We start from the raw sequence: 139,561 nt of genomic DNA, 5'->3' as shown, positions 1-139,561 counted from the left end.
CAAAATTGGACTGAAATATCATAAAAGAAAATAGAGTCAAAATCAATGACAGAGAAGGAAAATAATTTTCTTTCCTTTAAAAGATAAAACCAGACTATAAAAACCTCTTTAAACAGCAACTAACATATATTTTTGATGCCATAAACACACCACAAGAGAGAGGAGATATCATCTCAGAGCAGAAGCAATCATAATTGAAAGAAAAAAGCAAAGGACATCAACCCTTTCAAGACGTCCAGCTCTTCGATTTTCTCATACTCTTGAGTGGTGTTCATTATGTCAAGTTTCTCTCTTTTTAATTTACCTATGAAGTAGTTTTTTATTTTTGGGGTTTTTGATGTAGCTTAACTGTGATTATGCGAATATTTCTTTGATTGAACTAATTCAGTAATTATTGAGTATTTCATTATGAACTTAATGTTTCGGTATGCTTGATCATCGTGTGCATAATTTAGGATTCAATTTGAGACTGAGAAATGATAATTTTTTCAGTCATTGTTTGAAATACCATATGAAATCTATAAGATAAAGATATCTATGGAACTTGTCTAATCCTTAAGGGTTTTATTGTTAATGAATTTTGACAAGTTTATAATTTTTACAGAGATGTAGGAAGTTTGCTTGTCAAAATAAGTTGTAGATGTCCGGGAGAGATTAGTGATTAAATTAGTAAAATCTAATTATCAACAATAAAATAGAAATTTTGATAGGATTAATTCAATTAAAAAATTCGCATAAGATTTGTTATAGTGAAGTCAGAAATCCTAGGATCCATTAAACTTGATTTCAACACCATTTAATTACTTGTTTATTTGTTTTTTTTTCCATAAACTTTTATAATCAAATCATCAAATAGATATGAATTTAATAATTTTAGTACTTATTAATAATTTTTACAAATTTTTATAGGATGATACTCTATCCATTTATTTTATTACTTGTTACGATTCATATACTTGTGATTTTGACCAACAATAATCTATCCTTATAGCTAGTACGGATTTTTCATAGTTTATTTACGTTGGAGTTGGATTGATTCATTTATTCAATCAATTCAATCAAACTAAGATGAAAATTTTTTAATCTAAATAACATTTAATTACTGTTTGAGAGGGAAAAAAATAGAGTTGAAACATGTTCTAATATATTTCTCGTTTTGACGAAAAAAAAACTTTAAAAAATCTGTAAAATAGATTTTTTATGTTTTTTTTTTTAAAAAAAATTATGCAGCACCAAGGAGACCCAGTCTCACTTCAAAGTCAAACAATATCCTTCCATTTTTTATCCAGCCAGAACGTGCCCATCAATACATGATGGATAGAGCTGCTGTATTCCAACAAAAGCTACGGACGTGAGCATGCCTTCAACTCTTCAAAGTAGCAGATGCATGGGTTCTGAAACCAGACCTGAAATCTTGATCTTCTGTCTGGAAGAAATTATAGAAGTAAGAAGAGCTAAGCAAATTGTTGGTCGATAAATCTGACAACAACATTAAAGGCATCATCCAATCTAATTTCATGTGCATTAATGCTGCATTAATTTATCGGCATGAGAAAGGCAACGTAGTCAACACTATCCCATTTCCATGACCATATACGAAAAATGCTAGACACATGATCTCGATTGACGCTGTGATGCAATTTTTGCCATTTTCGCAAAAAAAAGAAGAAAAAAAGTTAGAATCTCCAGCAAGTAATTTGGAGATTCTTGTTGATACATAGAGCATTGCTTGTTCACAAATACTCATTATTTTATAATTTTTTTAAATAAATTATTTCTTTAAGACTATCTGTTTAAATTTATCTTCCAACGATTGCACAATCCAATCGCATTGATCATGACTTCATGGGAGTAATGATGGGATATCGATCCATTGAGTCAGCCCATGGGCCTTTACTGGACTCATCAACCATGGGCCTCAAACATTCCCAGACCAGCCTACAACATTTTGGCCCAGTTCCCATCCCAAGTACCCACACCTTGTCACCTTTCTTGACCATCCCCTTAGCTTTCCATATAAGGCAGCTCATACCACAGCGAAGAAGAAGACTGGTTTCCAAACCTGTGGAGTGTCATCAAAGCAGCCTCATCTTCATTCTAGGGTTGAGCATTTCCGGTTCCGTTAAGTTTTGAACCAAAATAAACAACAAAATCAATTTTTTTTATTTTTTTTTGAACCGAACCGAACCGAAAACCGGTTCAAACCAATTAATTTCGGTTCAGTTTTTTTCCCTTCCAAACCGGTTCAAACTGAAATTATTCCAACTTGTTCACAGTCCCAAAAAAATCCCTAATCCCTACGTTGAAGAAGGCAACTAAAAATCTTTCTTGTTTGGACATTTTGATGCTCTATGTCCTGACCATCCACAATTAAAACAAGAGCCTCCAAATCCAAAGCTTCTGCTATGCATAATAAAGAAAAGATGTCATGTTTGTTTGCTGAAACTTGTATGAATAAATTGTTCAAACCAGCAGCCACACAAGCCTGCAAAAGATAACAGGGAAAAAAAAAGTTGGAAATGAAAGGAAAAAAAATCCACAACTTGGCACTTACCCACATCATTCATGCACCCCATAAAACCTGTAACTTTAGGTTTACAAAGAGTAAAGGGAGGGGAGAAAAATCAAAGCAAAGGAGAGTAAAGGGAAGGGGGAGGGATATGCAGAGAAGTGGGGGCTAAAAGGAAGGAGAGATATGCAGAGAAGGGGAAGGGGGGGCTAAAGGGAGGGAAGGGGCGACTGATGGCTAAAAGTGATTTTAGGGTTAGAAAATGTTGTATTTATACTTACTTTTTTTTAAGTGTTGGCTGGTTGAACCGGTTCGGTTCAATCGGTTTCAGACTTTAGAAACCGAAACCGAACCGAACCGGAATTTTTTTGTGATTTTTAATCGGTTAATTCGGTTTTTTTTTTATTCGGTTTTTTTGGTTATTTTTTTTTCCGGTTTTCTAGGTTTAATCAGTTTATCAGTTTTTTTGCTCACCCTTACTTCATTCTCACCAAGCTTCAACCCTTTTGCAATCTCTCTAATTAGTGGCCTCCCTGAAGTTGGCAAACAAAAATGTTGTATCACACTCTTAAAATTTGGCACATAAATCTCCCTTGACTTTTCAAAATATCTCTTTTTAATTGTTGAAACGCCATTCCATCTTTCGACTGATGAAGGTTCTATTGGAAAAAAAATTCAATTTGATGAGGAAAATTCAAAATTAGATGTTTAAGGACTCGATTGGAATTTTTCAAGGTTTAATTGAATTTATTAAGGATTTAATTGCAAGAAAAATTAATTTTTGAAGTTAATTTATACTTTAATTGGAAGAAATTAAAGTCTGGGAGTCAAATTGCAAATTTTTAATAGTTAATTTGGTTAAATTAAGAGCTTAATTGCATAAATATTGAAGTTGGATGGGTAATTAATGATTAGATTGAAGAACCCCAAAACCAAGGACCAAATTGAAAAAAAAACATGTTAATATGGGGGTTGAAATTAACCAAATCAAGAGCCAAATTGAAGAAATTAAAAGTTTGTTGGTCAATTATGGGTAAAAATTAAATTCAAAACTAAGGATCCAAATGAAAAAGGAGGTCAACGTAGGGCTTGACAATTGAGTTTGACATGGGTGAAATTGCATGAAATTAAAAGTTTGGAGGCAATTGTAGGTGCAATTAAAAGAATGAGAAATAACAGAGACTCAATTAAAAATTTTCGATCCTCAATTAAAAACCATAAATGACGCATCGTTCAGACTTAGTTAAGAGAATATGAGTGACACAGTTGTGCAATTTCAAACGAAACGAAAGAATGTGGAGCTACAAACCTTCAAATTGTGCAAGATTGGATTTAAATGAAAGGTGTGAATCCCCTCTATCAACTTCAGGTGGTCTCAGGTGATGATGATATTAGAATTGCTTCGACGAGGCCTTGAATGTGGACAACTCAGTCAGCCATGACTGAAACATAAATATGCAAGATCCGATCTTTTTTTTCGTGATTTCATATGCAAAGGCCCATAAATTGATTCTTATCACGGGTTTACAACACTTACCTCAAGATCAAGAGGTCAGGAATGGATTCAAGACCTCTTAAATCTCTATAAATACCCACTTAAAAAAAGAGTTAAAAAGAAAGAAAGAGAAGAAGGAGAGAAATAGGAAAAAAAAAATGGAAAATGGAGGAAAATATTCATAAGAAAATTAAATGAAAACATCTAGGAGCCTAATAGAAAGATTTCCTAAGCTTTGAAAGGGTAGTAAATTGGTGAGAGATAAAACTTTCCAAAGACAAATAAAAGAGATAGTAGTTTCTAGGTATATTTTCTGATCCAAAAGTAGGTCTTTGTGGCCTCTAGAAGTGTTTTTTTTGTTTTGTTTTATATTTATGTTTACAAGCATAAAAAAAAAAGGTTTGTAATGCTCAACAAGTGATGTTATATTCACCTTTTAATGCCGTATTTTTTTTAATTCACTAAAGTTTTTTTTTTTAAGTTTTCAGATGTTTTTAATATAATAATGTTATTGTTTAAGTTGTTTTTTTATATATATAATGTTGTTTTAGTTTTTGTTTAACTTAAGAAATGCATGTTTAAGTAAGGATGTTCTTTCTGGCTGTGCTAGATTTGCTCATGATCAAAATGAGTTTAGAAAAACCAATTTTGAATCCATATTAGATAAACATTTAGTCTGTTTTAAGTTGGTAGTTTTTGGATTTGTTATCTCATGCATGATTTTGATTTTTTAATGTTATCTGTTAGTTTTTTAGATTCAAACATGTTTGTGTATGGTAGTATAACATGCTGGATAAAAAAAAGCATGTTTTAGAAGCAAAAAATACCTATTTCTTGGGTTTGACAGTGCTAGGCAATAACTGGGTTTTTTTTTTGGTTTCTAGACATGTTCTTCGTGTTCTTGAAAAGAATATTGTCTTATCCCCATGTTTCAGATAATTTTTTATTCATTTCTTTGCACTAAACCCTTCGCCAACTTGATTAGTCAATAATCTAGGGTTTATTTGCACAAATAACAAGTTTTTAATGGATTTTAATCCTAGGGTTTTGATTTTGAACAGAAATCTATTTTGACAAAATCATAATGTTCAAGTGATAATTGAAGTGAATGAATGCTATATTATTGATCCCTGCATGATTTCCAACATGTATGTGCCTTTGTTTTGATCGTATCTAGTCTGATTTGGGTTTCACGTTGTTGGGTTGAGTTCGATGTTCTTTGTTTTTTTTTTCTTTTCTGTGTTTGATCTTGTTCAAGAATTTTTGAGTTTTATTGGTGTTTAATCTATTTTTTGGCTTTGGTTTGATTTTTGGGTCAAATGAGGAGTTTTAGTTCGATTTATGGTAAAAGAAAAATTTCAAGTCAACCTAGTCGGGTCAAAATTGGATCAAGAATTTAAGACCCTGTTTGGTTTGTTATGTTTTTGTTAAAGGTCTTTTTGGTTTAAAGGTGTGTTTGGCAAACTCCTCTTAGATCTATTTTGATAGTTTTATTATAAAGAGAAATGAGTTTTTTTTGTCAAACAAAGCCTAAAAAATAATATATATATTCTTGTATATGAATAAATTCTAAAATTTTCATGTATATTTTATTATTGTATATATAAAAATCTATTTCTGTTTGAAGTTTTCTACTTCTTCATCAATAAGTTATAATATTTGCTGGGCATTTGACCCATGATTTATTTAGAATATCTTTTATTGCTTCGCTTTTTGATCGAATAATTAGAAGATCTTTTCAACATCGTAAACTACATAAACTAATATTTGAAAAAAGGAATCTGATTTTTTTCAGAGATAACATATAAGACACAGCACACCCGTGAATGATTGCATCACGAAAACAAATACAAGTACCATGCCAATGGTAAGAGAACCACAACAAATTCCAATCAAAACCATGTTCTTTACAATTCTTTCTTCTCTTTTGGCCAAGGATTCTTCACCCTTTTTCGTTTTGTCCCTTGTCTTATTATGATCCTTGTCATTCACCACTTTGTCTTCCATAAATTAATAGTGCCATAGGCCCTTTATCATTATCAAGATTGATTGTAGCATAGAGCAATCAAAAAGAAAAGAGAGAATTATGGGTAAGTTACAGTGTTTTTTGTTCATAATCACATTGCTTCAAGTTTCAAAACTTGTCATTTCAGAACGTGATCAAGTCACTACACCTCCATTACCAATCCTACCATTACCATCATTTTCTCAATTGAAATGGCAAGAAAGGGAACTCATTGTGTTTCTTCACTTTGGTGTCAACACATTCACTGATTCTGAATGGGGCACTGGTCATGAAAACCCTGCTATTTTCAATCCTGTTGGCCTTAATGCTAACCAATGGGTAAAAGTGGCAGCAGAAGCTGGATTTTCTCTCATGATATTAACTGCAAAGCACCATGATGGATTCTGCTTGTGGCCTAGTAAATACACTGGCCATTCCGTGGAAAGCAGTCCATGGAAAAACGGGCATGGAGATGTTGTCCAAGAACTTGTCAATGCAGCCAAGAATCATGGTGGGATTGACGTGGGACTGTATCTTTCTCCATGGGATAGGCATGACAAAAGATATGGTAATGATTTGGAGTACAATGGATACTACATGGCTCAATTGCAAGAACTTCTTAACAAGTAAGTTTAAGAATTACTAAAAAAATTCAGTGTCTACTTTTTCTTTCTTTTTTTATTGTTAGTTCCACTACATAGAACTAACAATGTTTTTATTAACATTTTGATTAGGTATGGGAGTATTAGAGAGATATGGTTTGATGGTGCAAAAGGTTCAAATGCACCAAACATGTCATATTATTTCTCAGATTGGTTTTCAATGGTGAAAGAGTTGCAAGCTTCTATCAACATATTTTCCGACGCCGGCCCGGACGTTAGATGGGTTGGAAATGAAAATGGTTTTGCCGGAGATTCTTGTTGGTCCACCATCAATAGGACCTCACTCTCAATCGGAAATGGAAGCATTGTTGAGTAAGTAATTTTGATTTTCTAGCAACCACACACACACCTCAATTTTCTCTGCTTAAAAACTTTTAATTATATGATTTGGTTGCCGTATGTGAATAAAAAACATACTTGAATAAAAAGCTTTTGTTCTCAATGTATAGTTTCACAGCGTCAGTATGTTTTTGCCAATCACATGAATATTTGATTTTCATTGGGCAGTTATCTTAACACCGGAGACCCAGAGGGGACAGATTGGCTGCCAGCAGAATGTGATGTTTCAATCCGAAGAGGATGGTTTTGGCACAAGTCAGAATCACCGAAGAAGTTAAGCATGTTACTTGACATATATTACAAATCGGTCGGACGAAACTGTGTCCTATTATTCAATGTGCCCCCAAATTCAACAGGCCTTGTGTCTGAGGATGATGCACAAAGATTGAGGGAGTTTAGAGGTGCAATTGACACAATATTTTCTACAAATTTAGCTGACAAGTGTCTTACAAAAGCTAGCAGCCAAAGAGGGGACCAGGATAGCGATTTCGGGCCCCAAAATGTGCTAGATAGTGACCATTTGTGGACTTATTGGGCACCAAAAGATGAAGAGTTCAAAGATAATTGGATTGAGATCAAATGCATCGATGAATTAAGATTTAATGTAATTAGAATCCAAGAGGCAATTGGTCTTGGTCAAAGGATCAAACAACATGAAGTTTATGTGGATGGTAAGAAGGTTGCTAAAGGTACGACAGTAGGGCACAAGAGGCTTCATAGGATTGAAGAGGGAGTTGTTAAGGGTCGGACTGTGAGGATTCAGATTCTCAAATCAAGAGCAGTGCCATTGATCTCTTCTGTTGGTTTGCATTACGACCCTTTTTGGCACCCAGATAATTAAGATGTGATTTCATATATCTTGCTATGTATGAAAACTACAAGTCACGAAGTACAATACTAAAAGCCAAAAAAAGGCATATAAAGGTAAATGAAATTTGCTCTATCTCATCACATGGTAGAAAAAATGTTGTTTCCTCGTTATATTTGTGTGTTGTGATTGAAATATTGTCATTAATGATTTTTAGAAACAAATTGCGTTTTGATAAAGAAGAAAGAGTGAAACTCTTGAAGTTAACAAGGGACCAAAGGACTGAATTATAGGACTTCTAAATTAATGTCGGAAGCGGTCAATTTCTTGTATCAATTAGTTGTTCTCAATAAAGTAATGTCGGAAGTGGTCAATTTCTTTTATCAGTCAGTGTATATTTTGAACTCTCCAAGCTAACAGCTTCATTAATCTTCATCGAGCAGTTATCTAAAAATTGGTGATCCAAAAGGGACAGATTGGCTGCCAGCAGAATTTTGATGTTTCAATCCGAGAACGATGGTTTTGGCTCAAATCAGAATCACCAAAGACGTTAAACATGTTACTTGGCATATATTACAAATCGGTCGGACGAAATTGTGTGCTATTATTAAAAGGGATCTTGTCGTGTTTGTTTGAGACTAGGATTTACACTTTCATTGTGCCTTAGGTTGTGCTTTCCTTTTGGTTTCACTAGAATTCAGATTTTTCTTGTTCTTTTTTAGTTTGCAGACAAGGCCTTTTCTTTTAGTTTGTCTGTCGTTATCTTAGTGCATGTGATGGACTTTTGTTGGACGGTATTTTCGGATTTTCCTTTCTATTGTTTCTTAGATGGTGACATGTCAGTTCCTGAGAGTCATTGTGACCAAAAATTTTCTTCGGGGTGAGTTCTAAGTTAGTTTCTTTTACTTTCAAGTATGTTCGTTACTCTTTGGCCATCGATTGCTGCATCATCAATTTAGTCATCTTTTTTTCTTCATTGTCTCTTATGTTATCTCTGTTTAGCTAGTTTTCTGATATATTTTTTTTGGGCGTTACTTCATTTGCTCCCACTAAGGTTAGCTGATGTTTATACTGGCCTTTTGCTTGAACATTTTGAACATTCCTGTCGCAATGTATTTCATGCACAATCTCTGCATTAATGTTTGTTCTTTCTGCAAGATTTAACTGGGGTGTAATGTTATTTTATGTTGGAATTTGCATCTGTTTCTTTTGTTGCTCTTGCAAGGTGCCCAACTTTATTTTTGCCTTTCCTTACGTTCCATCATGCTTTAAATTCTATATATTACTCTCTCGGCTTTGCTTTTCTGGTTTGTTCTTTTTTCCTCCCTTCATTGCATTTTCACTATAATTTGTGTAAACATCCCTACTTACAATTCTAAGACTTTTAAAAGTTTGAAAAAAATATATTGCATCAAACTCTAAATCCAAATTCTATCATGCTGCGTGACGAGGTTTTGGATACAGGCTTTCAGGTCTCGGTGACTTGAAATTGGCAGGATTCCCTTAATGTATACGCTGGAAAATCGTCGGTAGAATATTCATTGGACTGCAAATCGATGATTGAAAAATGCATATTCATTAGACGATCAGTGATTATTACTGTTGACATTAAAGTGTTGTTCATTAATTTCTAATACCAAAATGATAGTGGTTAAGGAGGAGATATAGCTACTAATCGCACTTGATTTTGCTTGCAACTCGATCATATCATCTTGCTGCTACTCTTACTATCATTTGCACCCAGATTTCGACTTCTACATCGCCTGTCATGATTTTTGATTCCATGGCTAGGCTTTTATCTGAAGTCATCCACTGTATACCTTAACAAACATTAAACAACATTTGTCAGATAGAATAAGAAGTGTACCTAGCTATTCTGAAAAACATTTTACATCATTTTCCCAGTAAACTAGCTGCTGCATTTCCTTACTGAAGCAACTAGCACTTTATAAGGGCACCAAAGTTTTCCTTTGCTTGTTTTACAGTCTTTAACTCCAGGAATTGGATTAATTAGTACCTCCAAAAAGAGAAAAAAAAACCCATAAGATCTTCTCTTTTACTTCTTGACCCTTCTCGTGTTTTGTTATTGAAGCTATTACTATCACTTTTTCAAGGTTACTTTCGGCAAGTTCAACTGTCAAAAAAGCTCGAAGCTGTCTGCAGGGTTGAAACAGACAATGCTCAAAAACTAATAATTCCATGTTCATGGCCTTAATTTCTGAAGACAAAACATTTTAGTTGATCTTGTTATTCTTTCGTATTGTGCTTAGATCAACTTTTTGCTGAAAGAGTAATGTTGATGGGATTTTTAAACTTGATTTGGAGTTAGGTGATCATATATCTTTTGAGTAAACTAGATACACGTTGGATTATATTTTGTTTGAATATAAAAAAAATATTGAAATATTGCTAATGTTTTTTTTAATATAATTTTTTTTATATCATATAGAAGATGGTCCAATGTAACCTTGATACCTTGACGGTTTGAAAAAAAAACCCAAATAACAATTAAAAATATAATTTGACTAAAAAAAACTCAAGATAACATTTTTTTTAAAATAAAAAAAATTATTATGACGATAATATATTTAATCGACTCAGGTTAATCTGTCAAATTCACGATTTGGGTCATGAGACTACGATAAACTCATATAAAGCAGATCAAAACAAATCATGAAACTCAATTCTCAATTAACCTTATATTGAATAATAAAATTGAAAAAAATAAAAAATAAAAAATAAAAAACCTGAGTTAACCTGTCAAATTCACGATATGATTCATGAAACCATGATAATCTCATAAAAATTAAATCAAAATAAATTATGAATCCCTATTCCTAGGTCAAATCCATTATCTGGATTATATAAAGTAAATAAAAAAAAATAACTCGGGTCAACCTGAATTATTTTGCCAAACCCGCGACTCGGGTTATGACACTAGAATAACCCCATATAAAGTAAATTGAAAAACAATTAAGCATAATTCCTAACTAACCCATTGTTGAAGAATGAAATTGGAAAAAAAAATTCAATCTTAAAAAAGAACATAATAAAACGACTTAAATCAACTCACAAAACTTGTGATCGTAGCCATGAAACCGGAATAACCCAATATAATATAAAACGAAAATAAATCATAAAGCATAATTCTTGATCAACCTAATGTTATATAATGAAATTAAAAAAAATACTAATTAAAAATAATAAACAAAAACCCAAGTCAAACTGGGTTAACTCGTTAAACTCGCAATACAAGTTATGAGACTGAAATAACTATATAGAAAGCAAACAACAACAAATAATAAATCTCAATCACTTATAAATTAGGATAAAATTATATAAAAAAGCATAAATTAAAAATAAAAGATAAAAAAATCATTATGAAAAATAATATTTTATGAGGTGGTGGTTAGTTTTTGTTAATTATAATAACCTTTTAAAACATCATAAGATGATCTAAGATTGGAAAAAAATTCCTCCACGTTTAAGAAAGTATTAGACTTTTTTTGCACCAAGAATACCCTTAGTTACAATTTAAAAAATATTTAAATAACTTTAAAAAATTAGAGAAAGTATAATAAATGCAAAATTGATAAGTTTTATTACATGAAAAATATTAATTTTACATTTTCTGCTTTCATTTTTAATAATATCTATCTAATTATTAAGTCAAAGACGATGAACATAAGCGATAAACACGAAGACATTGACAAAGCCCATGTGAACTGGGCCTAGGCTTTTAGAGATTATTGGGCCATAATGTTTATTAGTTGCATCTTAAACCTTGTATGCAAGAAGGCCCATCAGCGGGAGTCATGCTCGTTGGAAAACCACGACACGGTCCTGGAATCCAAACAAGTTATTGGATTGCATTCCATCATAGCCGTGGCCCATACCTCTCACCCACCTGGTTTCTAGCAAAAATCAAAATTAATTCGGTGCTTTGTGCTGAGTCTGCTGACCATCAAACGCTCAAAATATTTCCACCGCCAGCTCTATAAAACCATAAACCCTAACTAGTTTTACTTCCTCTTTCTCCCACTGCTTCTGCACCGCCACTCTCACATTCTTGCGTAGCAGGAGAAAACAATAAAAACCCACAATCCCTAAAGCCCCAGTATAATAGAAAGCGAGAAAAAGATGCCTTCAATATCTCTTACTAACACCACCACCGCCACCAACTCTCCAGATTCCAAGAAAGAAAAGAAGATGAAGAAGAAAGTAGCTCTTGAATCCCAAGAAACTGACCCTTTGATGGTTTCAATCAAGAAAGAGAAGAAGAAAGAGAAGGAGAAAAAGAAGAGAAAAGCTGTAGAGTTTGATGATGAAGAAGAAGAGAGGAGTGAAACAAGCTCAGAGCTTTGCGAGCCTGTGAATTTGAAGAAGAAAAGCAAGAAAGCTAAGGTTGAGGAGGAGGAAGAGGAAGTTAAGGCTGAGGATCCTAATGCTGTGACGAGGTTTAGGATATCTGAACCGTTGAGGGAAGTATTGAAGAAGAGAGGGATTGAGGCTTTGTTCCCTATACAAGCTAGGACTTTTGAGGATATCCTTAATGGGGGTGATTTGGTTGGCCGTGCTAGAACTGGGCAGGTATGGTTTTTTGTGCTTGTTTATGGCTGAATTTGTTAGAAAAGATTGATTTTTTTTTTGTGCTTTATGCGATGGTATGGTGTTGTTAGATACAAATTGTGAAGTATGATATTGTGCTTATTTATTTGTGTAGTCTTGAAAAAATATGTTCATTTTGTACAGCTAAAGAGCTTATTTTAGGATCATGCAGAGTCAGACAAGTATGATTGTGAACTGTATTTCATGGATTTAGTGGTGAATGTGCTAAAATCATGGTGAATTTGTGAAAAGAAATCTATCAAATTATGTGCAATTTAGTGTTGGTGTGTTAGAAAATGATCAAACCGGTCAACTAGGGCTGTGTTTCATGGATTTGTAGTGGTTTTGTAGCTAAAGATTGAGTTTTGCAATAAAAGATTAAGAATTTATGCACTTGAGAGCTGGTTTTGTATGCTAGCTGGGGTTTTAATGGCTTGGATGCTACTATGAATTGACTAAAGAATGAATTTTGTGAAGGGTTTTCTATTATTTGATGAATGGGGTAAAATAGCTACGTGTGAAATGGTTTGAAATTGAGTGTTTATTATCTTAACTTGATTTTTCTGGTGCATGTGATTTTATGCTTCTTAAGCATAGTTATGTTCTCCAAGTCAGCAAGAAATGTTTTTTGATAATTTAGAAGGTTTTGACATCCTACAATTATGCAGGGTAAAACGCTGGCTTTTGTTTTGCCAATTTTGGAGTCCTTAGTAAATGGTCTTGCAAAAGCATCAAGGAAGACAGGCTATGGCAGACCACCTAGTGTTTTGGTTCTTTTACCTACCAGGGAATTGGCCACTCAGGTATAATAGAACACAGGGGATACATCTATTGGATGTTGACTTTTAAAGTGGTTCTTTTTACTCAGTGATATGTGTCCTTTTCAGGTGTTTGATGACTTTAAAGTTTATGGGGGCGCAATGGGCTTGGATTCTTGCTGTGTATATGGAGGAGCTTCATACCAGCCTCAAGAATTTGCCTTGAAGAGAGGGGTGGATGTAGTTGTGGGAACACCTGGCCGCATAAAGGTATCATTGTTTTAGGATGTTATATGGATTTTTTTTTCAGTGTTGGATTATTACAAGCATTTGAAATTCTTTGATTTAACATTTGTTTTTCTATTTCCATTAAACTTGGTATAGGATCACATAGAGAAGGGGAACATCGACTTAAGCTTATTGAAGTTTCGGGTCCTTGATGAGGCTGATGAAATGCTGAGGATGGGTTTTGTTGAAGATGTTGAACTTATTCTTGGTATGTATCTGCATGCAGGGAGACTTAGGACATGTTATTTTGACGTGTCTTGAAGTTCAGTTATTAATTCTGTAACCCCTATTATGTTTTTATGATCCAGAAAATCTCTAAAACCTTGTTCCTGGGGTGGTAATGGATGTTGGTGGCTAAACATGTTTTGATGTTGCTAATCAGATAGCTTTGCTGTTTCAAATTCCTATGAACTTGTTGCTGGAGTATATTTGATTATATTATAGATGCTTTTCTCTTAACACATTCTGATGTTTCTTGTGACTTTACTCTGCTGTTCTTGCTTAACTGATGCTAAGTGTTAAGTTATTGCTTTCTTTACTAGTGTATTGTATTTTGCAGGAAAAGTAAAGGATGTAAACAAAGTTCAAACACTTCTATTCAGTGCCACCTTGCCAGGCTGGGTGAAACAGGTATGTTCCTTACTTTATGAATAAGAGATATAAAGTTTGCTGTGTTATCACTTATATTTTTTGCCTTTCATTGCCAGATCTCTTCTAAGTTTCTCAAGCCAACCAAGAAAACTATTGATCTTGTTGGCAATGAGAAAATGAAAGCCAGTACCAATGTAAGGCATATTGTACTTCCCTGTTCTACTTCTGCCATACCTCAGGTTATTCCTGATATCATCCGTTGTTATGCCAGGTTGGGTTTTCATACAGTTTGTTTATTGGTGAATATTTTTTTTGGGGGTCTACTTCCACGGCAGCTACATCCAAATACATGGCAAAAGTAAATTTGTTGGGTGACTTTTTTTATATATTTTAATTTCGTATACAAAACCCAGTATTCCACTCTTTCCAACCCTCTTGTTAATCTTCACTTCCACCCACAGACACCTTGTCAGAAAAAAAGCCAAATCCTTCTCTCTTGAGTTAACAGACAAGATGATATTCACTTTTGAGTTTTGAGGATGATCTGTTTGGGATGGCCGTGGATACAGAATTGGCTGCCGTGGAAATTGAGACACCTTCTTTTTCCATATTTTTTTTCATTCATCTTTACCTTTGGGATGATTTTATTTCAGTGGAGGCCGCACAATTATTTTCACGGAGAAAAGGGAATCTGCAAATGAACTTTCTGGATTATTGCCTGGAGCCCGGGCTTTACATGGGGAAATACAGCAGTCTCAGCGTGAGGTGAATTTTTGCATACAAGTGTTCCCTTGTATTATCTTCTGTTTTTCTATGAGCAGCATGTGTCTATTGTAACTTTTGTTCATCAATTGTTTTTGAAGTTCTCTCCGGCCATGTTTTGTATTAAGATATTTTTTTAGCATGGGAATGGACCCAAATATGTTCAGATCTTGGATGTCAATTATCTGTCCTCAGAACTCACCCCCCTTCAGTGCTCAAGGATTCCTTTTTTTTCCAAGAATGCCAGCTGTTGGCTTATAGTTTTGGCAGATGGTTTTTTGTGGCATACAGAAAGTCTTATGGAAAGAAAGCAACCTGATAAACATATTTTTGCATTAAAATAGTCAAGGATTTAACCATGTGTGAAGAAACTCCATGAAGAAACTTACCTTCTCTGTCAATCTCTTTCTTTCTTTCTTTCTCCTTGCTAATTTCTAATGTATGATATCTGCAGGTGACCCTTTCTGGGTTCAGGTCAGGCAAGTTCCTGACCTTGGTGGCTACAAACGTTGCTGCAAGGGGATTGGATATCAATGATGTACAGTTAATCATCCAGGTGTGTCTGTCTCTGCATGCTCGTGTTTGCAGGTGGACATTATGAAATTTAAAATTTGTATGTCAAATATACTTACTTTAAAATTTTGCTTTTTTTTAGTGTGAACCTCCAAATGATGTAGAAGCTTATATACATCGGTCTGGACGCACTGGACGGGCTGGTAAATAATTATATTTATGACTTCTATTTTTCGAATGTCTGGTTTTGATGTTGATGCTAAGAGAAGTAACTGCTTTATAGGCAATAGTGGTGTTGCTGTGATGCTCTATGATCCAAGAAGGTCAAATATATCTAAGATCCAAAGAGAATCTGGTGTGAAATTTGAACATATAACTGCCCCTAAAGCTGAGGATATTGCTAAAGCAGTTGGTGTGGAGGCTGCAGAAACAATAATTCAGGTTTCAGACAGGTATACATACTATGGTGGTGTTGATGAATACTTGACTTAACTCTTGTACCCTCAGATGCTAACATGTAGCAAACATTGCAGTGTAATTCCAGCATTCAAATCTGCAGCAGAGGATCTGTTGAATACCTCAGGTTTGTCAGCGGTAGAACTACTTGCAAAAGCACTTGCCAAGGCTACTGTAAGTTCTGTTTATCAATGCTGTTTTTCAGTTAGACATTGATATTTTTACTCTGGCTTATTGCCTTGAGCGGAAAACATGTAAATGCAGGGATATACTGAGATCAAGAGCAGGTCACTACTCTCTTCCATGGAGAACCATGTCACGTTACTTCTTGAATCTGGAAAACCCATCTACACCCCGTCGTAAGTCCTAAATGCTTTTTACTCAAGTTCTCTTTTCTTAAATTCAATCCTACATAATATAAGAGTATGGAATCTTAGACTTGTTTTGACTCAACTTCTATCAAGAGATTTTGATAATCTTTTAGAAAGGCGGTGGCCCAATGCGACATTGACATTGAGTCATCGTCAGTGAGCAGGACTTCAGCAGACCTTAATACCACTGCCGCTGCCTGTACTATTGATAGACTGTTTGCATGTGACTGAGGGAGAGATTTCCACTAATTGCTACTTTAAGGTGATAGCCCTATGATCTGGCATTTGTGATCCAGGACCAAAAATTCATACAAGTCGAATAAAGCTTCTAAAATTGATATCTATGCTGAAGGATTGTAGGTCTCAGAAGCCAATTCCTGATAACAGATCAATTGGCTGCTTGTCATTCAATAATTGTACACCCATTTCACTATAGGAGTTCTAAAAGTGAAGGATTTTTTCTTTGCGGCAAACTTTTCTTTCTTCCTATCTTGTCTACATGGAATAAGTTGACTGGTTATGAGAATTTCTGTACTTGGTAAAGACTGTAGAATATCTCTATATGAAGTACAGAATAGGTTCCATGAAATCAGTTGGTTGAATTCCTTATCTAAATTATTTGTCCCCTTTGATGCAGTTATCTGAATTGTCAAACTCTTTTGCCTGTTTCTTGAATTTTCTCAGATTTGCTTTTAGTGTATTGAGGAGAATCTTGCCTGAGGATAAGGTTGAGTCCGTGACGGGTATGACCCTTACAACTGATGGAAATGGTGCGGTTTTTGATGTAAAGAAAGAAGATGTTGATGCCTTTTTAGCTGGTAACATTCTATTTTATAGGTTAATCTTATCACTTCCTTAGCTTGGCAAGTACTTCATTGTAGAACATCGTTTTTTGCATGAAATCCGTGCTCTTGATTTCCTTCTATTTGCTTTTATATTTGGCTTGCATTGACCTTGAGCTGTGATTTGATGTCAGTGTTCATTATTCTTTTCTTCCTCGCTGTTGCAGCTCAGGAAAACGGTGCTGGTGTTAACATAGAGGTGGTAAAAACTTTGCCATCTCTGCAAGAAAGAGAACAACAAAGGGGTAGATTTGGTGGTGGTGGTCGTGGCAGAGGTGGTGGCAATAGGTTCTCAGGAGGCAGAGGTGGTGGATTCTCAGATCGAAGAAACAGCTCTGGTGGCTTTAAAGGCCGCAACAATGGGAACAAATGGTGAATGCTTTCAATTGCATCAGAAGTCCATGGATGTTGAGAGCGATCTTAATTTACAGTTACAAGCTGAAGAATTTTCTGATGATGAAGAAAATTTGAAAATACAGCTGGCTTGCCTAGGGAATTTACAATCTAGGTTGGCTGGACATAGATTTTTCCTGCAAGTGTATGATGTTAGGCTTGTTAATTTTTATTTTTCGCTTTGAGCCGTATTTATTTCATTTTCTGGGGATTTTTGTTGTCTTCCCCATGTTTGAATTTCACTGGAAATGTAAGATCAGGTGACAAGATCTAATTCGTTTAATTATTGAACAGTGCAAATCTATGAAAATAGCTCTTGAGCTGCGTTGAATTTAAAATTTACTTTTCTTATAGTTGCATTACGTGCAATAACCCTGTACATAATGTTGATATTACGAGGGTGATGAGGTTCAAGTGCATTACAATCTGTCAGCTAGCTTACCCTAGATAGCGAATGACATGGTATAGTGGATTATAATACTGTCAGCTAAAAATCAAAACTATGGGGCAATTTATACAAATGTTTATGTTTTTTGTTGCAAATATCGTAGCATCATTGGACACATGTAAACGATCAGATCTAGTTGCCACTACTAGCAACGAGCTCCACCGTTTCACTAATGTTTACAAGACTCCCTCGAATTTCCATAGAAGTCTACAACAGCCTAGTACACAACCCAACACAACGCAAAACAAAACAAACGACTCGCAGCATAAAAACACCGAACTTCCTGTGTTAATGAATCTTTAGCTGTAAAGTTTTGATCTTGATCGAGAAACATGGGTTGCTACAGGAAAGCAAAGCTAGCTCTTGATGCCTTAAAAAGCTACACTTTAAAGATTGTGACAAGACCTTCAGTTCAAGAATCAACTTTTTCAAGAATTTATCAAGACGTACGGATCTTTGAATTCTGCTTCAAAGGCAGTAAAGTTTTCTTGGTTCTCTAAAAGCTTCAATTTTTATCCAAGATACGGAATTGGTTCTCAAATGGGTGTTAATAGATTTCATTATAATCTTGGTAATGGTACTGGTGCAAAGAGATTTTATTATGCTGATAGCTATCATGTACAGCATTTTAAGCCTAGAGGGCCTAAACGGTGGTTTAGGAATCCAAGAACTGTTTTGATTGTTGTTTTGGTTGGTTCTGGTGCTTTTATTACTGTTTATTATGGTAACTTAGAGACTGTACCTTATCCAAAAAGAAAGCATTTTGTGCTTTTGTCTAAGCAAATGGAGAGAGATTGGTGAGACTCAATTTCAGCAAATAAAACCGGCTTTTAATTAAGGGGGAAGATATTGCCTGCACTAAACCCTGAAAGTGTTAGGGTACGTTTGATTGCACAAGATATTATTGAGGCTTTGCAAAGAGGGTTCAAGGGTGAGCAAGTTTGGAGTGATATGGGGTATGCATCGCCAGAGTGACTTAGCACAAGAGATGAGTGCTCATTGAGTGAGAGAGAAGGGAAAATTGAGGGGAAGTGGTATAAAGAAGATGAAATTCTTGATGATGATTGGATTTATCAAAGTAGAAAGAAAGAGTCGAAGGCAGATGTTTCACATTTGGATGGATTGAAGTTGGAGGTTTGCTAATGAGCCTGTTAATGCTTTTTGTATGCCAGGGTGTAAGATTGTTGTGTTTACTGGATTGCTCGATCATTTTAGAACTGATGCAGATAGCTACCATTATTGGGCATGAGGTATATCCACTCTATACATGTCTTTATTGTCAGTCTCAAATTGTAGTTTATAATGCTGGGTTTTTATAGTTTCTACTACTTTTAGTGTTGGGTTGAAGATGATTTTTTTTTGTTTTGTTGGATGCTTTTTTGTTGATTAGGTCGGGCATGTTGTGGCTCGACATGCAGCAGAAGGAATCATAGAGAATTTTTGGGTTGCCATTTTGCAACTCAATCTTTTCCAGTTTATCATGCCTGATTGCTCACGCAATGTCAGTTCTGTTTTTGAGGCTAACTTTCTCCCGAAGGTATGGTTCTCTGGTTAATTGTTATTTGTATGTAGCTTGTTAGCTTAGTGTTCTGTAATGTTATGGCTGAAGTGGAGTGGAGCATCCTGAGTGAAGCGAGCAACGGCATTTGTCTTTTTAGGATCTATTTCTTGTTTTGTTGCTAGTGATGATTAATAGACTGGGGTGCGGGGCAATACCCCCACGGTAAAAAAATATTATTAGATAAAATTATTAATATTTATTGGATGAATATAATTTCTTAAGCGATTAGGTTTTATAGAGCAGTTTATGAATTACTATAAAGATATATATTTACTAAAAATTATTAATCTCTGTAAAATACATGCAACACTTTCTGAAATCTCAAAGTATTGAGAGGATGGCAGAACACTGGTAGAACATACATGGGATCTTGTGAAGCCCTAGGTTTTTCTGATCCTGTGAAGATCAAACACACATTCTAGCTTGTCTCTTTCCTACCAATTTTAAGGTCCTAGCTGGTGATCCGGATGCCAGTCCTTGAGGATTATTTGTTGCTGGGAGGGCTTGTTTTCTTCTTTCTGTGCAATAGATCTACCCGCATGTGTCCCTCTCGTCACTTTCTAGGAGTCTATTTTTCATGAAACCACTTAGAAAAAAAAAAAAACTTTTATGAAACAAACAAGACCTAAGAAAAAACATGAAATAAATTTGCTAAAGCAAACATTCTTTTACCTTTTAAGTATGAATCAAATACCTCACGAACATTTTTACCTTTTAAGTTACTGTCTTCTTCAATACTCTCTTCTAACGCAGCAAGCCTGCCAAAAGCAACCAAGAGATGCCAACATATGGCAAAACTGAAAAGAATATGCCTAAAGCAAACCACAATCCCCCAAAGGCTGACTAGGGCTGTGCTGGCAGATTGGATGGTAGAGGCGGGACCTGACGGTCAGGGCAGAGCTGTGGTCGTTGAACTTCGGCTGGTGGCTAGTTTAACATCGGTTTGGTGTCTGGTGGAAGAAAATGAAGGTGACTAGTTTTGTGTTTTTTTTAGGTCACGTTACTGCTGACCTTGATGCACAATTCTTTAAAAAAAAAAAACTGAAAGGAAAAGGGAATTTTTTTTAGAACAATAAAAAATCAAGCAAGGTGATGCGGGGTAAAAATTAAAGACGGATAAAATTAAAAATTAGAAGAAAAGGAGTTGAAAGGGAGAAAGAAAGAAGCTGAAGAAGAGATGAAAACTGGAGATCGGAAAAATCAAGAGTCTTGGATATGGTGTCCATCAATTGCCTAGGGAGGGAATTTTCGTAGATTATACGGAACTGTATCTTGGATATGGTGTCCATCAATTATAAACAATTTTCGTAGATTATAAACAATTAAACTTATAACTCAATAAATAAATATTCAACAATAACTAAAACAAACAACTACTAGGAATTATCATAGATTATACGGAACTGTGTCTTGGATATGGTGCCCATCAATTGGCTTCAAGGTTATCATTTTGGATTCATATTCTAAGGCTGTAACATTTGTATAATTTTCTTGAAGGAGTAATGATATTATTAGTTCATTATGAATTGTTTATATTTTCCTCTAAATACAGGATGGTAGGAGTGCAGAGGAGGGTGGCGCCATTCTCCTAGTCCCTGATGACTTCAAATTGAAAAAAGGATAACATACATGGCTTATGCAATGGGAAGGATGACAAACATTCGGAAAAGACGATGCAGAGGAGTTTCGTCCAGAACGATGGCGTCAGGATGGAGTCCTTCGACCAGAAAGTCCTTTCAAATTTACTGCATTTCATTTCAGTAGCACTAACGCTTTCAGTTTCCTTGCTAGCAGTTACTTGATTTCTCTAATTTTCTTTATTTTTCTTTATCCGTTATTAGGCCGGCCCTAGCATTTGCCTAGGGAGGGAATTTTCTTATAGGTAAATGAAGATCTTGGCTGCTGTTCTCCTCTACTTCTTTAGGTTCAAACTTCGGGATGAGAAGAAGAAAGTCAAATATCGTACAATGTTTACACTTCACTTGGATAAAGGGCTACATTTCTATGCATTTCACAGGCTGTAAAACTCGAGTGTAAAGCGTGTGATAATGGCATCTTCTTTGCCTTCTATTTCCATTTCTTAACTGACAAATAGAACAAAAAGCTATGAGGCTGATGCCTGCCGACACAAATGTTGAGTACAATGCTTATTGCAGCCTGTTGATGTTCATCGCTTCTCTATCAGAAGCATACATGTGTAAGGAGATTAATAACCTGACAGATTTTGGAAAGTACATTTCTAAATTTTAACTCTAATTGAACCTCACAAGGCGTCATTCTGGGAAGAGACAGTGCCGTCTTCAACATTCTTGAAACCACCCTCATCCTTGTTCTCTCCCGATGCCTTTGCTGTGTCATAGGAGGCATGTAATCCAAACAGCAAGTAGTATATCAACAAAATTCCAGTCCATACAGCAAATCTTTTAAATGATTGCACGTCTATTGATCCCAGAAGAAACATGTTGATGAGAATTGAAGCAGATGGTAGCCATGGCACCAACGGAACACCCCATAGTTTTGGATCCCTTGCTTGTGGGACAGAAATCTTGAGTGCTAAAGTAGCAAAGAACCATATCGGTATGGTGATCACATACCCAATCCAACTAGCTTGATCGGACGTACCCCAAATAAGAGCTGTTGCAATTGAAGAAACAAGAATGGCCACAATGCACACAATGAGCTTGACGCGATTTACTGGTGTTGTCACACCACTAACATAGTAGCGGCGCACAAGAAGAGACACAGCCACAAGCATGAAGATAAACAGTGTGGAGATGGAAAGAAGGTTGGATAGAATATCAAGCTTGGTGAAAAAGGCAATGATAGCAGTTGCAGCAAGCATGACAACAGTGGCATTTACCGGGGTCCCAGTCTTTGCATTAACATGAGCTAACCATGGTGGCATCATGTGAGTCCGTGCAATATGTGTGAGATACCGCGCCTGCCCCACAGCAGAAACGAGCAAAACAGTTGTCATGCCTTTCAATGCACCAGCAGCAACAATGTACTTAGCCCAACCCCAACCTACAGACTCAAATGCTACTGAAAATGGGGCATCCACATCAATCATCTTGTATGGCACCATCAGGCACAAAGTTACTGCTAGCAAACAATATGCTAGTGTAGTTATTGCCATTGAGCCAACGAGACCGATCGGGATATCTCGAGCAGGATTCTTGGTTTCTTCTGCCATGGTCGAAACAGCATCAAATCCAACATAGGCAAAGAAAAGCACCGCTGAAGCCGTGAAAATACCATGGGCACCATTGGGAGCAAAATCAGCGTAATTTTTTGTGTCTGCTTTGGCAAGACCAGCAACAATGATGAAGAGGATCACTACAACATGGATGATGGAAGCAACATAATTGAAGCGTGACGAGCCCTTGGTACTAAGGACTGCAAGGATACAAATCACAACACCAACAAGAACAGCAATGGGATCAAGGTGGCCATAGTCATCAGGAAGGCTATGGGCTATGATACGGAAATCATCTGGTTTGTGGTTACAAAGAGTGGCAAAGTAGGATGTCCATGCCCTAGAAACAGCAGCACCACCAATGACATACTCAAGCAAGATGTTGCCAGCAGCAATGAAGGCCATGAAGTCGCCTAGCTCTACCCTCAAATAAGCAAAAGAACCACCTGAAAATTAAGGAAAACATCAACAATTCATCATCAAATATGATATTTATTTTGTTTTTAATTTTTGGAAGCTGATGATACCTAAAATTCATCATCAATATATATATATATATATATATTGCCACCAATTTTTTTAGGAAAACGAACATTAATTCTAGAGGAAAAATCTGCCAGCTACTGGATAGTTATAAGATTAGGTCAACCAAATTCTAAGAAATTGTATATGAATTGAAGTCCTATTAGTGTAATCTTAGGATTGGAGTGTAACAAAGACTTCTAATAATAATTAATTTCGCAGCTATAATTGGCAAAGTGTGAGACAAGCATGTCCACAAAATTAGACCAGCTAAGGAGCCTTAAATATGCACAAAAAACATATATAGAAGAATACATACCTGCAACGGGGATTTCCACAGCAAATTCGGTGTAGCAGAAAACAGAAAGCATGGCAGAAACACCGGAAACAACGTAAGACAAGACGACGGCAGGACCAGCATGTTCTCTGGCCTCAAGTCCGGTGAGGACGAAAATGCCAGCACCAATGACAGCACCAATGCCGAACCATATGAGATCCCACCAAGTTAGGGTTTTCTTCATCTCATGCTCACTTCTGGCCTTGATCTCATGGATCTCCGTCGTGTCCTTGGATCGAGTCAGGAGCCTGTCTTTGAACCTCATGGGAGTTTCTTTAAGTGCTTGAAGATAATTTCCAAAGCTTTGGAATGATTCCTCCGGCAAGAAATCGTTCTTCGAGCAGCTGCATCCACATCCTCTCCTCCTCAGCCCTTCTTCTTGATGATCAATATGAATGTCGCCACCCCCCATTTTTGCAACTAATAAAATGAAACAAAGAATTCATAAACCAAACATTTACTTGTAATAATATAATATTAAAGAACAAATCCCATTTGTTTATCTAATAAAATCAAACAAAAGAATTCATTACCAAATAAAAACTACTAATATTATATATAAAAAAAAGCACTGAGAAAGTTACTTTAAGAGGTAGAGAAGAGGAGCTGAGAATGTTTCTCTCTATGAGGTGCAAGGCAAGAGCATATATATATATATAGAGAGAGAGAGAGAGAATGGGATTCTGGGACATGGCTATATTGGTAGTGGCATTATTTATAGGTGGATGACCACAGCTAATTGGTGACTGTCAATTTCCAAAAACAGAAAAGAAATTCATTTTCTTTCTTGTTTAAGGAATGGAATCTGGACCACAAAGAAAAATAATAAATAAAGAAATAAATGGAATCTGAATGATCTTGCAAGAATCCGAGGAATTAGTGTAATTACCTTCTATATATATATGAGCAGAGTCTTGGATCACGAGAATTAGGGCGATATTTGCGATCTATACATTAAATCTCTCTCTCTCTCTCTCTCTCTCTCTCTCTCTCTCTCTAGCAAGGGAAGTTTTTAGACTTTGCCACCAAAAACGTTTTGCTCAAGTGAGAGCTCATGTTCACATCCATATCAAGAACCAGGGGTCCTCAAAGGCATGCTTCAATGGACATAACTCTCCCCACAACCGTCTTCGCTCTCTGGTGCAGCAAGGAGCAGATATCCCAACAGCTACACAACGAAAACCACTAGCTTTATGAGCACCGAACAAAGCCACCCAACCATGCCCATACTCAATGTTTGCTACCTCAAATTTAGATTGGTTCCATAAAGACAATAAACCCCACTTCCTACCTTCCGCTATATTTCCAAACCACGAAACAGATGGGGCATTCCATAAACGCAAAACAAGACTGTCAGAATAATCCTGCATTTTGGTCTCCTGAATGAAACAGACTTCAAAGTCATAATCAGAAATTAACTTCCCAATTACCCTTCGTTTCCTAGCAAACCCCATTCCACAAATATTCCAGGACATAATCTTCATGATAATCAGAAAAATACATATCATTCGCTTGCACGACAAACACTTACTGCATAGGAAGCTTATTGCTGCTTCTGCCAGTCCTCCTTCTCACGGTCCAGATGCCTTTGAATTACCCCAACATAACTCTCTAAAAAAGCCGAATCACCTAAACTGAGGGCTTCTCCTAACTGAACCATTTTCCTGACTTCACAGCAAGACGCCTCCCCTTCACTTTCTTCTTGTGAATGTATACTCTGATTCAGATGCCGAACGTTGCTTTTCCTCATGTAAGTATCCATGGGGGACAGTGTTGTTGAAGAGTCTAAAGATAAAAGGCTTCCAGTAGAAGATGTTTTCCTTATCTTGGGTTGCTTTGAAAGAATAGTCCTCTGATGCCTGGGTGTGGACAGGCCATTGTTGGGTTGCATAGCATTTGTGGACTTATGGACAGCCAAGTATGGTAAGGATCCTGGGATTATTGTATCTTTTGAATAGTAGCTGTCAGAGTGAGAGTAATAATCTGTGGAAAGAGTTCTGTGGGAATTAGATTCTGTCCCCGAAATTGGTCAATGCCATTTATTATGACATGAAAGCTAGGATCATATAATCTGGTGGATATCTTACTGCTTGCTCCCTCAACAAAACGGTCACCATCATGTAGTATTTCTTCTCCTGCCACGCCATCGCTAAAAGAATTAAAATTGCCAAACTCGGCCACTTCATCGTCCATGTCATCTGACTTCTTGTCCACGTCATCGTCATCTTCTCCTTGTGACAGCATAGGCATAGCCATGAATTCTTGCATTGTGTAGGATATAGCTCCTGACACAGGGTAGTTCAAAGATTCAATTTCGGCAATATGCACCTGGTGAACTTCCCCGTTCAAACACAGTCTCACCGCCTTATTCAGCTTCTCAAAACAAGTTTTCACCAATAGACGCAAGGAAGATAACTCAGAGTGTTTGAGACTGATCTTGTCATAGCCGACAATCTTGCCATCGTTTTCCAGTAACCTCGTTAAACATCATGGGTTCCATCCAAGTAAAGGGCAACTTAGATATAGATATCCAGGCTAGCCTGTCTACTGCCGAGTCCGATTTCTTCCATGGACGTAGCTCTCCAAAAAGGTCTTGCCACCATTCCGATTCACCCTCCATAACCTCCAGTCCTCCATCATCACATCATATTCTGCAAAGCTAATGAGGGCTTTGGATGCACCTAGGAATCTTAGAGAGGTGAAGCTTATATCATATTGGATAAGCCTACGTCTAATTTCCATGTAATCAACGTCGTCCAGAATAGTCCCAATGAGACTTTTAGTTAGCCATAAACTGTCATCAATACTGATATTGTAGATTTGTAGTGAACCTCTTCAACACAAGACTGTGAGCTGGTGTCTCCAGATTGCTTTGGTTCATAAACATGATCTGTTTTGCTCGGACTCAGGACCTCCTTATAACTTCTACTGTCTAGTTCCTTTACTGGGACAGATTGTTTGGCTTTGTGTTTTGTCTTTCCCAGCAGCTTCTTCTCAGTTACTTTCACAGATTTCTTAAATTGTCCTGCAATATTTGCCTTCAAGTTATACTGCCCAAACCTTAGGTCATTCATGCATTCAATGAGAACCTTATAGGAGAAATTGGACGCAATTGTTACTACTAACCTTATCTTTAATTAGATTACTACTAACCCCAAAGTGAGAACATGGAATTCAAACAAACTTGGAAACCAAGTTATCAACTTCACACTATAGATTGATTTTGATGATAGTTAAGACCCATAAGACCGGTATTAACGCATGTAAAAAAAATCTAGAAATTTGTAAAATAGCCACACTTGTTAAAAATAATGGGGTTTCATAAAAAAGAACATTTGCTGAAAGTTTTTGATACTCCATGGAGAAGAATGCCAAGGCCGGAAACAAACCCATTCTCTACTTCACAGTCTGACGTATAACATCTCCTCTTACTACGTATTATTGGGTAATTTCCTTCTTTAACACAAGATGAGCTTGAAAAACTTCACCATCACATGCAACCATATTTTGGCAGAATTCATAGCGAAACACATATTTTGTCTCTACTTGAAATTTTAATCCCTTTTCATGATTTTTACCAATTTTTCAAAAGTTATCCGCAACTAGAAACACGGCATTGATGTTTGATATCGAGATTCTGAGTACTAAAGGGGACATATTACTTAGCAAAGTAAAGAGTACGTATCCGATTAGCATCTCACCATTGCAGTAGGAAATTTTTGTAGTTGTGAATCGAAATTCAAGCCAATAGCTTTTTGTGAATCAAAATTTTTGTAGTTGTCGTCCTTCACTCATACTTTGGTTTGATTCTGGATTGAATTGATGAAGATTCTATGGAGATCTATCTTTTCTATCATTATGGTTACATATAAAGATGTTGCTTCAGTGCTGTACCATTTTCTGATGCTGTGTTCTACTGACTGTTGGAGCTCACGAGGATTCATGGGCAGGACTTATGCTTTTTTAGCATGTACGAGGTAACCTGCAGATTCTTTCTTATAATCAGGTGTTGTTGATGGAGCTTCTTGCACTGAAGATGTCATGGAATGGGTGCTGATTCTGTTTTCTTTGTAATTCTGATGTCTTTTGGCTCTCTGTCTACTATATATTTTACATTCTTTTATAGTTCATTGTTGGCTATAGTCACATTTGGTTTTCTTGAGGATTAGGTTTTAACTAGATCAGAACTAGATTTATTAAATTAGTAGATTAATTTGAAATTTTAACCGAATAAATCAAGTTTTTTTTTTTCAATCTAGTCCAATCTAAATTCTAAATGATATATCAAGTAATAGTTCAGCCTGCCAAGTTTATTGAGTTTTACAACCATCATTGAAACTATATGAAAAATTAAAGCGTCGTGGATAAATCTATGTTTTTGAAAGCTAAGGCACCTTAAGGCAAAAATGTTTATACTCCCCAATCCAAAGTATAGGCACTCCCTAGTGATGACCTTGTATGGAAAATTAATGTATTCTATGTAAAAGAGAATAAGTAGAAACAAGATTATGAATAACTCAGTTTGATGTTATAATAATGGTTATTTTTTAAAATATTTTTTATTTGAAAATATATTGAAATAATATTTTTTTTATTTTTAAAATTTATTTTTAATATTATTACATCAAAAAAATATAAAAACACCAAAACAAATAATTTAAAACAAAAAAATTAAATTTTTTTAAAATATAAAAACAAACAAACTCTAAATATATACTTCACATTATTGATGATTTACAACAAGTAAGAAATCCAAATCGATAACACATCAATTATCGTGCCGATATTGCATTAACTCAGATACAAGATTATAGTTCAACATAATTAAGCTATTAGCATTCTAAATCCTGAAGATGATAGATTTTAGAAAATATCATGCATGTTGGCATGATATTAAGTAAGATGATAGTTATTATATACATTTATTGGCATGATCATGATGCTCTGATCATCTTCTTCTCAAGGGATATTTTTGTTGCTCTTGGATTGGGCATTGGATGAGTGGATCAATTTACAGTTTTACCCTTAAATCTGTCCAATTTGATGGTTGTTGGTTTGTCTTCTATTATGAAGATGAAACCAAGGAATGGAGGGTTTTGAACTTTGTTATCTCTTCTGATTTGGGTCTAACCCAGAAAAGAATTTTACCACTAAGTTATTAGCTCAGGACTCATTAGATTAACCGGAATTTATCACTTTTTGTCTCAGATCACATTTCTTTTTTATAAGTAAAAATATTTCAATTTTTTTAATCAGATAAATATCAAAATTAATTCAAATTAAAATTCAGCTCAATTTAAATTTTAGATTGCAAGTTTCATGAGTTACACGTTTGCCGGATGAATTTCGCTAGTACATACAAATTTAATAATGAATCTCGAAGAGCATCTTGGTACCTTTGGTTTTATTTTCCGTCTTGAACGTCAGATGGTTGTCGCAATATTCTTGATTGTCATGTTTGTGTTTTCTAAGACGAAGTTCTTTTATGGTTGTCGGTAGAAAACATGGATCACCCATATTTGACACCTAAATACTTCCCACCGTTCAAACATTTCCAACGTTATCCTCTCTCTTTATTTCATCTGATTAAATTTTTTACGATGTATGACTGACGTAAAATTAATAGAAATCGATTTTTTTTATAAAAAAAAAAACGTTGATAAATATCGGATGATCGGTGGGCTCGCTAGGCTAGTGTGGTAAAAAGAACTTCAAATGATTGAAGAAACGTAACTGAAAGTCAGACAAAATTGTAATATGAAAAAAGCTAGCTCAAGGACAGTCGTAGAAATCTAGCAAAACAATGGACTGGTTAGTGTATTTTTTATAATATGGTGTAGATAGTTTTATAAAATTGTATTTCATCTGAAAAAATATCAATTAATTTGTTTTTTTTCTTATTTTTTAATGGTATATTTTCAAAATATTATAGTAAAACCATTCCAAAAAGTCATCAATTAACTAGTAATTACAACATGACACTGCTAATAATTGCTATTAATCCAACACAAATCCACTCCCACACAAGCTTTAATTAAGTAGCTAGTTATAATCATAACATGATCGTATGGTTGTTGGTTTGCCACATATAACTCATAAAAGCACTGCCTTTTATTGTTTTATCTAGAAATTAATGATTTTCTTTCACCTTTTATCTTTTTGGTTTTCTTCTGGTTGTTGAGGGGTTTTTTTATATATAATAATCGAGTGGCTGTTGACTTTTTAAACCATCCCCTGCATTTGTATGGCTGTTGACTTGGTGGTAGTTCCCTAGAGAGAAAATGCTCGTACTTGGAGTCAAAAGAGTATAGTTATAAAACGACTTGAAAGTTATCAGTCGATGCAGGTTAATTTAAAAAGATTAATTCACTTGAAAATTTTTAAATTTAAATTTATTTTTCTTGTTTTTTAATGATTGTACATAGATTGGTGGAATTTTTTTAATTTTTAATTTTTTTGAATTTTTTGTTATTTAATTTTGTATATATGAAAAATAAAAATTATTTTAAAATAATAATAAAAATAAACAAAATAGTAGCCATCATAAGTTAAAAACAGCTTTGATAATTATTAAGATTAATGAATAGTTTTTAATATAAAATATTAATACTACATATTCTTTAATGCATGTGTTGATATTAACCTCCTGATCATTTCAATAAAATTAACTAGTTTGTGATAATTTAATTTAAATTGTTGTGTATTTATAGATTTAAAAAATTAACATATATATCTTCTTCATGATTTTGTGTTGTTATGCCCTTTTCCTTTACTTTCTTATTATTCGGATGAATATTCCTTTTGGATCTCTGGCCTTGGGGCCTTGTCGTTGAGCTTGTATTATTGTCCAGACTTCCCTGCAATTTCAAAAGCAGCAGAAATAAAACAAAGAAAAATCAACTGTAATAGACAAAAAATTTCTCCAACATTGATTCGGTTGAAGAGAAGAGATCTCAGTCATTCAATCGAAAAAAATAAAGAAGACGAACACTTTTGTTTCCATGTAAAGAGTGCCACGTTGTCGGAGGAAATTTTTGTCTCCTCGTAGACCAATATGGCCAGAGTCAACAAGAGCAGGAGAGACATGGTAGCTCTAAAATCTGCATAACTATATAAAACTAATGGCAGCAAAGGCCTTATGACACTACTCGGATAAATATGTTTGTTTGTTTCTTGAATAGGAAATTCTAAAATCAATTCATTATTTATTCTTGGCCTTCCATTTTTTGCTTAATTTGATTGTCTTTAGCTTGTTTTAAGCTTTGTTCTTACAAATTAAATCTTTGGAACCCCATTTCTGATATGCTACTATTATGAACTTGTTCTTTCGTGTTTAATGACTACCAATTAAAGATTGGATCATATATAGAATCCTCTCATAAAGAGTAAATAAAGAAGAAGATATACATGTATATACAAGTGGTTTTCTTTACGCTAGCGGCTTTATTTTGTTCGTTTTGCATGCAAAATAAATAATAAAATTTCTTTTTAATTACATCTGTTTTTTATTTGTTGTCTTTCTTATAAACATATTTCACTAATAATAATTTTTTCTTACGGGTTATGGTTCTTGGATGTGAACTAAGACCGAAATATTTTTTTGTGGAAATGCATGTTCGGATTAATGACCGCTAAAAAAGAATGCAATAGCTCGTGGATAGCTAATCTCGGTACTTTGTGATATGTTATTTTCAATTATTTTTTTAAGTTATTATTTTTTTAAATTTATTGATTGTTTTTCATGACACATATAATATCAGGCTGAAAGTAAGATGAGATGATAATTTTTTCACCCATCCAAATCTTGATTGGAATTTTATGGTTGGTGGTAAGATTGTTCGTACTAGCTTTTTCCATGGGAAGCCAAGTCATCACTATGTAATAATAATAATAATAATAATAATAATGTTCTCCGTCCAAGGTAGGCTCGAACAGCTAGCCATCCTGGTCGTACGGGCCAGGCACGAACAGCCTCGCACTCACCTTCTTGGAGGACTTATTTGGTTTGGTTGCTCTCGATTTTGACCGAGGACGAGTAGAATTTACTGTTTTCTTTTAAGAGTCCGTCCAATTATATGGTTGTTGGTTTGTCTTCCAATGAGAAGCAAGCTCGAGGAATGGTTACTTGTACCTTTTCTTCACACTAACGTCCAAAATCTATGGTTGTTGCATTGATTAGTCGTAGCGTTAACAGGATAATTTATTTTCACTATGCTGTTGGTCGAATTATAATAAAATATTTAGATGTTGTTAATATTTGTTTAATTAAAAAATGAATAAATTGTATAGAAGTTGATTCAATATATCTTAATTTACTTGCAGGTTCAAAAATAATCCGAACAACTAGTTAAAATATAATTTAATTTAAAATAATTTTAAGCATGCATATTTTTTAATATTAAAATAACAAAATATTGAATTGATTTAGGTCAGTCTGAGTTAATATATGAAATCCACGACTCGAATTATTAGATCATATAATCTCATAAAAAGCAAATCAAAAAAGAATTATGAAATTCAATTTCCAATCAACTCAATGTTGAATTATATACATATAAGACCTAAAACATACCCAAGTTATCATGTCGAACCCGTGATCCAAGTTATAAGATTGAGATAACCTCATAGAAATCAAATCGAAACAAATTATAAAATTGATATTTGAGAAAAAATCAATTAAAAAAATAACACAAAAACCAACTTGAATCAACCCGAGTTAAACTGTTAAGTAGTATTCTCAAGTCATAAGGTTAGGATAACTTAATAAAAATCAAAACAAATCATGGAACGTAACTTCTAATCAACCAAATATTAAAGGATAAATTTGAGAAGAGTCAATTAAGAAAAAAAATCGAGTCAACCCACCAAACTCACAACCCGGGTCATGAGACTAGGACAACCCATTAAAAAATAAAATCCAATGTTGAAGGACCCATGACCCGAGTCATGAGATTGAGATAACCTCGTAGAAAAAAATAAACAAAACGATCCAATTTAACCTACCAAACTTGTGATCTTGATCATAAGATTGAGATAACCCTCATAGAAATCAAATCAAATCAAAACAAATAATGGAGCACAATTCTCAATCAAGTCAACATTGAATGATAAAATTGAAAAAAATCAACTAAAAAAAAGTACACAAAAAGTAACCCAAGTCAACTCAAATTAACCCGCCAAGCACTATCCCTCGGTAATGAGGTTGTGATAACTTAATAAAAAGCAAATCAAAACAAATCATGAAGCCTAATTCTCAATTAATCCAGTATTAAATGATAAAATTAGAGGGGAGTCAATTAAGAAAAAAAACCTGAGTCAACCAGGTTAACCAACCAAACCCGCGAGGCCGTGACCCGCATCATAAGAGTGGTACAATCCAATAAAAAATAAATTTAATCCCGAATGATGAAACTGAAAAAAAACCGTTGAATGAGAAAAATTAAAAAAAATACAAAAAAAAAATATTATTTTAATTAATAGTATTTTATAAAAAGGGATACAGTAAAAAGCATTACTTTTTTTGTTAATTTATTAGACAAAGTACTCCGATAGTTGTTGGTAGAAAAGACAATTTATTTTTGGGTTTGAAATTATGTTCGGTTGTGTTTTGAAAACGCGTCTTACATGAAAAAAATATTAAATTAGTGTTTTTTAATAATTTTAATGTGTTAATATAAAAAAATATTTATTTTAATATATTTTTAAATAAAAAATACTTTTAAAAAATAACTCATACCACACATGAACCACCAAACCACCAAAATTTGAAATCAAGACCGACATTATATTAAAGAAAAAGATGTTTTTTTCTTCTTTTTTTTCATTTTAACTAGCTAGAGGATAAGGTGGCAGCATCAGATTTTATATATATATATATATATATATATATATATATATATATCAACAACGCCTAGAAGTGCCCACAAGAAATTATAAATTTTAACTGTGTTTAGATTGAAAACGAAGATTAATTTGATTTTTTAAAATATTTTTCCATAATTTCGATATTTTCATATAAAAACATTTAGAGATATTTGAAATAGACATCAATAGACTCATAATTACACCCTTACACTGCTGATTGCTACTAAATTAACCAGCACAAATTCACTCGTAACAAAAGAGTTAATTAATTAACGAGTCACAATGACATTACACATAATTCATCAAAAAAAAATTAAAAGTACATCAAACACAAAAAAAGGCTCCCCCTACATATTAATTATTTCAAGTACCATTACAATGGCCTTTTGGTGCTCAACAATCCAGAAATAGCAAACAATAGCAATAAACTAGCTAGAAACAGACTGTGATCATACTGCTGGAGGATGTTGTCGCCTGTTAATAGGATAAAAATATGGAAGTAGCAAGAATCCCTAGAATCAAGTACAAAAACCATCCAGGAATAATCTGTAGCCGTAGTGCTGAAGAAGGAGGAGGGGCACTAGGAAAGTTCTGGCACTTGTTAATTCCATACCATTCACCTTCAGGAACGGTGGTTGAATTGAAGAAAAACACGGCAGGAGTTGAAAATGAACCATAAATCTCCACGCTTTGTGGAATCCAACCAACTGTTCCATTTCTGTAGAAATAGAGATAACATATCTCAAGTGAACATGATCCAGTTACCTGAAATGTGTTTGTCGAACATTGTTCGAATGTGATCGTAAATGGATTAACCAGCTTCGAATCATAAACCTGATGATTAACGCATCAAAAAAAAAAAAAGTTAAAGGATCAGATTATTAATTTGGAGTTAATTTTGTTGAATTTATTCTTGATCTCTCTAAAAAAATCATTTAGGTGCGTAATTAAGATTTGGCGACAAGTTCAGCTCTTCTTGAAATCAAGAAATTAATTCTTTTTGCAGCCATGCAAAGCCATGAACCGTCACTGTCATTCGTGGAGAAGTGGTCAACTTGATTATGGCATTTACAAGATAACATGGCGAACCATATTGGATATATCATTAAATTCTGATCTATTAATTTATTTTCTAAAAAATCGAAAATAAAGCAAATTTAAGAACAGAAAATATATCTGCTTGCAGAAACCTGATGACTACCCATTCATATAGAGGTGTATTAAATTATTATGGATGTACAACTGATGACTACCCATTCTTTCTGGGGGGGAAAATCCCACCTTTAAGAGGGGGGAAACAAGTTTCTCTTCACAGGAAAAACAATTTTCTTGCACAGAAAAATTGCCCCAAACATGTAAATATGATCAGAAAAAAGTTTTTTTCTGAGTAAACAAACAAGGGTAGCGTAAAAAATCTGTTTTATAAATACAAGTTACCTGATTGCCAAAAGCATCACCGAAAATAATACTGATCTGATCAGTTGTATATTTGGGTGATAAACAGCTTGTCGAAATAACAACCGTGTAAGCACAGCTGCTCCCTACAGTCTTTAGAGAGAAAAACAGATAAAGAAAGAGAATTTTCTTAATAAGATGCAATATGGAAATTTAAATATAACGAGAATACTATAAATAATTATACTGGGATAATTAATTAGTGAGGAATTGCCTGCTGGATTAAACCGGGAGTGAAAGCCTTGTGAACATGAGGCTGGAACTTGTTGATCGGTTGATCAGCTTTTGACAGAACAGCAAAAACGAAGGCAAAGCAAAGCAGAAAAGTGCAATGGGCTCTCCTCATTTTTTCTTCAAACAAAGAAGACAGAAAGATAGATAGATGGGGGTTACAGTACCGAAAGCCTTAGCCTGGTATTTATAAAGAGATTGTAGGGTTTTTGGTGGAATGGTAGTTGCGCATAAGTGACAAATTGCCTTTGAAAAACACAAAAAAAAAAAAAAACTTTTTCTTAGCTTGTACGATCATAGAAATTAAGAAATGTAAGATTTTCTTGCACATGAGTTGAACATGGACTATCAGGTTCCAACAGGCAAGGAGCAGTGACCTGGTAGTGAAGTAGGAACAAAGGGAAAGGAGATTAAGCTAGCTATTTATATTTTAATATTATTATTTTCCTTTCAATCTTAATTAAATCATTTTTTACATGGTCGTAAATCAATTAAATCTAAAATACTTTTTAAGAAACTAATAACAGATAAACCTCTAGCTCAACCAACATATTTATCTCCCTATAACATGTACTCCTTCTCAAAAAGTTTCAAGTTTCATATTCGACTCCTTCATCTACAATAAGAAAAAACATATTTTGAAGAAATATACTTACAAAAATATTAATTTCTAAAGTAAAAAATTCTAAAATATATTTTAACACGATCTTTCTACTTACGATAATTTGGGACAAGAATTGGACATGGTCATAATTTAGTTTAGCTGGGTTTAGACGTGATTAATCATCTTGTATATATAGCCTGGTCAAGGCATGCAGCCATGGATGATATAAACAGAGTTTTGATCAATGAACGACGATACTTTCTTAAGGAAACCATGGCAGAACCGTAGGTTCCTGGCTTCTAGCTACACTGATTTTTTCCTCTTTTTTGTTGAATTTAAAAAATCGGAATCATTCCCTGTCTTTATTTTATTTTATTTTTTCTTTTAACAATATTGATCATTCTTCTTCAACATTTGAAAAGTTTTACCGTTTCACCCTAGCTACCATGATTTTAGAGTTTTTCACTTTGACTAGTTGGTAAAAGCACTTTAAAAGTGCAACATCTTTCACCAAGCAGTCACATAGAAAATATTAGCACTTTATATGTTGTATATACGTGTGTGTGCGTGTAAACCTAATGAAAACATTGAATCAATAATTTCAATATTCAATCTACAGACTCTCAATTAAATTCTTTTTGTTATTTAAATAGTGGTTATTTTTAAAATATTTTTTATTTAGAAATATATTGAAATAATATTTTTATTATTTTTTAAAATTTATTTTTAACATCAGCATATCAAAATAATTTTAAAAAAAATATTTTCCAATAAAAAACAAACTATATATGAGTCTCTAGACTGCTTTTGTTCTCAATTGAGCCTTTGAGCCTCTATAGCATCGAACATTGTTCAAGAACTTTTGCAATGAAATGGCACCAATTTTTTTAATAAAATTACACTGATTTATTTAATGAAAGGATTTCGTTGAACAAGAACAGCTAAAACAGTAAAAAAAAATCTATTTACAAAGATAAAATGACACTTTTTGAAGTGTATTTAATGTTTTTCATTAAGAAATATGACGAATTTTGATAGAAAAAAACCCACATGATAATAGATCATGAAAAAAATTGATAAATCGTTCCTTTTTGGATGAAATGGGAATTGTGTAATATTTTAGGGATCAGAATGATAATTTTCTTTTTCTTTCTTACTATTATTATTATTATTATTATTATTATACTTGAATTTTCTTACTTTTGGCACGGACATCGTTTTCCGAGATCCATTCCAATTGTCAGGATTTGACTCATCGCTAAGGCTTTGAATTTCAAGTAGAGCATTTTTCGAGATATTTTCGAAAATATATACAATAAACAAACTTTGTATACAAATTAAATAACATGCCAATATATTAATTATCTTGGTGTTCAATTATTTCTTTACCAAGACGGAAGAAGTGAAGTTTTCGTTAGAAATTTGTTTAAAAACATGATTAACTGATATATTTAAAAATAAATTAAAAGTGATGTACATTTATTTTTTAAGTTAAGAATTTATTGGAAATTAATCTCCAACAAAAATACTTTAATATGAAATATTAATTTAATTAAAATAAATTATAGTAAATAAAAATTTAATATAAGAACTTTTTGTTGACATGTTTTATAAAGTCAATAATCCTTAATTCTATATTGAATGATTATATAATTTTCTTGCGGTTTATATATATAGTAAGACGTTAAAGAATTAAAAATAAATTTGTAGAGCCCCAAAACTTTTAGAAAAGGTAGCTCTACATGAAATAAGCTTTGAACTTAAGTCATGTTTATGATCTTTCAATCTCGCGTCTCGAAGCTTGTACCTAGGTTTGCTATAAAATAATTTTTGGCTAATAAAAAATTAAGTTTTATCAATATATTTTGAATTTAAATATGTATTTGTTGTAAAATAATTATTCGATCTATAAAGAATTAGTTTTTCCTAGCCTATTTTATATTTATTTAATTGAATAGTTTTTACTTGTACAAAAAAATCGAGTTAATTTTGCTTTATAGCTGGTAATTAAGGCTGATAAATAACGAGGATTAATTTTAGTTATCATAATTAATTCTACATTATTTGTTATTTCAAAATCCAATATAAAAATGGGTCCAATGAAGAGTGTTTCACACAGATTTTTAATCTTTTTCACCTCGATTTTTTCAATTTGCCTTCCTTAGTTTTAAACTATTTTTTTCTTTTATTTTCCTTTTATTCTAGAACTTGGTTTCTGTTACTGCAAAGAGACTTTAAATAATATTTACTTTGAGTTAATGAATCTTATTTAAAAAAACAACTAAATAATGTAATGTTTTTTGAATCTTATAAGACAGATTATATTTATTTTGTTTGCATCAAAAAAAAAAAAAACTTTAAAGACAAAAAACTAATAATTGATAACAACATATTTTCATTTATCTTATATTTTAAGTCGGATATAATATTAGATTTTATCATCCATTTCACTGATAATTTATAATACAGCTTTAAGTCTGAATATATTTTCATGTATCCATTATTAATACATAATCTAATAAATAAGAATTATATTTTTTTTATTCGAACAATAAAAAAAATCCTTTACACCAACCAATAATGAACAGGGAATCATCATTTCTCATGTGCAAAGTACCTTTTGTGCTTCCATTTTTTAGTTAATTTAAATTTCTTAATTTTAGACGTCTAAGTTGAACCTCAAGGGGTTGGTGGATGAGTTAACGTGTGCTATATGAATATATATGCACATCTTACGGATTTAATTAAGCCCCAATTAATGTCCTCTTGGGAAGGTCTTTCGAAGTTTTTAGTTTCAGGTATACGATCCCATGCATGTTTGTAAATAAATAAATTCCGTGAAACATGAAAATAATTTGATGAGAAATTAAGTAGTCGACACAGTAACAGGGGATAAAATAAATTCCGATTCATTTTTATATTTTTTTTTACTTGAATAGTTCGATATATAAAATTAAACTAAATTTTTTATGAATATTCACGGTTAGATTTATATTTAAAACAGACTTACATCATGAATTATAAGTGTCATGATGTCTTTAATATTAGGTCTAATTTCCACACATTGTATTACTTTTAAATTATAGTCATCTCCCAGTCCTCCCTAGTAAAGAAATAAGTTATTTTTTATTATATTAAAAATATTTAATAAAAACCCATTAATAAAAACTTTGGAAACCAAAACATTTCTTAAAAATAATAATAATAATAATAATAATAATATTTAATCTATAAATTATCAAACATAAAAATAAAATGAATACAGAGTATCTTGGTTGACTAAAGATGATGGATATTTCTATCGCCTGACCTGGCCTCCCAGAACGATAAGGCTTATTAGTTAAACAAATAGCAAAATAGATAGTGACTGACTTCCTTTTGAATTCAGACTGGTGGTGCACATATGCAAATCGTCATCCCTGCGATTTGAACATATAAATTACAATTAACTTATCCAAACGTGGCAGTAATTCAAGCACACCCGCCATGCACATGGCTACATATGGTGTAAGGATTTGACACAAAGGGAGCTCACCCCTCTCGAGGACGAAGACATTTCTGGTATCGCCGTCCAGGCAATCAATCAACACTTGGCACGTCTTTTGGCAATCGACAAGAGAGACATCTTTTATCCAGTCACACCATAGCAATTGACATCTCTTACTTAATTTTCCTTGTTCTGTTGCCTGTACAAAAAATCAAAATCGTGGAGATTTTTCCTGAAAGCTTTCCGCCATGAAGATTTTGAGGTTCGTTTAATTAAAATTCTTCGCCTACCGAAGTCTACCAGTCTAATAAAAGTGCATAAAGCAATATTACTCCTAACTGAAAAGATATATAGCATATTAGCATCCAAATGTTAAAGATTTCCTGCTTTCTGCTATGTTCTTAATGGCATTATGTCAAGCTTGGACCACAGATTGAATGGCATCATGTCAAGCTTGGACCACAGATTGAATAGCTCCATGCCAAGAAGCCCTGCTACCAGTTCTGCAACTTCAGCTAATGAATTAATGCACAGTATGATTCCTGCTAGTTGGTGGGATTGGTATGATTTTCAGATCAGAAGGCAGAATTTTCATGAATCTTTTAGTTTTGAAATATATAATAAGAATTCCTTAATTATAACTTCTATTCAAGTAGTTTATGTACCTGCAGATGATTTAACCGAGTAACAAAATAGGGCACGGGCGCCTTGGTCAATCTTAGTATTACAGAGTCGGTTCTAACATGTCGATGGATTTAACCTCTATGTGCAAAAGATAACCTGACCATGAGAAAAGGAATAAAAACCACTAGTTTAATTAGAGAATGATCATTGATGTACTCATCTCGAAAGGCAAAACACTTGCAATTGAACAGGTATGCGCTAAATAGGAGTTCCATCCGTGAAGCCACAAAACTAAGCCATATTTCCTTGGTGAAGGTGTATTGAATCAATCAATAGCAAACCTTTAAATAGGCTGTACAGTAGCAAGGTAATAGCAACAGAAGCAAGAAAATAGTAACAGAGTAACAAACAAATCTCCACTATCTAAGACGTGGATGGAACTCTTACAGAATAGGTATTTCCTATAGAATAGGTCCTCCATAACTTATTCTAGACAAACTCAAAAGCATAATCAATATAACTTATTTTAACACCTTCCCTTAAACTAATATTTGTAGATATTGGTTTAGGAATTTACAGCTGCTACTCGATCTCTGATGACAGCTTTTGAAGAGCACAGTCCAAGTAGATTTCGAAGCTTGACAAAAATTGCAGGCTTAAAAGGCTTAGTTAATATATCTGCAATCTGATCTTCACTCTTGCAGAATACCAGATCAATAACACCTTCTTTACATAGATCACGTAAGAAATGAAACTTGACATCAATGTGTTTGCTTCTCCCATGTAATACTGGATTCTTTGAAAGCTTTATGGTGGACATGTTATCACAGTAGATTAAGGTCGGACCTTGTTGCTGGTTGTTGTGTAAGAATTCAAGTAGCCTGCGTAACCAAATTGCTTGACTTGAAGTTGATGCTGCAGCAACAAATTCAGCTTCAGTGGTTGATAAAGCTACTATTTGTTGTTTTTTCGATGACCATGAAACAGCTCCAGAATTTAACATGAACACCAATCCGGAAGTACTCTTTCTATCATCAAGAGATCCTGCATAATCACTATCTGAAAAACCAATCATAGCTGAATTGCTATTCCTTTTATACAAGATTCCATAGTCTGCAGTGCCTTTCAAGTAGCGAAAAATTCTTTTTGCAGCCAAGAAGTGTGCTTCAGCTGGACACTCCATATATCTGCTGATTAAGCTGACAGCATACATGATATCTGGCCTGGTTGATGTTAAATACATAAGACTCCCAACTATTTGCTTATAAAGAGTAGCATTCACTTTCTCTCCTGCACCATCTTTGACGAGCTTCAAGCTGAGATCAGTTGGGGTGGAAACCAAATTACAATTCGTCATTTTAAACCTGTCTAAAATCTCCATAGCATATTTTTTTTGTGAGATAAATATACTATCAGATAATTGCACTACTTCAATGCCCAGAAAATAATGCATCAACCCCAAATCAGTCATATCAAATTCTTTCATCATAGAACTCTTAAACTCAGTAAACATGGATCTATCATTACCCATATAAATGAGATCATCAACATATAAGCACACAACTAACACCTTCTTATCAACTCCAGATTTAACATATAGAGTGTGCTCATAAGGACATTTAAGAAAACCTTCCCTCTTAAAGTAAGCATCTATACGGCTGTACCAAGCCCTTGGTGCTTGTTTCAGTCCATATAGTGCTTTCTTTAATTTGTATACCTGATCCGCATGACCTTGTTTCACATATCCAGGAGGTTGATCAATGTACACCTCCTCGTCTAAAGCTTCATGCAAGAATGCAGACTTTACGTCAAGTTGATAGATTAGCCATGAATTCTGAACAGCAAGTGATAATACCAACCGAATAGTGTCCATTCTTGCAACTGGTGCAAATACCTCTTTGTAATCAATACCAAATTCTTGCTTGTACCCCTTTGCAACAAGTCGTGCTTTGCACTTGTCTACTCTGCCATCTTCCTTTAGCTTGGTTTTGTATATCCATTTAACACCAATGGATTTTTGACCTTCAGGAAGTGTGGTCAGTTCCCAGCTATTGTTTCTTTCAATTGACATGATCTCCTCGTCCATGGCTTTTTGCCATTTTGACTCTTTAGCAGCTTCGTCAAATGTGATAGGATCACAATCGGATAAAAATGCATAATGAGAGAAATCATCAGATTGTTCATCAGTTTGAACAACACCACTCACTTCATAATCTTCCATCCAAGCTGGCCTTTTTCTGCGTTGTTGAGATCGTGAACGCTCTGGAGCTGGTTGATCTTCATTAAGACATAGTTGTGGTACTTCCTGATCTGATCGCAGGCTTTGTTGATGTTGCTGATGTTGTAGTTATTGATCTGATGAATCACTTACGTCTGCCTCATTCTCATCAAATAATATTGGTAGTTATTGCTGGTTTGCACTTTGTTCTGACCAATTCCAAGTGCTATCCTCCATGAACACAACGTCTCGGCTAATGACAATTTTCCTTGTAATAGGATTGAGCAATTTGTAGGCTTTTGAATGCTCACTGATTCCAAGGAATATACATTTTACACCTTTGTCATCTAGCTTCTTTCTCTTTGCATCTGGAACATGTGCATATGCAATGCATCCAAACACTCTGAAATAATCAACTGATGGCTTTCGTCCACTCCACGCTTCTTCAGGGGTCATGTTTTGAACAGCAAATGTAGGACTGCGATTCAAAACATGAATGCTCCATTTCACAGCTTCTGGCCAGAAATCTTTTGGAACACTCATATGTGTCAACAAGCATCTCACCATATTTAGAATGGTTCGATTTTTCCTCTCCGATACACCATTCTGCTGTGGTGTGTATGCTGCAGTCAATTGCCTTTGAATTCCATGTTCATCACAAAAAACTTGAAACTCTTTGGAACAAAACTCGCCACCTCGGTCTGTTTGAAGAGTTTTAATGGTTCTCTCTACTTCATTCTCAACATATGTCCTGAAGCTTTTAAATGCAGATAAAGCTTCAGACTTATCCTGCAAAAAATAAACCCATGTTTTCCTGCTGCAGTCATCGATGAAGGTGATAAAGTATCGTTTACCTCCATTTGATGATGGATTTATTGGTCCACACAGATCAGAATGTACCAGCTCCAAGAATTTCTTTGCTCTCCATGTTGATCTTTGTGGAAATTCTTTACGATGTTGTTTGCCAACAACACAATGTTCACACACCTTGTTAAAATGAGTAATATTGGGAAGACCAATCACCATGTTCTTCTGATATAGTGTCTTTAGACCATTGAAATTCAAATGACCATAGCGATAGTGCCACAACCATGTTGAATCAACTTCCTTAGCCACAAGACAATGCTGAAAGATCTGAATTTGCAGCGAAAACAATCTGTTTGGTGTCATTTTAGCATGAGCAACCAGACCCCTTGTAGGATCATAAATTTCACAAACACCATTCTTTATTGTAGTCACGTAGCCCTTCTCTTGCAGCTGTCCCAAGCTAAGTAAATTGCTTTTCAAATCAGGAATATAAAAAACATTTGAGATAGTCTCAATTGTATTTTTCTTTGTTCTGATTTGAATGTCACCATTGCCCATAACATCAACTTTAGAATGATCACCAAAGCTCACAGTAGTATGAAACTCTTCATTGAGATTAGAGAAGAAAGACTTACTACCACACATGTGATTACTGCAGCCGGTGTCTAAGTACCAAACATCTGGTTCACTGATATTATCCTTCGTATGGAATGCCATCAACAAAGTTTCTTCTTCCTTGTTCTCTGCAAAGTTTGATTTCTGCCACTTTTCTTTGTTATGAGGCAATCTGGTATAGCATTCAGACTGATAATGACCAAGTCTGTGACACCTGTAGCACTCCACATTAGTTCTGCCAAATGGTTGTTCACGTCCTCTTCCTCTGCCTCCATCTTTGTTGTCACGATATCCTCTGCCCCGACTTCTGCCTCTACCTCTTCCTCTTATGTGTGAGGATTCGGTAAATATAGAAGCTTTCAAAGCATGCTCCTCTGTGATTGTGCTTCGTTTCATCTTATGCTCATGTACTAATAATGAGCTTTGAAGTTCATCAAGAGAAAGAGCTTCTATATCTTTAGATTCTTCGATTGAGCAAGCAACATAATCAAACTTTGATGATAAGGAACGTAAAATCTTTTCAACAATTACCGTATCATTCATTTTTTCACCATGAAACCGCATTTTGTTTGATATCCCCATGGTCTTTGCACAATATTCAGTGACTGATTCTCCATCCTTCATTTGTAAAGTCTCAAAATCTCTTCTGAGGGCCTGGAGTTGTGAACGTTTTACTCTTGAAGAGCCTTGATATTTCTTCTTCATAGAATCCCATATTTGCTTGGAAGTATCTTTGCTAAGAATTGTTTCCAAGATTGAACGATCAATGGCCTGAAATAAATAGTTCTTTGCCTTCAAATCTTTTAATTTCAGGCTGCTCAGCTCAATCAGTTGAGCTTCTGTTAAAATGATTCCAGTTTCTGATTCTGCTATCCCAGAATCGACCACCTGCCAATACTCCTTTGATCGTAAGAAATTCTTCATTAGCATGCTCTAATGATCATAGTGACCATCGAAACGAGGGATTGTTGCCTGCATAAAATTTGTCTCTGCCATCGTATTTCTATTTCTGCAAAATAGAAAACAGTTAATAAAAGAAAACTGTTGCTATTGTTGACTATTTTGTGGACACTGTTTTTTGAGACTCTCACACTTTCTCTTCTATTTGAGGCTCTGATACCACTGTTACGTAAATAAGAATAAATAGAAGACTAATGCACTCAATGTATTGAATCAATCAATAGCAAACCTTTAAATAGGCTGTACAGTAGCAAGGTAATAGCAACAGAAGCAAGAAAATAGTAACAGAGTAACAAACAAATCTCCACTATCTAAGACGTGGATGGAACTCCTACAGAATAAGTATTTCCTATAGAATAGGTCCTCCATAACTTATTCTAGACAAACTCAAAAGCATAATCAATATAACTTATTTTAACAGAAGGATCAAGGAAATTTATTAAAGCCAAAATAATAGTAGGAATACATATGATATAAGAACATGAGTGGCATTGGTTTCAAAAAGAAGAACAATAGTAGGACTGACTGCTGAGGATTTAAACTTGAAATCCCCATATATATTGGCATGGTTTCTTGATCAAGCCCATCTCTTAGTAAGCTTAACTTTCATGCCATGCTTCATGTGAAGAATAACGGACTGGCTAGGGGTTACAGTATGTTCATCTACTACTTGAACCTGATAATTGTAGATTATAGCAGCTACAACTGCCTTCATTTGAGTGAAAGCCACATCCTTTCCAAGACAAGTCCTAGGTCCTGCATTGAAAGAAAAAAACTTGTAAGATGGCTCATGTTTCATCCCTCCTCTGTCTGTAATCCACCTTTCAGGCTTAAATTCGAAGCAATCGTCTCCCCATACTGAACTCATCCTTCCCATTGCATATAAAGAAAACACGATTTTCGTCTTTGGATTGACTCGGTGACCGCTTGGAAGGATGTCTTGTCTTACAGGGGACTTGAATTCAGAATGAATCGGTGGGTAGAGCCTTAAAGATTCACACAACGCCCCATGTAGATAAACCAGCTTTTTTATCTCTTCTATGTCAAATAGCCTCCGTTTTTCAGCTTCTTTTTCCGGTAGAGTTGTTTTCAGCTCTTCTCTAATCTTGGCGCCTGCTGCTGGATTCTTTGAGACAAGCCAGAAAAACCAAGACAGACATGAACTTACAGTGTCTCGTCCAGCAAGCATGAAAGTTACAATGGTGTCTCTTAGAAACTCATCATCTGATTTAAATCCCATATTATAATCTTCACTCATGTATGAAGTTAACAAATCAATACCTTCTCCATCCTCTTCCATTAATCTGTTTCCTTTGCTCAATTCTTCTCTCTTCATCGATATAATTTCGGCTATTATGCGATCAAGTGTTTCCCGAGCTTTCTTAAGTTTCTTCTCTTTTCCAATTCCTAGCCATCTTTGCAACCTCCAAGTGCTCTCTGGCAAAACATGTCGATAAAATATTGCTTCCATAGCATTATCCATAGCTTTCGAGAAAGCAACTTCTGGTAAATCAATAGAGAGGCATCCGGGGTCGAAGCCGGTCACAATCACGCATGTAGCATCAAAGGTGAATCTTTGGAACAAATCCTGCAAGTCCAGCACTAGGCTTTGTTTATACACGTGCTCAAGGACTGGAATTAGGCCCCTTTCCACCTTATCTTGGATAGTCTTAACCAAGCGTTGGTAGAACAACCGATGATTGACCAATGCTTGAGCAACTTTCCTCTGGCTTTTCCACAAATCCCTGTCTGCATTGATTATCCCATCTCCCAGAATATCGAATCTTTTATTGAAATCCGACCCTTTTTCAAAATTGGAAAAATTTGAGCTCGTTATGTAGTGTATGTTGGCTGGATCAGCCGTGACCAAAATGTCCATGTCACCAAACCAAGGGCCTTTGAATTGGAAAGTACACTTGCTTTGCTCTAAAACATCTGTGACCCAGTCATGAAACCGGTGGACTTGGAAGAGGAGGCCAGGCAGCATGCCAATGAGTGGCCAGTTCTTTGGAAGGCCATTATTTTTTCTTAAGCAAAAGATCAGGCTGAGAAAGCAAATGAAAGCAAAGAAGATTTCAAAGAGGACTACTGAAGCCATTTGTGTTGTGTTATGCATGTTAAGTTCGCAGTCTATTGGAATTTATAAGTTAGATCAATTGCACTTTGACTTGTATGGATAATCCAGTGGTTAAAAATTAAGATTTTTTGTTAGATAAAATTGTAGAAATATGATGCACGCGTAAGTTAAAAATAGCAAATTACCCGGGGAGAATGTCACATGTTATCTCATCCTCGAGGTCTGTTCCTCCTCTAGATAAAATGTCAAGTGTTGGGCATTGAAGACATAAAAATGTCAAGTGATCAGGATGTAAAGATGCATGCTAAAGTTTTTAAACAAAATATATCATTCATAGCAACCAGAAAACAAAAAAAGTCAACAATACATAGCATAAATAAACAAATTACCAAGCCTAGTCCAAGGATCCCCAGTGGAGTCGCCATCCTGTCGTACCCTCTCGAGAGGGCGACGTCATGGCAACCTTTCCCATAGCAGGGAATGATGTCGGGGTCTTTGTTTTGTGAAAAGGAGAGTCGCCACCTAGTATTATGGTCACTAGGAACTCTAACTGGTCTTTAGAGATTCCAAGGCAAATAACTAATTGCGTAAAGGGAAGGTTTTAGCACCCCTAGTACGCCCTACCTAAGGTAAGTTGTTTGATGTTTGGTTTGCCTTATAACTGTTGTGGTGTTGGTGTTCTCTAATCCCATCAATTTTCCTAGGATAAGTTTGCTATGATGAACGAACTTGGATTCAAAGTCTAAAAGAAAGAACCCTTGGCCAGTATAGATCATACCTTTAGATATATCTATAGAGTGCCAAGGAGAATCAATGCAGATCTCTTGAAATCTATGTTTGAACTAAATTTACGACCTTTGAATTAAGAGACAATTAAGATAGAAATTTAAGGAGATTCAATGTGCTTAAAAACCCTTTTTTTCCCTTAGTATTTCAAGTGTTTGCGACTCGTAAATTGCAAAGAAAAGCAACAAAAAAAATTAAGTTAGAAATCCAAGGAAATTCAAGGTGATTTAAAACCCCATATTTGCCTTAGTATTTCATACTTTCACGGTTCGTAGACCGTGGAATAAAAAATTGAAATGTCTCCAATTATAATTGAGGCTTCTTTCAAGGATATGTAATTAAATTGTTCTAAATAATATTTTGGACATAAATCTACCCTTATGTTAAAAATGAACAAGTTATATTACTCTCAACAGTATTTTGGACATTTACCTTTCATAGGTTTCTTTGTCCTTATATTATTAAAGAATAATGACTTATTATTTCTAGAAAAATATTTTGGATATTAACCACTTGGGGTTTCTTCGTCCAAATATTAACAGTGAATAATAGATGAATTCCCTAAAAATAAGATTTTTATATTCTTGGAATATTGGTCAACACCCTTTGGAATTTACAAACATGTTGTAAAATCCAAAAATACAAGAAAATAATTTTTATATTTAAGAAATCCATGCTAAAACACATTTTCTTTTAAGCTTCGAATATTTGTTTTTTTTTAAAAAGGAATGTTCAAAATATTTTAGGGTATTGGCCGTATCCAATACACAAGAAAACATTTTTTGTTTTGTCAAAACATGAACAACACGATTACACAAACATCTCAATTAAAAAAATACTCGTCTACTCCAAAATTCGCAAGAAGCCTAAAATAGTTCATCTCAAATAAACAAGATTTGGCACGCCATTTTAAACTTGGAGCCTGAACAAATCTGAGAGCCAAAGCCTGAATAAAGCTTAACTAAAAAAAGGACCCTCCCTCACGTTTTTCACTTTCTCTTTTGCACCTATAAGCCACAACTATTCCTATGCAATGTTCCATTGCAATAAGACGCTCGAGCAAAGGGAGGAAAGGATGACGAAGACCTTTAAAGCTCATGATCCCTCCTCACGGCAAAAAAAAAAAAAAAAAAGAATACACGGCTTTAACATAAACAATAATCCAACTCAGAACCATGGAAGGGACAGTGGATAAGCATACCTCCTTTTGTCCCAACAGAAAACAAACATCTAGAGCAAAGGAAGAAATAGGTTCTGGAACATAACAAACCACAGATGCAAAGTTCGAATATAGCAAGGAAGAAGAAGTTGGAAACTATACCTGCAGATCTTACTTGCAGAAAATAAAGTTCAAACCGAAATGCAGTCCCTGCTTGCTTGTGGTGATCTTAAGAAACCTTACTCTTTTTCGTTGTTTCCTTCTATTTTCTACTCTCCGCCTCCTTCCTCTTTTTTGTTCTCTCCTCCCTCTGCTCTCTTTTCTTTTTGTTACCCTCTGTTTTTGTTTTTCTCTCTTTGTTTACATGTTTCCTCTCATCTCTTCTTTTTCTTCTCCCTTTTTTTTTTAGGTCAGTCGATGAGGCATATATATAACCTATACATAGCTCTATTTTAGGAAAGACTCGCTACACTAATCTAGGATATAATCTTGGTTGATTTACAATCAAATAAAGCAAATTAGGAAACTAAAATATTATGTGATTCCTATTCCGTGATTCCAGTAGTTATTCTTTATGTTAACACTCTCATCTCAGCCGTCTATGTTAAGGATAGAATCCCAACCATTAAATGGTGATGAGACTCTTTTTCGTGTCTTCTTTCAGAACTGGCACAGTGAGATTCAAAGTCGTTTTCTTTGGATAGCCACTTTATTTTTTATTAAAAATAGAAGCCTTTGGATTGTTAGATAACATCCTAATGTATGTAGAAATCCTTGATCAAAAAGGATTTGTGTTAAACTAATTAATTAAAACCCTTGTTTAGATAGTTAGTTAGAATCTTTATTAAATTATAATTATTAGGGTTGTAATTTTTCATAAATTTAAGGGTAAGTGATTGAGAATTTTAAGTGCATTAAAACAAATGTTAATTGATTAATAAACACTTGGAAAGTTCCAAATACTTGTGTGTTTAGTTTCGTTTTTTTATGTGGAAATCTATAAATAACATACTAGAACAAAAGAGACATATATAAAATAGATAAAAATTTGTTCCAATCAAGAAACAAAGATAGAAATATAAAATAAATTTGCTTATAGTATAATTTTAAAATGAGTTTATATCTTTTCAAAACATAAAAAATATGGGAACATATTTTCTCTGTCCTATTATTTCTATTTTCTTTATCTCAGAACTAAACGTTGTCTGAAGGATGAGATGATATTTAGAAATGAAGATAAACAAATCTTCCTTTTATTTAGCTCAAACCTAAGGAAATAATTGAATAAGATGCATTGTACATGTACACTTCAAATCCGGTTTAAATTCGGGCCCTCATCCTACCAATTTTTTAGTTACACTTAGATATCATTGATTGTTTATACAGACATGCGGATAGCAGTTGGCCCCAAAAAAAAATCAGCCACAATTAGTGCGGGGGTCCCCTCCGTCTCAAAAACATAATTTTGCCGCACATGATGGGGAAGTAACAGATACCCTTCAGCAAGAGTGGAACTTTAGGCTTTCCATTAGCTTGGATAACAATTTTTCTGCTGGAATAAATGGATGATAGGATCATTCTGACAAGAGGAGTAAATGGGCTGAGATACCACGTGAGAGAAGAAAGAAAGATGTTTAGTGTTGTGGCTAATGTGCAATAATATGGCCGAGTCTATAGATGAATAACTTGTTGATTACGCAGTGTATTTTGCGTTCAAGTGTTGGTTTGAAAATTTCATGTTTAAATTCTATGGTTTCTTCAACGTCTGTTGTGTGGCCTAACCCCTCGTGTAAGGAACTATGAGCAATTCCTGCTTAGTGCTTACTTATTATCAAGATGAAAGATGAAAGAGCCCGCCACTATTTGCTTTGTACTTTTAGCATGTAACTTTATGCAGTATATTTTGAACTCTTTGTTAATATTATCAAGATGAAAGAGTCTGCCACTTCGTGATCTTCATTTGAGACAACGGCAAAATAGTAATAGAGAGGGAAGGAGAAAGGAAATGTGGAAATGGGGTGTTACGTACAGAGAAACGTTGTCTAGCCATCTCTTGGTGAGGTGGTGGCATAAATGGCAAATTGACATCAAAAGGACGCAGAGAGAATGGAATTTTGGAAGGGAGGGACTGCTACTGGTTCCTTCACAAGAGGCAACGAGCCATTGCAGGCAGGTCTAGGGACGTTGAGCACGGTACTTGGCAGATCCAGGCCCACCTAAAACAAAAGATTTTGTTTGGCAAGCTGTGAGAATTACTCTTCCTAGACAAGCTGATATTTTTAGAAACATCAGTCATCATCAACCACACAAGTTCCTGAGTGGGCTCTACAGATTTAAGACGTGTAACGTTTGCTCTTCTTTTGTGACCATGCACGGGAAACATGGATTGCTAGTGCGTTGGGATGTACACCAGAAAGGGTTGGGTCCGTCAATTTTGAAAGGCTAGATGTCATTGTGTTATGCAAGGAACACAGATAAATCCTAAACGAGCAGTGTGCTCTTTCTCCAGAACCTAAAATGAGTGGCAGGGACCAAAGCATGTCTAACCATTCCACCTTAGGTGGACCGGTCGGAACTCTCGGGTGGCCAACAGGGACTCCCAGGGAAGATTGGACCCGACAATGCCCCAAATTTCTAGGTGGCAATACAGTCCCTCAACTCTCTGTGGTGGTCAAATTGGTCCCTAACACCAACACTAACAACTAACCTTTCCACCTGTTGAAAAGACCTGTATGTGTCGTTGGTACAGACTACAAAGAAGACAGCAGACTACACCTTCAACAAATAGTCCAACTGTACGAACAGCTCCTTCGGCTCCAACCTTGAAGATCAAGATGGGTTAACTGTTTCGATAAAAACGTAAAAGAAAAGAGGGAAAAAGATGGCTCAACTGTATTATTATTATTATGTGATTCATAAGCACCCATACAGACAACAATGGGTTAAAAACACAATCTAACAGCTACACAGTCACAAGATGGTTTTCAAAGAGTTTTGCTTATGGTCCAATCTACACTGGCTATTGTTCTCAAACCAATGGGAATCCACTCGTAATGATAGTAACCAGTTAATTACAACTTCACACCATATTAGAACTATTGAAATGGTTTACAACATTTCAAGTGCTAATATTTTGCCTTGTCTTCTGCAGCATGCTGGTGAGAATAGGTTGCTAGCACAAGTCCCAGCAACTACCAATGTGCTGCTTGTAACTCGTTTTGTATTAGAATATGAAACTAGCAAGAACTGCAAGAATCACGAACATAAACCATTTTGGAATTCGTTGCTGAAGCGCAGAAGAGGCATTCTGGCACAAATTAAAGCCATACCAAACATCTCTGGGGATGAAGGTATTGTAAGTAAATGTAACAGTCCTCGAATAATAACCAGAAATCTGCACAGTGTCAGGCTTCCAACCATCTCGTCCACTTCTGTAGAGATAGACATAACATATCTGATATGCACATGGTCCAGATATCTGAAATGTATCGGAGGAACACCGTTCAAATGTTCCTGTTGATGGATCATCCAACCTTGGTGTATAAATCTGAAAAATAAATTAAAAAAGCAAGCTTATAAATCAAATAATTTGGAGCCATTCTCGAACTTCTTGCTATCAGCAACAGTTTTTCACTGAAAATATACCAAAAGTTCAATATACACCGTGAAACCAAAATGTAACACACACCACTTACAACGCCATGGATAAGAAAGTTCCAAGGGGAAAGAATGAACCTTTCAGCTCATTTAGAATCGGAGGGTATTGGGGGATATACCATAACTCTTAATAACTCTATCCCCTCTACATAGAAAAAATTTCCAAACCCCAAATTGGATAGGTAGAGAGGAAGATAATTAACTGGACGTAATTTTCACTTACTTTTCCAATATTACCTTGGTAATTCCCTCCATCCTCTAGTATTATGAACAAATACAATCATGCCTTTGATTCTTTTGTAAATATACTCGTTTTTTTCCTGCGCACCCTCCAATTCTAATTAAATCTTCCTTTTCACTCTCCTCTGCCCTCACATGCATACACATACCCAGTACTTGCCCTCCCATTCAATATCTTCCCTTTCCTTTCCTCCCCTTCAAACACATTGTTTGCCGTTTTATTCTATTTGTAAATATACTTGCAAACGCGATATTGTAGAGGAACACAGTCCTCCTACTACTCATTCTCAATCCCCCGCTACTAATATTCTTAATTTCTCAAGAAACCATTTAGCTAGTAGTAGTCTTAACAAGTAATATTCCTCTTAAAAACAAGAAATTAGTTCCCACCCCAATACACTTCCAAGGCTCAGCCACTCACAAGTCATTACTACATACATTTTTTTTATCAAAAGGTCCACTTGATCATAAATTCTAGGTTTTAGAAGATAAATTAACAAAAAAAAATTTCCTTTAATTAACAAAAACCAGTATTGATGATTATCACAGACAACATTCTACTACATTAAACAAAAATATCTAGAATTAAGAATTAATCAACAATAAAGGGTTTGTCTTGAATCCTACAAAAAAAAAAAAAAAATCTCCACCTCATAAAATCAGTTCAAGACCAAACCTGATTGCCATAAGCATCACCAAAAGAAATACCGATCTGATCACGAGTATATCTTGGAGAGGAACAGCTTGTTGAGATAAGCACCGTGTAGTAACAGCTCCCTGCATTCTTTAAACAAACAAAAAAAAGGAATTTCAACTTCTCATATTCTAAAAAAGAAATGGAAATTATTCCAAGCAATTGTGAATATAGAAAGAATCAATTAGTGGGGAACATATTAATTACCTGGACTAAACTGAGATTGAAAGACTCAAGCGGTTGAGGCTGGAGGTGGCTGATTATTGATTGATCAGCTTGTGATAGGCCAAGAACAAAAAAGAAGGCAAAGTAAGAGAGGAGAGAATGATGGGAGTTTCTCATTTTGGCTAAGAAAGCGCTCAGAGGGGGAGGGGGAGGGGGAGGGGGAGAGACGTGGGGTCAAAAGAGAAAACACAGGCTAGAATTTATCTATAGAGTTTTGTAGGTATTGACATAAAAGACAAGACGAAAGTAGGTGTCTTTCTATTTGACAAACATCGACAAGCTTTGTTTAATGATAGGATTTGCTGCTACAGATTTCTTGCATACGAAGGATTCGTTAGGGAATGTGTTCAACAGCCCAAACCGGTTCGAAAATTATCTGGTTAAATAAATAAAGAGAAAAACATAAAATAAAATGGTTTTGGCGTGAATTTCATGATACATGTTTTTTTTTTCACCTCCATCTATTTTATTCTCTATTATTTCTATATTTTTATTTCAATAACAATTAAAATAGTGTTTGATTACTCTCAAAATAAAAATAAAATAAAAAAGATGAAAAAAAAATACATATTCCATGTACTTCTTTATTGTTTTAAAGATATATAAATTTATTCTTAAAATATTTATTTTATGTATTTATATCTTTAATTTAAACATGTTTTTATCTCTATGTATTTTTCATTTCTATCGAAACACAGAAAAAAATGATTTTTTTAAGCTAATAAGTAGTGTTTGGTTATATTAGTTGTTTCTTTTAAAAAGAAAAAAAACAATTAGATGTTCTTGAACATCAAAATATGAAAATACATTTGATATTAAAATTGTAAATAAGTAAATATATTGTATATACTATTTCCAACTATTTTATAGCAGTATTTTATAATGTACAGTACATTATTTAGGATTATTTATATTTTTAGTACTTATAAATTAAATTATTTATTTTTAAAATTCCAAATATTTTACGAAGAAAAATATTTAGATAGGATTTTCCAAATAAAAGAAAAAATTGTTGTGCTGGCAATTGTGCCTAGTTATCATCTTATTGGGCTGTGCTCTTATTTTAGTCCATGAATTATCATTTTTGGATCCAAGAACCAACTTACTGGGTTGTATTATTATTTCTTCCTTTCAGGTGATCTCGTTGCGTCCATGGCAGGTCGGCCTATTGTTTGATTTATCGCATGAAAATTTTGGATATTCATATTTGATTTATTTGGTTTTAGATATTTATTCAGTATCTATTATTTATTATTATTTATTATTCAATATAAAATAAAAGGATAATATATAAGGTAAGGGTGTGTGTATAATCAAATTATAAATATTATATGTATGTGTAATGCTAAAATTGGAGGATGTGTATGTGATATTGAATGGAAGAAATTATAAATACTTTACATATTTTTATATAGTACTAGCTAATAATTATGTATTGAATTGAATTTTATAATATTTATTCTATATCTATTACTCAACATATAACAATTTTAAAACATTTATTCAAAATTGTTTATATAAATATCTCGGTTTAAATTATCGTCAGCAAGCAATTATTATGCTTAGGGCCTGTTTGGATTATGATAGCGGTTGTTGTTCAAAGTGCTTTTTGTTTAGATATGCATTAGAATGATATTTTTTTAAAAAAAATCATTTTTTAAATCAGTACATCAAAACGATCTGAAAATATAAAAATAAATAATTTTTAGCAAAAAAAATTAAATTTTGAGGGAACGCAATTTCAAACGCAACCTTAATCTACTAAAATATTTGGTGTTTCCAACCCAAGTGTGCATGTCCTGTATAAATTAATATCAAATCGATTTTATGCATCAATAAAAATTGTATTTGAGATATTAACCGAAGTATTTTGTGTGTGTGTGTGTGTATGTTTATTCTTGATAATGTTCTGAATTTTAAAGTGCCAATAATTTTATAGCTATAAAAAAAATATTATTTTAATATATATTTTAAATAGCCATTATCATTATAATATCAAACACTATCGCAATACCCCCATGCGTATACAAATTGAGGGGGTTGCTAATATAAAGTTCTAATATGTTGATCCTAGGCTAAACAAACAATCATCGGTCTGTTTGCCTGAAAATGTTGTATCTCTCATGTTTTCTCATTCTTTCTGGTCTGTTTGCCTTAAGACATGCAAATTGCAATCACACAACACACTGTCCTTCTCTACTCTCCCATTCACTTAACCTCATCTCTCCACCAACAGAGATTTCATAATTTTTTAAACTGGCTAGAAACTCCATCACCAAGACAGGAACGGAAGAGATTGCATTTCTTTATTGACTTCCCCAATTCTTTAGGGCTTAATTAAAGAACAAGGAGGAGCCCATTCTCCTTTTGTTGCCTATAAGTACAAAAATATAGCACAGAGAGATTCCTTCAAGTTGCCTTTTACCCTTGGAAGGCCCACCATAAAGATTTTAAAGCACCCGCCGAGCTCTCCTCCTTCATAAAAGTGCATGAAAACAATACAAAGCTACTTGCAGAAATATTACATCCAAATGTTTAAAGATAATCTTATCTGTTCACTGTTTTTGTTCTGAACTTAGATTCACTGTTTTTGGTAGTGGTAGTGTTGATACAGACGCGCGCCCTGCACAGTAGTGATAAAGATTCACCATACCCATCCTGCAACTCCAACTGATTTGTTAATGCAAAACATTACACCTTTTCCTACACAATTTGCAGAGGTTAAAGAAATGCAAGAACAAGATAACATGACTGCAGTCATTAATGTCTGAACTAAACTTATGAGCATGGAATTTGCTCTTAGAGACCAAATGAACGAGGGAAGGAATCAAACAGAAATAAAACTACAAACACAACGCAAAATAATATCAACAGGTGCTGATCTTGGAGTTTTCTTTGGCGGACATTAATTATTTTTATACATTATCATCTCTCCTTTATGTCTAGATCCATGGGCTTGGATCATAGCATGGTCCTCCCAAACAAATTCACCATGCCTATTTTCTTTCATCATGATGCTTGACACCCAACTAGCCAGCTAGCTAGCCAAATCCATTGCAGCTGTCTCCAGCCAACAAAAAGGAGCTTGGACCACCATACCACCACCAGCAATTGGTGGTCTGCCTGATCCATATGATGATAGGAGGCTTCAGTTTAACTAGCTAATGAAATTATAGCCCAATTACACAACATGTATTTCTGAAAATTTCTAGTCCTCAGACTCAAACGAATTACAACTGTAGTATACAACATTATTATAAAGAATACATATACCAAAAAACTGTAGTAACAACTTGTAATAACTGTGTCTATATAAAATTTCTTGTAAAAAATCTGTCTTCTAAAGCTTGGGTATATGATCTTCTTCACAAATTGGATCCCAAGTACCCAAATCACCATCTTAACTTCCTCCAATTACCACTTGTAACCAGGTTGCTCATGCTCTTTGAATCTCCTCAAAACCCTATCAATAGCAACATCAAATGCATCTTTTATTGTCTCTAAACCTCCTTGAGGTCTAGCGTACACGAACTTTGGTATATATTCAATAACCTTCTCCCTCATTCTGCGAATCCTATCTTCGCTATAGCTCTCAAGCACTTTCCGAATCGATGTAGTCCCATTTTTCACTTCATTTCGATCTATAAACACCGAATAACTCTCCGGTTCACCCGGTAAGAACCACTCATATTGATAATAAGCAGATCTTTTCCAGAACAAGACCGGAATCGAACCAGCGATCATGCAATCAAAAATCGACCTTCTTGTAAAACTGTCACCTCTAGGCTGCAAACAAAATGCAGAATCCAAGAACGTTTCAAGAATCAAGGACGTTCCATTAGAACATTTAGAACCAGCACAATCCACAACTCGGCATGAATCAGACTCATTCCTACAATGATTCGATAGCAACCCTCTAAAATCATTGTTGAATTTGCTACGTTTCGCACCAGCAAAACAGAAAAGGTTTTTCCTGTTACGATTTCGAACAAAATCCTGCCATTGGACAACATCATTGTCCCGTCGAGGGTGGAATCCGGTAGGGTAGGGGACACCAACATCAAAATAATCCCACGGATTCCGTTCAATCAAAAGGCGAGTGATGTTTCGCATACCTGGCTTGTAAATGCAACTCGAGCCCCAATCCTTGTCCTTGGACCGTCGAAAATCCCAGGAAATCCTTCCCATTGTCATGAAATGATCCCAACCCTCATTTCTTTGAAAATACGGCTGGTCTTGAACCCACTTCAGCATCATCTCGCAGTGAAAGTCGCGTTCTTTAGCTGATGAGTTCTTGAAAAATAAAGATTTTCCGACAGCAAGTCCAGCATAAAACGGAATGTAAAAGGCTGTCGCATTGTTGGGGTCTTGAGTTCTGCACTTGTGATTCAAAATTCTGTTGTGGACAAGAATTTCAGTCACGAACTGATCAGTCCAGTACCAGGCAGGAGAAAGATTTTCCGGTACAACACTGGAGATTCCGGTGGCTACAGGGCCAAATCCGTCATTCGACAACGCAGCACAGCTTGAACTCCACGGGTTCAATTCATCACAATTGCTAACCAATTCCTTGTTCAGAGCACTCGGAAGATTGTAGACAAAGATTTTGCCAAACTCGCATGAACTTTCCTCTTTCACTGTGCTGGGAGCGGTGGTTGCGGTGGTGATGGTGGTGACGGTTTGGTTAAGGTGTTGGTGGTGTCTGGTGCTGAAGGGAGAAGGGAAGTGCTGGCGGCGGTGGTGTGAGGATAGAGGAAGGGAGCGGAAAGCGATGAGGAGGAGGATTTGAATGAAGAAGACGGAAAGGAAAAGACATATGCGAGGTTGGTTAAAAGAAGGGTAATGAGCAGCAAGAAATGCTTTAGGTGACTTGAATGAGTCTTTTCTTTGGAAATCAGGTGGAGTTTTTGGTTTCTTGATTTGGGGTTCAGGAGAAGATGAAGCATTTGAGAGTGGAAGCAGCATGAGAACTTCACTTTTCCGGCTCGCCGGAAAAAATGGTGGTGAGAGATAAGCGAGCGTGTCAAGTGAAGATAGTTTCTTGATGTTCGTGGTGTTTCTTGAGTTGTGTCTGGGCTGATTAGGGGCTTTTTGTATCCTACAAGGTTGTGGTGATGAGCACGTGTACGGTAAGATTTCGGGCTGAGGAAGGAAGGTAACCGACAGGAAATTGAGACTGGCATGTGGCAGGGTTGCTGAGGTTAATAAGTGAAAACTGAAAACAAAGCAGCATAATCGATTTTTTTTAAAAAAATAGCAAAATAACATGATTTAAAAAAAAAAATAGTTTGATAACTGTTGTGACCGGAAAATATAAGTTAACGGAAAACGTGACAATTAAAAAAAATTATTAAATGAGATGTACACATTATAATGACAAAAAAAAAAAAACATCAAAGATACTCTAAAGTTTTGATTATATTGTTTTTGTAACAATAATTAATTTAAATTAACAAGATAACCTCACCAAAAAATAACAAAACAAATCATTAAACTTAATTTTTAATTAATCAAATATTAAATGATAACATTGAAAAAATAAACAATTAAAAAAATAAAAAAACTCAACTCGAATCAGCTCGAGTTAACATACCAAGCCTGCAGCTCGAGGCATGTTACTGAGATAACATGATAGAAAACAAATCAAAACAAATTATGAAGCTCAATTTTCAATCAATTCTATATTGAGTTATAAAATTAAAAAAAAAAACTAATAAAAAAACAATAAAAAACCTGATCCAACCAGAGTTAACCCATCAAACTCGTCACCAGATAATAAAATCAGGATTAAATCATAGAAAACAAACTAGAAAAAATTATAAAGTCTAATTCTAAAACAATTAAATATTAAATGATGAAACAAAGAAAAAATATCAATTAAAAAATAAATAAAAAAACTTGAATTAACTTATTAAACTCACAATCTACATTACGAACAAACCTCATGTTAAAAGAAAGAAATTGAATTAAATAAAAAAAAAACAATGTTTAAGTTAACAATGAATTCCCTTCCTCCTCGATTATTTATTATTAATCTTATAAGCACATGTGTGGTTATATTGTGATCTTCAAATAAGATTCAATTATAGTTTACAGAAATATCAAATATTAATCTCAAGTGATAAATGATAGAATGATAATTATTTAATTAGAGGGAAATTAGGGCTCATTTATAGATTAATCGAATCGATTCAAGATACACACAAATAGAAACTAGTAATTCATTAATTATCTGTCACCATTAAACTTTTAATTTCATGTACTTTTTATTCTGGTAGATTAAATGTTCCCAGTAATTTCTCCATAATCTGCCCTAAAGCCGTAGCTAAAAACACATTTAAAGTAAAAAATCACACGGCCATATATGAATATTTACCCTTTTTATTTTTATTTTTTGAAAAAAATCACTCAAGTTTCTCAAGACTAGAAACTCTATATATCGCGCAGATTTAACAATTTTTTTATTAAATTTTCAAAACTAAAAAAAAAATATTTATACTAGTTTTAGGCCAAAACAATAGTCCTTGAAAAGAAAAAAATATAATAAATAATTGTTAAGATAAAATCTATATAACAATAGAATTTTTAAACTAAATAATAAATATAAAGGGACGTAAAAAAGTAATTTCTCAAGAACTCCTGAATCACCAATCACTTCTGTAATTTACTATTAAGATTATATATTTTCTCAAAATAAAAATAAAAATAAAAATAAAAATACAATAACTTGTACGCACCGCAGCTAAATATATGTTAAAAAAGTTGACCCTGGACCGCGTGACGTAGTTGAGCCAAGTGGACATAGAAAAGGGAACTCGAAGAAACAAATTGGACACCTGTTGGATTTGTCGCCATTGACCCAACGGTATCGTTTAATATAAAGAAAAGGTGCATCAAGGACATCGTCAACTTCATGTAATATACTATTAAGCATATATTTAATGTTAATATTTCACGAGGGGATGGAATTAAAGAATGAAATGATATTAGGACTTGGAGTGTGTTAATTAATGCGGTGCATCTGCATAAGTATTTTTTAATTAAAAATATATTAAACTTATTTTTCCTAAAACAATAGATTTAAATGAGATATTTATTTTAATAATCTAAATAATAACCTATAAATAAATTAAAAACATCCAAATGAATACATCGAAAGTGTATTTTTCCTGAAATAAATAGGTTTAAATTAGATATTTGTTTTAACAATTAAAATTAAAATCGTTAAAGACATAAAGGGAATACATTTGAATTAAAATTAAATTAAACATATTCATCAATTCCTTAATCACATAAATGAGTTTTTCATTTCAAAATATTTAATTTTATTCATTTATATTCTCTACTTACTAAAAGGTTATTAAACCCTTTATATAAAATAAACTAAAAAATTATAATCATTAAAAATCATTGAATTTTTATATCAATTAACACAGATATGAGCAGATAATAAAATAATTTGTTATATATCAAAACCCTAAAAACTAAAAATACCATAAATATAAAGAGACTTTCAAAATACTTAATTTTAGTTATTCATGTCTCTACTTACCAAAAAGTTATTATAACCATCAGTATAAGAAAAAATAACTATAAAACAAAACCCAAAAAATACTAGACAAAAAAATAAACAAGCTAGGAAAACAATCTCTTCAAAAAAAAGAGAAAAGAACTAAAAAAACACTATAATAAAAAATAAAAAATATGTAATTTTCCTAAAAAGCTCTGCATCACATTCATCACCACCTTAACATAAATTATCTGGCTCTATCATTAACACTCAATGTGTGAATGCAAAATAACTTTTGTTTTTTTTATACTTTTTAAAAGTATTTCACATTGAAAAACAATTAAATTGATGTTTTTTTTAGTAGTTTTTTTTGATAATTTTGAAGCTAGAACTAAAAAAAAAATCAATATATTTTCAAGTAAAAAACATACTTGAAAAACATCAAAACCATATACGCATAGTTGGAAATCTATTTGGATTTTGATATATGGGAATCATGGGTTAGCATTTTAGAATTCCTCACATAGAAATAAAATAAAATAAAATTCATGATGTGTTCTCTCTCTCTCTCTTTTGGGCAAGATTGAAACGTCCATATGGTGCAAAAGCATATGACCCAATGATAACAACTAGCTTTATCAATGGAGGAAGATAGCTAGCGTACCCATTTTCTTGTGGCCCTTTCAAAGGACAAAACGACATGTAGAATCGTTTCCTTGCCGACAAATTGTTTTTTTTGTAGTGTTGTGACTTAAAAGGGGAAGATCTCGCGTCTGTGCCTTTGCCTGTGTATATCTTGCAACCTCGGCGTATGACTGGACGCTTGGCAGCTCAACTCCGGTGAATGAACTTAAAGCTTGGACCCCCTTTCGACACAAGCTAATTAGTGACCCTTTTTTTCCACACGCCTAGAAGGTTCATGTGGTGATGCATTATGCATAATGTTTTTATTGTTTAATTTAAATTAATTCTTTAAATTAAACCGAGTTTAACAGCTTATTTTTGTCATGATAATTTGTAATATGAGTTGATTTTGAGAGTGATATAAATACCTTAGGCCTTGAATCGTGAAGCTTCCAGCTAATAGAGAATATTTTGATTTCTTGCGAATTACTGAAAAGGTTTAAGAAACTTGACGATCCGGTAACCACGGGTAAATGTATTTAAAATTGACTAAAAGTATTACGGGGAGAAGTTAATAATCCATGGAAAGTATGATCCACCGACAAAAATTAAATGGCATATGGGAATAGGAAAAGTATCCATCCTTGGGTGCCCATCAAAGAAATTAATTAATAATTAAACACTTCATTAATTACGAGGCACAAAAATTGGTAACTCATCATCGCTTTGCCAAATTTCATGGTGGAACTTAGTGATTTTTTTTAATTTGATTGTGGTTGTTTTTTAAAATAATTTTTTATATTAAAATATATTAAAATTATATATTTTTTATTTTTTTAAAATTAACGCATCAAAATGATCCAAAACATACAAAAAAAATTAATTTTTAGCAAAAATTGAGAACTCATTATCGCTTTGTGAAATTTGGTGGTGGAACTTAGTGCTTTTTTGGAATGTGGTTGTAGTTTTTTTAAAAAAATATTTTTCATGTTGAAATGCATTACAATTTATGTTTTTTTATTTTTTAAAAATCATTTTTAAGATCAGTGCATCAAAACGATCCAAAATATATATAAAAAATTAATTTTTAAGAGAAAAAAATAAATTTTGATAGAACGTGATTTGCACCTCGTCATAAACTAGTTGGTGACTAGGTTTGTGTTTTTCAGGTTTAATTGTAAAAGAATAAATATAAAAAATATATATTTTGTTGACGAAATACAAGCAGAAATATAAAAATAATTTATCTTTAGATAGTTTTAAAATGAATTTTTATATTTTGAAAATATAAAAGAAGACTGACTATATGGCACCGTAATGTGCTGAGTATTTTCCTCCACGAACCACATATTGATATATGCAAGCTCTCAACACATTATAAATTATGTGCCCTGTACAAGTAGACTGACTATATGGCACCATAATCGCCCAACACGTGTCCATAAACATGTCTTCTGCTAGCCTGTCATGAAACACTTTAGCACCAAAGTTGGGCAGCAAGTATTAATCTTCACATGTCAATCTCATATTTTAGCAGGAATTAATGTAAGATCTAACAAGTGTGTGTAAAGGATTTAAATTAATATAGTTGACTATTTATCCATACAATGCATGAATGCAAGTAGGAGTTGACCCTTTTATGAACAGTTGGACTCCATACTTTTTCCTCTAAAATAAGATTAAATTTTAAAATTGTTTCCTTAATTTATTTTTAAATTCAAACCTAAGACGATAATATAAATATGAAAAATATACTCATTCATTCAATTTAAAGGTGTCTTAATCTTCTAGGTTTTGTAATGAATTTATATATTTTTAAAATATAAAATAGAAGGAGAAGTATTTGCTTTGCCTCTATTATTATTATTATTATTATTATTATTTATTTTTATTTTTATTTATTTTTATTTTTTTTAACGTGGGTGTCCGGGCCAGCTTGCGCGCACCTCGACTAATCCCACGGGCCCTGAAGTTAACGACCATGTAAGTCTCCAGTGATCATCATATGAGCAACCACATGATTCGAACCTGAGATCACAGAGGAAACCTCTATTATTATTATTATTATTATTATTATTATTATTATGAGATGGTAGTAAAACGTTACCTTAATTTTAAAAATTATTGATTTGATGACCTTGTATTGATTTAAATTGAGTAGGTTAAATTCGAGGGTGTGTTTTTAGCTAATTTTGCACTAATCGAGTATGTTCTCTTTACCTCGAATAATTCCAAGTCCACCAGCCTAGCTGGGATTATTAGTGGTGGGTTATAATTAACGTTTTAGACCACTAATAGGTCCACCAAGACACGTCTTGTTACCTTTTTTTTTTTAACATTCTTTTGAATAAAATTATGCACAAATCTATCATCTTTATTGGTTACTTCACACCATGTCACCAGATTTTAATGATTGCAGATTCCTTTCCCCTTCTTTGTTTTATCCAATTGATCACGGGAGTTATTTATTTATTTATTATTAATATATATTTATATATTTTAATTAATTTTACAAGTTTTGAAGTTAATAACTATATAAATTTCTAGTAGTTCTTAGCTCATAATTATTAAAAGCTAAATTTAAAATTTGACTAATTAAACTATTCCAATTAAAAGAGTTCTTGTTCAATTAACATGTGCCGCTCCTTTTTTTTTTTTTTTAATATATTATTATTATCAAAGAAAGAGTCGCTTGAATTGTCACTGGATGCAGCTTATTTTTAAACTTATACTCGAGAATCTTAATAAAAGAAAGAAAGAAAAAAACTAATGAAGCTATGCAGGTGTTAAATTGCAGACTGAGATTCATTAATTTTCATGCTTTAATTTTCAAGAAATGTGATTTTTAATAAATTTTTAAGAAAATTGGCTTGGATTGAACGCCATGAATGTACCCAAAATCCGAATCACCCACGAATCATTGGTTATGGATAAGCTATTCCAAGAATCAGTGTTTTTAAACCTAATCTGATGATCGACGCAGCCTAAGGCATGGGTCACAGGTTTTAACTGGATCAATTTCAATTTTTTTATAAATCAAAACGACGTCGTTTTGGTAAAAAATAAAAAAAATAGTCAACGGGTTGCAATCGGGTTTTTGACCGGGTTTTTAACTACCCTTATTTTTTCACAAACCTAGCTCAATTCCAGCACCGGGTTCAGGTCAACCCGCCAGATTTTAAACTTAGCTCAATTCCAGCACCGGGTTCAATACAAAAGGATAAACTATATAGTATATCCTCACTTTTACCATCTTCTTCATGCAAGCTGATGTTATTATTCTATTAATAACTTTTATATATATATATATATATATATATATATATATATATATATATATATATATATAGTTTAAAATTTTAAATAATACTCATCATCTACAAATCAAAACAACTGATTTATTGATGTTATTTTATTCTCAATAATTACAATAATTATCAATGAAAATGATTAATTGTAGTAAATTTAGCAAGAATTAAGGGTGCGTGGGGCCCTATTATTAATATTGTAACCTATATACGATTTATGAAATTGGCACTCCATCTTCTATGATGTTCAAAAGTTTTTTGCTCTAGCAATGTTATATCTGCACAACGAGATTAAATCTTTATCTCATCAGATCTTAAACTAGCAATTCAACCCAATTTATTAGTGATCTTATGAAAAATTGTTTTTAACTCCTTTTTAATTGTACTTAAAATAACAATATACAAAATAATTGATGTCTGGGTTCTGATCAGAATATAATAAATTTATTAGATCAACTTATATTTTTTCTAAAAAAAACAATATTATTTCAGCTTTTTTAATTTTAATATATTCAGATTTAACCGGTTCAACCTGCTTAGTCATTTGTGCTAATACCAAAATTGATTTAAATTAAATCTGAATCTAGATTATAGATTGGAGAAGTTAATCCGGTGTAGTAACCATGAAATAAACCCACTTATTCACTTAAAAGTTCTTTCTCTCTTTTGTTTTGTCTTTTTAAACACTCTTCGAGAAATCTTCAAACGTTAATTTTGCTTTTCCATCGATTCCGACAACTTGTGTTTGAGCTTGGAAATGAGTAGGGTTGTCCGAGAGACTGTGTTTTTACACCCAATAATGCAAGCACACCAACCTGCCAGCTTTGAAATAATGAGTGGCGGGGTTCTTATCAACGTTTAAGACCACTCAATACGACCATTCAACATTCCGATACGACACGTTTTGTCCCCTTTTTCACATTCTTTTGCATAAATTATACTCAAATCACCACCTTTATTGGTTCCTTAACATAATTCATCAGAATTCTTACATTCTCCTTCACGAGTATTAGTGTGCCTAACACACCATCTCTGTGCACAGTATGAGCAATATTTTCATGATTTTTAATGCGAGTGATTCCGGTGATTAATCCAAATATTTTTTTTAACCATGAATATCTAGACCAGCTTATACATATCTTGATTAATCTTTCGAAATCCTGATATTAACAACTAGATAAACTTCTAGTGACCATAAAATTTGTAATACTAATGCAAACATTTTTAATAACAAGTGATATCTATCCCAATAAAAAAATTATGAAAATAAATTCACTGAAGAATTTATTTTAAAAAACAACAAAAATTTCATAATTTAAAATGAAATTTATATATATATATATATATATATATATATATATATATATATTATACATGTATGTTAGTGCTTTGAATTGATATCAATTGTAAGTTATAATATATATTTAGTATTCTAGAATTCTATTATTATATTTATGTTAAAAATAAGTTTGACATAAGTTATTATTTTACATGTATATAGATTTAAACTTGTATGACTTCTAGTTTTTTCTTGAATATTTTAAATATTTAAATATTCTTATTATAATAAACTAAATATCATTTTTCATTAGCCTAATATAATTATTAAATATTTAGAAAAACAAAATTAAGATTATAAAATAATTGTGTTGGCTAAATTTGAAGTCAATCACCACCAGCACCTAGTCTGATTCCAACATCTTCTATGAGCAATTACAAAAATCTCCAAATTCTCTTACTTTCCCACCTCATTACAGACCAATATATAGGAAACATTTGATTATTGGCATTTTTTATAACGAGAACCATAATTATTAAACTAGACCTGACTTACTGAAACTTGATCTGAACCCTATTTTAATTTGAATAAAAAAAAACATTGACACAACTAAATTTGATGGATTAACCTACTCGATTGAATTGACCAAATTCGATCGAGTCATCGTCATGGAATTTTAAAAATTAACAAAATGATGTCATTTTAAAAAAAAAATATTAAAACGAGATGACACGCTGACATGTAAATTAACCCAACAACCCAATGATTCAAACCCTTTTCTAAGTTAGATCCCAAGTCGCATCTGACAAATTTGGACCTTTTAAAAAAGCAACCATGTAGCCCAATAATTTTCCTAATACCCCCCCCCCCCCCCCCCACCCACCCACCCACCCCCCATAAAAAAACCCTCTCGTCATAGCAGTTGAAGCATGCATACATATCCTCTTGAACACATTTACATCTAGTTCACATTCAATTTCAACATGTATGTCTTAGTTTGAATTTTTAAGCTCTTGTGCATAAACTTCAAACCTTGCAAACTCATGTTCCATGTTTTCATAGAGTAGATTGGTTATCTTATTGTTTATGAATCGAGTTCCAGTGATATGATCTTTAGACTTCTTGTGTTTCAAACCATCAGATTCCTGCAGAGTTCCCTTCTCTGCTTTCCTTGAAAATACATCAAAGATTGAGCCTTTCGATAAAGAAATAGTAGCTTTCATTCCCATATGCCAAAATAAAATACATCTCATATGCCAAAATCGTCTCACACTGGCTGTTTCTAGCCACATTGGAGAGGGATGGATCAAATCAAATTAAAAAAGCAATGGAACTTGAATATTTCAACAACAGCATAGTTCAATGGCTGAATAATGAGTTATTAGGAAAAGCACATTAAGCTAAAGAACGAATTGAAAGGATAAGGTTTCGATATGGATTTTAATTATCAGTGATCAAATCAAGTTGTATCAGATTAGTAGCAATTTGATGATGTACACATAATGCATAAACATGTCCTCCCCAGCTAGCTAGTGTAGACAAGTGAAATCTGTTCACACCAAGATGAACAGGAGGTCTACTTTTGACGAGCTGAATTATGAAAGAATCAAAATAAGAATTTGAACGTAAGCAGGTTTAGAGGTAGCTTCCTTCAGTGAAGCAAAGATCCAAAAAGAGCCTATCTAGTAACTATAAGAAGCAAGCCGAAGCCACTGCTTCGTGGATGCAGTTGTTTGAGGTAGAGGAATATAGAAATGTTTTGCATTTGAAAAAGGTGATAAAACCTGATTACCGATTAATAGGAAGCCAAACTATCGAAAAGAAACGGAAATGAAACTATAAGATGGGTTTCATCTTCAAATTTTCACATAAATTTAGTGCTTGCATGAGTATTGAAGGTTCATTGTGCTGAGGTGCTAGGGATATTTACCATAAATATGAGGCATTTAACATAGGTCACAAGCAAGGTATGCCACAAGCAACAAACAGGCCCGAGAAAGGCATGCCACAAGCTCACAAGGTCATTTAACATAGGAAAAATTGATATCACCTTAATTTTTATGCAACAGGAACTAGAGAGCCCACCCCAATCCAAGGGAATTGGGGAGTATTATCTCATAGAAGAACAAGCAAATCTAAGGTTTCAAATTCAACATGACAAACACAAATCAAAATCAAGGGAAATTAAGAAGTTACTCTTTCTGCTTTTTCAAGAGCAAAGGTCCAACATTGTCTCCAGTAGCTTTGTTGTGCTTTACATGGCTTCCATCACACAGTGGGAAAGTTCCTGACCTCCAGCATCTAAGATTAGCCAAAGCAAGTTATCATCAAGAATTTGGAAAAGCAAAAAAAAAGAAAATCTAAATAAAATCAACTATCAAGGGGTTTCATGACATGGAGAATTTAGCAGATGGGCAATATTCATAGGACAAAAGAAAAACAAGGAAGAGACAACAGGGACAAACCTGCAGTAAGCAGTGAGTGGCTTGGAGAGTTCAGCAACCACAACAGAGTCCACCACCTTCTCTTCATTCTTTCTAATTTCAGGGTTGATAGATTGAGCTTCTGCTCTCACCACCACCAAACTTCTTGGCCTCACCGCTGCAATATTTGGCTTGACCCCTCCGGTTCTTGATTTGCTGTAACGAAAACTAGCACTTGCAGTACTAGTACTTGCTACTGTCATCGACATGATTAATAAACGTGTAGCCTTTCTCTCCCACAAAGTTTCTTGAGAATTCTCTGGTTCCAATTCTTGGTTCGTCAAGGAAGGTGGGCTGGCGGTGAAATTTATGCGTGGAGTTATGAAAGTGGTGGTGATCTGGTGGAGAACACACGCTCCAGTGAAATGGGTGGACGTCATGTGGTTAACGCGCATGACAGGTCGTTTTATGGTATGGACATGTTTTTTCCATCATTAGACAACCAACCAGCCAACTAATTTTAGAGCAAAGTTGATTTTGGCCCGGGAGCTTCCGAGCAGTTTGGAATTATTATTTTTTTAATAAGTATTGATATTAAAAATAAACTTTTAAAAATAAAAATATTATTTATATATATTATTAAATAAAAAATACTTTAAAAATTAATTATAATTATAATATCAAACAGATTCTTTATCTAAATACCTCGTGATCTAGGATCCAAATCAGATGAAATTTTGAAATAAATTATTTAATAAATGTTTGTTTTTTGTGTTATATACTGTTTTTTAAATTATTATTTATCTAAAAAATATTAATTTTTTAAATAATTTTGATATGTTGGTGAAAAACATAATTTTAATATATTTTTAATTATTTTTTTTTTAAAAAAAAATTCCGTAATTAGTTACAATGTTTTTGTCTTTAGAGATAAAAAAAAAGAGAGTTGGTTTGAATGTTGCTATCTATCTTGATTCCTTCACCTTTGATCCAATCTTGGTTTGTATCAAATTCATATTTCTAGAAAGTCCATCTCTTACCGCTACCCCCACGTGATTTAAAACTCTCAAGCTAACCAAAAAAACTCATTAATTTAATTTCTCACTAACCAACCAAATCAATCCACGCCACCATCATTTCACTAACTTAAACCCAAGGTAGATTCCAAAGTAATTCCTCAACTATGCACTCATTTTCAATATAGTCCCCGAATAAAATGAAGCCCCCCACTTATTAAAATTCCTCATCGTGAGAAGTAAGATTCTCCGCTTATCAAGGGTGCGTTTGTTTTCTGGAAAGTGGTTTCTAGAAAATTATTTTTCAAACTTTTCTGTATTTATTTGCTATTAGAAAAGTTGGTCAACGGAAAACATTTTACAATCAAAGAAAAATTTGGCTTGGTTTCTAGGAAAATATTTTCCTTTTATTTTGGGCAGAAACACTTTCCATAAGTTATGAAAAATTTAGAAATGTTATATTATTTGCTGATTATATCAAATTTGATCCTCAAACTTTTGATTGCTATATATATTTTGTTTTGAATTTTTTTCTTTCAATTTCATCCCTTATAATTTAATATTTATATTAACTTTGATCATCATTTTTATAATTGTTATTTGCTTTTTCCTTGTCATTTTTTAATTGAAATTTTTTATCTATCAAATTTGATCCTCATTCTTTTTATTGTTACTTATTTTATTTGAAATAATTTATGAGATTGTAATTATTATTATTTTAATTTCTTCATCTTTCAATTTTTTTATTTTTTAGATCTGATCTCTATTATTTTGATTATTATTTATTTTATTTGAGATAATTTATGAAATTATATATTTTTTTCAATTTTATTCTCATTCAATTTTTTAATTTGTAAGATTTGTTCCTCATTATTTTAATAAACTTGAAAAAAATAAAACATTAATAAGTTATTTTTCATGGCATAACCAAATACCGGAAAGTGTTTTCCAACTTATTTTCTATTACACTACCAAACATCGGAAAATAATTCACTTTTCTGAAATTCACTTTAAAAAAAAAAACTACTTTCCAACAAAAAAATAAAGCCTAAAATTAATTGACTAGATGAAGAAAGTGCATCAAGATCACATTTGGTTAGTGCTTTAAGATAGGTCGAATTTGGTTGAAAAAATATATACAATGACATAAAATAAATTTGTTTTTGTAAAAATCTTTGAGTAAAATTGGAACACATGAATATATGTCATCTCAATCTAAATGAATGCTATTTTAATTTTGATATGTAAAAATTAACTTTAAGTTACTCTAATAGTAAAAAGAAAAATCCTCAAGTGGATTTCCTATCTAGATTATAATAATTTTTTAATAAAAAAATCAAACCCTCTCAAAATGATATTATTTTACCACATGATATTCAGATAAAAACATCAATAAAAACTTCATGAAAAAGCCTAGAAAAAATTAGGAATTGGGTTATAAATAGTTTAAGTTTAGACACCGATTTAATACTTTGAGAATATTCAGGGACTCGTTTTACTGCATAATATTCAAATAGAAACATCAACAAATACTTGATGAAAAACACTAGAAAAAATTAGGGATTTGGTTATCAATAGTTTAAGTTTAGACACCCATTTAATACTTGGTAAATAATTAGGGACTAGTTTTGATATTTCAACAACGGTTAAAGAGATCTACAACACCTAAAGCAGAAGGACACACAGGGTCTCTCATTAAACTTTAAAGCATTTGTTCCTTCAAATACAAAATTCCCTCTCCCCCTCTCTCTCTGCATTTCGATCTTATAACCATGAAAAGAGGAGGTTTTGCGTATGGATTTGGATTCAGCAGGTGTTTTTGTTTGCTCTTGATTTTGATATGTGTAAATGGGAGATCTGATAAGGAAGTAAGAGAGAGGTTTTATGGGAATTTGGTGAATTCATCAGCACCAGATAATGGAGAAGGAAGTATTGCTAAAATGTTTGATCGTGTTCTTGAAAAAGAGTTCTCTGAAAATGATCAGCCTGAAGGTAAAGAACCCTTTTTTTTTCTTGCTTTAATTCTACTTTTTTGTGTGTTTAATTAAGGTTTTTGGCTTGTTCTTGGTGATTAATGTGAATGAAAGACTAGAAATGGTAGAGTGAAGCAGATTCTTAGAAATATAGAATGTTTATGGAAAAGAGATTTGTTTTAAAGTGTTTTAATGTGTTTATGGAAATGGGAATAGAAATTGTGGGATTTTGTAATATATTAGATTAATTTGTAAGTTGCAGCAAGTCTTTTCTCTGAACAGAGAATTGGGTTATAATCACATGATTCTGTTGATTAAGAGAGGGCGGGGTTTGATCTTGAGACTGAATTGAGCACGTTCGAGTTAATTTGAAAAAGGCTTTGATGTTTTAGTTTCTGAAAAGTGTTTTTTTTTTCCAATGAAAAGATCCCTTTTTGTACTTGTAATTAGTGAAAGGATGCTGGGGGAATATGAATCTGGGTTAAGTTTGTATGACGAGCGAAGGGACTTGATTGGTTACCTTCATATTGATAAGGAAACATAGCAGGAGGAAGGTGTCTTTAGGCAAGTCTGAAACTTGAGTAATTTAACTGAATCAAGTAGGTACTGATGAACACGGAAATGATGCTTTTTTTAAGAAGGTAACGTGAAGCTTATAAATAGTTTTGAAAGCTTTAATGTGACAGGAAGTTAGTTGTCAGTTAATAATGATTTAAACTCAAATCTTCAGTAAGCTTATAGCTGAATAAGAACTACTTCACATGTTGCAGAAAACATTTATTGTCAGTTCAAGGAATTAACCTAAGTCCATACAAAGCTAAGTTTGCAATGGCAGAAACATATATCAAATTGAACAGTATATCCTTTGGCAACTGCATTGAGATGATATTGACCTCAATAGTTTTGGCTTCTTTCCTTTAAATTTGAAGAGAATAAAGTTTCTAGGCCGCATATAATTTGCTATGCTATGACACTTGCTAGGCTGGAGAGTTTAATAAATCTAGCCAGTCCTGCACTTGGAAGTTGACAACTCGTGTGATCTTTATGTCTGTTATTTTGACTCCAGTCTAATGATTATTGACATGTCCTGTGGATCATAGGAGTTTCTGTTATTGAATTGGGATGATAATTACCTACTGCATTTTATCTATTGGAAGTTTTTTGGTTTCAATGATTTTTGGATGATATTTAAGTTTGGTTCATATTTTTACTTTACCAGGTTCTGATAGAAACAGCTTCAACAACAGTGTAGCTGACCAACAAGTAGGTTTATTTTTCTTTTAATTGTCTAAATTTAGTGATTGTGGCTTGAGCTTTAGTTTTGCTTTGCTGCACAAGTGCCCCTGTGAAGCAACTTTGGAAACTTTGACCTTCCTGGAGTTTGCTACTGAACATAAGAGATAAATAGGAAGAAGAAGAAAATAATCTTGCCAGGGATCTAGCTTATGCAAGATCCAGACTGTTAATCTACAGTGTGGCTGCAACCCTCATCATCTATATTAATGAGAAAATTTAACTTTTTTCAACATGTCATATTTTTTCTGCACCCCAAAAACATGGTAGGACCAATATCTTCTCCTTTGGCCTTTTCATACGCCAATACTATTTAACATAAATACTGTCTAGGTATCATTATCTCCAGCTTTTTACCTAATTAAGTCATTTGTCTGTTACTACTAGTTGTTTCTTAGTGTTAATGTTAAAGAGGACTTCTGATTATGTTTTCGCAGGCTGTATTGGAGACTGTAGCAAAAATAACTCACGACAAGGGCAAAAAAAATGATACACAAGTGGCCAAGTATGGGAGTTGTAAAATATTTTTGGGTGCAAATTATTGCATTTTTTACCATATGTTTTGAGATATAGTTTCGTTTCCCTTTCTTTCTGTACAAAAGTGAGATTCTGATGTCATATATATCTTTCTTTCCTCTTTGTTTTCAGTGGAACTAGACCTTTTCAACTTCAAGATGTATTTTCTCTAGAAAATGAGGAATCCGAGGATACAGAAACCCTGATTGACAAAAAGGTGCACTGAAATTCAATGATTAGTTCTCTTCGTGAAATTTTTAGACAGATTCTTTGATCCAACTTTTGGTTTCTGTGGTCATCCCCTCTAACTTGCTTATCTTGCTAATTGTAGGATAATGTATTTGTCATGTCAAACAAGAAATCCAAGTACCCAATACTTCAAGTAGATGTGAGGTGAATGACTCATTTTCTCTCTCTATTTTTTTGGCTGTTTAGGAGAGCAAATATTACTCTTGAGAACTCGCTGCGTGATAAGCTGTTGATTTCTTATCTGCACAGTTCTTGTATCTATATTTTGACTTGATTTAACTGTTATCATTTAAGGTTCCAAGTTTTGAATGTACTGTTAATGCAGTGTTATTTATTTCACATACCTGCAGACTAATTTCAGATCTAGTTGTTGCTATAGTTTCTGCTGCCATCGGAGGAATCATCTCTTCTTGTTTGGGTCAACCGGTTAGTATCTGTATATTGTGGTTTCATTTGTCTTCAATTGCCACAATCTTTTGTCTCTAATGTTCAGCTATATCATGTGATTTATGCAATGGAGTAATATTTAAGGTAATTTTTTTTCTTTTGACATGTAATACATATGGTAGGTTATCGTTGGCTATCTTCTAGCAGGTTCCATCATCGGACCAGGTGGTCTAAATTTCATCAGTGAGATGGTACAGGTATGTGATTCTTAATTTTTCCCAAATGTGTACCTTTTCTTTTTGCTTTTGCTTCACTTATTATAACCTCATTGATGGCATTGTATGGGAAATGCAAGTTTTATGAGTTATCAAAAGTTTTGCGACCTTTTAATGTCCTTTTCATGTTAGATTATTTATACAAAATTCCAGATGGCAATATAACTGGTGGGACAAAAATGGTTGTCAGTTGGGTTGTTTCAACTTTGACTTTGACTTTGTTGGTGCATATAGTTTAGCAACTAATAATTGTATCCATCCATATGCTCCAACCCTTGTTAGGTGCTTATTATCTGAGAAATCCACATGTAAAGCATTTATATGCTGTAATGTTGATAAAAACAGTGGTGACATGTTCTCTTGGCTTCATCACAGGTTGAAACTGTTGCACAGTTTGGTGTTGTGTTTCTTCTTTTTGCTTTAGGGCTGGAGTTTTCTTTGACTAAGGTAAACTGTATTTGATCTAGGGAAGCTATTGTCTTAAAATTTCCTTAATTTATTATAAAAAAAAAGAGCTTGTTTTTCTTGATTTAGCGAAGCTGTTCTGACTTATCATCAATGCAGCTAAAAGTGGTGGGCCCTGTCGCTATTCTTGGAGGGATGCTTCAAATTGTAATATTTATTTGCTTGTGTGGCATAATTTCTGTGGTACGATGCTTAAATCTTGTAACTCAGTTATGCTAGAAATCTGTATGATTGGTCAGATTGGATGCTAAGCTTGCACCACTGTTAACTTTGCAGTTGTGTGGAGCAAAGTTATCTGAGGGTGTATTTGTGGGTTCCTTCCTGTCAATGTCATCAACAGCAGTGGTCTAGACTTGTTTCTGACACTATTCTCTCTCCTTTCTGTTTGATTCCTCCTTGTTGTTTGCAAATATGATTCATGCAATTTTTTTTATCAGGTGGTGAAATTTTTGATGGAACGTAACAGTAGTAGTTCTCTTCATGGTCAAGTGACGATTGGGACACTGATTTTTCAGGTTGTATTTATTTTCTTACTTGGTTTATATTTAAGCATGTCGTTGATGATACATTGAATTTTGAAAAAGGTTCGCTGATGCACAACCACTTGTCTGATCTTGTGAATTGTTTCAGGATTGTGCTGTTGGTTTATTATTTGCATTGCTTCCAGTTTTGGGTGGCAACAGTGGTGCTATACAAGGAATGATTTCAATGGGGAAGTTGTAAGTTTGTTTGTCACCTAATATTTTTTTTGTATAAATGATTCCTGTCTTTCTTTTTTTTTCCAATAATGGAAGTTATTTACTGTTATTGATTGATTGCCAACCAACACCCCCCCCCCCCATATGTTTTGGCTAATGACCCCATGTAAATGATCCTTATTGAATCTAACCTCTATTGCTCACTAACTTCAGGTTGTTGGTCTTGTCCTTATACCTCATGGCTGCATCTTTCTTGTCCTGGTCATTTGTTCCTCGCTTTCTTAAGTTAATGATACAGCTATCATCTCAAGTGAGTTTTTGATAGCCTTTAGTGTGGGCCACATTTCTTATTTATCTTTGCTCAAGTACCTTCCGGTTGAGTAGGGCCTCTTTCTAAGCATACTCTTTGTGTTCCATCTTGTGACTCAGACAAGTGAACTCTACCAGCTTGCTGCTGTGGCTTTCTGCTTGTTGTCTGCTTGGGTAGGTGAAAATTTTATGTACCTTCCTTGCCTAGGAAAAATAGTTTTTTTACATGTCGCTGCAATAAATTTTATCCTTTCCATGACATGGTAGGTATCAACTTTGTTTAACATATTTTTTGTCATTGATGGAGTGATATGGATTACAATGTCATATGAGATATTTGCAAACAAGAACATCTCAACTGGCAATAGCATATGTACATTGCATGTTTTTGCTTTCTTAATCACGAGCTATTTAATCTATATGGTGATTTGCTTCATTTGAAATTATTTGATTTGTCTAAGTTTGATGGTTGGTTGAAGCTCTGACTTTAAGGTTGTAGGGCTGTTGTCCATCCATCAGTTACATGCTCAAAAGATCAATTCGATTTCTTAGCAGTTTTTTACATTTTTATTTTTTCTTTAAGGGTTTGATAACCATCATGGCCATTATTCTGACAGAGGAAAATGCTTGCTTTATGTAGCTTTTTGCATCTGAAAAATAATAATTTGTATTTGAATCCAAAATTCCACTAATACAAACAAGCAGAGTGGAACTGCAATATATTTTTAAGGCAGAGGATGTAAGAAAACCTAACATTGAAATTTGACAAATTTATAGACATCGTCTAAGTTCTGCTTGAACGATGATGATCGATATATGGTATAAAGCTCCCAATATGTGGTTAGTCATATAAATAGTAGAATGGTTCCTTGACTATGCTACATGTGTTTATACTTAGGCCAGAAATCATCAAATATATGAAAGAAATTCATTTAGTCAAACTGTGAGTTTTCATCTTTAGTTAACTGCAGAAGTTATGATGTTGAGATACAGTATGTCATGATTCAGGGCAGAACGGAAATTTTTTTGTCATCATGTTCTCATTACTCTTGGATTTCCTTCAACTATCAGTGCATTGCTTCTTGGTGATGTTTTTGTCATCTTGTTCTCATTATTCTTAGATTTTCTTTACCATTTCAGTGCAGTGACAAGCTGGGCCTTAGTCTTGAGTTGGGTTCTTTCATGGCTGGAGTCATGATATCTACCACTGACTTTGCACAGCATACTTTAGAACAGGTATTCTTCTGTGCAATGGATTGTGTGCCAAGTACTGCCACAAATGGTAGTATGGATTCAGTATAAAAGTTATGTTCTCGGAAATAATGCACTAATTTAAATTTGTAAATTGACTCTGGATCTCTGTAACTTGTTTTAGTGGCTCCATCACTCTATTAATTACGAGATTAACAGCTGTAGTCGATGGACATCACAATGTTACTCTTTTTTGCATGGGAATTATTCTCCGTGTGGTTATGTTATGTTAAAAAAATAATAATGAGATTGATATGTTTTGAAATTGACTGTCTACTTTGTAGGTGGAACCAATCAGGAACCTGTTTGCAGCTCTCTTTCTTTCTAGCATTGGAATGCTCATAAATGTACATTTTCTATGGAACCATGTGGATATATTGCTAGCATCTGTGATTCTGGTTATAGTTGTCAAGACAACCATTGCTGCTGCAGTTACTAAAGCCTTTGGATATAGCATTAGGACATCATTCCTCGTGAGTTGGCTTGCTATGTTTGTTGACAAAAAAAAAAGACAATTGTACTTGAAACTCCTTTCTCTTTCCTTTTTTTTTCCTGAACAAAAATTGATGTACTATGATGTAGGTTGGAGTATTACTTGCTCAAATTGGAGAATTTGCTTTTGTTCTCCTAAGTCGTGCCTCAAATCTTCATCTTGTTGAGGTGAACTCTCTCTCTGTTTGTGTGTGTGTGTGTGATAGTTAGGGTGCCATTAACGAAACAGACGCGTATAATTTTTTATCACAAGGAAATCTCGTTTATGTGGAACTAGGGTTTAGGGTTGCACGCACATATAGGTGGTTTTAGGTTTGATGTCATGATTAGATATCTGTGTAACTATATGAACATTTGCCCATCCTTCATTAGTTTTTAAACCATTTTGGTGGTTTTGATGCAGGGAAAGATGTATCTTCTTCTTCTTGGAACAACAGCTCTCAGTCTGGTTCGTTTCTTCGATACTTGCAAATGTAACATGGCTTTTTAACAATGTTTTGGTTCTCTTGCATTAAACCCTTACTTGATTGATGCTCATTCAGGTGACTACTCCTCTCCTGTTCAAATTGATTCCTAACGTCATGAATTTGGGTGTCCTTTTGCAATGGTTTCCATCCGAGAGTAGCACTCCAAATAAATGGTTTCCATCGGAGAATGGTACTCCAAATGAGGTTCTCCCTCCCTCCTTGTTTGTGTTTGTGTGTGCACGTGATTTATTTTGTGGGAACGAATGCATACTGAGAATTTTTCTGGTACACATTGAAGCATATTGCATCCCATGTAAAATTTTCTTAAGACTTGACATGCTGTCACATCCCAGAACTCAATATCATATATATCTTTTTGATTGATAGTATATCTAGGAAAGAGTTCCATATCTGTTCTTCTGCAGGCACAACCATGGTCTTACAGCTCTTTGTGAGTGCGTATACTGATTTCTTTGTTAGTGAATTTCCTTAAAGAAAATATTATGTTAGAAACTAGGGTTTTTTTTCATAATTCTGGCAATGCATCCACCATGAATCCGGGAATTCATATCCTTTTATGCTGCTACTGCAAAGTCATTTGGCAGTGGTATGTGCCAATCATTTTCAAAACTTCATTGCAAAACAGCTTTTGAAAGTTGAATATCTGCTCCTCATACCTCACGCGTCTTTTCTTCTTTTAAATATCTCCAAGGCAATTAACTTATCATTTATGTTTTTACAGGAAAGAGTTTCCATGATTGAAGTGCGTAACAGATAGTTACGACCTTCACATTTTGTAGTCTCATTACTTCAAAGGAAGTATAGCTGATCATCTTGGGAAGACAAGGAATTCATCTCATTACTGATTCCACAGTTCAGGTTGCAAATAATCAGCCAGACAGACAATCCAGAACTCTCATGTACATACATATTAGGCCCCACATTCTTTGACTGTTGTATATACAATTTTGTGTTTTCGTCCCATCAGTCATTGATGTCGATCCACTTAAACACGTATATACAGCAGCAATAATTTTTTTGACAGTTTTTTGATACTTTCAAAAGTATTTTTGAAAAAAAAATATTTAGTGTCCGTTTGGAAATCGGTGCAAATCGCATTCTTAAAAAATTTTAATTTTTTTTGTTTTGCAAAGAATTAAATTTATTTTGTATGTTTTGGATTGTTTTAACGTGCTATTTCAAAAATAATTTTTAAAAAATAAAAAAATATTATTTTAATATATTTTAGTATGAAAAGTTATTTGAAAAGTAACAATAACCATACTCTCAAACAACTAACCTGACCTTAATGAACAAAAATTCAAATCCTGCTTTTAACCTAAAAAAAGAAAGTAAAAAACTATGGGTTTTTGCTTTATTCCCTCCATATCCATCTGGGACAAGGTCAAATTGAAATCAAACATTGTATAAACCCAATCCAATTTGAGTCCTCACCAACTTTCAAAATAACGAAAGACTATAACTATATTATGTATAATAAATAAAGTCATAATCTAATATCATAACCGTATAATATAAAAATAGTATTGTTATACTTACAAAACAATAATATTATTATTAATCTTACTTTTATTAGTTATTTGAGTTGAAAGCAAATCCTAGTACAAGTGTTATTACTAAACTCAACTTAATTTAGTTGGTTAATATAAGATTTGGATCATTTGAATTGTAATAGATTAAAAAAATTAGATTGAAATTAATCTAATTAATTAATTCACGTGGATGAATCTATGATTTAATAATCTGATAAAAAACTAATTGATTTATTTTTCAAATCAGAGTTGTTCTGATAAAAAAAACTAATTTGATTTTTTCTCAAATCAGAGTTGTTTTGATTTTTTTTTTTTAAAAAAAAAAACCTTAATTATTTTTTTGAATTAATATGAGTTACCGACCAACGAATGAACAAGGCATGAGACTTCAAGTTTAATTAAAGACTTTAAAACTACATAATCCAACAACGGGACCGACAACAACTTTGTAATGTGTTTCTAGAATAATCAGAAGACAAAACTGAACTCAGAAGACGACTTAGATTCCTCTACTCGCTCGAACGCAACTCTTTCTTCCACTGCTCTCTGTCTCCATCTTTAAAACAAAAGCTAAAAAGAGAATTATTTATCCATGGACCAAACCGAGGTACCTAAGCTTCGCTGCCAGCGAATCGGCTGTGACGCAACTTTCACCGAAGACAACAATCCCGATGGTTCCTGTACTTACCATGATTCGGTATTTCAACTTTTCTTAATTATTAACTTTTGTTTTTTGTTTTTGCAGTTGATACAATTTGGGATTTATGATTTATAGATTTAATTGCGATAATGTGATAGCTTTTTGTGTTTTGTTCGATTCCTCGTGTAAAGGGAAAAAAATTGATGTTTTTAGAGAAATATAGGACAAGGGAGTTGCTATCATCTGTTCTTAAGGTGGTTGATTTAATGTGCAAGAGAGGATTGGGTAGAAAGTTAAGTACTTTTTTCATGATTTAAGTCAAAAAGCTGACAAATTTCGTTATTCTATCCGCACGGCATGGTTTGATTAAAGATCATGATGATTGTTAAGAGCGCTGAATCTTGTCAGTGTGGTATAGGGAAGAGTACTGATCTTGTCAGAGTGGTATAGGGTATCTTAGATACCTAAAATGTTCCTCGTTTACAATCATTGTCTTTGATGTTTCTCAAGCACAGCTCCACCAGGAAGAAAATTTTCATGCTTTTAACAGATGTGAAAAGATGATAGTAAATTCAATTGTTACTTAATAAAAATGCAGGATAAGGATGTCATATTGAATCCAGGGCAACAGTTCTTCAAAATATATTAACGTGTTCAATGTGCTACATATTATAGGGTTATTAAATGCTTAGATTCAAATAATGGCTATTGTGTAATGGAATCCAAAGGTCCCTGTCCCAACAGTGAGATAATGGATTTTATCCATTTATTGTGCAGCTTCATGCATTTCTTTTTCAGTTTCTGCCTTACGTTTTGTAGAAATTTGTATTTTGATAGTCTTGGACTTTGGTAGTACATATGTTTTTCTATTATATCTTGTGCAAGGTTATCTTATTTGATTACAGAAGGAAAAAATTTCTGAATATAGTGTGCGTTTGTGTATTATACTGATTAACCTTTTCCTTGCTTGCTTTGATGCGGTTTCACTGCATGTGCGGATATGCATTGACAGGGGGTAAGTCAGAGTTTTTTCTTATGATTTACTTGGTTATTTTGAAAAAGAAATAGGCTTTTTATTCATTACCTTAATCTTGCTTAATTCCATTTTCCAGCCTTTCTTTCATGATGGAATGAAAGAGTGGAGTTGTTGCAAGAAAAGGAGTCATGATTTCAGCTTGTTTCTGGAGATTCCAGGGTAGGTCCTGTGCCCTCGTTTTTCTGCTACTTTTCTTAGGCATATGTGAATATGGCAGGATTTCTGATAAAATATGACTTCTTCTTGGTTGAATGAACTAGCTCAAACTGGTCATGGTCGATATTTTGCGTTTACATTTGCGTTGATAATATGCTTATATGTCTATCAGCGTTGGTCACTCAAAAGTTTTTTTCCTGTGATGAAGATGTAAAACAGGTAAACACACAACTGAGAAACCAGTGTTAGCAAAGGCGACTCCAACTCCCACCCCAAAGAATCCATTTTCTCCTCCCACTGCAGCTCCTGCTACCAACTCATCCTCAAAGGAATCTTGCCCTAGATGCAAGCAAGGCTTTTTTTGCTCAGATCATGGTAGTGTCATTTGAATGCTTTTAATAACCACAACAATTGATATTACAGTTTTAAAACCAAACTGAAAAAAAAAAGGGAAAGAAAAATTATCTATCTAGATTATATGGAAGTGATGTATGAACCGTTTCATTGCATGGAAACATGTTAGTGTTTGCATTATTGAATTGAAAAGCCATCAAGCTCTGTTAACACAAATATGATCCTCAGAATGCTAGCTGGTGACAAATTGAGAAATACTTCCGAGAGCTTGTAAGATCTTTTAAATTGTGCAAAGCAGCTTAATTTTTATTTTTGGGAAAAGGTACCTCTAAGAATCCGCTACTTGGTGGAAAAACTTCTTTGGCATGGCCTAGGATGTTAAGTGAGTGGTAAGGAGTAAACTTCCAATTTTCCAAGTAAAAGAGTTAATATAAGTTTAAGTGAATAAAAGGTTTTTTTGAATTGCACAAGCAGTTGGCTTCATCTTTATTATTCCTTTTGTGGCCATCTTCACACTGTTGAATCAATTTTGTAATTGGTGCATTTTAAACTCCCATGTACCTGGTTTCCCCGTTATACATCGATTGTTTGCTTTTAAAGCTGAAGCACTTCATGTGCTTTTTAGGGTCACAAGCACAACCCAAAGCTGCACCAGCTAAAAGCTATGCTTCTGCTCCAGCAAAAAAGGTAGTTGATATAAACCAGCCCCAGACGTGCAAGAATCAGGGATGTGGTCAAACTTTCAAGGAGAAGGATAATCATGAAACTGCCTGTAATTACCATCCCGGGCCTGCTGTTTTTCATGATCGAATGAGAGGGGTGTGTATAATTTACTGCATTTTTACTTCCAGCCTGCTCTCTTATTTTCTTTTTCTTTTTTTACTAATTACCTTTTAATTACATGTAATTTTGCAGTGGAAGTGTTGTGACATCCATGTAAAGGAGTTTGATGAATTCATGAGCGTTCCACCTTGCAGCAAGGGCTGGCACGATGCTGATCCAGCATCTTAAACTGCAGGTGTTGGTCAGGATTGTGAATTTCTTCGTTCTATTCTACGGGGTTGTTCTACTGGAATTAACTTCTAGTGAATCCATCACGTTTGCTTTCCCATCATATTGTTGTGACATTGACCTTCAATGGTTTTTAAAGAAGAAACCAGGACAGGAAGATCTTCCCTTTTGACACGATTTAGTCTATGAACTTGCAGCATTTATCCTTCAGTGAGCCATGAAATTAGTAAGGCTCATTTTGTCTTGAAACATGCCTGCGTATTTAGGCTATTCGTGTATAAAGATTGGTATTTTGTGGATTATCTTAAACTTGAATTTCAATGGAGAAACCATTATATCTATTTCCCCCCTTAAAAAAGAAGCCATTTTTTTTCCTTTATTACAAAGGGCATAAATCCTAGTAAACGCAGAAGCCATTTTCAACCCTCCATGTTTAAAGGCTACAAAAGGACCAAGATTTGGGCTTATGATTTGTTGTGTAATATCCCACCACTCCCAAGTCCAAAGCCATCAAAGACAATGTAAGAGGCCACAAATCCTTAAGTTTTTATTCATGGCCCATTGCAGGAGTCCTTTGCCTTGGTTAGCCTTGGTGCCATCTTCTGGAGCCAGTTTTTTTCACCGAGGCATCGTTCCCCATATCCTTATAAATTAGGTAGTTTTAGGTCCAATTTTTAAAAATTAAAGTGTTTGGTTTTTTTTCTTATAATCAGTTAAAAATTGTGTTTTATTTAAAGCACGTCAAGACCAAACATACCCTAAGATTAAGGCTGTCCCTTTATCTCCACCATTGATGTACCATCATAGCTCAATTAGAGAATTCATGAAAAATTAATGGCTGCCTAACACTAAAGTTAAACCGCAGTTGGAAATGGACAAGGAGTGTATCCTTTCACTTACCAGCTAGGTACCAAGCTTCAAGCTTTGTACAGCAGTGAAATACCCTTTGGTGCTTCACTTGAGAAATCCTCCTCAACCTCAAGGGAAGGGAATATGCATTAGTGCAAAAGAATGATGGGTGGGCACTGGCCACAAACTTCACATCAATTTCAAAGGAGAGAATAGTGATAGTCTTTCTTGACAAAGCAGAGCAGTGTACGGATAGCAATCACGGGTCCTATGATGGGTGTCATCAATGCTCCATCTTTATTTCTCTGCCAAAACAACTTTGGTTTGGGTCCCGCAATTCCCTAGCCTGCTAAATGCTCACCAGACATCTAAATATACACCACAGCACAAGAACGGCCACAGCCACAGGCACAGTCGTTGTTGCTTGTTCCAACACGAGTCTTAATTCCTTGGTCTACTGTTTGTCTCCTCCTTCCATATCTTTCACCGCTGCTAGGAAACCACGCATGCATAGTGATTTCTTCAGAGCATAGGGACAACAATTACTTACAGAAGAACCAAGTAGTCTCGACGAATGTTTTTGTTCAATTTGTTTTCGAACTTGAACTCTGGCTAATCCACATGGCAAATAGGTGTTAGAAAGAAAGAGATCTATATTCTCACTCAATGATTGCAAATCCTGCCCTGCCCTTGTAGAGAAAACAAAACAAATGCTTCACTGGGTAATACCCAGCATCGAAAACAACAATTGTTAGGGAAATAACGACGATTTCATTCTCGAATAGAAAAATCAGCAAGGTATACATGTGTTTCTTGAACCCTAGAAAGTACATTTAACCTTTTAGTAAGATCACATCAATCCCAACTTTTTGAGACTCTATATTAAAATCCACCACCGTACATGAATAGGGTCCCACCTAGTTCTGCTGCAGGTAATGGGCTCAGATTTGTGTCACGCCGGCAGTACAAGCAATGGCTGAAACCGGCGGGGCAGTCGCTGGTGCTGCTGGCTACTGCTCTATTGTTACTGTTTTTTTATGACAACTAGCTATGTCTCAGGGTGTGTTATTTTCTAGAGATTAGCAGGTTGTTTCAGATTTTTTACAACGTGTATTAACTGTTGAGATTTCTTGTCGTGAAGGAGATTCGGGGAGAAGCTAAAAGACAGCCAAAATAAATAAATAACACAAAAACTTTTAAGAGCAAAAGGGACGGCAGAAATCACACTTAAGATTATAGGTTTTTTTAAAATATAATAATTCTCAATTGCCTCTTTTTAAAAGATTTATAAAGTATTAAATAGATCAGAAATAATAACTTAATTCAAAATAAAATAAAAATTTAAAATCATATAAAAAAATATGAAATCTAAAAATAACAAAAATTATTACAAAAATTATCAAAACTAGAGCTCTAGTAAAAAAAATTTAAAATCTAAAAATTCAATAATCGGAGTAGTAATTTCATGCTACTTTAAAGAAAACAGCTTTCAAAAACTCCTATAAAAATTTGAGTGTGATTCAACAATCAAATCAAAAGTTATAGTAATTTTGATCTATTATTCTGGTTTGGCGAGATCAAACCTTATCTTACTTCTAGATGTATTCCACTTACAATAAAAATATTTGTTAGGTTATCCATGTAACATGTTTAGGATAAATCTTTATCTAGTTGTTAATTATTCAAAATCACTCATTATCGCAATCCTAATTACACCATGAGCTTCTTGTTCAATGCTTCGACGGACTAAAATTACTAAAAAAAGGTTGAGAATATTATGTTTTCAAATAAAAAATATTTTTAAAAAATAAATATTATTCCTGTAAAATAAGATCAGGAGAAACAATTATATTAGTCATTTTGGATAAACTTCTTGAATTGGCTAGTTAATTCAAATGTATTAAGTTTTTTTAATGTCTAATTTATATCTAGAACAATGTCACTTTGGATAAAACTTTTTTTAAAAATATTGATTGAGTCTTGTTTGAATTTTGATTACGTCACTTTGATTGTAAATCAATTTATCGAGTCATCAAGTCATGAATTAACCAATGAATTAATCAACTGAATCACTCAAGTTTAACCACATTATTTTCTAGGTGATTTAACATCTACTCAACTGAAGCTAAATCTTTAATCGACAAGTCAATGAATAAACTTGTTAGGCCAAACTTGATAAATATAATAAAATTATAGTTTAAATGACTAAAACGATATTGTTTAAAAAATTCTTTTTAAGAAACAAAATTAAAATTATATTGTTTCGAATAAAAATCTAAAAAATCAAATCTCAGTACCAGTATTATCAGATCAACTAACACCTATCCAAGAGGGCACGGTGTGAGTGGTTCGGCACTCTCATCCCTTAAGCAAGATCTGGGGTTCGACCCCTCCTTGTGTATGGAGAACCTCTCTTGGGGAGCACTTTACCTCTCTGTGGGCAGACCCGGTGCGAGCGTTGATTAGTCTGGATCAGCATTCAGGACACCGCGTGGTTTATACCAAAAAAAAAAAATCAACTAACACCTATTTAGACATAAAACCTAGTATAGTTTGAGATCAAGTTCATATATCATCGGATTAACACCCGGAGCCAGCCCGGAATAATATCAACGAAGAAAACTACTTTGGAGTCATAAGCGACAAAAGCAAATTAAGCTCGAGAAAGAAGAAGCACGGGGCAGCTTTATACATAGCAACCTGTTTATTGCAAGGGTGCTGACACCTGCAGTTTGCAGACACTGCAACCTCCCGTCCTCTCCAACCCTTCGTGTTTATTGTTTTTCTCAGGACAATCTTCGTAGTTCTTCTTCCTAGAATCAAAGAAATTCAAATTCAAAAGCTAAATACATGTAAATAGTACTAATGTACACCAACTAAACTACTTGTTTTTTTCTTTGGCAAGAAAATCTACTTGGTGAGAAACCATTTTGTCACATGTATACTCAGTTCATGTAAGTCAGTTTTTGCTACCATAGATGCAGTTAAAAAAATAAAAACAATGTCGTTTTACCTAAACAAATTGATGTGTTTTTTTATAAAATTTTATTCGGGTTGATTAAACCTTGAGTTGGTCTGAGTTTTTAACTGAATTATATATTTTTTTAAATTATTTTCTTAAGCATCTTCCAATCTAAATTTTATGTTCGAGATCTTGTGTCTGTGTTTTGCAACCAGAACAATTATTTTAAACATGTTTGCTCATTCATGTTCTAGTTAATGAACAAGCTTTCCTTACAAAGGAGTCACTAAACTCATGGTGACTAGTTAAATAAAATAAATGATATCAGTAATATCGATAATTTTTATATATTTTTTTTTTAAAAGAAGGAAAACAAAAATTGTTGTTGACTAGGAAGTCTATGATAGGCTTCATAAATCAACTTGGTGATTAAAAACTTGTCCGGATTAATTATTAATTGTGTTTGATTAGTTCAATTTCTTATTTAGTTTCATTAATATTTGTATCAAAATTTGTATCTTCAATTTCTCGTACAATCTTGCAATTCAAATCAAGTTTAACATTTATAATTTCAACCCTTACTTACAGAGAAAAATAATTATTCTATGTTACAATTTTATTTTTCATGAAATAAATTAATATAATCAAGATTTATAAATATCTTAATCATAAAATAAAAAAATTGATTTTATTTTACACAAGTTGCTTTAAAATTATATAAGTAGACAACATAAAGCCTTGGTCGGTCCAACCCAGTCTCCACATATTTTTCTCATGTTACTCACATTAGTATATTGCTTAACATAATCATTTCTTCTTATGTTTATTAATTTAAATATTAAAAGTTCTCTATTTCAATAAAGAAAATTGTTTTTGCAAGAGAGTATGAAAGTCAACCGTTATCTCACCGGCTAATTGTAAAGTCACTTTACTAGCCAAAAACATAATTATGAAATGTTAGATTTAATTATATTTATTAATTTATATTTTACCTATTTATTATCATTTTTTCTTATTTTTTTTAATAATTTTTTAGTTTTTCTTTATACTTTTTTCTGGAAAAAAATTATTTATCATTCTTTACACTTGTAATATCTATCATCTACACACTTGATCTATTTGTACTAATTTTTATTTTTGTTTTTGTTTTTTTGATCTATTTGTAATATCTATCATCTACACACTTAACCTATCTTTATAGTAATTGCAATATTATTTTTATTTTTTTATTATATTAAAAATTAATTTGAGATATAATATTTATTTTATTTTATTATATGTAAGTATTAATTTTTTAATTTATTATAATAAAATAAGTATAAAAAAAATCTAATCTTAGATTGTTTTAGAAAAATAACAGATTAAAAAAGATTGTATATTTATTTTTTATTAAAAAAAAAATATTATCTGATTCATGAGGGAACATGTGTTAAATAGCTAGTACGAAACAAAGCAGGTCAGTCCACTAACGTCTCTTCACCGCCGTTTATTACACCCTCTCTCTCTCCCCACTCTTCTCTCTTCTTAAATAAATTCTGTGCTATGTTTTAACTCACTTCCTTTCAGTTCACGCCAAACGAATGCTGCCCTCTTCTCTATCGCTTACAATGACAGCAGAGAGCATCAAGACTCTTGTACTTAGCTAGTGTCTTGGACACTCTTAGTTCTTGTTTTCCTGCTAGTTTATAAAAAAAAAAAAACAACGAAAGAAATGAAACTACTAGGGGGTTTTGAGCAATGTTTGGCAATGGCTGTGGTGCTTTTACTATTTCTGTTTCCTCTCGTTTCACCACTTAACGATGAGGGTACTACATTTTCTTGTTTGCTGGGTTTATCAGGATTTTTGTTGTGTTTTGGAAAAAAAAATTAGCTTCTCTTCTCGCCTTTTCTATCTCTGGTGTCCTTAAAAACGGTGTTTAACATTGTTGAAAATGCTGTTTTATCGTTGTTAAAGATGGTACTAGAATTCTGTTTTATTTGTTAAGTATGCAGTGCTTCTTCTGTTTACTCCTATTTCACTACACTTAACAATAAGGGTACTCCTCTTTCTTACAGACCTTTTCTTGTTTAATGGGTTTATCGGGATTTTTTGTGTTTTTCTGTTTGTTTTGGAAAAACTTTCAGCTTCTCTTTTTGCCATTTCTATCTTTGGGCTCCTTAAAAGTGGTGTTTTTCACTGTTGAAGATGGAGTTTTTAGCTGTAGCCTATAAAATGGTACTCGAATTCTGTTTTATTGTGTTTGCAAGTCAAAGAGAGGGGAAAATACAGTGAGAGAACCCCGAGAAAGCTTAGGGTTTTTAAAGATTTTCTCTTGTTTGACTTTTGTTTAATAAATTATTCTGCCTGATCAAAAAGCTTGGAAAGTCATTTTTTTTAATAGTTTTAAGGGTTTCTTGTATTGAAAGAGAGGGATTGAAATGAGGTTTTGTTGCAGGGAAAGCTTTGATGTCTATAAAGGAATCTTTCAGCAATGTTGTTAATGTGCTTGTTGACTGGGATGATGTGCACAATGAAGATTTCTGTTCTTGGCGCGGTGTGTTTTGTGACAATGACAGCTTCTCTGTTGTTTCTCTGTAAGCCCTTTGAAGGCAGTCATTTTCTTCACCTGTTGAGTCTGCAATGCTTTGCAAATTTGGTTTTTATTAACTTGCTGGTGTGTGTTTTCTGTGAAGTAACCTGTCAAATTTGAACCTTGGTGGTGAAATTTCTCCTGGCATTGGAGATTTGAGGAACTTGCAATCCATGTATCTTCTCTTTTCACCAAATTTTTTCTCAATACTAGTTCTATGGGACCTATTTTGTTCTTTTTGGAGTATTTTGATGGTGCTTTTTTCTGTTTTTTTTTTTGAAAATTGCAGAGACTTCCAAGGGAATATGTTGACTGGTCAAATCCCAGAAGAGATTGGCAATTGTGCTTCTTTATACCATCTGTAATACTCTGCTGTCTTCTGTTTGTCTGATAAAATTTGATTTTTTGAATTTTTACTGTACTGATGTTGACAAGTGGTTTGCATTGTGGAATCCAGGGATCTTTCTGGTAACTTGCTTTATGGTGACATTCCCTTTTCTCTATCAAAGTTGAAGCAACTTGATACCTTGTGAGTTACTCTTTTTTTATTTTCATTCACTATGCTTTAATTGGGATTTTTATAATTTTCATGATTGAGTAATTTTGTCCTGCAATGTAGAAATTTGAAGAACAACCAGCTTACTGGTCCTATCCCTTCAACCTTAACCCAAATTCCGAATCTGAAAACACTGTGAGTCCTTATAGTTAATGAAGTTGTGGTTTGGTGTTTATGAATTTCTAAATTCTTCTTATTGGTACTGATGCTATTCAATTGGTGCTTGTTTTCCTGTTCAGTGACCTTGCTAAAAACCAGCTGACTGGTGAGATACCAAGATTGATATACTGGAATGAAGTCTTACAATACCTGTGAGTATTTCAGTTATTGGCAAGGTTAAGAACCCGTTAATTGTTCTTTGGATTTGTTGTTCGAACCTTTATAGGATTTTTTGGCTTCATTGTAGTGCTCCCATGCATGTATGTTCATACGACTGACATTTTTCGTTGAATTATCTCAATATGTTTCTCAGTGGATTACGCGGCAATTTGTTGACTGGAACATTGTCAGAAGATATCTGTCAGTTGACTGGCTTGTGGTACTTGTAAGTATTTGATCTATCTGATTGTGTTCCTGGTGAGCTGTTTGTTTACTTAATTTTCAGTTATTTGGGACTTCAAATTTATTTATTCTCCTTTCCAGTGATGTGAGAGACAATAAACTAACTGGCACCATCCCCAGTAGCATTGGCAACTGTACTAGCTTTGAGATACTGTAGGTTTGGCGGCACAGACTAATTTTAAGTTATTGATCAGTTTTTTATGATGTATTAACTTTTACTTTGATAATTACAGGGATATATCATACAATCAGTTTACTGGGGAGATACCATACAATATTGGCTTCTTGCAAGTTGCTACGCTGTATGTGTTTGATTTTGTATCTAACTTGTTATAAACCCTTTCTAAATGATTATAAGCAAGATGAGGCATCATTTGGGAGTGTGGTTGGACTGTACCTTTTCAAATTCTTGATTTTTCTTAAAAAGCTTCATATTAATATTTTTTTAGTGTTTTTTTTATTGTTTTGATGTATTGATGTAAAAAATAATAATAAAAAAAAACATTATTTTGATGTATTTTCAAGTGAAAATCACTCTAAAAAACACCCAGCATCACAATCCCAAGTACTACTCGAATAGTCTTTTTACTGTGTTTTTGGCAATATCAAAACAAGTAATTGAGCATCTTTATTTTAGGTCTCTTCAAGGGAATAATCTCACTGGGAGGATTCCAGAGGTTATTGGTTTAATGCAGGCCCTTGCTGTTCTGTAAGTGTGAAATTTAAAATCTTGAAGGTTTATTTTACAGCATCATGATCTGTGGTGTGTTCTTGTTACTTTTCTTGTGTTGTAGGGATTTGAGTGACAATGAGCTAGTTGGACCAATTCCCGCAATACTAGGCAATTTGTCATACACTGGGAAACTGTGAGTTCATAGTGTTATTATTACTTTTTTATGAACAATGGAAAGTGTGGGTTCTATTTCGTAACAGATGAAGCTTGCTACTGGCTCTTTCTGTGGTTATATCAATTGTTCTTTGAGTGCGCACCAGGTATCTTCATGGAAACAAGCTCACTGGACCAATTCCCCCAGAACTTGGAAATATGTCAAAGCTAAGCTATTTGTAAGATTCCTCATGATTTCAAGGTTTCCAAATGTGTCTGATTATATGCATGCATATTTTATTTTATTCGGTAACTGACCAGAGCATTTTTTTAAGGCAATTGAATGACAACCAACTGGTTGGCAGCATTCCTCCTGAACTTGGGAAGCTGGGACAGTTGTTTGAATTGTGAGTTTCCTGTGATTAAATGCTTTCTACGTTCTCTTTTAAACGTTATTTACTGAATTTCTGTTTTATGGATCAGGAATCTTGCTAACAACCATCTTGAAGGGCCCATTCCACACAACATCAGTTTTTGCAGGGCATTGAATCAATTGTAGGATTTCCTATGTCCAGGCTGTTTGCAACTATTTGAACAGTGTCTTATGTTTCTGATGTGAGCAACCAACCAACTGGTTTTGTCTTACTTTTGTAGCAACGTGCATGGTAATCACTTGAGTGGAATCATACCTTCAGGTTTCAAGGATCTTGAGAGCTTGACTTACTTGTGAGTTCTGGAGGCCATATTTGGAAAGTTCTTCATATTTTTAGTTTCATTTTGCACTCATTTCCTGTCATTTAGCTAAAATGTCTTGAATCTTCAGAAATCTCTCATCAAACGACTTCAAAGGCAGTGTTCCTGTTGAGCTGGGACGCATAATCAATTTGGATACATTGTAAGTTTCCTCCTAACACTGTATATTTTGAGATTAATCTATTGTAACACTTAGTTTTGGAGAACTTTTAAACTGTAATGCACCAGTCTTATGGATCTCAATGTTTTCAGGGATCTCTCAAGCAATAACTTTTCGGGGCCCATTCCAGCTATGATTGGTGACCTGGAGCACCTTCTCACCTTGTATGTCTGTCTGGAAGTGCAATTTTTCTTTGAATTTAATTGTATCCAAGAACTTGCTAATCTACTTTCTGATGTGTACACCAGGAATTTGAGCAGGAATCATCTTCATGGACGATTGCCTGCTGAATTTGGGAATCTAAGAAGTATACAAATTATGTAAGCTTCTTACGAACTGTTCTTTTTACCCTCGGATGAAGTTTATCTGCCCCCATTCCTGATTGTACGTAATCATATCTTCCCCCAGTGATTTGTCTTTCAACAACGTGACTGGTAGCATTCCAGTGGAATTGGGTCAGCTGCAAAACATTGTTTCTCTGTAAGTTTAAAGCCCAGACAATGTCTCCGCTGTACTCCTTTTGACCTTCATAAATTTTTACCACGTACTAATTTGTTGATGGATGGCAGGATCCTGAACAACAATGACTTGCAAGGAGAAATCCCTGAGCTTACCAATTGTTTCAGCCTTGCCAATTTGTAAGTTGTCTTTTTTGGTTATCATCAATGTTTCATTCTTAATAGCTATAGAATGCTACTGTAAAATGACTTTTTACGTGTTAGGAATTTCTCATACAACAATTTATCAGGAATTGTGCCACCTATTAGAAACTTGACACGGTTTCCACCAGACAGGTATGGGGAGAATAATAGTTCTGTTTCTTTGAAAGTGCTTAAAATGAAAATTTCCGACAGTTTACTATAGAAATTCCTTGTAATCTTTTGTACTACCTTGCCAGCTTTATTGGAAATCCTTTGTTGTGTGGCAACCGGTTGGGATCAATATGTGGCCCCTATGTCCCAAAGTCTAAAGGTAACCCCTCATCCGCTACATGTTCTTTTGAACGCTTGTTTTTGTTTTTGACATGGTCAACTCTAATAAAGAAGGTTTTGAGTTTTATCTTGAACTTGTCTGTTTATCTTCTGCTGTTTCAGTAATCTTCTCTAGAGCAGCAGTTGTCTGTATAACGCTGGGATTCATAACATTATTGTCCATGATTATAGTTGCGATTTACAAATCCAACCAACAGAAACAATTGACGAAGAGATCCAACAAAACTGTACAAGGCATGCATTTTACTTGATAATTGTTCTTTTTATGTTTCCTGTTTTGCTTCTCTTTCCCAAGTACTCATGTTTGGTTTATTTCTTGCCAGGTCCTCCAAAACTTGTGGTTCTTCACATGGACATGGCTATTCACACCTTTGATGACATAATGAGGAACACAGAGAATTTAAGTGAGAAGTATATTATAGGTTATGGTGCTTCTAGCACAGTATACAAGTGTGTGCTGAAAAATTCCCGGCCACTTGCAATTAAGCGACTCTACAATCAGTATACATGCAACTTGCACGAGTTTGAAACTGAACTTGAGACCATTGGCAGCATCAGACACCGAAATATAGTCAGCTTACATGGTTATGCACTGTCTCCTCGTGGAAACCTTCTCTTTTATGACTATATGGAGAATGGTTCTCTGTGGGATCTGCTTCATGGTTAGTGAACTAAACTTTCCCATCTGTTACCTTGTGCCCTCTTATCTGGTTATCATGTTCAATGTAGTTTCTTGTTTATTTCTATTCTCTGCCAAACCTCCTAATCATACGTTCTTGCATTATATTGCTAATGGTTTTTTGTTGATATCAATGGCAGGACCATCCAAAAAGGTAAAGCTTGACTGGGAAACACGCTTGAAAGTAGCAGTTGGAGCTGCTCAAGGACTTGCTTATCTTCACCATGATTGCAACCCTCGAATCATCCACAGGGATGTGAAATCCTCAAATATCTTGCTGGATGAGAATTTTGAAGCTCACTTGTGTGATTTTGGAATTGCTAAATGCATCCCAACCACAAAAACTCATGCCTCAACTTTTGTTATGGGTACTATTGGCTACATTGATCCAGAGTATGCCCGCACATCTCGGCTAACTGAAAAATCAGATGTTTATAGCTTTGGCATTGTCCTCTTGGAGCTTCTTACTGGGAAGAAGGCTGTGGATAACGAGTCTAATTTACAGCAGCTGGTATGTATCTCAAAATATATGCTCATAACCATTTGATTACTTATGATGGTGCTCAACATGGATAGGTGGCAACATAGAATCCAATTTAGTTGTTTTAAGCTTTCAACTGTTCATTTTCCTGAAGATAACTTCTACATTTGTCATCTGTTTTGTTTCAGATTTTATCGAGGGCTGATGATAACACTGTAATGGAAGCTGTTGACCCAGAAGTTTCTGTTACATGCATGGATTTGACCCATGTAAAGAAGAGTTTCCAACTAGCACTATTGTGCACCAAGCGCCATCCCTCAGAGAGACCAACCATGCAGGATGTGTCCAGGGTCTTAGTATCATTTGTTCCAGCTCCTACAAAAGCTTCTCTTCTTCCAAAGCCTTTTGACTATGCCAAATTTGTCATGGACAAAGGACAGCAGCAGCCAACACTTCACCAGCCACAACTTCTGCAGGAAAACAACTCTTCTGATGCACATTGGTTCATGAGGTTCAAAGAAGTTGTGTCAAAGAATACTCTCTAAGTCGCTGACCCCAATGCACCCTAGGAAAATTCAGCGATAAAAAATACCAAATTTTTGGCCCAAATGGGTTGTTTAAACTGCCCCCTTGTATAGATTTTCAACATCTAGGAATGTTTCGGCATGTTTTTGCTAATATTAAAGCTCAATTGCTTTTACAGTACAAGGGATTAAAAATCCCTTTCGGATAGCCTGCTATTGTAAGACTTTTTATACAAGTAGCTCTACTAACTCTAATTTATTTGGGTGTCAGTCTTAGACCGTTTGGTGCAAGAATTGGGTTTTAGCAGCTCAGTTTTCTCGTCTTCTTGAAATGCTTTTCATGGAATGGAAACTGCAGTCGCTGAATAAAAAACCACTTGGTTAGATGAAGTTTTTATAACAATGGTTGATCGTTAAATGATTGCGAAAAGTTGCTTATTATAGTAAAAACGTTAGCATCACGGGAGGACCATCCCTTCCACTGTACAAATGGCGAAGGTGGGCTTGATGCAGGCCAAGTGGAGAAAAGGGGCTGTGAGGAAGAAAAGCAAGATGCAAGGTCCCCCTGTGAGAGACAAGATGTGTACTATATATGATGGAGCAATCATGGAGACGAGCTTGTACTTCACAGGGAACATGATGAATGGGTCTTTCATAGGGCAATTTAAAGAGCAAAGAAAAATGAATCATTCTTCCTGTCTCCTGCCTCGTTTAGTCATCTTCTTTCCCTTTTCTTCCATTTAGATTTTTCCCAACAAAAAAAAGGAAGAAAGTTACCAATCGGTGAAAATCAACCGAGACAAATTCCCCTTAAGGGCACTTTCCTCTTCCGAATTTTAAGACTAAGAAATAGATGCCAAACAACCCAATGAGCAGCTGCTGGTGATATCGGTCGTGAAGTGCGAGGAGGCCCAGCAGATTGCTCGTCCAAGGTCTGTTCCTAAGGGCACTTTCCTCTTCATGTTGATAAAGTCATTAATTCTTCTTTTCTTCTTCTTCTTCTTTTTTAACAATGGGTATTTCTTTGTATTTCTATCTTTATTTATGAGCTATTTTCTCTATATTAGATTCTAAATTCAAGATTATATTTGTTATCATAAAAAAATATATCAGCAACATTTAATTAATTATTTCAAGAGGTGTACGAAGCTGTAAACAAAAATTATTTAACCGTTCTAAATTATAGATTAAGGTTTGAATCTTATTTTATCATTAAATAGGTTGACTGGGCTAAGAACAAGTAAAAGAAAGAAAGAAAGAAAGGGAGGTATTTCAAGCCTTCCATTTCACTCCTACCCACCCATCTTTCCTCCCAGCTTACGAAAGCATCTTATTTTTCTCCATGCCTCACCATCACTCATTTGCCTTCAATAGTCTGTTCATTTCATCACACCATTTAAAAGCACATAAATCAAGACTGAACCCTATCTACCAGTTCCTAAACTGTCTAGAGAGAGAGAGAAAAAACCACCATTGAACCCTTTTCTTAAAATGAAATTTTTTGATATCAAGTCTAAGTCAATTTGATTTGATTGCTGAAATCATGAAAACAATTTCTTTTTTTGTTTCTTAACGAGTTTCTTTTTTTATCTCTTGAATTTATGGATTAATAAATAAATAAAATAAATTTTTGTGCTAAAATAAAAATAATATTTTGAAATTTGGTTGAATAATATATTTGCTGCATGTTTTACTTTGAAGTCCTCTAACATTTAATTTGATACTTTGACTATAATTCCAAACCTAATTTCATTTAATTAGATTATAATAAGTTGCTTGAAATCAATTCTTTACTATAATTGAGTTCAATCGAGTTCAATCGTAGCGTTTAATTTAAATTTAGTTGAAAAATAAATCAAATTCATATGCTTGAAAAAGATATAATTTAATTTATTTTGTTTTCTATATTATCCTCTTCACTTTCATCCTTTACATTTATAGATCTTTAAAATAAAAAAAATGTGTAGATGTTATTTTGAGAAATCTAGTTCTGATATTAATTTCTCATCTCTAGTATAAGTTTTGTTTTAATTTTAGTGACTAAATTACAATTGAAATTGAATTATTTACATTTAAAATGATTACAAAGATTAAGTTTATTAAAATCTTGAAATTGAATTTCATTTAAAAAAAATCCAAACATTTTGTAATTTACGATGTAATTGAAAGGAAAAAAGAGTTAGGAAACTTAAAAAAAAAGAAAAAAAAAAAAGAACTTTCATGCTTAAATAAACATTAAAGCTAGATGAAGTTTCCCACTTGTTTAGGTATAATGGAGTAATTACATAGCAAACACTCATTAGGCATGAAGAAGATATTGTGCAAATACAAAGCTCAAAATGCCAAAACCTAAAATCCAAACTCCAAAATTATAAGCCACCAACACAAAATCCAATCTTTCCCTCTCTCTCACTCACTCCACCACCCACACAACATAACACTCAAAAAAAAAAAAAAACCAGCCTTCTCTCCCTCTCCCGACAACCTCGGCGCCAAATCTTCAGGCGGGTCAACCCACCAAACCCACATGACCCAAACTCTAACACTCCACGAACAACGCACCAACCCGACTCGACAAAAATCCACCGGAATGAGACTCATAGTGCCATTACAAGGCATAGTTCAAGGTAGGGGAGGCCTAATACTAGGTACCTTGATACCTTGTGCTCTTTTTTACTTCTTTCAACTTTACATTAAACGAAACCGTGGTAACAGTTCAAACACTCCATTGAATCCTCCGTCGCCGTCCAGTTCATCGCCCAACCTCGAGGAGATTCCGAGGACGTCATCCAGGTCGAGTTTTCTCGGTCGGGTGGGGTCGTTTGGTCCGGTGAGTGTATCCGGCAGGGCTAGTTTGATTGTAAGAGGGAATGATTCGCCTTATTATATTGGGTTGGAGAAGGTTGCGGATGATCCATATGAGAAAGCCCGTAACCCGGATGGGATCATTCAACTTGGATTATCAGAGAATAGAGTGAGTGAAAGACAAAGAGTTCGGTTTTTAATAAAGTTCTGTTATTTATTTATTATTTTAAATTTTGTTTAATTGGATTTTTTGTTTTGGTGTTTTTAGTTGTGTTTCGATTTGATAGAGAAATGGATGGTGGAGAATGTGAGGGAAGCAATGGTGGGAAGTGACGGTGAGCATTTGAGTATTAATGGGATCGCGGCGTATCAGCCATCTGATGGATTGATGGAGTTGAAAGTGGTAAAGTTAAGAGTCTTTGTTACTTTTTTTTTTTTTAATGATGATTGTGACTATTTGAAAATTGGGTCGTTGTATTTAACTAACTTCTATGTTTAAGTTGAAAGGTTGTCTTTTTAGTGAATGCAGAGTTAATTTGGTGTTTTTGAGAGTAACATAAAATGTGAGCTAAGTTTAAGGTTTGGAACTGAGAGTTGTATGGGAAGTTAATTTAGCTGTATTAGAAGACAACTGGTTAGCCATGTAATGGAATTGAGTCTCTGGTGTGGTTTTAGTGGTTTGTTATTCTATTTAGTTGCTTCAGTTATTTGCAGGCCGTGGCAGGTTTCATGTCTCAGGTGATGGGAAACGTGGTTTCATTTGACCCCTTATCACAGGTGATGGAAAAAGTGGTTTCATTTGACCCCTCACAAATAGTATTGACTGCGGGTGCCACTCCTGCAATTGAGATACTATGCTTCTGCCTGGCAGACCATGGAAATGCATTTCTTATTCCAACGCCTTATTATCCCGGGTAATTTTATAGCCCCGAGTCCAACTTTTGATTATTAGTCACCAAGTGTGAAGTGAATTGTAATTTTGTATCTAAGTTTTCTTATGGAAATGTGCTCTTGGAGTTGATTATAAGAAAACTTGCAGATTTGACAGGGATGTTAGATTGCGAACAGGAGTGGAGCTAATTCCTGTTCACTGCCGCAGCGCTGACAACTTCTTATTAAGTGTTACTGCTCTTGAACAGGCATACAACCAGGCTAGAAAACGAGGAGTAAAAGTTCGTGGGATTCTGATTTCAAATCCCTCAAATCCTGTTGGCAATATACTTCCATGGCAAACCCTCTATAACATATTAGACTTTGCCCAAGAGAAGAACATCCACATTATCTCTGATGAGATATTCGCTGGGTCTGTGTATGGAAATATGGAGTTTGTGAGCATGGCAGAAATTCTTGAGAAAGAAGAATTTGATAAGAACAGGGTTCATATAATATATGGGCTGTCAAAAGACCTCTGTCTTCCAGGATTTCGGGTTGGGGTTATCTATTCATACAATGAAAATGTTTTGGCTGCTGCCAAACGGTTAACTAGATTTTCTTCTATTTCTGCTCCAAGCCAGAGGTTGCTGATTTCAATGCTGTCAGACACTAAATTCATTGAAGAATTCATCAAGACTAACAAGCAGAGGATACAGGAATTGCATTATTCTTTTGTTGATGGTCTCAAACAACTGGGAATCCAGTGCATAGAAAGCAGTGCTGGTTTCTACTGCTGGGCTAATATGAGTGGACTAATCCCTTCTTACGGCGAGAAAGGGGAACTTGAGCTATGGGATAAGCTTTTGAATATTGCTAAGGTCAATGTAACACCTGGTTCAGCTTGTCATTGCATAGAACCAGGATGGTTCCGGTGTTGTTTCACTACCTTAGCTCTAGAAGATATTCCTGTGGTCATGAAACGAATCCGCAAGGTGGCATAAACTTGTAAATCTCTTAGTTGAAATTCAATGAATTTTTTGCACCCAATTTTGTTTCTTTCATGGTTGATGGTGTTGCTATGTTTGCAATCACTATTCACTGCTTTCGATGGCAGAGCAAGCAAGTCAATGGAAAATTCCAATTTGATATCTTGGGAGTTCTGGCAATTTTCAAGATTGGGTTACATTCCGAATGCTGTAAATTGTTTACATATTTGCCTGGAAGTGGAAAGCTAGAACGATTTGAAAAGGACTGATCAAAGAAATGAACTTCGGGTGGTTCATAGTGACAAATGCCCTATATTATTTTCAGTCTTGGTTGGCGCATCTTCCTCTGCAGTCCTTCAATCATATTGATGCTAGTTCCAAAGATGCAGCATCCAAAAGCTTTCTTGTCCATAAATTTCTGCCACAGTTGCAAACAGGCAAGAGTAAAGTTATTTTAATCTTTTGTTGAAAATAGCAGATCACTAGAAAATGTAACCTGTTATTTATTCAATGATATTGCAGAAAGAGATGATTTAAAGTATTTTTGTTCTTATGATTTTAATAGCTTTCACTTCTATATCCTTCTGACTTCTAGTTTGTTTATCACTATCGGTAGCCTGATATCCAAAAATGGTTTTAGACTTCTTCTAGGAATAAAAGACAGTGACAGAAGAAGCAAGAATTGAACATTTACCATTGATGGATTCTGTTTTCTCATTTGAACAGCTTTTCTCTGACAACTCCTCCTTCGGCTCATCATTATCAGTTCACCAAGCGTTAGTGGTTTCCTTATCATGACACTGCTATTACGTTCATAATCAAAATCTCTGCTGTTTAGCTCCGGAGTAAAAGATTCCTTTCGGGGATGGGAAGCCTTTCCTAGAAAACCAGATTTGGGTGTATATAATGGAAAGAGCCATTCCAAGAAAGCAGCCCCCTCAAGACTTGATACGCCAGTTGCATAGCTGCTTGTGCTACTATCAGTTTCAGAAGGTGGCGATGATGGGGTTTCCTGCTGGCCATTGCTATCATCTGTTGGAGACGTTGTTTGCACCGGAACAGCAGTAGAAATTGCCACCGATGAAACCATGCAATTAGCCAAGAGAGACTGTGCTGAACTAAACGATTCATCTGTCTCGAAACTGAATGATTCAAGATCTGAGTTAAACATTACTTGTTCATCTCCAAAATTCTCCTCACCAGAATCACCATCCTCTTGCTTGTGATTATCATCACCTTGAGAGCACGTAACATGCCATGGTAAAGCAAGGAGATTTGCCTGTGGGGTTATAAATGCTGATTCTGGTGATTGTGAGAAACAGGATAGAGGTTTCCCAGGCTTTTCCTCCCAGTTGAAGGGCACTGAGGCGATGAGCTTGACAGGAGGTAGTTGAACTGGGGTAACCGAAGAAACCTCAGGTTTCCAGTCTCTTTTTGCTACTCCGGGCCTTACTTCCCAGAGAAATGGCACTGATGGTGGTTGCCTAATGTGTTTTTTCCTCGAGGAGTCTATGACTTCTAAACCAGCCATTTTGAAGTAAAAAGCTATTATCCCTTGCCCATTGCACCTTGAGCTGGCCTTGATCATGCATTTATATCGTTAAATGAAGTGGGTTAGTCGAGTTCCTATCTAAACTTTGCATGCCAACTGCACCATTCTTTTGATCAAGTAGTAGATTAGGCTTACCTGCTCTCTCTACTCACTACTCTAATGGTCTCGTTGAAGTTCTGACCGAAATAGCTCTTGAAGTGGCCCAATTCAACAACTTAGGCCATCAATGGGCTGCCCATCATGGATAAAATAAGGATGGCCTCCTTGCATTAAACTCGAAACATAGGAACTTCCCCACCTTTTCCTGTCCTGTCCCGTACAGGAAGGAAGTGCATATATCCGAGTCAGCCGACTTCCGTTTGTATGTTTATAAATATATGTGTTTGGACACAAACTAGCCCTGCATATTCCAAAATAAAAGCAATCACAGGAAGTCTAACACGGCTGCTTCGAGTTCAACTAGGAAGATTCGATGCGAATGCTGCAACAAGAAAGATGGCTTGACAGGGTTCAATTGCCTCTGCGGGAAGATCTTTTGAGGGATGCATAGACATGCTGAAGAGCACCCATGCACGTTCGATTTCAAGACTCTTGGTCGACAAAATTTAGCTAAGCAAAATCCACTTGCTGTGGCTGATAAACTTGGTTCTAGAGCATGAAGGGATCATAAAGATTTCTTGAATCTGTCTTCTTCATGCATACAACAAAGTTATATGTGATTTGTATTATCTTTACTGCTTGATTTGATAATAAAAGTTTCGAATTGGTATTATCTCCTAAGTAATCTATTATGATTTATAGTTTAAACTCACTGTAGTAAGATCAGCAACCACCAATTTTCTACTTAGCAATAATTCTGGGCTTTCTTCCAAGAGAAATGGCAATATGGCTTCTTGATTCTCTCTTTCTTGAAGGTTTAAGGATTCCTAGGATACTATTCTAATAGCATAAATACATTAATCATATTAAGAATTCCCTTCGAAAATATAACCATGGTTAACCCTAACCCTAACCTCTCTTCTTCTCCTTCCCCTCTCTAATGTGTGCCTCCTCATCTCAAAATATCAGTAGATTTACGTCCGAATTTCTTCAGAGCTCTGCCATCTTCGCCGGATTGAGATTATAGATAGAAGTAAAGACAAGAACATTGAGTCAATTGAGATTTGTCCCTTTTTTGGAGCCAATTGAGAATTGGATAGTAGTTGGGGATACCATGTACTGGAGTCATCTTCCTTTTTCCTAAGGAGGCACGTAACATTATGGTACATTAGTGTTTTTTTCCTTCTTTTTTTTTAATTTTTTTTATGAAAATTAACATAATTGATAAACTCAGTACGAATGAGTTAATTTAAAAAATTTATAATCTAAAATTTTACTTGGATGTGTTTTAAGTTGAATTAATTTTAAGATCGAATCATTCAAACCAAATTGACTTATAATATAGTTGATATAGTTAGAACCAGTAGAATATTTTTTAATTTAGATAAAAATATTCTCATTATTTTTTGTGGGTTTTGAATTTAATTTTTTTATCGTAATCCATCTCTCTCTTCATAGTAGGCTCAATGAAACGAGTAATTATTAATATTTATTGAGCACCATAAAATTTTTCATTTAAACTTGATCAAGTAAACATCAAGAAATTTTTTTAAAATAAACTAAAAAGATATCATTTTGAATATAATGATAGAATTGGGTTGATTTAATAGTCACAAGTAAATTTGATAATCCAATAACTTAAATTTTTTTTCAGGTTAAACTTAGATCAGATCTAACAACCATGACTTTAATTTTGTTTTTATTTAAGATAGTATAATTCGCAAGTTTTGAACACATATTTTTGTTTGTAAATTCTTTTATATAAAAAAAGTATTTTAAATGTTATAAATTTAAGTTTCTCTCCCTCCCTCTCTCAATTTATGATATTAGATGTAAAATTTCACCACTTGAACCAAATAGTGTTTGCAACGAACAAGTTATTTAAATCCTCGTCGAAAAGGATTCTTGCTAGATATTGATTCGTAATTAACGCATGATCCGAATCCCAAAAGGGATTAAAACACGTAATTAATGATTCAAAAACCCTACCTCTATCTATATCCACACATATATATAACACACACAGAAGGCCATATAGCAAGAAATAAAAAAATCTCTGAACTCATTCTCAAGCTGTACGTGCGCACCATCTAATCATCAAGAAAGAATTGATGGATTCACAAGACAAGTTGACTCCTGCGTTGTGTGCCAAGGGCTGTGGCTTCTTTGGCTCTCCAGAGAACAAAAATCTTTGTTCAAAGTGTTACAAAGACTATCTCAAAGAAGAGGTAATTGCTAAGACTGCAGACAAACTCTCTGAACTTGTCATCACCCCATCATCTGATGATAAGAACCCAGCTGTTGTTTCTAATGAAACAGCTTCAACAACCACTGCTACTGCATCCGCTACAACAGTGCTGAAAAATAGATGTGAATGCTGCGGCAAGAAAGTTGGTTTGATGGGGTTCAAGTGCCGCTGTGGGAAAACCTTCTGTGGGGTTCATCGATATGCCAAGGAGCACTCCTGCACCTTTGATTTCAAGACTTTTGATCGACAAATTTTGGCTAAGCAAAACCCGCTTGTTGCTGGTGATAAACTTGATGCTAGAATCTGATGCAGTCTTTAAATCTTCAATCTTCAATTAATCTTTGTAGTTTGAATATATATATATATATATATATATATATATATATATATATATATATATATAATAAGATTTTATTTTTTCCATCTTGCGAACAAAGCAAACAATCTTTTTTGCTCTTTCATGAAGTGATCCTTTCAATGGGCATTCTAGTTTGGGTTAACTTGGCTGCCTTTTGACGAACTTGACACGCTCTTTTCTAGTAGTTTGAAGAACTACTTAAACGGGCCATAAGGTCTGTCAAGAGTCTAGTTACAGCTAGCCACCATGTGTTTGTTCCTGTCAAATTCTTGCACAATCTCATTAATTTCTGACTCATGTTCTGGCGAACATTGTAAAAGTACCCCAGCAATTGTTAGATGTGTCTAGCTGGCTTATCTTGGACGGACAAGTTGCAAAGATTTTTAAGGGAAGAGCATGTAAGCAGTTGGGTCCATGGTGCCACTACAGGCTTAAGGTCTCCAGGCTTGGCCTTGGACCACAACACATTGTTCTTGGATCTGGTCCACTAGACAGGCCTAAGCGTTTCCAAGATTATCATACAATTTTTATGGTTAGGAAAATAAATGATACAAGACTCATATACTTTCGTCCATCCGATCCAATCCTAAAATACAGTTCAAACCCAACCCAATTAGTTTTTGATTTAATGTCTTCCTTCATTATTACACCATTTTAATTAAGTTTAAATTTTGAAAATGTAATAAATAATATAGATTATTTGTTTTGTTTTATTTAATGATGATAATTTTTTTGAAGTGTTAGTTGATTTTATTAGTTTTGAAGAATATAATATTTTAAAAGATTATAATGAAACGTTAGGAAATCTTTATATAATTTGTTTTATGATTCTATGTATGATACGAAACTTAGCGTAGATAAAATGTTTTTACGATATTATTTTTATGTTTCTGGTTATAAACTTAGAATTCGAGTCATGACCGTATGATCTCTTGTTGTTTAGAAAAGGGATAAATTACATTTTTAGAATTTGATTAACCAAAAGGCAAAGCATTTAAGGAAATATAGAACTTGAAAAGAGCATATGAGGTGGGACAAAAGGATATTAAGACTCTCATTGAATAGTGAAGGAGATCAAGGACAGTCATGAGGGCCCTAGAGGGAAACAAAGATGACAAAGGTGGGAGCTTTTACGAGAAACTTGTGTCCTCACAAGGCACCAGTGTTTCACCAAAAAAAAAAAAAAAAAAAAAACAAGGCACCAGTGAAGCTATGAGCTGTAAGAGCAAGTGAAAAATTATAAACAAATCGGGAAGAAGAAGATATGAAACATAGTGGATTGCGAGGATGGGATTTGTCCCTGTTCTAATTCCTGTAGGATATGCTAAAAAATGAACTAGTAGTGCTCGATCCTAGCAATGCTTGAGCTTGCCAAGAGACACCCAGCTAGCACTGCAACATCCAATCCTATAACTTGTGCCTGATTGACACAAATCCTTTGGAATTTTGTTGCATCATTTCTGTGTTTAATGCTCTTATTCTCCTAGAGAATATATATCACATAACTAGGAATGTGATTCCTCTTACGAACAAAATGTTAGGAAAAGAATCCCCTCTTGATTAACAAATTTATCTACCCCATTATACTACAAAGACATTACCTACTCCCGCTTAGCTTCTCTGTTTAGTATTGATTGTGACGCTACATGTTTTGCTACAATTATAAATTTAAAACTATCTCTTGAATCTTTTATTAAAAAAAAAAACTATGATTTATATATTTTTTAAATTTATTTTACCTTTTCAAACATTATCGTAACAAACAAAAGATAAAAAATATCTATAAATTAAAGTCAAAATTAACATGTTATCTCTTCACATGCGTAGCCGGAATTGGTGTCTAGTCTCTAGTGATTGTCTCTTAGTTCATCATTGATAAATTAGTGTAACAGTATTGAAAAGATTCCACTATGATAAAGACTAAATTACTATTAGCTGGCTAGTGTGATCTCAAATGTTTCATTGAAGGGCCCATTGATAATGGCTAGCCAACTGCTTCTTTGTGTAAGTTAGTCTATGACTTCATATCAGAGAGTATTTATTAGTTAGAAATTGATAAAAATCTTGTATATAATTAGTAACCACAACATGAATTATCTTGAAAAAGAATCTTGATCCAACTATTCTGCTGAATGATCAATTAATGGAAGATTAAAGGAATATTTCCACATGAGATTTCAAGCCAAAAGCATGCATTGTTTGAAAGATTACTCAAATGATCAAATCATGTACATACATATATATCTATATTTGACATATGCAGATCAGGGTCAGAAGGAGAACAAACCCTCAAAGATCTGACACTCAGTTCAGTACTCTAAGATCAAAAACATGATAAAGTTTAGATTGAAAACAAAACTAAAACCAAGAAAGAGAAAAAGAAACCATCTTCCTAGCTGGAATTCTGAGGATTCAAGAACCCATTGAAGTTGGCACATTCAAACAAGGCCTTAGCAGTCATCTCCCTTTCGAACCTCCAAATGTAATTCAAGCCCACCAAAAGTTCTGTAATGGCAGCTTCAGTCTTCTCTTTATTTGCAAAAAACAATGTTTGCAAAAGAAACACATTGGTTTTTGGCACTAAATTTTGTTGCTCAAAGCTCCTTTCACTTTGCCACTTGATCATATTATGTGCTAATGGTGATAACCACCCCAATATCCTCCCTAAAGCATCCCTCCATTCTCCTGCAAGAACTGGATCACTAGCCGAAAACCCTACTCCTTTCAGTCTAGCCCTTAGTAAAGACCTTATACTATTTGGTAACATCGCGTAAAGATCATCTCTTGCATCAAAACCAACAAGTTGTGGTGACTTTATCATCTTTTCCAGTATTATAATCAAATTTGCATAGTGTAGGGCTAAAGCTGCCGCGCCAAGAGTAGTTGCCGGTGGATTTAGAAGCTTTGAATTCGTCTCGAAAAACCCAGTACTGAAATCTTTATTTCCTTCAAGTTTTGAGATCTTCAATGGCCCTGACACAAAGTTACAAGTTGTAGGGTTTTCGGTTGGATGCACTGTTGCAGAAGCTGAGAGACAGCGAGGCAGGGAAGTTGGATAGCCATGTGCTATGCCAAAAACCAGCTTGATCCGTGCTAAGATGGTGAAAATGGACTTAGCAAGAATCAGAACAACAGTATCAAAGCTTCTATTCCAAAGAGATCTGTCTTTTAGATACTTCACCTCCTGTCTCTGCCAGAATATCTTTTGTTGAAGATCCAAAACTTTTTGTTCTTTTGTTGTTCCTTCAAGTTCACCACACTGTAAAGCTTTCCTTAATCCATTCTCCAATACAGACAGCTCCTCTATCTCTTTATACAGCGTCGCCGTGACGGTCACGTACCTGTCCAACTTCTTGGTTTTAGCTTCCATGTCTTTCCAACTCAAGACCCAACAATTAGTATCATGCCCCAAGTTGGCAAACTCATCGAACAAATGTTCGAAACCACGCAAACTTGTGTCCCCACACCTCTTGCTCAACCTCGAAACAGATTTAGCGACGAGTCTAAGGTTCTCAGCCATTTCTGCACACGCGAGGCCGAGAAGGAATGATTCATCATTGGAGACTATCTTGTGTACTCCGTCAAGAGAGACGGAATCGTTTCGCACCCGAATTATGTTCTTGTCGGAAAGAGATTGCCAAAGATGGAAAAGCTTTGACATAAGACCTGCAATTTCCAAAGCTAGTACTCCAACTGAAGATTTCTTTGATGGTTTTGGGATTGGAGTGGAGGTTATGACTGAATCAAAACTATGAGATATTACTGTTTTTACCTTTATTAGCCAGGTTTCAAGAGCCATATTGTGGATCAATATTTTTCTATGTATAGTACAGGAAGTAGCGAAAGGCTAGATATGTATAGCTAGCTAAGGATCAATGGCAAGTTGGTGTGTGAAAAAGAAGAAGAAAAATGAGAAGTGGGGGTTTGAGAGAGGAAGCAAAAGGTAATGGGAGAGGAGATAATGGAAGAATGGGAGTTGGAGATCAAAGATAAGGATTATAAAAGAGGAGAGCATGGAGGTTATATTGTATTGTAAAGGGGTGTGTGTGGCTCGTGGATTTGAGAGCATTACAAATAGCAAAGCAAATTGTGTGATAAGAGAACAAAAAAAAATAAATAAAAAATAAAACTACACACACACAAAGAGGTGATAAAATTAATTTTTAATTTTTTACCAAAAAGATATATATATATATATATATATATATATATATATATATATATATATATATATATATATATTATTGAAATGTATTTTGTCTTTCATGGGTTTGAACTTCAAGAGGATTTTGAAGCGAGTGGAGTCTTGAATTATGTTTTTTAATTCCCCCTTTTTTTCTTGGGTTTTATAAATAATCATATAAACAAAATATTATTCTCCTAGTAGATTAAAAAAAAAAAGAGAGACAAGATTTGTTGTGTGCTAAGAAGCACTTTTTCTCCTAAGATGCTACTTTTTTTTCCTTTCTTTCTTTTTTCAAAATAGGGGAGAGGGCCATATCATCATTGGTTTTTTCCTTTTGAACTTTATGAGGTAATCTTTCTTGGTAATTAATATGTTTGTTCCATATGAATTATTCATTGATTCTCCAGTTAAATCCCTTTGAAACAATATGAAAAAGAAAAGGAGAAATTCTAGTGATCTCACGGATTCGGCATCATTATATTGTTTTCAAAGATCGTGTTTGATTAATGTTCTATGATAAAAGATGACATACACAAAATATATAAAAATATATTAAAGATATAAATAAATTTATTTTTAAAATAATTTTGAAGTGAATTAATTTCTGTGTTTTAAAACATAAAGTTTATGAAAACATGTTCTTTCAATACCAGATTTAATATTTTTACCGATGAAAATTTTTATTGGTATTTACACACTAGTAGTTCATCGGTACGTATGTTATTGATGGACTCACAGACAGAAATAATATATCGGAAAAAATTTCATCAGTAATTTATGGATTGTCGATAATAAATATACTGATGAATTTATAGATGAATAAAGCGCGCCAAAAAAATACTTGCTTTATTCCTTCGGTATATCAATCGATAAATATAACATATCACTAATATAATATCATATGTAATTTCATCAATGCGTTAACAATAGCGGTGATATTTGTAGTAATTCTTTTCTAAGTTTTTGGAATATACCCACGATCTAATTCCGTCGGTAACCCCATCAATAATAGTGACATTTGCAATAATGTTTTCACAACTCTCTGAAATATACCGATGAAGTTGTGTTGTCAATAACCATGTCAGTAATACGGCTGCTTCGAGTTCAACTAGGAAGATTCGATGCCAATGCTGCAACAAGAAAGTTGGCTTGACAGGGTTCAATTGCCTATGCGGGAAGATCTTTTGAGGGATGCATAGACATGTTGAAGAGCACTCATGCATGTTCGGAGAAAAAAAAAAGAGGAAGAGGAGAGTTGATTATCAGGTCATAAATTAAATATTACCAACGACATTATCGATGTAATTATTTTATCGATAACTTTGTCGATTATTCTATCGGTAAAAATACCAAGTCACCATACGATTTGCATTTTTAAATCTTATTGTAATACCCTATGTCACTCTCTTGGTATTTATTGATAGATAGATGAAAAAAAATTTCGATAAAGATCATTACAATATATCGACATAATTTTTTCGTCGATATTTCCATTTATTTTTGTTAATTTTCTAATAATGTTGTTATCTCTTGTATTCCAAAACAGTAAGTAATTAAGTACTAAGAAAGCAAAGAACACTGTAATAATTATGCGAGCTAAAAAGGGAAATTGTTAGGAAAAAACTATTTGAATTGATTGTTTATGTACTTGACATAGACAAATACCAAATAACCACTGATGCTGATGATAGCACTAATAATCTTCCAATAAGATCGTATATCTTCGGTTAGATTGTAACATCATATCAATTAGATCCCTATCTTCTTCTTGACACCAAAAAAGTTGTTGAATTTCTTTTTTCATTTTATGAGGTGAAATTTCTTGGAGAAAAGTTTCGTGCAAATCCCTCAAAAAAAAAAGAAAAAAAGAGCAGATTTAACGAAATATGAGATATCACAATTACTACTTGTTAGTTTCATCAATTTTGCATGCAAATGTTTGGATTTTTTAACTTCTTGGTATTTTTTTTTGGATGATATAAATGAGTTTAATTCTCATATTATTATCTGTGTGGACTTAAAATTAATTCAAGAAGGTCACAGAAAATATTTTTTCGTTATAAATATATAAATTCCGAATTTTCCATATCTTTTTTATAGTTGTGGAGGTGTATATATTATTAAAACAGTGCCATTAAAGAAATGATAATGGAAAAAATTAAATTTACAATAGAAAAGGAAAAAAAGAAGAAAAACAAAAGCTAAATATGCCTATTAGAAAACAACAAAACACTTTGTTAAAGTATGCTTTTCTGCCCCTTTATTTGTTAAAGTTTATTAAAAAGTGTGTTAGGGCATGCATGCATATAATGTAAGAAAATTCTTCATATTCATTCTGTCATCTACTTGTACATAAAGACTATATATACATATAAAAATTATATATATCCTTGTAAGAAGGGTGATTAATTAGCTCATTCAAATTCTTAGAAAAAACTAAATTCTGAAACCAAGACTGGTATGTACATTAATTGAGATAAATTAGGGTTGACTAATAATTAATTGTGCATCTTCACTGAACAAATTGATGATTCTAATATAGTAAAAAAATAGTGTAAAATAGTAAAATTACTGGGTTGATCAGATGACCACTTGACAAGTTGAATAAAAATCTCAACGATCACTATAGACCTTGCATTCATCACATTTGGGAAAATTAATGCCTTGAGTGGTTATGCTTTAATTCTGAATAGCAATTAGGGTTGACTAGTGGATACATGAGGTAGAGATTATTCAAGATACAATGATATTATCAAGTTACTCTATATATATATATATATATATATATATATATATATATATATATATATATATGCTAGTGTCTACTAGTTTATTGGTTAAAAAAATGTATCAGAAATTAAAAGAAAAAATAGAGACAATGGGGAAGAACATAACATATTTTTATTTATTTTTTATTATAAAATATGAAAATTCACACCAAAACAATCTCAATTATACAACAATAATCAAATACAACGTGTGAGTTGTGCAAGTAAGAATTTAATAATTAGAAAAACCCAAATACACATTCACATCACATGGTGAGTGCTGTTTTTGGGTAACAAAAAGAAATGCTCAAAGGGAGAAGGAGAGAGTGGCGCTTTTGACATTTCTAAAATTAATTGGAGTGAGAGTTTCGCTTCACTTGGTATTCAAAAGTAGTCTTTTTAATTACCTTTGCCTTTCTAGCTTTTGCCTAGCAATGGAAGGGCAATGAACGATAAGCTTGTTTGCTTGTCGGGGCATGAACAAGCAGCCATGTCTGGATAAACGTGCTTCTAAACTAATTGAGTGTGGTAACTATCACTCTCTTTCTCTCCACCTCTTCTTAATTTCACTCGTTTTGTTTATTCTTATCCTTTCTGCAGTCACAAACCTTGACTGATACTCTCCAGCATGTCCTCTGCTAAGCATTTCGTTCTATATAAACACAGATGAGATTTGTATTATAAGTATATATGGTCAATTATATTCTTAAACTCTCATTTTTTGGCCTAGTTTAGCTAGCTCTTTTGTCAGTTTTTATTTATTCTAATGTTTGATCAACGAGTCAAACTTCGACCACTGAGCAAATCAACTCCTCTCCCCTCAAATTATGAGAAATAAAAAAATAAGATAAGCATATGAATTTACCCAGATAATTTTACAATGATTTCAAAATGCTTGTGCACGTAGCACTTACATATCAGCTTCCTCTAATTAAGTGCATAGAGATTTTGATATGCTCGAGGACACCGGGATCGACTTGCCGTAGCTGAATATGTTTGAAGAAGATCGAGTAATGCTTGTTCCAATGCTGGAGAGCTCTTCAAGGATTTGTGGCAAAAGAAGCCTCTGGTGTTCTACTGGGTGTGCACATTCTCTAATGCGGGAATTTGTCACACAATGAATGTCAAAGCATAGAGATCCAACGATTTAGTTGATTACTTGAGGAGTTCTTTCGTTTTTCTGAATGGGATTTTGTTCTCATAGATCCATTTCGAGTCAAAAGGTAGGATGATCAGTCATGAATAAAGAAAGGTGTGCTAGATTGAGATTTTGATAAAAGAATAAAGAAGGCGGCTTGCCATGTCTTTTTCTCTTCGTACAATGTACCACTACTTGATTTGCAAACCCTATGAAGATTCCGATGGCTGGATTCTTTACCATGTAGATATAGACAATTAATGGTATTTATTTACTCGTAAAATTAACTAGTTTTTTGACTTTCTAATTTGGCTGAAGTATTCTTTGCCATATATACAAATAGACAATTGAAGGTATATTAATTTACGGGTGTATTGGATTAGATATATAAGGTACTAATTCAGCTGGATGAGATTTTTTTCTAAGATCAGATATGATTTTTTTCTCTTTTTTTTGTTTTTTGTTTTTTTTAATGTTGTAAGGATGGATAGTTACAACTTAAACATCATATATCAGTTTAATTAATATATTGAAATTAATTGTATTTCTTAGATTTGGTCAAAGAGATATTTTTAAAGAGAGTAAAGGATTTAAGGCAATTTTATTAATTTCCCACACAAGGACTTAACTTAATGCTTGAAATTATTATCCTTTAACCATTACCATTAGAGCAATAATCCCTCAAATTGTGGCTGTTGAATGGATTTGATTGAGAATACTAAGAACCGACTAAACAGGACAAGATGGTACCATAGATAGAAAGTTGTAGGATTAATTGTGTTCGTGTGCCTTTTAAAAGTTTAGAATATTTTTTAATCTATGCTTAAACTTCAATTTTATTTAATAAAAGAAAATAAGATTCTGGCCTTCCCATAATTTTGACTATCTTATGGCCAATTATTATCATTATTATTATTCAATATATCTTATTGATGTTTCAAATTGGCTTCTCAACTTGTAAAATTCTTTATTTTTTTTTTATGTAGAGATAACAAAAATTTAAATACGAATTAAAATATCGGTAGAAAAACGGCTCTTTATTGTAATTTAGGCATGCATTTAGCATTATGGTGTAGTGTGCTTTTAAAAAATATTTTTTATTTGAAAATATATTAAAAAAAATTATTTTTTTTTATATCAGCACATTAAAATCATTAATAATTACTTAATTAAAAGACATTAATTTTATGTATTTTAAAAAATATATTTTTTTAAAAAAAACTTCTAGTTCACTCGAATAATAGTACAATCCACGAGTAAAGTTGCCTCGTTTTGCACAATAAATATGAGAAAAATAAAGAGAGGGAGCAATCTTTTAACGAATAATATCTTATGTGGATGTTAATTAAAGGCTAAATGATTCATGTCATAAAGTGTATTCCAATAAAATAAAACATGGGTGAAAAGCCGACAAAACCATTTTTGATGACAAATGCAATTGATGAAACCATCCCTGAAAAACTGGAACCATCTCTTCAAAAAATCGTGAAAAAAATATTTCCCCATATATAGTTATTGCTTGGACTCGGTAAACGAACGACATGGTTCTATAATGACCATCGCATGAACACTTGCAATCATAAAGTTCAAATTAATATTTGTTTCTATCTCCTAAATTATCAAAAAGAAGTCAATTAATTAATTAATTATATATATATTTGACTTCAAATTTTGAAGCTAAAACACTGATCACAAGCTATGATGAATTGTTGCAATAAGAAGACTCTTTAAAATGCATGCAATTGGATGCATGGATTAAACTATGGAATAAACAAATCGTTAATAATTGCTTTTAAAAAAAAATGGCAATCGAGTGACCTAGTCCATGCGGATCAAGCTGACTCCACACATGGCTAACATGAGTGCACGCTGGCTCCCTCTGTTGCTGCCACGCTGCCCAGCAATCGCCTAAAGAAGAAATGATGAGTGAGGTTTTGATGGCCAGAAACCAAACAAGGAGAGTGATGCAAGAATCCATATAATGGTTTGTGATGCAATCATCCACGTAAAATGTTAAGTGATGATGGCCACTAGCTGATCATAACACAGTCTTAATTCCACTTTCATCTTGTAATGTTAGACTTGGACCATTGATACCGATGCTGTGATGAAGAAAGTTCTTGGACGAGTCATGATCATGATGAAATATATATGGTTGAGAGCATGAGCTGACGTTAATTAATTATGGACAGTGTCCTAATATCATTTTGAGCCATAGTTTTGGAGTCAAATCCCAATGCTCTTTATGAATTGTTCACCATCCTACCATTCATGCAAGAGATTAACTCGGTTTTCAGATAATTAATTGGGTTGATTAAATTCACCCAGATCAGCTCTATTTTTTTTTATTTTATAAAAAAAAAATATTATTTAAAAAAAAAATCAACTTTTTATCTGGGCTAACCAGATTATAAATCAATTTGGATTTTTAATCGAATCACGCTATATTAGTTCTTCATCTATAGAGTTTTAAGTAGATAAGTAATTTGTTTTTAGATTTTGCAATGTTCTCAGGAAGATTTTTTATCCAACTTCCTTTCAATTCAAACCTTAGATTAGATTGATAACAAAGTGTTCAAAGTTTAGAGGATTGAAACTCTTGATGAGTTCTATCTTGAACAAAACGAGGTCATGATCAATTGAGATTTAGGAAACATAATTAGCTCTAATTAAACCTCCTTGTATCCAAAGAGATACTAAGGGTTGCAACCTTTTCTTGCACGAAAGAGTTTCGGTGGTGCATGCTATTGAAGATATTTGACTTTTGGATATCACCTTTTTATCTTTCTATGGACGGCTAAATTATATCTTTGACTTCATTCTTCATAAACAAACAAATAAATAAATGTGTGTGTATTTATTTGAAAAAGAAAAGGAAAAAAAAGAGGTTCTTCTCCACGAGGTTAACAAGGAAACGAGACGGCAAGAACACTTTCGGTTTTGCTTCGGGAAACCACATTCATATATTGAATATTGTTTAAAACCAATTTGTAATAATTATGAAAAATTAAAATTGAATCTGCAACACCTTTAAAACATAATTAATTATTTGATAAATAAAATAAAATTGAGGGATTTTGTGTACTAATTATAGGAGGAAAAAGGAGAAACATTATATAGATGAAACATTCTTCATTTTGCATTATATTTCTCTTTAGTTAGTTAGTAACAATTTGGAAAAAAATGAATCAAATCACATTTGATTAGGAGTATAGGGATTGTTTTTCAAACTTTAAAGTAAAGGATTTGGTTTGATCAAATTCACAAAATAGAGGGACCATACATGATTTTTAACCTAAGATCTCGATACATAATTCCATTAATTATTAATGTAAAAACCATCAACCATATCACATAAGTAATAATGTGCAACCGACGACGACACCCTTTTCTTTTAACTCGTATGCATTGTCGCTTTGCTTGATTTCGAAAGGCATGGAAGGAAAAACATCCGTTTGCATGTGGCTGCTTTCGCCTGTAAACATTGACCATGCCCCTTCTATCAAGCAAAAGAAATAAAATCTGAGAAGAAAAGGGCATGGAATTAAGCTAGCTAGCTAGTGTCTATTTAGCAAGACGGTGCAATGGGGGCCGGGAAGTCGTCCTTGTGTTTCACCAGCGAAAAAACTAAGAACAATGTTTTTATCGTGATGCATGCAACCTGCAATGCATTACTGCGTTGCCCAACAGAGCTTTAGCTAGCTATATAACTTTGGGTGTGTGTGGGACTAGACCTACCACACTTGCAAAAATGGAGAATCCGATGGAGTCACGGCTTAAAACTGGAACTCTTCAAGACAGCATAGAGCCTGATCCAAACCGACTTGACTCATTTCACCATGCTTGCATGCCCACCATGGCCTCTGTAGTTGGTCCCATATGAAAGACTTTCGATCAAAGGCAGTAGAAGGAAAAAAAACGAGAGGCTCTCTTCTTTTTGGTTCAAGAGAAGTAGCAGCTAGCGTGATGGGGACCTCCAAGTAAGTGGCATTACTAAGATCCCACTAGCTACAAGTGCTTTTAGAAATCCAGACCTCCCTTGAAATAGTGATTTTTTAAAATATGTTTCTTGTAATATGATGAGCTAATTAAAGAAATGAAATAAATGGGTGTGTTGAGCATGAGAGGGAGACATGGTATGGTCTCTCATTCATCACAAATGGAGGGGTGATGTTCCACTTTTGATAGACATTCCTCGAAGAAAACGGTCCCAAAAATAAAAACCCTAAAATACTATAGAAAACATCTTACATATGTAGATCATGATGATGATGCTGCTCTCCAAATAACCCTTCGCACTATTGATGAACTATCCTCACGTGTGTAATCATCATTGTACGTACATGGTAGACCAAATATTTTTATCATATCCACGTGCATTTGGGCCAGGCCCACTACAGAATTCTCAATTTCTTTGGCCCTTTTGTTTTTCCGAGAGAAATTACAAGGGGTAAAGTAAATAAAAAGAAGGGGGTAAACTCCAAATTTCCCAAATCCCAAGAGAAAGTAAAAGGGGGTTAATTTTTTCTTGTGGGGGAGAAATCATGAGACTGAAATGTGGGGTAGATTTTGAATTGTGGAGGTGAGTAAAGGCATACACCATAGTTGATTTGACATAATAAAAGGTGGGGAATGTCCCTTTTCTATGCTAAATTTACTATTCACCAACTTCAGCTAGAAAATGGACCCATTGATTTAAAGGCAGGGAGTGTTTTTTTTTTTTTTTATCCAACTATTTTTTAAAATAATTTTTTATCTAAAAAAATATTAAACTGATAATATTTATAAGTGTTTTTGATGGTTCTAAAGTATCAATATTAAAAATAAAAAAAAATATATATTATTTTAATGTATTTTTAATTAAAAAATACTTTTAAAAAACATATTATATCATATTATTAAATAGTTTATGATTAATTACGAGGTACACCTCAAAGGGCCTTAAACTAGCTAAAATAAAAGAGACTATTTAGTTGTTTGTTTTTGGTTTCTATTTCGTAATATAAAAATAATATAGAAGACAAAAACAGTATCTCCATGTTATTTATATTTTAAAAATATATAAAATTATTTTTAAAACAAATAAAAAGTTTTTTCTTGACTAGTCGTGGATCAAATTTCAAACCAGCACCAAATCTTATAAATAGGTTATTGAACCACAAAGATTAAATTATTTTTTAGTTGAATCGTTTACACGAAGGGAACATATATGGTAGCCCATCTTTTCAATGGCTTGAGTTACAACCGACCCACTTCTCTCCACCAAACAAGTCTCGTCGGGTCAAAAGCAAATAAATACTCGCTGGACAGAAGTCTCGACATCATGTGTGCCTATATATGTACACCTTCTTTGTGCTCTAATATTTTTTAAGAATATATATATATATATGCTTTTTTAGCATACTTTTGTAGTTAAAAAAATTATAAATGCAAATCAAAAACTTTATGCAGTGTATATAATTAAATTAATTGAGAACCATAAATGTTAACATATGAAGAAAAAAGGAGTAATTAACGATAACTAAAAATAAAATAAAAAAATAAAAAATAATTAAACGATAATAGAAAAGACATACACATTAAGTTAATTGAACACAATAAAAGGAAAAAAAGATCATGCAAAGTTGTACATACTACATATTATAAATATTATTTAAAATAAACATTGTTTATTTTTAAAAATAAAATTCATCTATACAAAAGATTAAAAAAAATTATAAATGAATAAAGAAATATTTTCAAAAATTAAACATGCAAAATAATTTAAAAATAAATTATCCAAAAAAAATTAAATAAGAAAAAAAATATCACAAATGAGTGATATTAAATTAAACATAAATTTAAAAATATATCAATTAAAAAAATAGAAGAAAAAAAATAACTCAGGTGTTATGGCTTAGCTTGTCAAATCTGTAATCCGGATTATGAACTCGATGAGGTTAAGTTAAATAATTCTTTTTTCTTAAATTTATGCTTAACATATATATATATATATAGCCTAAGTGTGCAGACCATTGCAAGGAAAAGCCCAGACGCGTGGGTAGGCTTTCAAGCTCATGCCTGCGCGCCAGGGCTTTGTTTATTTTCTTTTATCTGCCCTATTTTTTGAGAGAAAAAATTCGCACATGATGTGTCGTCTGCAAACCAAAATTCCAGCCACCATTAAGGTGGCTGAAAAAATAGGACAATGCCTCTTTCGCTCTAAAACCCCAATTTTTAAGTCATTTCAATAAAAACAAAAAAAAAACATCTAAAATACCCTTGAAACACCTATAAATCAACTTATCAACCCAAAATAATAAAAAAACCCGAAATCAAACCGAGTTATATTTATATTCTTTAATTTAGATATATTTTTTTAGACAATATTAAAGCTTTAAAATACCATCATCAAATCACATGAAAACCAAAAATATTCATTTTAGTGGTTGAAAATGACTTTGACGATGACTTTCTCTCTTATAACCAAAAGTTAATGACCTCTCTCTCTCTCTCTCTCTAACCTATGATTGAAAAATAACACATAATTTTTTGTACTAAATGTGATTTTTTAAAATTTAAAGGATCTAAATTATATATATCATGTTATTTTTTAAGTTTAAAAATCTAAATGTACTTTTCACGAAATCTTTGACACGCCACCCATGTTTTGCATCCTTTTTTTGTCGGTCCCTCTTTTTTCAATTTCACTCCTACCTAAGAAATAAAAAGCAATTAGCTTTTAATTAGGATTATATAGCCCAAAATAAATTATTAAAAAATATTCACTAAGTCGATAGTGTTTTGTAAGTAACTGAACAGTGCCATCTACAGTTAAAAAAAAAAAACCCCCACATATTTTAGTGTTTTCTAGGTTCAAAGTCGTCTAATTTAGTTGTACCCTTTTACTTTGACCTGAAGATTTAAATCCAATAATCAAATACTGGTATATTTTATTGCAAGAGCTTCGGCAAAAGCTACCTAGACAAGGAGAACGCTTATAAGCACCCCTCGTTATCCTTTCCCAAACAATGATCAAGCAAGAGATTACATACGGAAAGGACTCACATCACAGGAGACTAATGGTTATCAGTATTTGGTGGGGTTTTTTTTGAATCCTCACAACTAGCTCTCCATTATCTAAAACTGACTAAGACTCGTCACCCCAACCCCTCAGTCCATGAAAAGCCGTTTTTTTTTTTTTTTTTTTCTGGAGGTTTCATGCTTGATAGTCTACAAATATCATTTTACACATGTTATTCAAACTAGAATTTGAACCCAAGACCTCTCAATGTCTTCAGTCAAGTGCTTACCATTTGTGATGGCGAATCGGAAGACTAATAATATTAGTAGTAATAGTAATACTAGTTGCAAGCAAACATCAATCAATGAATCATGTTTAGCGTAGCGTATTGCAGATGAGTGATGACCCAATTGAGCCATCAATGTAACTTCTCCAATGGAGAGAGCAATGCTGTGCTTGGAATGCTATCATTGCCGCACTCTTTTTTGACATTATCGGCATGTTTGGAACTCGGGTAAATTGCTTATGGTCACTCCTATTTAAAGGAACCGCGCATACAAAATGTAGCTTTCCATGTTCACGTACTCATCACTACATAGGCTCATCACAATCCACAATAGCATTCAGTTTTCAGTACATCAACCAACTCATAAATGCAAGAAAGCATGTGAAGCCTAGAGTGAACAAATGTATCAGATGCGATTGCTGAAATGAATTAAATTCAATATGTTATAAGGCGAATCACAACTTTCAAGAGTTTCTTTTTCTTTCTTTGTTTTTTCTTTTGTGGAAGGAAACTCAGCTTTGCCAGATAAAAACTATTGATACAATCCATAAAAGAAAATGACGTAATTTTGTTTCATGTCAAAGCAAGGAATTGGAGTGAATCAGTAACGAATCCATAACCTCAGAAACATGCCCACCTATGAATTTGGATTCTGCAAAACCCTTTTGAGAAAGATGCAAATTACATCATCTCCCACTGAGTCATGAAAGCATTTGGTTTAAGAATTTGAAACACCCCATACATGGAACAAGTTCCTTGATGACAAAAACTTGCTCCACCTAGAACCAACTACCTAAGTATCTATCTTCGGAAAATTTATGCAGCAAAGTTCAGGAATCAACAAGCAAGACACATTTCAGACAGCTTTCTAACCTCCCTACTTAAAGTTCAGGGCAACATCGCCGCTCATCTGAATGGATGAAGAATTGTGTTAGGCAGAAACAATAAAAAAGTATGCTTGAAATTAGAAAAGCATTCAAACTTACAGATTTTGCGACTTCTTTAGCTTTATCGTCATTAAAACCTAGAGTTTCCAATATATTGTGACCTGCAGATTCTTTTTCTGACCAAATCCCCAGAAGTATATGAGTCGTGGTAATTTCTCCACTATCACCTGCAGTTCACAAAACAATAAGATGATAATGGTAATTAAACACACATGCATTGATAAAATCAAGATAATTGTTTATGAGATTTCAAATCAAACCATAAATTTTGCTATTTGCAGTTGCTAGCCATGTTTAGATTCAAGTTCAATCTGTAGGAGAAAAAAGTTTAGGACCACATACTATCTGATTTACCCTAACAAATGTTTATCTGATTGAATTTTTAAATTAAACATGTTGTCAATTTGTCATTCAAAGGTATAGCATACAACACAGACTTTTGTCTCCTAATAAAACACAATGGTGATGAGCACATCCTATATAAGGGAAAAACAGCATTCATTATATACTTCTGTATTTCAATTTTCCATGAGAAAGCTCCACTTTTGCTTACTTGACAGTCCATATTTCCAGTGGACTCCTACACTGCATCTCGAATTGACAAGTGACAACAGAAGAATACATGATGCATATACTATTTGAATCACTGACAGTAAACTCACAAAAACTCATGATGACTCTTCGAGGTTGTAAAAAACAGAAAAGGGGAAAGGGGTGGATGAGATAATGAACACCAAAACAACATTAAAAAGAATGTCACAACGAGTCAAGAACAAAGAGCTTAAAATTAGATAAGAACAGAACACAAAATAAAAGCTCCTGCAGTAAATAATCAGGAGAATGTCATGCCAGTCAGTAAGCAAAAGGAAATGTTAAAACTCTTGGTGGGATTAAGAAGAAACTTGAGTGATGCAATTGTACCCTTGAGAGATTGAAACTTAACATAAAGCATGCACAAGCAGGTAACCTCCATCTCCTACTAAGTCTATCCCACAATCCTTAAATCTTATTTTTATTTACATCCGAGATGGGCTCACAGACTTGCAATCTTCCCATACTGAATAAGGTTATAGATAAAAAATAGTACTAACATAATTGAACATCATCAAGCTCCAAAAGGTATCATATAAAACATCAAGTCAAGAAGCATGATAGAAAGTGGCCAACGTTCTCATTCTTAAATGCTCAAAATAACTTTGTACATCACTCGTATTTAAACTAGTATTACCAAATTGCAGTTTCTGAATCTAATCGCATTACGTAGACAATGGTAGATCAAACACAAACAAATTTTATACAAGAAACCTAATGAATTAATCAAATTAACTTGCAAACACAAACACAAAATAGAATAAGATATGCCAAGTGTCAGATGTTATAGATGTTAAAAATTACCTGACTTTAGTTTCTCCTCAATAGCCCAATCAAGTGCTCTTTGAGCCTGTTCAGTCAAGGGAGGATGCTCAGGGCTAAAAAAATACATTTCAGATTTCCCGAGTAATTCAACAATTTCTTCTCTGACTTTGAAAAAAGTAATCCCATTAGCCCTCAAAAACTTTGCTGCTGGACTTGTCCCTACAACCAAAAATAAAACTTCAATAAACCAACCAAAACAAAACAGAAGCAACACTCTAAAACTGCATAAAAATTCACTGACCCTCGATCAAAATCCCCATTAAAAGTGCTTCAGTTCCTGTATTGGGATACTTCAGCTTCCTCGCCTCCAATTCTCCTAACCCAAATGACCTTATTGCTCTTGCTGACCATCTAAAATCACTCACAAAAACAAGCATTCCCATAATCAAAAGCCACCACCACTCAAGTTTCATATAAAAAGAAATCAAGAATCTATATATCTCACTGTTTCTTATCAAAATTAAGGAAAAGTGACTAACTTTTGCATCTTCTGAGATGTATATTTCCTGCAAGAACCAGCAAAAACTAATCAAGACCCGTTTTTCAAAATCAAAGAATAAAAGGACCCAGAAGAACAAAAAGCTTACTTGGTGGGTAGAGTAGATAAAACTGTGAAAATTGTTGAGGGGTTATTGCACTTAAGAGCTAAATTTCTCAACTTTGAGTATGAAATCAATAGGTTGTTGCCACAAAAGGAGCTTGAAGAGAGTGATGATAGTGAAGAGCTGTTGGGTTTTTCATTGCAAAATTGAGAAGTGGAAATTGAAATTGGGGGAAATGAGAGAGTGTTAGTGGCCATTGAAGACAACCCAAATGTGGGTTTTGATCAGAGAGAGGGTTTTATGGTTTGGCTTTATTTATGTCTGCTTCCAAAAATGTTCCAACGAGGTGCTAACGTTGTAAGAAGCCGAAGATAGACGACGTGTCAAATGATGTTGTGATTGGGTTTACGAGGGATGGTTGGACGAGTCGTTGGAGGCAGGGATGAATAGTTGTAAAACAAACGATGGGAGGTTGGACCTGGCTGATCCAAAGCATAGTTGTAAAACACATATCTGACCAAAAATTGAGTTGATATGTTAATCCAGCTCTCAACTTATTGTTTTTTTTTTAAAATATATTTTTATTAAAATAATATCATTTTATTTTTTTATTATTATTTTGCCAAATACAATTGCATTAATAATTAATTTTTAATTTATTATTAGGTTTTTTAATAAAATCAAGGGTTATCACAGTAAAAATTCATAAACATCAAAACAAAATTTAAAAAGTGCAATTTAAAACTGTAATATATATATACAGGGAGAGTTTAATTAATATGATTCGTGTTGGGTTCTTTTTTATTGAATATTTTTTTGGTCTTAAACTTACTTGAAATAACAGATCTGAACCTGAAAATAATTTTGATTTCAGATTGATTATAGATTTTAGAGTCAATTTTTGGATTGTCAGAGACTATAAATATATTTTACAAGATTTTTATGTTTTTTTTATCAAAATATTATTGGAAATTATAAAAAAATATTAAATTCAATTAAATTTATGATCTGGATCACATATTTAATTTGATTAACTTCTATTAGGTAGAAATCAAGCTTTATAACTTGTTTGTTACATAAAAATTATCGATTTATTTAATTAAAAGTATGCATATATTTTTTGAACTTCACATTAGATTTTTTAACATATAAAAATACATTGTAAAAATTTACATATATAATTTTTTTTAAAAAAAATTCAATTCACTGTAAAACAAGGGTCAAATACCTCCTATACTAACTTATTGTAACAGTAAAATACAGGAGAAAAAAAAAAGGATTAATTTTTCTAGATTATTGTTGTTATTTAGGCCTTAAGTTGCAAATGATAGGCCGTTGAAGTTTCTTGGCCCCAAGTTGATTTCTAGTCATAAAAATAGTCTCACTCGCTCCCCATCCCTGGTGTATGAGATTGAATAGTCGTTTAGCTGCCGTGTGGGTCCCACTCTTAAGAACCACGCCGCGCGTATTCTTAGGGCCAGCTTGCGCCACCACACCAACCTCAATGAGGGATGTTTTTTCAATTTTTATCTTTTTCTTCGAACTCTCCCCTTTTTTTAACTTCTTACCACGCAGTAAAACCTTGATGGGTACTTTGCCTGACATGAAAAGAAAAATTGCTTGAAAAAAGAAAATTACTTCAAGCAAATCACCTACCTTTACAATGCCTATTTGGCCATCACAGGAGGGAAAGAAAGTGCATATTTTGCCAGGAGTTGAGCATAAACAGTAGATTAACGGCAGGGATGTCAGGAACAGTGTTCTGTAAATTCAATTTAGGATCCCTGATTAGGTCAAAAACTAGGCGGAATTGTGACTTCAGGTAAATACAGAGTGGACAAGATTGCCATGAGAATGGAAGCTTTTGATACGACCACTTAATTAATTGAATCTAGGTCAAATTAAAGCTGTCATCGACCTAATAAAGTGGCTGGATCTAGGGCTTATTTATTACTTTAGCGTTAAAAGAAGAGAAGATACATTTTCACATGGATTAGAGAGAGTTACTTGAATTTGCATTTGCAACACATTTACAGCCATAAAAGATCATTCACATTCCATTATTACACGTCAAAACTATGAAAATTTGGTCAGGTTTGGAGAGCCTGGCAGGGCCGAGCCCTTTTTCTTTTAAAATAAATTTCTCATCTGTTTTTAGATATATTTTTTTAAAGTGTATTTCTCTTGAAAGTAAATTAATTTCTTATTTTTTAGTATTTTTTTTTATGATTTTAATATAATAATATAAAAAAATATTTTTTAAAAAAATTACACAACACAGTATCAATCAAACCTGGAAACCTACAAATACCAAAATAATAAATAAATAAATAAATAATGACACCAAGTTTGTCAAACAAGATGGATTGTTTTTCCGGATTCGCCGCACATTCCTTCCTTCCTTCCTTCTTAAAATCAGAGTCCTTCAATAATTAGAACTCCATTTCTCTCCTGATCCAATAACTATTCAATTTCTCTTTATAATAATAAACACAGACACAGAGACAGAGACAGAGACAGAGACACAGAGTAAAGGTCTATCCATATTCTTTGGCAAGAAAATCTGAGAGTTCTTGAATTCCAGGTCTTGTTTAAATCCATCTAAGATACATTAAATTTTGGAGGGTGTTTTGATTTGAAAGGTCTTGTTTTGGATATAAATTAAAGAACCCAGAAGTTGAATTTTGAAGGATTTTCTTTCTTTATCTGGAATTTGTGAGTTCTTGTTAAATGTTTTTGATTTCTATATATGAAATCAGATTCTGTTTTTGTTAATTATCAAGAAAAGAAAGCCTTTTTTTAATGTTTTATTGTTTGTTTATTAAATGGAATGGTGAGATGTTATTTGTTGGTTCATTAAATGCTGTATTTGCTTTGCATGTTTTGCAGGTTGCTGAATTGTTGAAGGTTGAAGCAGAGAGCACTTTTTTTGTCTAAATTTGGAATCAAGATTCAATTTTTGGAAGGTTTTGGTTTGTGGGTCATTTTTATAGAGTAGATTTCAGCTTTAGAAGTCCAAATTTTAGGTAGTTTTAGTTGCTTTAGATTAAGATTTCACATGCTAAATTGTTTCCATTTTACAGTTCAATTTTTATGAGTGGATTTCAGTTATGGGAATCAGATTTTAGTTAGTTCCTCTGGAGTTTGAGGACCTACATGATTCATATTTGCTGAAAAGAGGTAGATTCATGGGGAAAGCCATGAACTTGGCTTCTTCACCAAAAGGGACTAATCCTGCTATGGCTGCGTTTCCACGGTCACTTTCTTCAATGGCAGCCTCAGTGGGAGGCCTTGCATTATTCTTGGTTATTGCTTCTTTGCTTTTGGTTTCATACCCTATAGGTTCCACTGTTCGTGGATACTTTTATGGGATAGATAGCTCCAGACAAGTGGATTTACTCATTTTTGAAGGCAATCAGAGCTCGATTGATCTGCACCATGATAGTAATTTAGATGTGGTTGATGAGGATTCTTCACTCGGGTTAGATTTAAAAGGGCCCATTAGTTTAGGTGGTGTTAATAATAACAGTGTAAATGTCATTGATAGTCAATCTGAGTTTAATTTACAAGAATCCACTACTGGTACAAGAAAAGAAGGGCAGACCAACCCTAAGGGTGGTTCAGTTACTTTAAGTGTCAAAGAAATTGATGCAGATAAAGGATCAGAAGAGAATAGCACAGATGCTGCTTCTGCAGATTCTAAATCAGGGGCCAAGTCAGATATATCTGCTGTGCCCAGTAATGCATCCAAAACTGGTTCAGATGATTCAGGTATTTTTTTCTGTTAATTTTTTTATGGATTTATTGCGTATCTTACAGTAGTGGTATTTAATTCTTTTCTTTTTCTGGAGTTTATTATAAATTTGTGTTGTGGTTTTGGTTTGTGGATTTTCTTCGCATGCATGTTTGAGTTTCTGTATGGTAACTTGCTTTTGTATTTGGGATTATTTAACTGCCCTAGGAAGTCTACAACTGTTAATTTATTGATTTTCCAATTGTTAATTCATTGGTGATAGAGTTACTTTGTCAAATGTCAAAGTGGTTTACTTTTCTGAAAAAGGAAATTCTTGAGAATCCAGCTCACCTGCATTATTTATTAAATAAAGGATAAAAAATATTTAATTTTTTAGATGGGAGAAATGTGCAAGTTTTTGTTATTAATGCATTTGACTGCATCACTTTGTTGGTGCTTAATCGGAAAATGAATTCTTTTCGATTTGTATTGTTTGATGTTTTGAGATACTTAGCTAGTATTTTCTGCTAATCCTCAGAAATGGTACTTGTCCTCAGAAAAAAAAAGGTGTCGTTTGCTACTTTGAAGAGTAAGAAACACAATCTTTCCATATTAATTACAGTTTAAAGCCATGACCTAGAGGCTTAATTTTGTTGGGCTCTTTGTGATAAGCAAGGTGGTCGCCATAGGTCATGTCCTGGCTTCAAACCCAGGATGTGGGGAATAGATTAAGGGAGGGTGAGAGCTATTTCTGTTGTGTAGGCATTATCCTGTATACAGAAAGTACAGTACCAGCCTCTTTGAGGAATAAAAATAAGTTATTTCTGCATGCGATCTTCACAGATGGATTTGACACATCTCTCTCTCTCTCTGATGTGTCTTCTCAAAGTCCATCAAAATATGAAGTTAATTTAATGTATTTGCTTGCAAGAACTATAGGGTTTTGATTGAATAGAAGGAATGGTATAGCTTTGTTTTCCCCAACAGAAGAATGCTTGTATCAAGAGTTTTCTGAAATTTGTTAGTATAGAAATGTTTGATTTATGAATTAGTTCTTTTGTTTCCTCCCTATCTCTTCAGTTTTTGAGATTATAATTTCCATTACGTTGTCTAACATGCAGGCTGTGATTTGTACCAAGGAAGTTGGTTTTACGATTCACTGGGACCATTATACACAAACAACACATGCCCTGTCCTGACACAGATGCAGAATTGCCAGGGAAATGGAAGGCCTGACAAGGAATATGAGAATTGGCGGTGGAAACCTTCCCAGTGTGACCTCCCACGATTCGATGCCAAGAAGTTTCTGGAATTGATGAGAGGGAAAACAATAGCTTTCATTGGTGACTCTGTTGCTCGAAACCAGATGGAATCGATGTTGTGCCTTCTCTGGCAGGCAAGTACATGTGCTTTCCATTATGAATACAGTGACCGCATTCTGGGCCTTGGCAATTTGCTCTTGACAGCTCATCATATCTTGATTTAGGGAAATTTATTTCTGCAACTGATAGCTTCTATCGAAGTATTCATTTAAGTTATTCTGGCAAGCATGGGGCATGCTTTCCCTAGGGTTTCACCACTCAAGCTCTTTTCATTTACTTAAATGTTGTGATAAATTGACATCCTTCTTGAAATGTTGTGGTCTCGCAAAAAATGAAATGTTTGGTTATGTCACAATTGTGATTATTAGTTTCACTGTTTTGGGAGATGTTCTTACAGAAACAATTTCTGATATATTTTCAGGTAGAAGCTCCTAAAAACCGAGGGAACAAAAAAATGCAACGATATTTCTTTAGGTCAACATCTACCATGGTTGTCCGAATATGGTCCTCTTGGCTTGTTCACCAAACATCAGAATCTATTGACTTCGCTCCAAAGGGTGTTGTCAAACTCCACCTTGATGCCCCGGATGAGCATTTCATGGAATTCATCCCAAATTTTGATGTGATTGTTCTCTCTTCTGGACACTGGTTTGCCAAGCAGTCAGTCTATGTCCTCAACAATGAAATTGTAGGGGGACAGTTGTGGTGGCCAGACAGATCTCGTCCAATGAAGATTAACAACGTTGAAGCATTTGGGATATCTGTTGAGACAATTCTCACATCCATTGCCACACATCCAAATTTTACTGGGCTAACTATTCTCCGCACATATTCACCTGACCATTACGAGGGCGGGGCATGGAATACTGGTGGATCATGCACTGGGAAGGAAAAGCCTCTTGCACCAGGTGAATTAGTGGAAAATGGCTTTACTGAAATAATGCATAAGAAACAGATAACAGGTTTTGATCGAGCAATTAATAAGGCGACCAATAAATCAAAGTTGAAGCTGATGGATATCACTGAATCCTTCGGCTATCGCCATGATGGACATCCAGGTCCATACCGAAGCCCTGACCCTAATAAACTCACAAAACGCGGTCCACATGGAAAGCCACCACCGCAGGATTGCTTGCACTGGTGCATGCCTGGCCCAGTTGATACCTGGAATGAACTTGTGCTTGAAATCATTAGAAGAGATTTTGAAGCCAACCAAGACCCTTCAATATGAGGTTGTTATGTTTCCATTTCCAAGCAGCCTACAGACATGCACCTAGTGTAATGGTCGTAGAGAAGCCTACACACCTATACTTAGTAATTGAAAAGGTAACTTGATTTATTATTTTAGAGTCAAGATAGTCTAGTCCTTCGGTTAAAAATATTTCGTCACAGTCACGGTGTTACCTGTTGCTAGTAGTACTACTGATGGAGGATTGGTTGGAGTTGATGTATTGTAAGGCCTCCATTCTTTTGTATAATTAGCAAGATCACGTTAATCTACGTGTAGTGACATTGATAGCTATTTGTTTAACATTACCATGATAAATAAAATTAGCCAATTTTTTATTCTCAAGTCTGCACCACTCGCTGTTCAAGTTGTTTCACTATCTGTATCTTCCTATTGAATGTTATACTTCACCTTTCATTGAGTTCCTTTGCCCTTTTACTGCTTTAGTGCTGATTGACATTGCATTCATACTGTGTCAGTTCAAATCTATCATTAGCTTTATGGATGCAACTATTTGAAACTTTTAGCTGTGATCTTTGTGCAGACCGTTGGTCTCTTGAGTATAAAAAGCAGAAGCAATGCAGTTTGAACTGAATCCAGCTCCCCTTCTGCGGATGATAAACATTAGTCAGCCTTCCATATCATTGTATAGAGAGCAGATGCAGTGCATTTGGATTGGACAAAAGGAGATCCAAATGCCAAGTTTATAAGTTAGCCCCGGTGGCATGAATCACGAAAGAGGAGTTAAATAGCAGCTTTCTTCATTGTTTCATTTTTTAAGGATTTTGCCCGTTTATAGGATTTTGAGTGAATAATAATTTAGTCCTTGTGTGTTTAATGATGTCATAACTTGGTGCTCTGATTAAAGAAATCACAACTTAATCCCTTCTGTAGTCCCTCTCTCCTTTAAATCAACAAAATTAATTTACAATCTTGTGTCACAACTTAAAGAAATATAGCAATATGATATCGATGAGCTTCTAGTGATCTATGGATTTGATTACACCCAATGCAAAAGGAGGCCAAAGTTAGTTCCTAGTCCTTGGCAACACTGCTCATTAAAATCATGGATTTTGAATTTAAGAGAGAAGGATTAGAATTGTTGAGATGGGAACTTGCGAATTTACATGAAGAATTTAGAAACATGAGATTTTACAAAGCATAAAACTCTCTATCTTTAATTTAAGACTCGGCAAGGGACTCATCGGCTAATGGCTAAGCAATGCTTGTTCCAAATCCTACAAATGTACACGATAAACAGTATTTATATGGCATTCTACATGTGAATAATTCTCTATGATTTAATATAAAATTATAAGATAAAGGTTTTCAAGTTTGAATTATTATATTAAGTTTAATCTAATGCAAATGCTAAAAAAAAAAAAACTTTGGATGATGTAGATATTTATTTTTTGATTTTTTTATGGTACAAGCGCGGTAAACAACTGGTCAAAACAATTTTTTTTTTTTTATCAAATTCATATATAAATATGTATAGACTACAAAGATTAAATGAAGATAGAAACTTCAAATACTACATCAGATTCTAGTATGAAGCTTATCGCCTGCTACGAGTGGGTTTTGCTTAGCCAAATTTTGTCGATCGTAAGTCTTGAAATCAAAGGTGCAAGAGTGCACCTTGGCATATCGATGAACCCCACAGAAAGTTTTCCCGCAGCGGCACTTGAACCCCATCAAACCAACTTTCTTGTTGCAGCATTCACATCTATTTTTCAGCACAGTTGAAGTGGATGCAGTAGTAGAGGCTGTTGAAGCTGTTTCATCTGAAACAACAGCTTGGTTCTTATCACCAGATGATGGGGTGATGACAAGTTCAGAGAGTTTGTTGGCAGTCTTTAACAATCACCTCTTCTTTGAGATAATCTTTGTAACACTTTGAACATAGATTTTTGTTCTCTGGAGACCCAAAGAAGCCACAGCCCTTGGCGCACAGCGTACGAGTCAAATTGTCTTGTGAATCCATCAATTCTTTCTTGATGATTAGATGATGCGCACGTACAGCTTGAGTATGAATTCAGAGATATTTTAGTTCTTGCTATGTGGCCTTTGAATGTTACATGTGTGTGTGTGTATATATACAGAGGTAAGATACTTGAATTATTACATAATATGATCCTTTTCGGATTTGGATTATGTGTTAATTACGAGGCAATATCTAGCAAGTATCCTTTTGGGATGAGGTTACCTCGAGTAAGTTTACTTGTCATACGAGATCAATGCTTCTAATACATCTCCCTTTAGCCCAACAAGTTCTGGTAATCGAGATGAGGTCTGTTAATCTCTTGTGTTCCATAAGACCAAACTATTACCTCGAGTCAGGACTTGCAAAATTGGGGGATAGTTAGTGATTTATACATATCTTTACACAACTTTTAAAAATAATTTTTGAATGCTTGCAGCTATCCCAATTCCCAATATTCAATTTATGTTATTTTTATACTGATAAAGAGAAAAAAAAAAAAACCAATCCTCTTCTATTACCCTCATTTCCATTGAGGTTAAACAATGTTCAAACTTTCAATTTTATACTTGCAACATCAAAATAATCCAAATGACGTGAAATTTTAATTTTGAAAAGTATAATTTAATTGATCAGGTTCTAAATTTATTTTTTAAAAATTACCAGTTCGAGTCTTAAAAACCTCAGAGGTCGTTAACTTCAGAGCCCATGAGATTAGTCAAGATACGCGCAAGTTAACCCGAACACTCATATTAATAAATAAATAAATAAAATTTAAGGTTTAAAAGATATTTGTATGAAAAATCACAAAAGATTTAGTATCAAAATCTCAAAATCCAAAACTGTTAATAAAGGAATTGGGTTACTAATTATGGGTGTGTATATATATATTATTTTATTATTATTTTAAAATAATAAAGATGAGATAGTTGAAATAAAAAAAAGATATATGTTCGAAATAATAATAATTTATTTTAAAATTGTTTTAAAAATAAATTTGATAAGAGAGATATATCTTCGTATCTTTTTTATATTTAAATGATAAAAAATTATTTTAAAAATAAATTTATTATTTTATGTTTAAATATTTTGTCCTAAAAAGCTAACAAACGCAACATTAGAATGGGAAGGATTGTGATAATCGAAACTCCATGGCACTCGACAAATCGCTATTGTCCAATTCAAATCACTGGACCCGCTGTCCTACCCTCATGCTGACATGTTATTTTCCTATTGGCGCACATAAACACCACACTTTAAGCCCACCGTACATCCCAAAACTCCACACCTCTTTCTCCAATCCTCCCATTAAAAACAACCAACGGTGTAGATTCTGTAAAAGTGTTGATCATCAAACAAATTTGAAATTCAAATTGATCTGATGAAATCATTAAAAACAAAAACACAAAAAAAAAATCCTTAAAACAAAAAAACGCTCTCTCTTTTATTTCAACGGTTCTTTTATTTTTCTTGAACGTCTCTCTCTCTCTCTCTCCTGGATTTTCAAAACCTTATATTTCTCGCTCTCTTTTTTTTTAACAGCATTTGAAATTTTCTCAGGAAAATCAAAACTAAAACAAGCAAACACTCACATTTTCTCGGGAAAATCAAACGACGGAAGAAGATTTCTGTTTGTACGAATCATTATAAACAAAAGCACTGGTTTGTTGTTCAGGTTTGTGCTCAGATCTCTCTTTCTCTACTTTGGGTTTTTGTTTTGTTGATTTTCTATTTGGTTACTGAGAAAATGAAGGAAATGTGAACTGAGAATTTGAACTAAATATTGTATCACATTTCATTTTTTTTCCTTTTGATTTATTTTTGGAAACTTTGAGATTCTCTTTACTTTTCCCGGATTTTCTCGGGAATCAAAAAGACGGTTATGTTTGTATTTTTCTTTTTTTTTTGTCGAGCTGGAATCGATTTATTTTTAACAGGAAAAAAAAATAGAATCAGCGTGGTAATTACCGTTTCTTGTAGCTTTTTAGGTTTAATTAGGTTATAGAGTAACTGAGATTTTTCTCGTTTTTTCACTTTTTTTAGTAATTCTATGTTTGACTGCTGAGAAAATGTAAATCATGAAATTTTGAGGTGAGGTGACGTTATTTGTTAGAACTTTAAGTAGAGAAAATCTGATCTAAAAGGGGTTTGAAATTTCGATGGATTTTTTAAGCAACCATCCAAACTATTGGCTTGGGATTTTTTCCAGCTGTTGTTTCATTGCATTTTTTTGGAAATCACTAATTTTATCGACAATTTAAAAAAATTAACGTGTTAATCATGCACAGTTTAGGGCTTTGATTAGGATTTTTAAGTAACTGAAGCTGTTTTATAGAAATTATGATGGGTTTGATTAATTTTTTTCTTTTTTAAAACAAATATTATTTATAGTTTGAGATTAGGTTTCTCCTTAGGAGAATCCATGGAAATTTTGAGATGCTAGTATGGTAATTAGCTTGATTTTTTATTGCTTTCCATTTAACGCTGTAATCTGATTTACACTGATAATTAAATTACATGCCATGTATGTAAACTACTTTATGTTTCTAGATTGGTGTTGAAGTGGATAAATTTTTTTGGTATTAAAAGTGGATAACATTAATGACTGTAGATTGAGATCTCTTTTAAGAAATCTTGAGGATTAAGAAAGAATGACATTTTTCACTGTCTATTAAAAGAAGTGGTGGAAGAATGTATTGTGTTTCAAATTTTGAATCCCACATGGTCTACTTCCCTTTCTCTAACAAAGTGCTAAACATATTAAGAATACACTTGAACCATAGGATCGTGATTTTAAAGCGGGACCCAATTGTGGGCCCACTAATCTAATGGCCCATGTGTGTTCATTAAGTTTTTTTTCTTGATATTTAGCATTGCTCTTTTCTTTATCTTATCAAATATCCTCTGCATTGTTTAGTTCAATTCATTTAATAACATTCTAGCATTTTAAATCAAGAGCAGTTCAGTATGTATGATGTATCTTGACATGTTGATTTATGGTGCTAAAGGGTGATGATCTATGATTTCTGCCCCCCCCCCCCCCCCCCCCCCCGGCCGTATGTTATTATGCATATGCCTAAACATTTTTTTTCTCACTTTTTTTTTTGACAGGCACAAGTTAATTAATATGTCTATTGTCCAGAGCGACCCACTTCTGCAAGTGGAAACAACTTGCGGCACCCTTTTATATGAATTACAGGTTTATTTTTTCTTTAAGATAAAAAGAAACTTTATACACAATCTTCCTTTCTAGGAGGTTGCGTCTTTCATTTCTTTTCTGGTGTTTTTTTCTTGTGGGCTTAGCTGTAGAATCTGAACCCGTTATTTTTCCTGTTCCAAATGAAAATAAGATAATTTGGAATGAAGTAGGGGAAACAGATACTGATAGGGATAAAATGCTGCTTGAGCTCGAACAAGAGTGCCTTGAAGTATACAGAAGGAAGGTGGATCAGGCGAACCGGAGCAGAGCTCAACTACGACAGGCTATAGCTGACTCTGAAGCAGAACTGGCTGCCATCTGTTCTGCAATGGGGGAGCGACCAGTTCATATCCGGCAGGTTAGGTTTAAGAATACCATCTCTTTTCTGTTTCTTTATGACTAACTTGATTTAATTTAGCTTAAACTTCTATAAGTTGTCTGATGGATTATGAAAATGGAAAACTGGGGATCGTATGTAATAGTCATTAGAAAATTCAATTTGCATCATTGTGCAGCTGCTAGTGACCATAATCTATCTAATGGTGACAGTTCTGTAACAAAAAATTTTGTTGTAGAATATGAGCAAAGTTGGAGCTGACTTAGATAGTTAGTAGTGTAATAAGTTCGAATAACATTTTATTATAACCTGCCCTTTCATTAATAAGTCAGAAAATGTTGAAATTCTCAGAATAACTTGTTGACCAGTTTTTTAAACTGTGCACCACAAAGGCATAGTCTGGTGCATAAACTAAATATGATTTTAATCTTACTTTTTCCCCTACTAATATGATCAGGCTGATCAAAATATTGGAAGCTTGAAGGAAGAGCTTCGAAAAACTATTCCGCAACTTGAGGAGATGAGGAAAAGGAAATTGGACCGAAGAAAGCAGTTCCATGAGGTTCTAGAGGGCATACAGAAGGTCTCAAGTGAGATCTATGGATCGGCTGATCATAATGTGTTTGTTGATGAAGCTGACCTCTCCTTGAAAAAGCTGGAAGAGTTGCACAGACAGCTGCATGAACTTGAGAAAGAAAAGGTTTGATTATTTTTCTTCAATCTCCATCATCCAATTTCTTTCATTTACTTCTTGTCGTTAGTCTTTACTTACTGATTCATCATTTCCCTTTGCAGAGTGATCGCATGAAGCAGGTCCAGCAGCATCTAGATACTTTGAATGCACTTTGCTTAGTGCTTGGTATGGACTTCAAGCACACGGTTAGTGAGGTTCATCCAAGTTTTGGTGATTCTGGAGGATTGAGGGACATAAGTAATCTGACAATTCAGCATTTGGCTACTACAATTCATAAATTGCGCGAGGTTAAAATACAGAGAATGCAAAAGGTGACAACTGGCTTAAATTTTAGTCAATATTTGATCCTTAACATGTTATTTCAAATTGACCATGTAGTGCCTTTGTGTCATTGTAGCTCCAAGATCTTGCAACTACAATGTTGGAGCTATGGAATTTGATGGATACCCCTATCGAGGAACAACAAGAATTTCAAAATGTTACATGCAATATAGCTGCTTCAGAGCATGAAATAACAGAACCAAACACTCTTTCTGTGGAGTTCATAAAATACGTGAGTTACAGATGTTTCATGTTTTGATGCTTGTTTTAGTTTTCTGTCTAGTCTTTTGGTTTGTTGTTTTGCAAAGATTCTCAGAGAATATTATAATATACAGGTTGAGGCAGAAGTTTCTCGTTTGGAAGAGTTGAAGTCAAGCAAGATGAAGGAGCTTGTTCTGAAAAAGAGGTCGGAACTGGAGGAGATCTGCAGAAAAATGCATATGATTCCAGAAACAGATGCTGCAGTAGAATATGCTGTTGAAGCCATAGAATCTGGTAAATTTTTTATAATGAGTATATTAAATGCTACTCATACCTCTACCATTTCACTGAATGCTTTTTTGATCCCTGCTGTGGCAGGAAACATGGACCCTGAGAGTATACTTGAGCAGATTGAGGTTCAAATTGCTAATGTTAAGGAGGAATCTTTTAGCAGGAAAGAAATACTTGAAAAGGTTGAGAAATGGTTGACTGCATGTGAAGAGGAGAGTTGGCTTGAGGAGTATAACAGGGTTAAGTGTCTATGACATCCCTTTGTAACTATTCCATCAATTGTTGATTTTCTTTCTTGTTTGTTACTTACATTTTGTGACTGTACAGGATGACAATCGATACAATGCTGGGAGAGGTGCTCATCTGACTCTCAAGCGTGCTGAGAAAGCTCGCAATTTGGTTAATAAAATGCCAGGTACAGGCTTTTTTCTGTGGTCAGCAAAATGAGCATATGTGCAAAATCAAATTGCACAACATAGATCGCTTGCCTTTTATTTATTGGGCATGATATAGATAGCTGCATATTATATTTCATCATAATTTGTTTACCCTGGACAACTTTATTTTGCTTCATGTGAACCTTTTCCAGTCCAGCGTTTTATTCTGATGATTGATTTTGCTTGATCACTCAGAGACCATTTCTCCATCCTGCAGTGCGCTTGTTGTTGTTGTACATTTCAATAGCCTGCCTCTCATCCTATAATAAGTTTCTTTTTCCATTTGAGGGCAGGTATGGTGGAGGCTTTGGCTTCCAAAACCATGGCATGGGAAAGTGAGAGAGGCACTGAATTCTTATATGATGGTGTAAGTCCAGTATTTGTTTCTTAAGGTAACTCAATATTGTGTCTTTATTAAGGCTTAACTGTTTGCTGTTAACTACACATGTCCAGATCCGCCTTCTTTCTATGCTTGAAGAGTACACCATATTACGCCAGGAGAAAGAGGAAGAAAGACGGAGGCAGCGGGTATAGATTTTTCAATTCTCAGCCTGTCTAGTAAAAAAGACTCCATTACATTATTCAGTCATTCATGAATCTGTGATCATGGGTTTTTTCTAGACGTCTTTCATACAGGAGATATGCTTATTCTGATATTTTTGTGGTGGTTAATCTATTATAGGATCAGAAGAAACTGCAGGGACAGCTGATAGCTGAGCAAGAGGCCCTTTATGGGTCAAAGCCAAGCCCTTCAAAGCCCCAGAGTGTGAAAAAAGCTTCTAGAGTATCAACGGGAGGTGCAACCAACAGAAGACTTTCCCTTGGAGGAGCAGTGCTTCAGACTCCCAGACCTGATTTACCTCACTATAGCAAAGCTACACCACATTCACGTCCTGGCAATAAAGTTGATAGAATGCATCAAAATGATCATTCAAAACCCCACCAGGATGATGGCTTTGCTGGTTTATCTGCTGGTGAGTTATTTTAAAATGAAGGTTATAGATTACCAAGGAGTTCGTAGCCATAACCTCTATTCTAAATATTTTCCTTTCATTTCCCCTTTTTCTGTTTTCTGTTGAAGATGATATAATTGAAACCGAGCAATAACAGCTCGCCACTTTTCCTCGATCTGGGAAGAATATCAACTGGTTCTTCACAATTTTCATGTTGTTGACAATGAAGTATGTCCTGTCTTAGATTATTTCTGTTGACTCTATAAGATGATGTTTGCACAACAGAGCACCAGCAGCCTTTATACTCCACCTGTTATATTCCCTTCAAACACAACCTCAAATCTTATCAGAGTTTTTATTTATATATTTTCATTTTCTTTTTGTGGTACAAGTGTCTGGACCACCAATGGTTCAGGAAAAGGACAGATGTGGTAAGGATTGAATGTTCGGTACGATTGCTTAAGCAACCAATGTTTATGCCTACTCGGCAAATTTGAATCTCTCTTTCAATCTCTTTTTTTTCATTTTCTTTTTACTATTTTGCAGGGAGGAGAGGGTTGGATATTGCTGGTCTTCCCATGAAGAAACACTCATTTGGCGCTGTAAATGGTCGTGAACCTCAATCACCAATGCTGCGGCAACCTTTCTCACCTATTTCTTCCACTGTTTCATCAAAATCCAACATGTTAGAAGAAGCAATGACACACGATGACACATCTAAGAAGACACTTCCAATAAATGATCTGTCCTTTAAAACTCCCTCAAAGACAAATACCGTTGCAGACGAAGAGAATTGGACTCCAAAGGCAATGCTAATTCCCGTGCCTACAACGCCTTCAACAGTATCAGTACCCATGCAGACAGCCATGACCCCAGCTCCCCCACCAGTTCCATTTGTAGTTAATCCAGTTGAAATTCCTGAAGAGATAGAGTACTCATTCGAGGAAAGAAGAGCAGGATTCATTCTTCCCAACTCACATATAAAATCAATCATACAACTACAAGTCTGATATTCTCAAACCATGGGTGAGCTTGAATTTATGTTTTGTGGTCATTGCCTGTTGATCTAATTGATTTTACTTTCTCCATTTTGTTTCATCTTTTTCCAGGACAAGTTCTTGGTTAAAGTCAATTGTAATTGGCTTTTTGATAGTGTATATAGTCTACGAGCATTGAAACGTGGACTAAGTTGTTAAAATTGTTACCTCATCATCAGTGTTAGCTTCTCTTGATTTTACAGACATCTCTTTTATGTTGAGAAAGGGTCAAGACAGTGATTTTCTTTCCCTGGATTGTTGCTTGATATGCTGGTATTTGTTAGGTAATACAGTATACAGTTCTTTTCTATGCTATTTTTAGTAGGGCAACAAATACATGTTATTTCTCAAATTTTTTACTATGCTAATTTGCAAAAACAGTATACTATACTGGTATTTGTTAGGTAATACAGTATACAGTTCTTTTCTATGCTATTTTTAGTAGGGCAACAAATACAAGGATGTTATTTCTCAAATTTTTTACTATGCTAATTTGCAAAAACAAAGAAAACTCTTTCCTTTTCCCACTAGCCTTTTTGTCATGTCTGTTGCAAAATCAAAAGGCTACCCTGTTATAGATTATGTCCTGTCCTTTTTCTTCTTCCCTTTGAAGTTTGAACCTCTACAGTGCAAGGAGAAGATTCTCAGGGTAAGGAGAGATGGGTCCTAGGAGGAAGGTTCTTATGTTCGAGGCTATTATAAATTCATACACAAGACATTTTGCATGCATCGACATTGGTCTTGTTTATGGCATATTTGCTCATTTGTTTGTCAAAATTAATTCTTTCCAATTAAGTATTAAATAAATTATAATATTTAGTGTCTGTTCGCATACACGAAGGTCAACCGCTTGATTAGCCATGTTTATTTATTAGATTAACTAAGAAATCATGTATGACTATGATGTTTTGAAACATGAATGATGGAAGGACAAAATTATTTAACATAGGAAATTGAGAGCGGTCCAAAACAAGCAGGCAATACTTTTTAAGCATGTCGGTTTAGAGTGGCATTAACAGTAGATCATGAGAAATAAAGGGGCAATTAATTAGGATTTTGTATAGTCAAAGTTTTAATTTTAAATGAAAAGACAGGGGAAGATGTCAGTAGCTGGAAAATTGGCATGGCCTCCAACCTTACCTTTACAGCTTCAAAATTATTTTTTTGAGCTTTAAATAATTACAACCTCTGCCATTTATTATTAAGATCATTCTTATTAAATTCCCAAGACGGACGTGAAATCTTTTATTAACCAAGATTTATACTTTGAATTTTGCAATTAAAATATCTGATTATTAATTAAATTCAACAATATTAAAAGACCCTTTTATTTTTTATTTTTATATATATTTTTCCCTACTTTATTTATTTCCCCACCTTTTCCTGGAAAGCCCTAATTTAATTTCCATTGAAGAAATTCTACATCCCCTCTAATTTTTATTTTTATTTTTTGCAATTTTTTATCTGTGATTTTTTAAACTTTGATGTTAATTTTCACTAACACAAAAAACCCACCATTGAAGCTCTGAGCATTCTCTGAAATGGTGGAGATTTAAGCTAGAAAACCCACCTAATCTTTCTAATATTTGGAGATTCAAAGCAAAGTTTGAATCTTTTCTGTTTTCTTAAAGCTTAGTTATAGCTTGTCTGAGCTCATTTTCTCCAAAAAGTTCTTATCTGCAAGCTAATTTCACTAACACAAAAAACCAAGCACTTGAACTTGAAAAAGTTTTGATTTCTCATGTTTTGTGAAGCTCTAGGGTTTACAGGGTTTAAGGGTTTTTTTGAGTGATCCATGAGGTGATGGAGACAAAAGAGGGAATAACAGTAAGTTCAGGTGTGACAGTCAAGGCAGAAGAAGCTCCTGATGGCTTCAGGGTGGCACCCAGAAATAAAAAACTAACCTCAAACCTAAACCCAGAACAATAATTAAAAATCGAATCTGAATATGAATTCAAAACCCTAACTCAAACTGTCTCAAACCTTAACCTTGGTGAGCTACTAGTGGGTGCCTCTCTCTAGTGAAGGTGTGTCTGAAATTATAATAACGGTTGTGGTAGAAATTGGCTTATCAAAACAATATAAAAATAAAATAAAATATTTATAAATAAAAAAATCAAGATTTTAAGGTAACAGACCCCAGGTGTAGGTGGTACAAATACTGGGGTCAATAAGAAAATGTGGAAGGCCTAGAAAGTATGCCCCTGATGGAACCTTAAATACAGCACTGTCACCAATGCCAATATCATCCTCTA

At 33.9% G+C, this 139,561-nt stretch overlaps 18 protein-coding genes and 2 pseudogenes across 29 annotated transcripts; 10 read left to right on the top strand and 10 right to left on the bottom strand.

Annotated features, from left to right (window-relative positions):
* Positions 1-6,090: 6,090 nt before the first annotated feature.
* Positions 6,091-7,851, top strand: LOC7476775 (alpha-L-fucosidase 1). Its single transcript, XM_002322395.3, has 3 exons — positions 6,091-6,635; positions 6,744-6,983; positions 7,179-7,851. The coding sequence occupies exons 1-3, from the start codon at positions 6,091-6,093 to the stop codon at positions 7,849-7,851; spliced, it is 1,458 nt and encodes a 485-aa protein (XP_002322431.1).
* Positions 7,852-11,783: 3,932 nt separating this feature from the next.
* LOC7476774 (DEAD-box ATP-dependent RNA helicase 7) lies at positions 11,784-17,738 on the top strand. The gene is made up of 14 exons (XM_002322394.4): positions 11,784-12,408; positions 13,095-13,229; positions 13,314-13,454; positions 13,569-13,680; positions 14,032-14,102; positions 14,180-14,334; positions 14,717-14,828; positions 15,280-15,381; positions 15,481-15,541; positions 15,622-15,790; positions 15,872-15,968; positions 16,059-16,153; positions 16,850-16,983; positions 17,175-17,738. The coding sequence occupies exons 1-14, from the start codon at positions 11,959-11,961 to the stop codon at positions 17,381-17,383; spliced, it is 2,043 nt and encodes a 680-aa protein (XP_002322430.2). The 5' UTR covers positions 11,784-11,958; the 3' UTR covers positions 17,384-17,738.
* A 442-nt stretch (positions 17,739-18,180) lies between these two features.
* Positions 18,181-19,479, top strand: LOC18105916 (mitochondrial metalloendopeptidase OMA1-like; annotated as a pseudogene).
* Positions 19,480-21,450: 1,971 nt separating this feature from the next.
* Positions 21,451-25,212, bottom strand: LOC7481843 (cationic amino acid transporter 1). Of its 2 annotated transcripts, XM_024586430.2 has the most exons (4): positions 24,996-25,212; positions 24,354-24,843; positions 23,447-23,884; positions 21,451-23,051 (listed from the first exon to the last, which is right to left on the bottom strand). In XM_024586430.2, exons 3-4 carry the CDS (start codon positions 23,874-23,876, stop codon positions 21,673-21,675), a joined length of 1,809 nt encoding a protein of 602 aa, XP_024442198.2. In that variant the 5' UTR covers positions 23,877-23,884; positions 24,354-24,843; positions 24,996-25,212; the 3' UTR covers positions 21,451-21,672. The 2 variants fall into 2 exon arrangements, with proteins under 2 accessions (XP_024442198.2, XP_002321859.4); XM_002321823.4 differs by lacking the exons at positions 24,354-24,843; positions 24,996-25,212 and adding an exon at positions 24,049-24,211.
* Positions 25,213-33,570: 8,358 nt separating this feature from the next.
* On the bottom strand, positions 33,571-35,191 carry LOC7481842 (embryo-specific protein ATS3B). The gene is made up of 3 exons (XM_006374589.3): positions 34,998-35,191; positions 34,766-34,876; positions 33,571-34,162 (listed from the first exon to the last, which is right to left on the bottom strand). The coding sequence occupies exons 1-3, from the start codon at positions 35,127-35,129 to the stop codon at positions 33,806-33,808; spliced, it is 600 nt and encodes a 199-aa protein (XP_006374651.2). The 5' UTR covers positions 35,130-35,191; the 3' UTR covers positions 33,571-33,805.
* A 9,558-nt stretch (positions 35,192-44,749) lies between these two features.
* LOC18105918 (alkane hydroxylase MAH1) lies at positions 44,750-46,450 on the bottom strand. Its single transcript, XM_006374590.3, has one exon. It carries the CDS (start codon positions 46,443-46,445, stop codon positions 44,907-44,909), a length of 1,539 nt encoding a protein of 512 aa, XP_006374652.2. The 5' UTR covers positions 46,446-46,450; the 3' UTR covers positions 44,750-44,906.
* Positions 46,451-51,233: 4,783 nt separating this feature from the next.
* Positions 51,234-53,517, bottom strand: LOC7481840 (embryo-specific protein ATS3B). Of its 2 annotated transcripts, none has more exons than XM_002321820.4 (3): positions 53,150-53,517; positions 52,925-53,032; positions 51,234-51,898 (listed from the first exon to the last, which is right to left on the bottom strand). In XM_002321820.4, the coding sequence occupies exons 1-3, from the start codon at positions 53,282-53,284 to the stop codon at positions 51,575-51,577; spliced, it is 567 nt and encodes a 188-aa protein (XP_002321856.1). In that variant the 5' UTR covers positions 53,285-53,517; the 3' UTR covers positions 51,234-51,574. The 2 variants fall into 2 exon arrangements, with proteins under 2 accessions (XP_002321856.1, XP_052303559.1); XM_052447599.1 differs by having other exon boundaries at positions 52,925-53,025; positions 53,150-53,497.
* Positions 53,518-56,024: 2,507 nt separating this feature from the next.
* On the bottom strand, positions 56,025-58,374 carry LOC7481839 (xyloglucan galactosyltransferase XLT2). Its single transcript, XM_002321819.4, has one exon. The coding sequence runs from the start codon at positions 58,130-58,132 to the stop codon at positions 56,582-56,584; it is 1,551 nt and encodes a 516-aa protein (XP_002321855.1). The 5' UTR covers positions 58,133-58,374; the 3' UTR covers positions 56,025-56,581.
* Positions 58,375-67,912: 9,538 nt separating this feature from the next.
* Positions 67,913-68,779, bottom strand: LOC7476772 (uncharacterized). Its single transcript, XM_002321818.4, has 2 exons — positions 68,354-68,779; positions 67,913-68,189 (listed from the first exon to the last, which is right to left on the bottom strand). The coding sequence occupies exons 1-2, from the start codon at positions 68,764-68,766 to the stop codon at positions 68,081-68,083; spliced, it is 522 nt and encodes a 173-aa protein (XP_002321854.2). The 5' UTR covers positions 68,767-68,779; the 3' UTR covers positions 67,913-68,080.
* A 2,227-nt stretch (positions 68,780-71,006) lies between these two features.
* LOC7476771 (K(+) efflux antiporter 5) lies at positions 71,007-78,744 on the top strand. Of its 2 annotated transcripts, none has more exons than XM_024585967.2 (20): positions 71,007-71,319; positions 72,520-72,563; positions 73,031-73,098; positions 73,242-73,326; positions 73,441-73,502; positions 73,709-73,784; positions 73,928-74,002; positions 74,396-74,467; positions 74,585-74,668; positions 74,762-74,830; positions 74,923-75,000; positions 75,116-75,204; positions 75,397-75,493; positions 75,613-75,666; positions 76,633-76,728; positions 77,028-77,216; positions 77,326-77,403; positions 77,639-77,683; positions 77,778-77,892; positions 78,445-78,744. In XM_024585967.2, the coding sequence occupies exons 1-20, from the start codon at positions 71,100-71,102 to the stop codon at positions 78,462-78,464; spliced, it is 1,716 nt and encodes a 571-aa protein (XP_024441735.1). In that variant the 5' UTR covers positions 71,007-71,099; the 3' UTR covers positions 78,465-78,744. The 2 variants fall into 2 exon arrangements, with proteins under 2 accessions (XP_024441735.1, XP_024441734.1); XM_024585966.2 differs by having other exon boundaries at positions 77,778-77,906.
* Positions 78,745-79,678: 934 nt separating this feature from the next.
* LOC7476770 (cysteine and histidine-rich domain-containing protein RAR1) lies at positions 79,679-82,793 on the top strand. Of its 2 annotated transcripts, none has more exons than XM_052447597.1 (5): positions 79,679-79,952; positions 81,008-81,090; positions 81,296-81,462; positions 82,067-82,260; positions 82,357-82,793. In XM_052447597.1, exons 1-5 carry the CDS (start codon positions 79,848-79,850, stop codon positions 82,450-82,452), a joined length of 645 nt encoding a protein of 214 aa, XP_052303557.1. In that variant the 5' UTR covers positions 79,679-79,847; the 3' UTR covers positions 82,453-82,793. The 2 variants fall into 2 exon arrangements, with proteins under 2 accessions (XP_052303557.1, XP_052303558.1); XM_052447598.1 differs by lacking the exon at positions 79,679-79,952 and adding an exon at positions 80,016-80,910.
* Positions 82,794-87,756: 4,963 nt separating this feature from the next.
* LOC7476769 (LRR receptor-like serine/threonine-protein kinase ERL1) lies at positions 87,757-94,624 on the top strand. 2 transcript variants are annotated; one of them, XM_024586393.2, is made up of 27 exons: positions 87,757-88,068; positions 88,699-88,837; positions 88,937-89,008; positions 89,123-89,194; positions 89,291-89,362; positions 89,453-89,524; positions 89,629-89,700; positions 89,862-89,933; positions 90,032-90,103; positions 90,184-90,252; positions 90,588-90,659; positions 90,745-90,816; positions 90,944-91,015; positions 91,112-91,183; positions 91,260-91,331; positions 91,431-91,502; positions 91,600-91,671; positions 91,782-91,853; positions 91,938-92,009; positions 92,098-92,169; positions 92,259-92,327; positions 92,412-92,483; positions 92,588-92,661; positions 92,784-92,915; positions 93,005-93,343; positions 93,501-93,871; positions 94,030-94,624. In XM_024586393.2, the coding sequence occupies exons 1-27, from the start codon at positions 87,975-87,977 to the stop codon at positions 94,384-94,386; spliced, it is 2,940 nt and encodes a 979-aa protein (XP_024442161.1). In that variant the 5' UTR covers positions 87,757-87,974; the 3' UTR covers positions 94,387-94,624. The 2 variants fall into 2 exon arrangements, with proteins under 2 accessions (XP_024442161.1, XP_024442162.1); XM_024586394.2 differs by having other exon boundaries at positions 87,759-87,897.
* A 2,007-nt stretch (positions 94,625-96,631) lies between these two features.
* LOC7481838 (probable aminotransferase ACS12) lies at positions 96,632-99,570 on the top strand. Of its 2 annotated transcripts, XM_024586859.2 has the most exons (5): positions 96,667-96,992; positions 97,081-97,339; positions 97,439-97,573; positions 97,885-98,084; positions 98,210-99,570. In XM_024586859.2, the coding sequence occupies exons 3-5, from the start codon at positions 97,466-97,468 to the stop codon at positions 99,042-99,044; spliced, it is 1,143 nt and encodes a 380-aa protein (XP_024442627.1). In that variant the 5' UTR covers positions 96,667-96,992; positions 97,081-97,339; positions 97,439-97,465; the 3' UTR covers positions 99,045-99,570. The 2 variants fall into 2 exon arrangements, with proteins under 2 accessions (XP_024442625.1, XP_024442627.1); XM_024586857.2 differs by having other exon boundaries at positions 96,632-97,339.
* LOC7476768 (uncharacterized) lies at positions 99,172-100,677 on the bottom strand. The gene is made up of 2 exons (XM_002321817.4): positions 99,724-100,677; positions 99,172-99,447 (listed from the first exon to the last, which is right to left on the bottom strand). The coding sequence occupies exons 1-2, from the start codon at positions 100,615-100,617 to the stop codon at positions 99,340-99,342; spliced, it is 1,002 nt and encodes a 333-aa protein (XP_002321853.1). The 5' UTR covers positions 100,618-100,677; the 3' UTR covers positions 99,172-99,339.
* Positions 100,678-102,741: 2,064 nt separating this feature from the next.
* On the top strand, positions 102,742-103,235 carry LOC7481837 (zinc finger A20 and AN1 domain-containing stress-associated protein 12). Its single transcript, XM_002322388.3, has one exon. The coding sequence runs from the start codon at positions 102,792-102,794 to the stop codon at positions 103,233-103,235; it is 444 nt and encodes a 147-aa protein (XP_002322424.1). The 5' UTR covers positions 102,742-102,791.
* Positions 103,236-105,461: 2,226 nt separating this feature from the next.
* Positions 105,462-107,320, bottom strand: LOC7481836 (protein PSK SIMULATOR 3). The gene has a single exon (XM_002321816.4). It carries the CDS (start codon positions 107,083-107,085, stop codon positions 105,679-105,681), a length of 1,407 nt encoding a protein of 468 aa, XP_002321852.1. The 5' UTR covers positions 107,086-107,320; the 3' UTR covers positions 105,462-105,678.
* An 11,741-nt stretch (positions 107,321-119,061) lies between these two features.
* On the bottom strand, positions 119,062-121,908 carry LOC7476767 (ATP-dependent Clp protease ATP-binding subunit CLPT1, chloroplastic). Its single transcript, XM_006374592.3, has 6 exons — positions 121,618-121,908; positions 121,510-121,536; positions 121,272-121,381; positions 121,010-121,189; positions 119,654-119,781; positions 119,062-119,577 (listed from the first exon to the last, which is right to left on the bottom strand). Exons 1-6 carry the CDS (start codon positions 121,827-121,829, stop codon positions 119,545-119,547), a joined length of 690 nt encoding a protein of 229 aa, XP_006374654.1. The 5' UTR covers positions 121,830-121,908; the 3' UTR covers positions 119,062-119,544.
* Positions 121,909-123,913: 2,005 nt separating this feature from the next.
* On the top strand, positions 123,914-128,748 carry LOC7481835 (protein YLS7). Of its 6 annotated transcripts, none has more exons than XR_008057484.1 (5): positions 123,914-124,156; positions 124,462-125,343; positions 126,427-126,705; positions 127,053-127,953; positions 128,400-128,748. XR_008057484.1 is itself a non-coding variant. In XM_052447596.1 (4 exons), exons 2-4 carry the CDS (start codon positions 124,761-124,763, stop codon positions 127,856-127,858), a joined length of 1,668 nt encoding a protein of 555 aa, XP_052303556.1. In that variant the 5' UTR covers positions 123,914-124,107; positions 124,462-124,760; the 3' UTR covers positions 127,859-128,200. The 6 variants fall into 6 exon arrangements, 4 of the variants coding, with proteins under 4 accessions (XP_052303556.1, XP_052303555.1, XP_024442486.1 ...); XR_002978199.2 differs by having other exon boundaries at positions 123,915-124,156; positions 126,427-126,701; positions 127,049-127,953; XM_052447596.1 differs by lacking the exon at positions 128,400-128,748 and having other exon boundaries at positions 123,914-124,107; positions 127,053-128,200.
* Positions 128,749-129,325: 577 nt separating this feature from the next.
* On the bottom strand, positions 129,326-129,941 carry LOC127904368 (zinc finger A20 and AN1 domain-containing stress-associated protein 9-like; annotated as a pseudogene).
* Positions 129,942-131,277: 1,336 nt separating this feature from the next.
* Positions 131,278-137,614, top strand: LOC7476765 (65-kDa microtubule-associated protein 3). The gene is made up of 13 exons (XM_024585877.2): positions 131,278-131,511; positions 132,948-133,035; positions 133,187-133,393; positions 133,830-134,072; positions 134,168-134,377; positions 134,464-134,619; positions 134,723-134,882; positions 134,967-135,118; positions 135,207-135,294; positions 135,610-135,683; positions 135,770-135,844; positions 135,999-136,290; positions 136,816-137,614. Exons 2-13 carry the CDS (start codon positions 132,964-132,966, stop codon positions 137,277-137,279), a joined length of 2,193 nt encoding a protein of 730 aa, XP_024441645.1. The 5' UTR covers positions 131,278-131,511; positions 132,948-132,963; the 3' UTR covers positions 137,280-137,614.
* The last annotated feature ends 1,947 nt before the right edge of the window (positions 137,615-139,561 follow it).

The sequence above is a fragment of the Populus trichocarpa genome, chromosome 15 (genome assembly GCF_000002775.5).
Source record: "Populus trichocarpa isolate Nisqually-1 chromosome 15, P.trichocarpa_v4.1, whole genome shotgun sequence".
Lineage (NCBI taxonomy): Eukaryota > Viridiplantae > Streptophyta > Magnoliopsida > Malpighiales > Salicaceae > Populus > Populus trichocarpa.
The sequence above is the reverse complement of the archived record's forward strand: the minus strand, read 5'-3'. Positions and strand labels throughout refer to the sequence as shown.

Bases quoted from the DNA above. Each gene is read 5' to 3' on its own strand.
- LOC7476775 (XM_002322395.3), top strand. From the start codon at position 6,091: ATGGGTAAGTTACAGTGTTTTTTGTTCATAATCACATTGCTTCAAGTT. The intron at 6,636-6,743 runs GTAAGTTTAAGA...CATTTTGATTAG, and splicing joins TTGCAAGAACTTCTTAACAA to GTATGGGAGTATTAGAGAGA. The intron at 6,984-7,178 runs GTAAGTAATTTT...TTCATTGGGCAG, and splicing joins GGAAATGGAAGCATTGTTGA to TTATCTTAACACCGGAGACC.
- LOC7476774 (XM_002322394.4), top strand. From the start codon at position 11,959: ATGCCTTCAATATCTCTTACTAACACCACCACCGCCACCAACTCTCCA. The intron at 15,542-15,621 runs GTAAATAATTAT...ACTGCTTTATAG, and splicing joins TGGACGCACTGGACGGGCTG to GCAATAGTGGTGTTGCTGTG. The intron at 16,984-17,174 runs GTAACATTCTAT...TCGCTGTTGCAG, and splicing joins TGTTGATGCCTTTTTAGCTG to CTCAGGAAAACGGTGCTGGT.
- LOC7481843 (XM_024586430.2), bottom strand. From the start codon at position 23,876: ATGGGGGGTGGCGACATTCATATTGATCATCAAGAAGAAGGGCTGAGG. The intron at 23,052-23,446 runs GTATGTATTCTT...CTTAATTTTCAG, and splicing joins TGTGGAAATCCCCGTTGCAG to GTGGTTCTTTTGCTTATTTG.
- LOC7481842 (XM_006374589.3), bottom strand. From the start codon at position 35,129: ATGAGGAGAGCCCATTGCACTTTTCTGCTTTGCTTTGCCTTCGTTTTT. The intron at 34,877-34,997 runs GCAATTCCTCAC...TTCTCTCTAAAG, and splicing joins CTCCCGGTTTAATCCAGCAG to ACTGTAGGGAGCAGCTGTGC. The intron at 34,163-34,765 runs GTAACTTGTATT...GTTAATCATCAG, and splicing joins GTGATGCTTTTGGCAATCAG to GTTTATGATTCGAAGCTGGT.
- LOC18105918 (XM_006374590.3), bottom strand. From the start codon at position 46,445: ATGCATAACACAACACAAATGGCTTCAGTAGTCCTCTTTGAAATCTTC.
- LOC7481840 (XM_002321820.4), bottom strand. From the start codon at position 53,284: ATGAGAAACTCCCATCATTCTCTCCTCTCTTACTTTGCCTTCTTTTTT. The intron at 53,033-53,149 runs GTAATTAATATG...GTTTGTTTAAAG, and splicing joins TCAATCTCAGTTTAGTCCAG to AATGCAGGGAGCTGTTACTA. The intron at 51,899-52,924 runs GTTTGGTCTTGA...TTTATTTTTCAG, and splicing joins GTGATGCTTATGGCAATCAG to ATTTATACACCAAGGTTGGA.
- LOC7481839 (XM_002321819.4), bottom strand. From the start codon at position 58,132: ATGCTGCTTCCACTCTCAAATGCTTCATCTTCTCCTGAACCCCAAATC.
- LOC7476772 (XM_002321818.4), bottom strand. From the start codon at position 68,766: ATGCGCGTTAACCACATGACGTCCACCCATTTCACTGGAGCGTGTGTT. The intron at 68,190-68,353 runs GTTTGTCCCTGT...GGCTAATCTTAG, and splicing joins CCACTCACTGCTTACTGCAG to ATGCTGGAGGTCAGGAACTT.
- LOC7476771 (XM_024585966.2), top strand. From the start codon at position 71,100: ATGAAAAGAGGAGGTTTTGCGTATGGATTTGGATTCAGCAGGTGTTTT. The intron at 73,327-73,440 runs GTGCACTGAAAT...TGCTAATTGTAG, and splicing joins AAACCCTGATTGACAAAAAG to GATAATGTATTTGTCATGTC. The intron at 75,205-75,396 runs GTAAGTTTGTTT...CACTAACTTCAG, and splicing joins ATGATTTCAATGGGGAAGTT to GTTGTTGGTCTTGTCCTTAT.
- LOC7476770 (XM_052447597.1), top strand. From the start codon at position 79,848: ATGGACCAAACCGAGGTACCTAAGCTTCGCTGCCAGCGAATCGGCTGT. The intron at 81,091-81,295 runs GTAGGTCCTGTG...CCTGTGATGAAG, and splicing joins TTGTTTCTGGAGATTCCAGG to ATGTAAAACAGGTAAACACA. The intron at 81,463-82,066 runs GTAGTGTCATTT...TGTGCTTTTTAG, and splicing joins CTTTTTTTGCTCAGATCATG to GGTCACAAGCACAACCCAAA.
- LOC7476769 (XM_024586393.2), top strand. From the start codon at position 87,975: ATGAAACTACTAGGGGGTTTTGAGCAATGTTTGGCAATGGCTGTGGTG. The intron at 89,934-90,031 runs GTAAGTATTTGA...TCTCCTTTCCAG, and splicing joins TTGACTGGCTTGTGGTACTT to TGATGTGAGAGACAATAAAC. The intron at 92,010-92,097 runs GTAAGCTTCTTA...ATCTTCCCCCAG, and splicing joins CTAAGAAGTATACAAATTAT to TGATTTGTCTTTCAACAACG.
- LOC7481838 (XM_024586857.2), top strand. From the start codon at position 96,893: ATGACCCAAACTCTAACACTCCACGAACAACGCACCAACCCGACTCGA. The intron at 97,340-97,438 runs GTGAGTGAAAGA...TGGTGTTTTTAG, and splicing joins TTGGATTATCAGAGAATAGA to TTGTGTTTCGATTTGATAGA. The intron at 98,085-98,209 runs GTAATTTTATAG...GAAAACTTGCAG, and splicing joins CCAACGCCTTATTATCCCGG to ATTTGACAGGGATGTTAGAT.
- LOC7476768 (XM_002321817.4), bottom strand. From the start codon at position 100,617: ATGATCAAGGCCAGCTCAAGGTGCAATGGGCAAGGGATAATAGCTTTT. The intron at 99,448-99,723 runs GTAAATGTTCAA...CAACTGTGGCAG, and splicing joins GAAAACAGAATCCATCAATG to AAATTTATGGACAAGAAAGC.
- LOC7481837 (XM_002322388.3), top strand. From the start codon at position 102,792: ATGGATTCACAAGACAAGTTGACTCCTGCGTTGTGTGCCAAGGGCTGT.
- LOC7481836 (XM_002321816.4), bottom strand. From the start codon at position 107,085: ATGGCTCTTGAAACCTGGCTAATAAAGGTAAAAACAGTAATATCTCAT.
- LOC7476767 (XM_006374592.3), bottom strand. From the start codon at position 121,829: ATGGCCACTAACACTCTCTCATTTCCCCCAATTTCAATTTCCACTTCT. The intron at 121,382-121,509 runs GTTAGTCACTTT...GAGTGATTTTAG, and splicing joins ACATCTCAGAAGATGCAAAA to ATGGTCAGCAAGAGCAATAA. The intron at 119,782-121,009 runs GTAATTTTTAAC...TGTGAACTGCAG, and splicing joins TGAGGAGAAACTAAAGTCAG to GTGATAGTGGAGAAATTACC.
- LOC7481835 (XM_052447596.1), top strand. From the start codon at position 124,761: ATGGGGAAAGCCATGAACTTGGCTTCTTCACCAAAAGGGACTAATCCT. The intron at 125,344-126,426 runs GTATTTTTTTCT...TCTAACATGCAG, and splicing joins AACTGGTTCAGATGATTCAG to GCTGTGATTTGTACCAAGGA. The intron at 126,706-127,052 runs GTACATGTGCTT...ATTTTCAGGTAG, and splicing joins GTGCCTTCTCTGGCAGGCAA to AAGCTCCTAAAAACCGAGGG.
- LOC7476765 (XM_024585877.2), top strand. From the start codon at position 132,964: ATGTCTATTGTCCAGAGCGACCCACTTCTGCAAGTGGAAACAACTTGC. The intron at 133,036-133,186 runs GTTTATTTTTTC...AATGAAAATAAG, and splicing joins CCCTTTTATATGAATTACAG to ATAATTTGGAATGAAGTAGG. The intron at 134,620-134,722 runs GTGAGTTACAGA...TATAATATACAG, and splicing joins CTGTGGAGTTCATAAAATAC to GTTGAGGCAGAAGTTTCTCG.